Here is a 143,816-nt window from a genome sequence, read left to right on the forward strand (position 1 = left end):
GATTTAGTGCTATCAGGGACACATTGGCAGGGTGAGGACCCACAATGGCCTGGGCTCCTCAGCCTGGGGAGCTGACTGCACAGGGTGTTCTGGTCCTGCTGTTTGGTGTGTGGCGGGGCAGGGCGGGGCGCAGCTGAGGGGCAGCTATCCCTCTGGGCTCCTCCTCTCACTGGCCACTGGCTCCTGGAGTGCTTATATCTCCGGTCCTGCCCTATTGCCAGGAGCAGGAGGCATGATGGGGCATGGCTGGAGCAGTGTGCAGAGGTGGCACCAGGGACCTCAGGGTGGCATTCAAGGTTTGGGCCTCCTTCTGGGGGGGGGTCCTTGATGAGCTCCTACCAGGAGGAGCTGGTTTGAGTGTTAGGCAGAGGATTGGAGAGCTGGGAGGGAGTGTAATAAGTTCCTTATTGGGAGGAAGATGGGGGCTGCTTTGGATGGTTAGAAAAAATATCAAGTAAGACCATCTTGGAAATTAAAGATCTCCAGACAAAGAACAGAGACAGCTTCTGCTTCATCCTGTTCACGCTACCCTCCAGTCTGCTGGGCTGAGTTGTGTTTATTTGTTTAATGACCTCCTCAACTAGGGGTCATTTTGGTCTCCTGACCACTGCCCAGGGCCAGTGTGCCCAGGGCACACTAGGTGCTTAATAAATGCTGGTAGATGAGGACTTAGACTGGAGTTAGACTTACCCAGCACAAGGACATGGGTCCAAATTCTACCAAACTACCAAGGGAGGAACCTGAGCCACTGCCCAGGCAGGACAGTGGCTCTGTCCCGCTATGTTCCTGACACAGGCCACTCCATCCACCATACCCTTCCTTGTCCTATTTGTTGTGATCTCTAAGAAGCTGCCTTGGTTCCCAAATCCCGATAATGCTTCTGTGAGTAGAGTAACACGTTTCACTCATGAGAAAGCTAAGGCTCAGAGAGGGTAACGGATCCCCCCAAGTACACCCAGCAAGAGTCGACAGAGAACCCAGGCCTCCTGGCCCCCTCCCAGCTCTACTCCACACACACTGTGGCCTCCAGTGCTCTCAGCCCCCACCTCAGTCCTGGAGCTCAGCTGGGTGGAGCTGGCCACAGAGAGGCTGAGGCTTGAGGCTTGGCTTGGGCCAGCAGCTCATGGAAATTGGGCCGTTTTCCTGGGGCGGAAATGAGAAACAGATGTGGCTCTGGAGCTGGGGTGCAGACTCATGCTGCATCGGGGGGCTCAGGTTACATGAAGGGACATGTGACTGTGGTTACAGAAACGGCCTAAAACGCCCAAAGCCCATATCGGGGTTTAGCCTGGGCCTGGGAAGCCAAGCCCTGCCAACCCTCTCACTTCCTGGTACCCCTCCACCCCGGGGAGCCTGGAAGAAGCCGGTGACACAGGAAGTGGTGGGACAACAAGGCTTCACCCTGCTCAGAGTGGAATTGTTTCTGCTCCTCAGCTCGGAGTCGGGCCCCTGTCACCATATCTGTCCTTAGGAGGACACCCAGGAAGGGCAAGGCCACCCCTGCAGAGCCACCAGCAGCCTCCAGCCAGGCCCCCCAGCGCCACTGGCAGCCTCCCCAGCCCCTGAGGTATCCCAGTGTTGCTTTGAAGCTCTGGGTTAAGGGGAGGGCCCTGGGCGAGTCTCGCCTTCTCCAGTCAAATGCTGTCTTGGGCAAATTAGGTAGCCTCCCCCGGGTGGGAATAAACATGACTCCTTCCAAATCAGCACCCACTTGGGACTGGACCAAAGAGGGGACAGGGCAAGGCAGGATTCTGGAGACAGTGAGGTCCTGACACAGGCGAGGGGGAGCTGGGAATGATTTGGCAAGGGTGTCATCAGTATCCCTATCTGATCTGATCTGACTCGTTACAGAGTGTGGACCTGGCACTAGCATGTTCTAGGCTAGGGGATCCATCTGGGTCTCTTTCTCAGCCAATGGAGCCAGGCTGCTTTCCTTACTCCTCCCTCTTCTTCTCCTCCCTCCCCCATCTCCTTTCTTTCTTCTTTTTTTTTTTTGTTTTTTTGTTTTTGGTGGGGGGGTTACCAGGGATTGAACTCAGGGGCACTCGACCACTAAGCCACATCCCCAGCCCTATTTTACATTTTATTGAGAGACAGAGTCTCACTGAGTTGCTTAGCACCTTGCTTTTTGCTGAGGCTGGCTTTGAACTTGAGATCCTCCTGCCTCAGCCTCCCAAGCCACTGGGATTACAGGAGTGGGCCCACCACGCCCAGCCCCCTTCTCCTTTCAGAAACAGATGTGGCTCTGGAGCTGGGGTGCAGACTCATGCTGCATTGGGGGGGGGGGCCTCAGGTTACATGAAGGGACATGTGACAGTTGGTTCCTGCACACCCACTGTGGCCAGGGCAGTGAACTAAAGCCTCAGGATCCAGAGGTGACTAGGCATGAATTCGGTCTCCAGGATCTTGCTGCCGGCTAAAGAAGACTGCATGAAAACCAGTAAAGAGCCAGGACGAACTGACTGATTGGTTACAGAGTGTGTACCAAAGCGCTAGCATGTTCTAGGCTATGGGATCCATCAGTGAACAAAACAGGCAAAGTTTCCGAAGCTGGCATTTTTTGCAGGGGAGACCAGACTCTAAACAATAAAAATAGAGCCTGGGTGGAGCTCAGCAGTGGAGTGTGTGCTTAGCATGTGTGAGGCTCTGGGTTTGATCCTCAGAACTGTAGAAGAATCAAAATTAATTCCTGAGCGAAAGAGCTGGGTGCCGTGGTGCAGGCTTGCATTCCCAGCCATCCAGGAGGCTGAAGCAGGAGCCACAAGTTGGAGACCAGCCTCGGCAACTTAGCGAGACTCTGTCTCATAATAAAAAATAAAAAAGTCTTGTGGTGTCACTTAGTGGTAGAGAGCCCTTGGTCTCAAGGAGGGTCTCACAGGATGCTGTGGGGATTGGCTTTTACTCTAAGTGTGAGGTTTTGAGTAGAGAGAGTTTTGAGTAGAGAGACATGTACTGATTGACATTTTTGAGTGACCACTTGGGCTATTGTGTGTATAGTAGACTGGGAGGGGACAGTCAGGGGACAACTATGCCTGTGCAAGCAAGAGGCCATTGTCCTGCAGCCGGCAGAGGCATCACAGTGGAGGACGGGAGGGGTGCCCAGTGGAAAAACTCAAAAGAGGTTGCATGGTAGCATGGTAATGGGGAGAAGAGGGTGATTAATGCTGACTCAGGACTTTTCCGGAATCAGGGGCATTGACTCAAGCAGGATCATGAAAGATGAGAAGTTGAAAAGTCACTCCTGAGAGCCAGAGCCTCCAGCACTGTGTGCTGCTGGCTGGCTGAAGTGAAAGGGAGCCAGGCCCTGCAGGAGAAGCTCACTGCTGCTGGAGCTGGAGCACCCTTCTTGTGCCATGAGGCAGCTAGCTGGTCCAGAGAAGGAAGGAGCTCTCCCCTCTGCCAAAGAGAATCCAGTGAGTTTGTGAAGGAGTCTCGAACCCATGAGGCCCACTGTCAAGATCAGACTCTCGTCACCATGAAGGGGTTAGCAGCTGGCAGAACAAGAAGAACCAGGTGGGAAGGAGCAGATGAGAACCTGGCCCAGTGTAGTGGCCAAATAGGGAGAGCTGAGTAGTGCTAAGGTGAAATACCATGGGGTTGGTAAGAAGAGGAGCAGGCCCAGGAAGAGGGTGAGCCTGTTGGGATGAGCTGAATTGGAGTCGACTTTGGAGAAATCCTAGAGCAGCTGACCCAGCCCAGCAGAGGGGACTGGCTGGATATGCCTCTGAGCGCCCCCAGGGACAGAGGCAGATCCAGCCTTGGAAGTCTGCCAGCTCGGGGGCATCCCCAGGTTTGTGTCTGCAGGAAGGTCTGACCAGAGATAGAACTTCTTCCTCTACCATGCTTCCAAGGCCTGGAGAAATAGGGTCCGGAAAAATATCTGGAGAGAGAAGAGCCAGGGCCAGGAGGGGATCTTCTGGGATAATGCTGAGAAGTCTAGACAGGCCCCAAGGCCTGCTCCAGGCCTGGGAGATGGTGGAGTGGCCTTGTCTCCCCAGGGGACTTTGTTTCTTCCTGCAAATGTGAGCTGCCTTGGAAGTGAGCAGAGGTATTCAGGAGAGAGTGAAGTGGTGTCTTTGCACTTCCCCATAAGGTGAGGCTTCCTACCCAGGAAAGCAATGGAGGATGGACTCAAACCCTGACACCCTAGGGACGCCCTGTGAGAAGCTGCTAGAACAGCAGGAGGAGGGCAAAGGTGAGAAGCAAAGGTGGGTTCCATCCCTCTGTGAGCAAAATCTCACTGCCAGGGGGAAGTGGGAGTCCTGCCTGCAGGACTCTCAGGTGGTAGCTGTGAGACCGTTTAGCGAACCCCCTCTGCAGAGCAGGGGCTCAGGACTGTGCCTGGCAGCGCACAGCCACGCAGGAGGTGGCTTAGAAGTGGCGGAGGATGGGGTCTGGGAAGTGGGCTTCACAGAACGTGCCTCTTCCGGTGTCGTCGGGAGAACAAGAACAGTTAGTCCTAGGTCCCCGGGGTGGGGGTGGGGTTAGGTGTTGAGGCCACAGAGGCAGAATCTGCACCCAGTCATGCCTGGGGACCACAGACTTCAACAGTACCTCATCACCAGGGCCACCACCACCACAGCGAGCCTGCTGGGCTGGTGCAGCCCTGTCCTGTCCTGTGTGTGGAAGAACAAAGAAGACTGCACATCGACTGTGGGCCCTTCTTCACACCCAGTTCATAAATGTTTCCTTGCACCGGGCTAAGAACACGGGGAATGGGGAGAAAACCCAGGGAAACAGCATGTTACTGAAAAGTGACTGAGTTAAACATGCAAAAATAGTCACCCATAATGGGCTGGTTAAAGATTTGTTTGTTTCTCATTCATTCATTCATTCATTCAGTTGTTCATTGCCTGTGAACAGCAAGAATGATGTCATCAGATCAAGGTGAGTACAAGACAGCATTTTTAAAGATGATGGTTTTAACCGTCTGAGTCGTGTGTGGTGTTCAGCCCTGCAACGTGCATGTCTGTGTGACTTCATCTGGAAAGCTTTGTATTTGGGATCCCAGGTATCGGACATTTTTCTGGAGAGCCACTGTGGGCTTTGCTTTATGGTCAGCAGTTGACAATAGCAAAATCACCAAATTCTGCATTAATTATCTCTACTTTAGCAGAATAAAGTACTCTGAATCTCAACAGCTGCAAATAACCATAAACCCATGACTTCGCACTCCTCCGGTGGGTCAGAATTTTGCAAACAGCTTAACAGGGAGGTTCTGCTAGAATCCCCCACGGGGCTATGTCAAGGGGGGTCAGGGCTGCAGACATCTGGAGGTTCGACTGGTGCTCGGGGCTCAGATTCCAATACACCTGCCATGTTGGCCCTGGCTATGGGCAGGAGGTGTCTATTCCTCAGCACACAGAACTCTCCATAGGGCTGTGTGTGCATCAGGGCTCCATGTCCGTCTTCCTCCAGAATAAGCCATCTGGAAGGGTAAGGCAGAAGCTGAGGTGTCTTTCATTACAACCTAGCCCTGGCAGCCACATGTCCCCCTGCACGGACTGCTTTCAAAGAAGTTATGGTGTCGCAGGGTAGGTCCTGACCACAAAACCAGCAAGCCCTCTGAGGTCTAAGCAAAGGGACAGGGGACTTTCTGAGCGAGCCATCCAATCAGATGGTCAGGTAGCCTTTCTGAGAGTGGGCGGAAGAGCCCCTGCCCCCTCATCCTGCTCTGGGGGCCTTTCCCTGCATGAGGAGGCCTGGTACCTGTCCACTGGTAAGATGGGGAAGACTTTGGGGGTTCCTTTCTGGCCTCTGGGCATCAGGGGTGTGCGTAATGGGTGGGGGGCACTCTGAGAATGGAGGGGCTTCTGGGGAACTCTCAGAGGGGAGGCAAGGCAGGGCTCCTGAGGGACTCAGAAGTGCAACACGGAAGTGAGGGACAGAGCCCAGAGAGGGAGGAGGTGCACAGGACATCCAGGCTGGGCCCTCTTGGTCCTCTGTTCAGCAAGCCATTTTTCTGGGCTGTCATCTCTGGCCACAGATTCATTCATTCATCCCTACGTGACTGCCCATTGCAGGGACCACTGTGAGACCCTTGTCCTGGGTGAGCTCACAGTTTAGTGGGGAGGACCCCAGTGTGGAGGTGCCATCTGTGACATGTTCCAAGGGCAGAGAGAGAAGCGCGGGGCTCCATAAGCGTGGGCGCACACCCTGTTGGGGGGGACTGATGAGGGTCCCCAGGGGAGGTCGGAGCTGCCTCTCCAAAGGGTGGAGAAGCAAGTGAAGTCAGGGATGGCCGTTTTCTGGCACCGTGGTGGCGGATGGCCGGGCAGGCACACACTTGGGAGGGTGCTAGGGGTGTGGCTCTGCTGCCTGGCTGGGTGGGGTGGTTTGGATTTCCTCCAGAAGAAAACAGTGAGATTATGCTGGAATTGAAGTGAGGCGGAAGGAATCAGCTTTGAGAGATCACGGGAGAGTAGGGAGGATGGCCTGGAGAGGCCGGGGATGTGCACCAGAAAAGCTAGAGGTGGTAGCGAAGCAGACGGGGACAGTAAGGGAGACGTGAGGGGTCTGTGGAAGAATGAGCAATCCCAAGTCCTAAACCTCCCACCCCTCTACTTGGAAAGAGCTCCTGACCCAGCAGCCAGAGCCCAGACTGCCCCAGCCGCCTGACCCCAGCTTCTGCCCTTCTCCCCTATGGCTGCTCAGTCTAGTGCAAATTCAGCTTTCTCTGGAGCACCCAGAGGACTGGGAATTGGGCAGCCCAGGGCAGAGCCAGTAGGATGGGGGGCCAGGCAGGAGGAGAGGCAGGAGGCTCTGGACCCAGGGCAGCTCAAGGAGAGGGACTGGGCTGTGGTCAGAGAGCAAGGTCAGGTTCAGTCATGGAAGAGAGGCCTGTCCAGGGTTCCAGAACCCCTCAGGTGGCCTAAGTGTGGGCCTTGGAAGGCAAGGGGGGAGGAGCCTGCCTCTCCAGCACTCTGGCTGTGTGAGGGGCAGCCGGGCTGAAGCAGAATGACCTACACTGAAGTCCATGTCCTGTAGCCCCAAACAGGCTGTAGTCCCTGTGGTGGGAGTTACTCTCACCCCAAATCTCCCTTCCTGCAAGAAGAAAGCGGTACTTCTCCCTCCCCACAGCAGGTGGCGCCAGCCTGCTGGGATTGGATTTTGGTGCCTGAGTCAGTCTGGCCAGGACACTTCTTTGGTGTGGAAGTGAAGACCCCAGCCTCCCCGCTGGGCCCTGTGCCCTGGACCCTCACTCTGGCCTGCCTGCTGCACTCACTCTTGCTCACCACCTGCTCCTCTGGCCTCCCAGGGTGCCCACCCCTTTGCTGTTCACCCTTCCAATCCTGCCCTCAGCTGGGGTCCAGGGAGAGGGCCTGGTGAGCGGGGCCACCTGTAGGCAGCATCAGTGGTACAGGGAACTCCAGGACAGTAGGGAATGTGTGAAGTCCCTGGGGGGGTGTCCTCTAAGCAGCCCCCAGTTTCCAATTGCTTGCCCCCTCCCGTGCCCATAGGAGGCACCCAGGGGCCCCTTGCTGGGCCAGGGAGGTGACCTGGGATGTTTGCCAGCAGCAAGGGGGACTCAGCGGAGGAAGGACAACATAAATGACAACAGCTGTCAGCATGGTGCGAATGTCCTCCTGAACCTCTAGTCCAGAAGGAAAATCCAGGGAGCCCAGGGGAGTCTCCTGGTGCCCCCAGGCCTCCTGGCATTCCTTCCCTCCCCAATTCTTTCTTTCTTGTCCAGATTCCACCCACTCTCCTGGCAAGCCCGGTAGGTAGTGTACCCCATGGGGGGATGGGCTGCAGGGGGGCAGTGGAAGGTGAAAGTGGAGGATGCCCAGAGCAGGAAGACCCTTGGAAGGAGCAGGTGAGGGCTGTAGGGTTGTCATTTAGGGAAAGCTCCAAGGACCCATGGTCTCCAGTGTGGAGTCTTAGGGACAGGGGGGCCTGCAGGGGAGGAACACAGAGGCAAGGAAAGAGAGGGTCTGGCTGGGGTCGGGTCCCAACCTGTCCTTTCCTGGTCCTGGATTTCTTAAGGAGAGCAGCTACCGCTCTAGACTCTACACTGGTGTTGCTGGTTTGATAAGAATGAGGACACTCAGGAGACAAGGGGACAGAATTTTTAAAGAAGGGCCATCTGGAAGCACAGAGGCTTCTGCCCCCTATCCCCCTCCCCCAGCCCCCTGTCCCCCTCCCCCAGCTTAGATGCACCACCCTGAGCTGCCACTCACCTCCTCACCTCAGCTGCAGGGAGGAGGGTGCTGCAGGTCCCTGCACCCTGGTTCTATTTCCGCTTAAATAAATATCACTTCTCACCTTTGATCTAACGATGGGAAGCCCTGTCTGCAAAGAGCTGGTTCAACTTGAACTTTCAGGTGGTCAGTGGCCTGTAGGACTTGGGAGTCTGTGTCAAACATGAACTCTTATTGCAGACAGAGCACACCTGGGCAGGGACAGGTGGGATGGTGCCATGGGGACATGAGCAGGCATCGAGGGGGGAGGACAAGAACATCCAGGATGGGGAGCCTGGACTGGCAGCTGCCCTGTCACTGCTGGGGAAAGGGCGCCTGTGGCACCTGGCTGTGAGCCTCGGGCTGCCACAGGGAGGAAGGGCCAGAAGGCAGCAGGGACAGACGGCATGACTCTGGTTCTGGTGGACAGGCAGAGATGTCCTTGTCTGTTTCAAAACCAGGGGCACTGGCGGGGCTGGGCCAGGAAGAGGATTATGGTGAAGAGTTCTCCAACCTCCCAGCCAGCCACGAGAGGGAGGGAGGCCTGGTGGGCAAGGGTAACTTTGGGAATTCTGCTGTGAGTCTGGAATTTTCTGACTGATGTGGAAGTCTTTTGAGTTGCTGGTTCTGTAAGAAAATAACCTCTTGCCTGCTTTGCGGTTGAGGGTGACTGATAAACCTCACTGTGCGTGTGGTGGGGCAGGGTGGGGTGGGGGTGGGGTGTGGTGGCACCCAGCTACAAGGAGCCCCTTTCAGCAAATATGCAGAGAGGTCTGAGGTATCCGATCATTAGCATAGGGGGTGGATGGGATAAGGAGGGATCGAGGGGGACTTCTTAGAGGAAGAAGGAGATGAGGATGCAGAGGATTGTGAGAGACTGCTAGCAAAGGCAGCAGGAAATACAGGGAGGGTTTGGGGGAGGTGGCGGGGGGGACACTAAGGGCTGGCACAGAGACAACAGGTTTTGAAAGGAAGGCAGAAGAGTCATAGGGAAAGAAGCAGGGACTGGGAACTACTCTCACAGGCCAGCGTCCGCCCTCCTTGCCCTGTGGAGACAGCTGTAGGAGCACCCCGAGTTAGGGAGCCCCTCAAGCAGACCCTGTCCCATCAGCCTCCATCCTAGGTATGCATACAAACATGAGGCTGGGGCTGAAAGCCACGCCAGCGACCAAATCCCATCCCTTTGTCCTCCTCCTCCAGGGCCCACCTCCACCCAGTTCCTTGCTGGGTCATGGCTACTCCAGCTCCCTGCAGCAGCCAGGGGTGTTTGTCACTCTGAATTGACTGAGCGGTCACTAACCCCCACTGGCATGGCAGCTCAGCTAGACAGGAGGGCTTTTGTCTGGTCCTGACCCTGCTGGGAGGCCTGGCTGAGGCCTGGGTTTGCTCAGTGTTAATCATTGACCAGGTGCCCAAGGGACAGGCCATCTGATGGGGAGCACCTGGGGCTGGAGCCTTGGCCTCCTGCAGCATCAGGTGGGGCTTGCCCGGGGCAGAGGAAGAGGACAGGTCCAGGGGAATAGAGGGTTCTGGCCCCCGGTGAGGCCCAAGGAGGCTCAAATGCCTCTTCTACACTCCCCAAGCCTGGCATTAATGAGTTGTGGAAGATGCCCAGCCCAGAGTGACTGAAAATGGCATATACACTCAAATCGGCCCTCCAGAAGGACAGGGGGAGCAGGAGAAGCACTTTTTCCTAAAGAGGAGGGAGATGGGAGACGCAGTGTGCAGTCCCTGGCAGGAAGGTGCCAGGTTCTCTGAGTAGTGTGTAGCTGCACTCCCAGCCTGGTGGCCCCACCGAGCTCCACCTGGCCACAGGGCCTCCCCAGACCCTCTGATGGAAAACATGGGCTGAGTGGGGGTTTGATGCATTCTGGGCCAGAGAGAAGAGGGATGAGACCCCCAGGCCTGGCCTGACCTCCTCTGGCTTCCGGCCTGGGTGAGCATAGCACTGTCAGCCCCCAGGTCACTGTCAGGGAAGCTCAGCCAGGAGCAGGGAGGAAGACCATAAGTGATGGGCCTCTCAAGAGCAGAGCAGAGAAGGGAGAGTGAGCCTATTCACAGGAGCGCCAGCTCCCAACCCAAGTGGTCGCCACAGTCATCCCGCGTGACCTGTGAGCTGGGCGCTAAGAACATGGCACTTTACACGTGAGGAAACCGAGGCCCATGTCGTCACTTGTCCAAGTCCTAGAGTTAGGACACAGCAAAGGTCTGAGCCCAGACCCAGGAGCTGTAAAACTCTGTTGCCTGCTGGGCTTGGGTGGAGGGCGAGCAGGGAGGACGGGCCCTGGGCAGCCGGGGATTGCAGAGCAGAGACCTGGAGAGTCAGGCTCAGGGAAGGCCTTTGAGGCGAAGGTGGGGCAGGACTCTGACTTCTGCAGATACTGAAGCATGGTCCCCCATATTCCACAGGGAAGGAGACCCAGGGGGCTGGCCTCTGTGTCTCAGATAGGCCTGCCCTCCCCCCAGCCTCCACCTCCCCTTTCCCTTTGGCTTCATGTGTGAGGAGTCAATATTGGTGTTTTGTGAACCAGGAGCAAAACTTGGTTTCCTCCCATGAAGCGGGGGGTGGGTTATCTGGTCTGAAGGGTTAATTAGTGACCACTCAGGAGCCTGTGGAAAGAAAGCAGGTATTTAACTCTGGACCCAAAGACAAGAATCTGAGGCTGGGTCGGCAGGGGTGTGTTTAAAGAGCATCTCTGGAACAGAGGTTGCCCTGGGCACAGCCTGGCAGGGTGAGTGTGCCCTGCATATTGGCAGCCATGGGGCAGGCCTGGTTAGGAGTCAGGGGAAGAAGAAATAGGACGTCACACAGCACACAGAGATGAACCTAAATGATGTGGGTTTCTTCTCTCAAAGGCAAGGACCTTGGAGCCCAACATGTGACCCAGTCCTGCCTTTGGACTGCTGGGTGGCCTTGGACAGGTGGCTTACCACCTCTGGGTCTTGGGAGCCTCACCTCTCCTCCAAGGAGGTTTCTAGGACCCAAAGAGATCTTGAACTTATAGAGGGGACAAAATAAAATCACTGAAATTCAAACAGGCTGTAGCCTCCACTTCCTACGTAAAGAGCAAAATTCTTCTCTGAGGTTGACTGGCCTTTTGCTTAGGGAACCATAGTGATGAGCTATTAGGGTTTAGGAAACTGGGGGCCCCTGGTGGCCCTGCCCACGAGGTGGGAAAGCCTGCGATGGAGCAAGAGATCGCCTCCACACAATAAGGTAAAAGGAACTTTGATACCCTGAGGACAACCCCAGGGAAGTGGCCAAGGGTGCCAGGGATGGATGAGGAGAGAGAGAGACCCGGCATGAGGAGAGGACAGTGTGAGACGCAGGTGTGAGGCAGAGCAGAGTGGAAGAGGGACACGGTCCCTGAGAAGGTCCCTCTGGAGTGACCAGTACCTTCTGAGGAAGTACCGTGACCTTGAATTTGAAGTCATTTCCCCCTCATTACTCCTGAACTGGGTTCAACCTCTGCCACAGGAAAGGGCCTTGGGTGCCTGGTACAACGGGAAGGGTGAAACAGGAAGACTGGCGTCAGCTTAGAGAGGGGATGGCAGGCACAGGGCTGGGGGCCACAAGGAGCCAGGAAGTCAGAGAGCCACATGGAGTCAGGAGGACCAAAATGTCCACCTCAGAAGTCCTCCCAAATGTGGAGGCCTGTATGGAAGGTGATTGCACATAGCTGGAGAGTATGAGACCCGACGGCTGGACACACCTTAGCCTCAGAGAAGAAGTAGCTCTCAAAGGTAAGTCCCACTGCAAATGACCCCTCTGATGCGCTGGTCATGGTTTAAGAAAATGGAAGTTGAATACATGTAGTTGCTCATCTTGCTTCAAAGGTGAGCTCTCGGCTGGACTATGGATGACAACATGAAGGGTATGATGCAGTCTTCACCCCTCAAATAAGTCCTCTCGAAGGAAGACAGACCATGGCCGGGATGACCAATTACCTCTTGCATCCCTTTCTCCATGCTTTTCTCATTGTGATAGAACCCCCAGATTTTTTATTGCATTTCACAACCTCCTTTGCAACTAAGTTGAGCCACAGAACCACGGTTTAGCCATAGGCAGGCTGTCCCATCTGTTTGGGCTGCCATAACAAATTCCCGACACTGGGTAATTTATAAACAACAGGATTTTTTTTTGCTCACAAATTCTGCAGCTTAGGAGGTATAAGATCAGGGTGCCAGCTGGTTCAGTGTTGGGGGAGGGCTGCTCTCCACTTTTACAATGGAGCCTTCTTCTTGAGAGAGATGATCAATCTCTCTCTCAACCATATGAGATGCAATGAGATGACGGCCATCTGCAAACCAAGAAGAAGGGCCCTCACCAGACCCTTAATCTGCAAATGTCTTGATCGTGGACTTTCTAGCCCTGTAGATTTTTAAGAAATAAATTTCTGTTGCTTGAAAAAAAAAATATGGAGGCTTCTGGCCATGTCTTCAAAGGACAGAAGGGGGAAAAATAAAAGAGACTACATTATGATGTTATTAACTCTATTGTCTTAGCCCATTTTGTGATGCTATTATAAAATATCCAAGGCTGGACATTTTATAAAGAAAAGAGGTTTATTTAGCTCACGGTTCTGGAGGTTCAAAAGCATAATGCTGGTATCTTCTCTGCTCTGGTGAAAACCTCATGGTGGATGGCATCGCATGGTAGCAGTGTATGTGGAAGAGAGAGGAGAGGGGCCAAGCTCACTCTTTGAAACAACCCACTCTCGCCAGATACAACCCACTCTATGAGGCCAGCCTTATTCCATTCATGAGGGTGGAGCCCCCATGACTTAATTACTGCCTATTAGGCTCCACCTCCTAAGGGTTCCACCACACAGAGGATGGAGCTTCCAGCACACGAACCTTGGGGGACAAACCAAATCCAACCATAGTACCCGTTCCTGAGGACTCTGCCCTGGTGCCTCAGTCACCTACAGTCCCACCTCTTAACCCATCACATCAGCTATCCAGTGGCAGTGTAGGGAGGATGGCGGAACAGGAGTGATGTCTACAACTTCCACATGGCACACGCCCCTCTGGTTCCTCTTCCTGTTCACTGGGGATGAGAACTTGGGGGTGAACCACGTTGGGCCATGTGGACGAGGACACATCCGGGATGGTGGAGGCTCAAGACGAAAGCTGTCCAGAGCCCCGAGGACCACTCCCAGCAGAACCGTCATCACACCAGCTCAGGCCCCCTCCTGACAGAGAACTAAACCTCCATCTTGGCCACATGGTTCTGTTTGGTCTCCCAGTTACAACTGCCCAAATCTACTTCACAACTCATTTAGAATACAGTCAGCCCTCCAAGGCCACCCATTCTCCATCTACGGCATCAACTAACGGGAATTGAAAATGTTCAAAGATAAAAAGCATCTGTACCGAACACGCATGGATGTTTGTTCTCCTCACCATTCCCTGAGCAGTGTGGTGTGACTTGTATTCACACCGCGTTTGCAGTGTGTTAGGCATTAGGAGTAATCTGGAGAGGGTTTTAAGTGCACTGGGGGATGTGTGGCATCGACGTGGAAATGCCCTGCCACTTTACAGAAGGGACTTGAACACCCTCAGATTTCAGTATCCGGGGGATCCGGGAGTCAATTTCCCACGGATACAGAGAGACCACCAGAAGTAGGGTAACGGTCAAGAAAGAGCCTCACATCACATGGCTGCACCATCAGGTGGAGCAGACACGGATATCGCAGACTGGAAAGTTGGTGACCCTTCTCGTGCTCTGGCAAAGGATTTAGTGAAACCGTCCTCTGATACTTTGGCACGAAGACTACTTACTCTCTGGGCTTGTAACTCTAGAAGAATTTGGGAATTGGTGAGTATTACTACTTTTTGCAACTTTCAGCAAATTCCAAAAAAAAAAAAAAAGAAGAAGAAAGAGAGAGATGAACTCGGGTTAGACCTGTCCCATTGGCCCATCTGCAGGCCGAGAGGGAAGGGAATATGGTTTAACCAAGTGTACCCCTCTTGCTGGCTGCCTGTGATCTAAGTGGACTGAGAGTCCCGCAACTTGGAGGCTTGAAGAGCTAAAGCCAAGTGCTTCTGGATCCCAAATGGCAGGAGTGACCTAAATTGGCTCTGCAAAGACAGCCTCAGTGGGAGTTAAGACTATGGCCCTGAGCCTTTCTCAGGCTTTCCCAGCTAAGAATTCTGTCAAACAATGGGAGTCAGCCCAGTAGCCAAGATCAGATTAAGGGTGTTCCCTTTCCACCCAAGCCTATTGTCTCAGATGGCCTGAAGATAATAGCCAGTAAGCCGAGAGAGGGGCCTGGGCAGAGCAAGGAGGCCAGTAAAAATATAGCCACAGCTTTCGGTCAGAAGAACTCTGTGAAGACAAGAACTTTTACTTGCAATGGAACTGACTAGAAGCAAAGAATCTGGAAACCAGAGAGACAGGCGTATTGCTCTGTGGCTGATTCAGCTGTGGGTATGGAGAGCAATGACCTAGTAAGGGCCCAAAGGGCAAAACCAAAGGCCCAGGAAGGCAGTGGACAAGGGAGCTACTTCCGGAAGATAGAAGGACAAGGAGTCTTTATAACTTCTAACTAGCAATGGTTTGGTAATCTCTATGGACTGGAGCCATCTGTGGAGTTCCCATTGTTTTATTTTCCGAGTAAGCATTGTTTTTAAATTGTGGTGTGTGGTTCCTGTCCCATCATTCCATCACACACTGTTCCATCCCTGTGTGTTGGAGGAGGGTGGGGACAGATAGCTTGTCTTTATTGTGCTGGTCTCCAGGCCGCAGGAGACCTGTGTTGGGTGCAGGATGGAATGGCACTTGAGGTAGTGTTTGTGTTGTTGTGTTGTGATTACAGATATTGGGTGGCTAAAGGGGTGAACTGTGACAGACCCTTAACTTATCCCAAGTTTGATATTTCTCTTCCTTCCCATAAAAATATAGCTCTGACTTTTAGTGAAGCATGTGGCCAGCCAGCATAAAAGGATTTCCCAGTCTCCTGGGCAGTGATATGTAGCTCTAACTAAGTGCCTGGTTGATTCTAGTTGGTACAAGTTCTGGATCATACTTAAAAAGGTGGGAGACACTCTGCCTTCCCCTTTGCCTTGTTCTGATGGCTGGAAGGTGGATATGTTGGACGCCATGTTGGATGCCATGTTGGACCATGTCTACCAAAGCAAACTCGTGAGGGCAGTGGAGAGAAAAGATAGAAGGAGCTTGGATTCCAACATTTTTGCAGCACCAAGCAAGCGAGCCAATTGGGACTTTAATGTGAGAAAGAAATAAACTTGTGTAAATCACTGGTATTTTGAGATTTCTTGGTAGAGCAGCTGAGCCTTTAACCAAACAAATATAGATGCACCTTAAATTCCCGCAGCTCTGTACCATATAAGTGCTCTCGGGGACCCAAGTGTAAGGTGCTGTGAAAAGTGATTAATTCTGTCTGGGAGCAGTCCGGAAGTCTTCCAGTAGGGGGTGGTATTTGCAATGGGTCTTGAAGGATGGAAGGCTTTTCCAGATGTGCAGGTGAAGACAGCTGCACTCAAAGCAGTGGAGGCACCTAGGAGGGGTTCAGAGGCATAAAAAAGGAGAAGTTCTGGGAGAAGGACTGCAAGACGGGTTGTGAAGGATCTCGAATGCTGTGCTATGGAATTTAGACTTGAGCATTGGGAACCCTGGAGGGGTTTAACAGAGAAGTAATATGATTTGATTTTTTTTTTCTTTAGGTCTGGCAATAACATCTAAGATGACTTTGAAAAGAGAAAATCTAGGGGCAGAGGGAAGGAACTATGTAAATGTAATGTAAATCAATTCTGAGTTTCCCATAGAAACAGTGTTATAATAGAGGATTTTGTTCCTGGCCAGGGGCCTGATATGCAAATTTTTACAGAACTGACCATAGAACCAAACTCAAGTAGCTTTAAGGATGCACCCATAATCTGCACATCACAAAAATTTCTAAGTAGGGTATGAATAATCAAATAGGGCCACACAGTAACTAACTGCAAAAATATGTTTCTATGATAAAAATGCAATGTCTTTGTTCTCATATTTCTGACTTTAAAAGTTTTTCATTACAAAAACAATTTTTTCTATACATTTTTTAAATGATATGTTTTTATATATTTATACAGCTCTGAAACTATCATCATACTCAATAATATAAATTTACCCATCACCCTAAGTTTCCTCCTATGTAATACTTCTTTCTTCCCCTCCCCCATTTCTCCCATCCCCAGAAGACCACTGATCTGCTTTCTGTCCCTACAAGTTAGGTTGCATTTTTTAGAATTATATATAAATGGAATCATAGAATATTACTCTTCTTTTGGTCTGGCTTCTTTTTCTCAGCATAATTGCTTCGATACCATCCATGTTGAAGCATGTATCAATAGTGAATTCCTTTTTAATGCTGAGTAATATTCCATTGTACAGAAAAAAGCATTTTATCTATTCACATGTTGATGGACATTTCAGTTTTTCCTAAGTCTTAGGCTATGCTATGAGAATTTGTGAATTAGTCTTTGCATAGACATATGTTTTCATTTTTATGAATAAATACCTAGGATTGGAATGAGTGAGTCACATGGTATATGTACATTCAACTTTTTAATAAATTGCCAAAGTTGCTTACAGCCACGCTCAGTTGCTAAAGCTGGCTCTGAATTTGCAATCCTCCTTCCTCAGCCTCCCAGACTGCTGAGATTACAGGCGTATGCCTCTGTGCCTAGCTCTTCTTCAGTTTTAAGAGTGCTTTATATTTTCTACATGCAGTTCCTTTATCATATACATGATTTGAAAAATCATCTCTCCCAACATGGGGCTTTTCTTTTTATTCTTGGAATGGTGTCTGTTAAGAGCAAAAGATTAAAATTTTGCTAAAGTCCAATTTATCAATTTGGTCTTTTCCAAACTAAGCTTTTGGGGTGGTGTCTGAGAGGTTTTTCCTATCCCACGGTCACAGAGCTTTTCTTCTGGATATTTTGTGGTTATAGATTTTACAATTAGTTCCAGAGTCCATTTTGGGTTACACTTTCAATATGGGACACAGTAGAGTTTACTTTTTTGTTTAGGGATTGATAATTGTTCCAGGGCTTTTGTAGAAAAAGACTGTCCTTTTTATATTGTATTGTCTTTGTGTCTCTGCTGAAAATCTCTCGTCTACTTTGCAGTGGGCCTATTTCTGGACTCTCAATTCTCTTCCACTGATCTTTTTTGTCTTCTTTTTATTTCAATACCACACTGTTTTGATTACTGTAGCATTATAATAAATTTTGAAATGAGTGTTTGTCTTCTAGCTGTATTCTTCAAAAGTTGTTTTGGATATTCCAGATCCTTTGCAATTCCATATAAATGTTAAAACTTTTTTTTTTTTTTTTTTTTTGGTGGGGGTGGTTCTAGAGATGGAACCCAGGGCCTCACACATGTTAGGCAAACATATGACTGAGCCACATCCCCAGATCTTTTGATTTTTTATATCGAGACAGGGTCTCCCTAAATTGCTCAGGCTGGCCTGCAACTTGCAATCCTCTAGTCTCAGTCTCCCAAGCACCTGAGATTACAGGCATGACTTAATTTCAATTTTTTAGAAAAACCTGTTTACTTTATGTTCAGCCAGCGTAAAGAAGTAAAAATCATAGTAACCACTTGGAGATAATTCCTGACGATCCTTTGGGTGTCAACTTCTAGACTTTTTCATGCTTTAAAACGCCCATTTTATTGAGTGTTTATGTAACATCTAGTATCTGTGATAAGCTAAGCACTGTTTTTTTTTAACATCAGATTTATTGAAAGGTAATTTACATACCATAAAATTTGCCCTTTTCAAGTGTACAGTTGACTGCGTCTGGACAGATGTGTGCAGACATGTAACCACCATCACCATCAAGATGTAGAGCATGTTCATCGCACCAAGAAGTTTTTCATATCCCATTGCAGTCATTTCCCTCTTCCTACCCCCAAGAATCACTGCTCTGATTTCTGTCCCTATAATTTTGCATTTTTCCAGAATGACATACCAGTGGACTCGTGTTATGTAATCTTTCACGTTTGGCTTCTTTTGCTTGCCGTAGTGCTTTTGAGATCCACCAATGTTGTGTGTATGAGCGGTTTGTTCCTTCCTGTTGCTAAGTAGTTGGGATGTTAAATGTTCCCAAAGGTCCAAATGTGAAGGGCTTGATCCCCAAGGGGGTCCTGAGGGGAGGAGATGAAACGTGGAGGAGGTGTGTGCTTTGAAGGGGTTTGTGAAATGGTGATCTCTTCTTCCTCTTTTGCTTCCTGGCCCTGAGGTGGGAAATTTGCTTCACCATATCCTCCCTGCCATTGCCATCTGTCAGGCCCTTCAGAGACCCAAAGCAATGGGTCTGCCCATCTTGGACTGGAACCTCCAAAATTGTTATCTGAAATATTCTTTTACTCTTCATAAGAGAGTTATCTCAGGTATTTTGTTATAGTAACATGAAGGTAACACAGTAGTACTGCCTTGTATGAGCATTCCACAATTCATTTATCCACGCATTAGGGGATGGATATAGGGGTTGTTTTGGTCTGGGGCAATTGTGAATAAAGCTGCTATAAACATTTGCATATTATATTCATGTACTTTCATTTTTCTTATGTAAATACATATAAGAAGGATTGCTAGATCATTTCATTTCATATGTGAATTTTTAAGTTTATTAGAAATTGCTGCACTTTTTGCCCGGTGGCTGTACCATTTTGTATGCCCACCAGCAACATATGAAAGTTCCTGTTGCGCCACATCTACCTTAGGACATAGAATTATTGGTCTTATAAACTTTGGCCATTCTAGTTGGCATGTAATAGTGTATCCTTGTGGTTTTATTTGTGTTTCTCTAATAACTAATGAGGTTGAGGAGTGTGTGTGTGTGTGTGTGTGTGTGTGTGTGTGTGTTTGGTCTTATCTGCATGTCTTCTTTGGTGAAGCATCTGTTCAAATTTTGTGCCCATTTTTCATTTGGGTATTTTCTTTCTATTGAGTTTAAGAGTTCTTTAGCTAGCCAGTCATGGTGGTGCATGCCTGTCAACTCAGCAACTCAGGAGACGGAGGCAGGAGGAAAACAAGTTCAAGGCCAACTTTAGCCACTAAGTGAGGCTCTAAGCAACTTAGTGAGACTCTGACTCAAATTAAAAAAGGCTGGGAATGTGGCTCAGTGGTAAATCACTGCTGGGTTCAATCCGTGGTACCAAAAAAAAAAAAAAAAAGAAAGTTCTTTTATCTATATTCTGGACAGCATTGACCTAATACAAATATTAACTTTTGTCTTCTTAAAACCCTTTGGTGTAGATACTATTATTTTCCTTATTTTTATAGATGAAGAAATTGACATATAAGAAAGTTAAGTAACTAGCCCAAGTTTCCTGAGTTAGAAATTGGCCACCCCAGGATGAGTCCCAGATGGCCAGCTCCAGAGTTACCCAGATTCCTAGCGGCATGGTGGTGCCGCCTTGGCCCAAGTGTGTTTTCCTGCCTCCTCGTGCCATGGTTCATTAGGCAAAGGAGCATCTCCCGGGAATGGGAGCATGTCTGTGTCCTCTTTTGGAGTCATTCATAGGAAACTCTGAAGAGACATGGGGGCAGCCTTTGAGCTGCAGAAAAAGCAGAACAGGGCTCTCTGCTCACTTTAAGATGCTAAGTCCCCAAAGTGGGATTCATGTTCTCAAATAGGAGTGGATGATGTCATTATGGTTGGGACAGCCAGATGGATTGAATTTTATGGATGGTCATAGGTAGAACTCAATAAACAGAGACTTCTCTAAGCAGGGAATCCCTATAATTTAGATAGTCTCCCTATGATCAAGCAAGAACACAGGGATTAAGGGCAAGGCAGCAGAGTGGCTAAGGGGGAGGGGCAAGAGGGTGGATCTCATGTTACAACAAAACAGAGCAAAAACCGGACAAAGATGCACCAAGAAACGGTTGGAAGTGATGGCTACATTTCTTCCCTTGACGGTGGTGATGGTTTCACAAGCGTACCCATATTCCAAACTCATCCAGTTGTTTTAATATGTGCAACTTTTTGTACATCAATTATATCCCAAGAGAGCTGTTTTTAAAAAGAGAGTAGAGAAATTGAACAGGGTTGCCTGAGTGGAAATCCTGGCCCTGGTGTTTGCAGCTGGAGGACTTTGGACAACCTCTTGACGTGCACACAGCAGTAGCAGTAGCATCATCTCATCAGATTGTCATTGTTTGAAATGAGATGACACATGCCGCACACTTAGGACGGAGCCTGGCAAATAGTAAATGCTCAATAAATAGTTATTTTCTATTACTTGTTTCATTGTCGTCTTTAGGTCATAGGCTAGAGCAGTCTGGAAAAGTTTGCCATTTTCTTACAGAGCTGTGACTCTCAACAGAGGGTGACTCCAAAATGTCTGCTTGCTGCTGGTGTTATTGCCCCCTAATCTCACAAACTGGCTCCTGGGATTTCCTCTGTGATGCCATCCCAGGACCCAATTGTGGTGAAGCCCTTAGGCTAACACCAATCGGGGACAGACAGACTGATTTGAAGTGGTAGCTCAGGAAGCTTCTGCCTGCAAAAGTAATAGAAAATCCGATTGAAGCTGTTTTGAAGAACAAGGACACTTCCTAATCATCTCATGGCACAGAGAGGTCAGAAGTAGGAGGCTTTGGTTAGATGGATCCATGTTCTCGGGATGTTATCAAAGTTCTTGTTATTAAAATGTGCTCTATTCTCTCTGTGGTTGAATGAATTGCATTTTTCAAATCTTTTTTCAAAAAATACTTTGTGATACAGCGATGGGAAGACCTGGTTCAATGTATTCATGATGGCCACCATTGTAAGAGAGACCTCAAAGGACAGAGGCTTATCACTGACTGTGCCCATTAATTCATGACATTTGGAATTCCACTCCCAGTCATCAATTGTGCACATGTAGCTAATAAGTTTTCATCTTTCCCGATATCAAATTATTGTTCTTACAAAATAATTAAGAGGGTATTACTTTATAATTTTAACAAACTGACTTGAAATTCTCTTAAATCCTCTATTTGGAAAATTTTTCAAGTTTAGTTTTTTAGCCACGTAGTTTTTAGTAAGTGACATGTTTACAGAGTTTTCAGCAATAAGATCTCCATATGATGAAAACGTTTCCAAATAATCATTTTCAAACTGCTCTATCCCTAGCAGACATGCTATTTGAAAAGCTGTTTTCCTCTCGCTGATTGTTTAAATGTCTTCACCGACTGTTTTTGTCTGAAATATTTACTGGGGTCACATGCTACGAATGGCCATTTGTCATAGAAGAGGTTAGTGAATTCAGAACCCATTTACCTTCTGTCCAAGAAAAGTGAGCACAGAGAGCTGGGGATGTAGCTCGGTGGCAGAGAACGTGTCTTGCATTCTTGAGGCCCTGGGTCCCCTCCCCAGAACTGCAAAAAACACAACAACCACCACCAAAAACCCACAAATGTGATACCCAGAGGACCTAGGAAGAGTTTCCCACTGTTTACAAAGTCTGAGAACCCTCTGTTTGAGGCATCCTTTTTACAAAGCCGACCACAGCACACTGGCACGGCCTGCAGCCCTTGCCCAGAGATGAGCAAAGCCATGCTCTGACGGTGAGTCAGGACGGGAAGGCGCCCGACGCACCGCACACGGGGAAACTCCCCTCACCCCAGAACCCCTACAGAACCTTCCAGAACTCAGGGCAATCTGAAACTGGGACTGAGGGAGGAGGGCACAGCGAGAATCCATTATTAAGGATTTCTTAAGCCTTTCTTAAATTTCTAGATTAAAAAAAAAACAAACTGACTCCTAATATTTTCATGTCTTCCCAGAGGATCATAGTGCACCTTTTCCATTGCAGACCAAGATAGAGGGGGGACGCTTCAGTGGGGTGAGCTGGGAGGTGCCTGCCATTAGGCAATGACCCCTGATCTGCCGCCGTGTGGGACCCTGAGGGCAGGAGGCCCTCTTGGGGGATATGACAGCTTTTCCTTCTGGTCAGAAGGAGGGCCCAGGATTCCCAGCTCCTCCTCAACCTGTACCATCTCATGTAATGGGCAGGGGACACCCCGTCCCATGCCCCTCCTCTCTGGAGCCCTAACCAGGTCCTTTGTGCCCTGGCAGCTGAGAAGATGGCCCTGGAATTGGGGGGGCATTAGTCCTAAAAGGCCCCCCACACCCTCAGGTGCAGGATTGGGGTGCCAGCAACAGTTGTGATATTAGTGGGAGCAAAACCCTCATGTGGGGACTCTAGCTCCTGATCCTGGAGTCGCCGGGAGGCAGGGCCCAGCACGGGGCCTCTCCTCACACTTCCAAGCTATACAGAGCCTAGTGCTCGGAAGATCTTCCGTGAGGATTTGTTGGAGGTAGTTGAGGGGCGTTGAAATCTCATTTTCTGATTCTGGTAAGGATGGAAAGACAGGCTGTGTGCCGTGGGCTCTGATTTATAGGGGTTTAGGGTGGGAAGGGTACAAGGGCAGATTGGACAGTTCAGCCCTCAGGGGACATTGCGAGCCTGGAAGAGCTTCAGCCACCTGCCACTATTTGTCCCAGTGTCACAACCTAGACCAGGGTCTCTGATGTAGGGAATCATCAAGAGGGAGAGGCCAAGTGATGGTGTGTGTGTGTGTGGGGGGGGGTGTTGGGGTGTTGCGGAGTGACAGGAGTGTCGGGCAGCTGTTACCCTACAGAAGACCCCCCCCTCCCCTGTGTGCCCGCCACCTAACCCCGTTGGCCAGAACTCAACACCTCCACTCTGCTTGTGCGTGTGTGGACGTTCACACAGAACCTGAGTTTCCACTGGACAGAGCCATGTTCTCCATCTTCTGATACTTTTCACCCAAGGAAGCTTGACAGACAGTCATCCTCCCTGGCCTGGGTCTCAGGGAGGATACCCCTTTTGGGCATGTGTGCTACCACGTGCTCAGAAGCATCACCTGCTCTCTGTGTGATACGTGTGTGCACGCGTACCCAGACCCGCATGCAGGCAGACGCTGAGCATACACTTGCCTGCACTCAGTGTGACCTGCGGTGTGAACCTGCAGCATGCACCCTCTGGTCAGCTAGTGCCCCCAGAAACATACTGTCCCTTAGGCACAAGGGCCAGCCCACAGGTCCCACTGGGAAGGACATGAAACAGACGGGGTCCCCCAGGCTGTGTGCTTCTTCAAGGCTGGTGTCCACCTCAGTTGGAGCTGCACACAGCTGCTGCCAGGACACAGGCTCCCATTGTGTGGCCAAGCCCAGGGGGACAATGAGGGCTTGTTTCCTGCTGGAGCTGGACACCGTCCCTCTCTCCACCACACTGCCTGGCAGCCTGGGGCCCCAGAGCCCACTGGCCTCTTTCAGGTTAGGGAAACTCCCCCTGGGCCTTTCTCTGCCTGAGGAGCTCTAGGGGAGCCCCAGTCTAATAGGGGACAGTGACTCTTGCCTTCAGGACCCCAGGAACTGATGTGCTTTTCTGGTGTTTGGAGGAGGTGGGGAGAATCTGTGTTTGCATTGTCCTGCCTTTGGGAGATCAAGTCAGGCTCAGGCCTAGCGGGGAAGTCCTGCTTGCCCTGCCCGGGGTGGGCACAAGCCCCTTCTAGGCCTGGGAGGACAGTCTCAGTTTCTCATCAGATCAGACCAGGGCCACTCTGAGTCCAAATTTTGGGAGTGTAGCAACTATAGCTTACAGGTCACTTAACCTCCTCAGATGCCCCTTGGCCAAAGCCACTGTTGTTACCCTTTCTATTTTGACATCCTCACTTCTTTTCCTACCATTCAATATTACCTCTTTGGCCGTGTGCTCTTTCATTCAGGCTCCGGAATCACTATAGGGACTGGACAGGCAGGTACTGGACTTTTCTCATTTTGCTGCATGTGACATCTTTGCACAAGTCTTTTTTAAAATATTTATTTCTTAGTTTTTGGTGGTCACAACATCTTTATTTTATTTTTATGTGGTGCTGAGGATCGAAGCCAGCGCCCCGCGCATGCCAGGCGAGCGCGCGACCGCTTGAGCCACATCCCTAGTCCTTTACACAAGTCTTGAGTCTGATTTGTTGCTTTCTTCCAAATGGCTTCTTGCTTTTCCTTTCTCTGTGCTTTTTGCTCATGACATTAGGTAATGTGATCAATATTTATTGTGCCTTGGATTGCCAAGAGAGGAAATATTTTGATCATTATTTCATTGTTTATCTGAAATTCAAATTTAACTAGGCATCCTATATTTTTATGGGCTACATTTGGCAGCCCTAGTTGAGTATCGACTGTGAACCATGCTCTGGAGATACAGGGATGGCAGACTCAATGCTCCCCCTCAGGGAGCTCCCAGTCTAGCAGAAGAAATCCATACCCCAAGGAAGCGGGGCTCTTATAGGGAAATTTTAGTGTGCCAGGGTCCTCAGGGAAGGGGGACCCAGCCTGGCTTTGGGAGGTCAGAGGAGCCCTCCTGAAGGAAGTCAACTTTCTTGAATTAAGTTCAATCGGGCGTGATGGCACATGCCTGTAACCCTCGCTATTCAGGAGGCTGAGGCAGGAGGGTCAAAGTTTGAGACCAGCCCTGTCTCATAGTAAAAAAGTCTGGGACTCTAGCTCAGAGATAGAGTACTGGACAGGGAGTAGAATTAAGTCTTAAAAATAAAGTGGGAGATGGCTACAGTGAGCACCGGAATGGGGGAGCTACAAGGCACAATTTTGGGCTTGATGCGGGCATCCCTGTGCTTAAATGAGTGTCCACCGAGTGAGGGCAACTGGCCCAGAACTGGAGGTATTTAGGAGCTGCAGGAAAGGCCAGCAAGCTAGATTGGACAGAGACAAAGGACACAGCGGCTATGTGGTATAACCTCTGGTTCTATGAAAGGCTGAGACAAAAAAGGGCCCATGATTCTAGGTTGAGAGCTTAAGACTCAGGAGGACAAGAGCCAGGTATCTCCCTGTCGGAGCAAAACCTTCATGTGGGGACTCTAGCTCCTGAACTGGAGTCACCAGGGAGGCAGGGCCCAGCAAGGGGCCTCTCCCCACACCTCCCAGTTGTATAGAGCATAGTGCTTGGAAGATCTTCCGTAAGGATTTGTTGGAGGTAATTGAGGGGCGTTGAAATCTCATTTTCTGATTCTGGTAAGGATGGAAAGACAGGCTGTGTGCCGTGGGCTCTGATTTATAGAGGTTTAGGATGGGAAGGATACTACTTTGCATCATCCCCTCCGAAAGCTGGTCCCTAGCTGGGCCCTGGGTAGCCAAATTGTGGCTGGATGTAGGGGAGGGGGCTATGGCCAGGCACAGCCCTGTCTGTGTGTACGTGTGTGTGTGTGTGCGCCTTATGTGTGTGCCCCATTTGTTGTTGTCTTGCACAAGACTAAGACAGCAAAGAGTGTAATGGCTGGGGACATCAGCCTTCAAAAGACCTGAGTTTGAATCCCAACTCTCACTTACTAGCTAGAGAACCAACACTGAGTCATTTAACATCAAAATGTAGAAACTTTCACCCAACCTGCTTCAAGACAAAAAAGCTAACAGATCCATAAACTGAACGAATGTTAATTCTGCAGAGTTGTCATGTGGTTAAATGAGATGATGTATATACAATAACAGGCACATAGGCTCCAAGAAGATTTGTTTTTCTTTCCCTCCAAATACCACGCCTGCTATTCATTCAGCAGTCACTACATGAATAACAATAGAAGCAGCATTTTTATAATGTGAACCAACCACTTAAGATTTTCTGAGGGCTCATAATTGAGAGATGAAAGATAGAACTCTTTTTTTTTTACCCTTGTGTGCTTTGCCCATAATTACATTTTTCCCCCCTAAACTATGAACCATAAAGATTTGCTATCCATTGATGGTTAAGATTTAAAGAACACAGACTCTTGGGCAGTCAGGTATTTCCATCATTAATTTTCTACTCTTACTAATGACAGTAGAAGCTATTTTTGCCCCTTTATTCTCATTTAAGAATGTCTAATGCAACTATTCTCAGAGCTTCCAGGGAGCAAGGCACCTTCTCCACCTCTTCTCAGCCTTTCTTTTTTTTTTTTTTTTTTTTGGAGGGAGGGATACGGGGATTGAACTTAAGGGCACTTGACTACTGAGTCGCATCCTCAGCCTTATTTGTATTTTATTTGGAGACAGGGTCTCACTGAGTTGCTTAGTGCCTCATTTTTGCTGAGGCTGGCTTTGAACTCTCGATCCTCCTGTCTCAGCCTCCCAAGCTGCTGGGATTACAGGAGTGCACTACCACGCCAGGCTCTTCTCAGGTTTTCTATACCACTCCACCCCACCCCGACTGTTCTGCCATTCCCAGGAAGAGAGAGCCTTAAATCCTTGCATACCATATAATCTTGTTTCTGCTTTGCACACCAAAGAAAGCCTTTGGTATGGACAGAATATTGGTGCCCCTTCAGAATTCAAACATCAAAGCCCCAAGCCCCAGTGTGGCTGTATTTGGAGATGGGGACCTCTAAGGAATTCATATTAAATGAGGTCATAGAGGTGAAGCATGAATCCAAGGGGACTGGTGGTATCTTTGTAAGAAAAGGAAGGGACATGAGAGATCTCTCCTGCCACTCAGTGGAAAGGCTCCGTGAGCTCACTGTGGGAAGGCAGCTGTCTGCAAGCCAGGAGAGCCCTGACCAGACATTGAATCTGCCTCCACCTTCACCTTGGACTTCCCAGCCTCCACAGCCTGAGAAATAAAAGCCTGGTGTTTGAAGCACCTGGTCCGTGGTATTTTGTTAAGGCAGCCTGAGCCGACAAGTACGACCTCTGTCCTTCCCCTGGGCCTTGTCTGTCCCTCACGGCAGCTCTGTTGCAGACTCACCTGCCTGCTCCGTTTGCCTGCACAGGGCGGGACTCAGCTCACGGCTCCTTTCTAATCAGCAGGTCTCCCCAGCAGCCAGCCTGCCACCAGGTCCATCCCTTTCCTCCAAATCCACATCGAACCTTCACCAAATGGGCGGCTTTACTCCTTGTTTGGGGGGGCCGCAGACTCTATCAGCTGACATTTTTCTAGGGATTTTTCATCTTTAACACGATCTGCCCAGCTCTTTTCTTCCAAATTTGAGTTTTGGAGCATGCTTAAGTGATGTGGGGAGTCACCATCTGCAAGAGTGGGAGATAAGGGCCCTCCAGGTGCATGGCCCTTGCAGTGGGGTGGATGGGCCTATGTATAGGCGATGGCCCATTGAGACAAACTTCCTTGCCTGGTATCAATGGGTAGAGCTGGGGTATCAATGGGTAGAGGAGGGAGTCGGGATTTGTGGGCCTCCTGGGAATAATCTGCATTTCTCCTTCAGCTCCCAGCCCTGGTCCAATCTTCAAGGCCTTACCCAACTATCTACTCTAGAGCCACCACCCGCTGTCTGCTGTTTGATCTGCCCCATGTCCTGCTAGGTGCTGAGCTTCACAGCTCTCTCTTTTCAGCTATATTCCATGAAAGGCTCCAACTTGAACTCCACCCCCAAGATCTATTTCAGTGTCTGCATGTGGTGGGCTCCTGATCACATTTAGGTGAAGAAATGAACCATTTTTCCTAACTAGACCTCAGTTCTAGGAAGCAGAATGCCATGTTCCCGCCCCTGCACCCTGACACCCAGCATAGGGCAGGACACCGGAGCTTCCTCCCCCAGCCAGACTGTCCTACCCCTCCAGTTTCCTCCAGCTGCTCATTTGAAACACCCCAGCTGGGCCAGTGAGCACCCTTGACCCCTGCCCTGTTGCTGGAACCGACTTTCACCATGATTGCTAATCCTTTCTTTCCTTTTTTTCTCTGGATCAACATTGGCTCGCCTGGCTCCCTTCCCTCCCTTGATAAGGATGGGTAACGGCATCTTGGGGTGTGCTTTTCTTGCCTCGTCAGAACGGCAGCTCCTATCTGGCTGGTGATGGGCTGGGAGCCAGACCTCAACAATGGAGGCCTTGTGAGTGGATCCTGGTGGGGGTGCTGGGAGCCCACAGTTGAGCACACACACAACTCTTCCTGGTGCCACCTGCTTATCTCCTGCCACTGAGCCCTTGCCAGTGCTGGGGCTGAAACCCAGCCCCTGTAATTGCATGTCACAGATAGGGCATTCCTGGGCTTGAGCCATGGTTAAACATTGACCTGGGACACTGGGGCAGACCCCACCAACTGTGAGTGCTCCTGGTTGGGGGAGGCTCTGGCTGGGTGTCTGCCACTCTCTTCCCCATGGGCTTGAACTGACTGGGAAAGCCTCAGCACAAAGCAGGTGGGCTCCACTTCCCCACCTTTGCCTTGGTGTGGTTTGGGAACCCGTATCTCCCCATTAAAAAGAACTGCTTGCCTGGTGCTGTGGCGCATGCCTATAATCCCAGAGGCTTGGGAAGCTGAGGCAGGAGGATTGTGAGTTCAAAGCCAGCCTCAGAAACTTAGGGAGGCCCTAAGCGACTCAGTGAGACCCTGTCTCTAAATAAAATATAAAAAAGCCCCAGGATGTGGCTCAGTGGTTAAGTGCCCCTGAGTTCAATCCTTGGTACCAAGAAACTCCACGCCCTTGGCCACCTTCTGTCCTCCCCAGCTGCCTCTCTAGGATGACTCCACCCCTCTCATTCACTTCTGCTCTTCCCTTCTCCTACCTTCTCGCTCAGCCCCCCTCACACCTCAGGCCTGTCTTCTCTCTTGCCATCTTTCTCACTCTCTCTGGGTCTTTTCCCGTGGAGGGAGCTCAGATGTGCCCAGAAAGGGGGCTCTGCTGTCTCTTCTGCACACCCCGACTCTGACCTCTGGGAAATCAAAGGTGTGGCGGATAAGCAGACGACCCGAGACCCATGCCTCATTCTGATGGGGTCAAGGTCAGCATCAGCCTGAACGGGCAGAACCGCACCTCTCCTGGTGCTGGGGATGGCGGTGGTGGCCCTGTCCCTCTCCCTTCTCGCTAGAGTCAGGTGGTTCTTCCTCCTGCCCTTTTATGTACAGGAGGCATGCGCTGTCCCTGAGGCTTTGCAAGGAGTAAAGCTGTGTATGCCCAGGATCCTTGTGTCTCACACTCCTCTGGGGCCTCTATCACTGCCTGTGTCTGCCTACCCACTCTTCAGCCGCTCTTCCAAGCCCATTTTGAATGTAGGAGACCCAGCTGTGGGGGGCCCTTGGTGAACACTCTGCAGGCCCCTGGGGCAGCTCCTGTTTGCCTCCACTCTGCCTCCAGCTCAGAGATCTCCATCAGGCCTCCAGAGCCATGCCCAGGGGTGTCCCACAGCCTGCTTCCCTTGAGGAAAAAGGAGCCACATTATCTACATTCCTGGAGACACCTCCAGAGAGGATTTGGACACCAGGCCTCCTTAGCAAGGGGATGGTATCTTTACAGAATCTTCCAAGGAAAGAGGCTTAAAGGCTTGAAACCCTCCACTCCAGGGCCAGCCCTCCACCTTTCTAATGCACATACAGGGCCTGGATCTCATTTCCTGCCTCAAGGACTTGAAGCCGGGCTCAGCTCTCTGGCATGGACCACATTGTGCAGGTGTAATGCAGGCTGTGCTCAGGAGATAGCCAGGGCCACCTTGGGGTCACTCTGCATGTAGCTCTTAGTAGATGTCCCATTTCAGCACCCGTTCAGACCTTTTGTGTTGAGGGTTAAGGGTCACAGACAGCAGTATAGGCCCAGGGACACATGAATGAGCCCTGTCTTGCAACACCTATCATGAACCTGAAGAGCCTAAGGAGCTGGGAAAAAAAGATGTATTCAGCAGGCCCAGGAGCCTGGGAGCCAGAGAGGAGGAAACAGCTGAGGGCTGAGGCAGCTTCAGGCTTTTGGGTAGCAATGGCTTAACCAGAGGCACAGTCTCAGAGCCCTGCCACTCAACTTGCTCCTGGTTGGAACAAGGTGGTCTCAGAGCCAGACACTCCTTTCACTTCCAGTGGTGCACAGAACCACCAAGAACCCTCACACTCTTGCTTCTGAGGCTGGAGTCAGATTGCTCAGGTTCAAATCCTGGCTCTGCACTTATTAGCCGAGTGGGTGTTGGAAAGTCACTTCCTTAACAGTTCACAATCTCAGTGTTCCCATCTGTTACATGGGTATAATATAAGTTCATACTCACCGGGAGGATTGAAAAAGAGTGTAAGAGAAAACGCAGAAGTACCTGCTCATAGAAGGTGCTGCAGAAAGGCAGCAGCTCTGCTGGTTGTCCTTATGACTAGTAGCAGTAGCAAGAGTAGAGTTGTAATGTGACTATAACCCTCAGAGGGCTCCTAGACTAGCATCTTGCTCCCTAACCTGTAATACTTTCTCTTCTCATCATCTTGATCCTTCTGAGCCCTCCAGGGTCTCTAACATCCTGCCCAAGCACCTCCTGAGCTGTGTTTCTAATGTCCTATATCTGGGCTATTAGACTACACTGTCAGACCCCACATGAACCCTTGTGGTCCCCCAAATGGACTCAGGATGAATCTGTCTCCCCATATGCATGGTTGACTCCAGAGGAAGAGCTTCTCTCTCCTCTGCAGGCCAGAGGGCTTGGGCTGTGCTATGGACTACAGAGGAGACTTGGTGTATCAAATATCTATGGCTGTGTCACAAATTATCTAAAAAATTTAGCATTTTAAAACATCAATAAACATTTATCATATTACACTGTCTCTGGGGGTCAGGAATTTGGAATTAGCTTAGCTGAAGATTCTGCTCGGGCTCTGCTGTGAAAATATATGCAACATGTCAACTGGGACTCCAGTCATCAAAGGCTCTGGGGCTAGAAAATCAACTTCCAAGATGGCGGACTCACACACCAGCTGTCAGCCCTGGCTGTTGGCAGGAGGCCTCTGTTCCCAGGCACATAGATCTTTTCTTAGAACTGATTGAGCATCCTCATGAAGGGGAAGTTGGCTTCCCACAGAGCTAGTGATCAGAGAGACCAAGGCTGGAGCTGCAATGTCTTTTATTATGGCCTTGCCTTAGATGTCATATGTGGCTCTTTCCACAATATCCTACTGTTTAAACAGGGAGGGGAGTGTAGAGGAGCATGAATACAAGTAGACATGGATCATTGGGGGACATATTGGAGCATGGCTATCACGTCAGGAAAAAGATGTTGAAGACAAATAAAAAGAAAGATAGTTTCAATTCTGGGAGATGACAACCTGAGAGGGCTGATGGGCAGGAGGGCATGTAGACTGGCATCTTCACCTTGTGGAACACAGGTTCTTACAGCTTCCTACATGGCCCTGGGTGGCCCTGCCCATACCTGCCAGCCCCACCACTGACCAACATCAGTGTTGGAACTAATTATGTAGAATTACATTTGATAGGGGCATGAGGCATCATTACCAGCTGGACAGTGGACCAAAATGTAAAGAGAGCTCTATCACTGTGGGTTTCAGTTGAAGGGAGAGGTGCTACAACTGAAAGACCAGACAAGAACAATTTTAGAGGAGGAAAAGATTATCTAGGGTCTCAGGCTTTCAGAGGTCTCAATCCACAGACAGCAAGTTACATTCCTTAGAGCTCAAGATGAGGCAGAACATCATGGCGAAAGACTATGGTGGAGGGAGGTGGTCACATGATCAGGAAGGAGAGAGAGAGAGAGAGAGAGAGAGAGAGAGAGAGAGAGTCCACTTTCCAGATACAAAATATATACCCCAAAGCCACTTCCACAATGACCCACCTCCTTCAGCCATATCCTACCTGCCTTCAGTTACCACTCAGTTAATCCTGTCAGGGGATTAATTCACTGATTGGGTTAACCCAATCATTTCTCCTCTAAACCTTCTTAGATTGTCTCACACATGAGATTTTGTGGGACATATCACATAACATAACAGTGAACTTGAGGCATGACAACCTCCTTGTAGGGTTCTCAGAGCAATCTATCAGGTTGGATTGATTGCCCAATCACGGTGTTCTAGATATGGGAGGTGAGCAGGATATTGGAGCTCACTGTTGTCCCAGGGAGGAAGTTGGTGTGTGTGTGTGTGTGGGGGGGCGCATCCTGATTCCTGTGTTCCCATCACGTCACCTTCTCCTGCTCCTGGATCATTTGGATCATCGTATCTTAACATTTGGATATTTGATGCTATGATATCCCCACTGTGCAGCTGGGGAAAAGCCAGAACCTTCTGCTTTGCACCCAGACCCATGGGAGCTATGCAGTTGCCCTCCCCTCCCCCCTCACTCGGAGAGGCTTTCCTCATTGGAGATGTCTCTCCTGAATTCTCTCCTCTGCAGAGCACTCTTTCTCAATGGCATAGTTCCTCTGTCCCCTCTCCAGAGCCTAGGGTCCCCTTGCTAAGAACACCTTCCTGATTCTCTCAAGTCCGCAGGGTATGGACTCCAAATAGTGTCTGGGGCATGGTGGTTTGTGCAACTACAAGACCTCTTCCCTCGGGGCTTCCAGGAGGGGAGGAAAGAGATGCTGAAGCAGTCTTCAGGTGGTGAGTGCTGTGGGAAGTGACAAGTGAATTCTGATTTGGGGTTCACCCAGTGAATCTCAGAATTGGATTCATCAGCCTGAAGTCCATTTGTTCCAGGTACACCATTGGTCACGTTACACACAGTCCGTTTGTAGGTTTCCACAGGGTACCTCCGGTTGCTGCGTAAAAATCGAACAAGAGTGAGCACTGACGTGTGGAGGAAGTCAGGAGGAAGTCATTGGAATGGCACAGAGAAAAGGTGACAGAGGTCTGATGAGGTGTTGACAGGGAGAAAGGGGACTGGGTCAAGAGATCCAGGTGGTAGAATCTGTCCTTACTGATTGGTGGGGATGCTGGGCAGAAGGACAGAGGTAGGGGGATGACCCCCCCACACCCTGTTTCTGACATGAGCAACTGGGTAGATGGAGACACCAGTTACCACATGGGAAGAGTGGGATCAGCACATTTGGGGGGCTGGGTAGGGAGCCCAGGGTACACTTGTGGACATGTTCAGTTTGAGATGGTCCAGCATCCGCATCCATTCCCCTTCTTTTTAGAAATAGGTGCCTATTTTTCTTTAAGGGCTTTAACCATCCCCCGCTGCAAAAATTCCCGGTTGGGCTATCAGTTATAATGTCTCACACTCTGCACCATATAGCAGGGTACCACTCAGTCTGGAAAATTGAGAACCCAACCCCCTGGTCACGGAGATTGGCCCAGAGCCACTGGGGTAGGCTGAAGAAGAGAGGATTGCACTCCTCTTTCAGTTTTGAGCTCTGTGGAAAAGTGAGCGGGGTGCTGTCAGGGGCATTTTTTGCTACACACTACAGGGAATGAGGTGGCCAGAGAAGGAAACCAGTGCAGAGGACAGCTGATGGGAGACAGAGACGGAGGCCTGACAACATCCGGTGAACCTCTGGATCTGCCCATGCCTCAAGCTGGATTCACTCTTTGATCCATGGTAGGAATGAAGAAAATCTTTTTTACTTCCCTGTAGCTAAGTTTGATACTGTCACATGCAAGTGAAAGAGGCAATCTAATTCAAGTAGCAGCATTCAAGAGGCGATGTCAGGTGGGCAGTGGGACCAAGGACAGAGGAGGAATTAGAGGAAGGCAAGGTTTGAGGACAGACAGGACAAAGCCTGGAGGTGAACACGGAGTTAAGGAACATGTGACACAGACTCCCAGATGCCCCAGTATTTGCTATTGCTTTTAGGGATTTGGGGAGGTTTTTTTTTGTTTTTTTTTTCCTTGAGATTTTAGCTGAGCTCATGTCTCTTCCAAATAGATACAACTGACCAGGTTGCTACCTCTGGCCAATGATCTCTTTGCTCATTGGATGGTACACTCCACGGTGAGACCCACAGGAGCTCTAGCAGATGATGTCATGGACTCCCAGGAACCTCATTCAAAACTCAGGCACTCCTTCCACCAATTGCCAGGAGTTCTATTAGCTCTCGGTTCAGCTGTGTTTCCCAGAAACTACTTTGCCCAAAGTTACCCCTCCTTCCAGGGGGTATCAAATGGAGCCTGAATTCAGTGGCTGCCCCAGCTGCAGAACTCCCATGGGGTGGCTGAGGCTTTGGTTGCAACTGCAACACAGTTCAGTTTCTCCCTCTGTCCAGACCTGTTTCCCTCCCCTCCAGAGAGCTGATCCCAAGAGCACCCCCCAACCAAGCACCTACCTGCAAATCCCTGTCCCAGAGCCTGTTTCCCAAGAAACCCAACCTATGGTGGAAGCTCTTTGACTTAGACTCTGTTATGGAGGAAGCACGTGGAGAATAATGAAGTAATAGGGTACTTGAGCCCAGGTCCTCCAAAACCACTAAACCGCTGATACAATCATCAGTCCTAGACCATCATTAATTCATATGATAGAAAAACAAACTATTTTGTTTAACCCAGTATAGTTTGAGGTCTTTTGTGACAGCCATCTAAATGACATTCTAATTAACTTAGAATTTGATATCTATAAGAAGAGTGTTGTTATGGGAAAATTTTAAATATTTTTTAAATTTGGGAGGCTGTTATCAGACAGTAGGTAGATATATCTCAGGTTGGAAAGCTAGTGATGTATGTTTTGCATAACATTTTTGTAACACTATCTCCTGTGATATCTTGAAAGGCAGTCACATGCCTACTGAGCTTCTAGCTGTAAAGGAAGTGGTTAGAGAAGATCCAAATATGGATGAGTATTGGCCTCTTTCTACACTAGCAATGTCCTGTCAGACACTCAGAACAGAGGCAGCAGTGTGTAGGCAGAGATGAAAGTGACTGCACCTCTTCCAATACAGACTTTTTTCTGACTGTGGCCAATAACCTAAGTTGACTGGGAGTCCAGTTTTTGCAGCTTCAACACGTTGAGGAAACCAACTGCTAAACCAGTTGTATGAAGTCGAAGAGCCAGACCAGGGGATAAGACTGTGGCCTTGTTCAGTTTCCTTTCAACTCCAGTTAAGACTCCCTGGCAGGAATTCCTATGAAGGTTCCAATGCTGTTCTTCATAGAAATAGAAAAGGCAGTCATGAAATTCATTTGGAAAAAATAAGAGGCTCAGAATAGCCAGAGCAAACCTCAGCAAGAAAAGTGAAGCAGGAGGAATCACAATGCCAGACTATAGAGCTATATTAACCAAAAAAGGCATGGTATTGGCACCAAAACAGACATTACGATCAATGGTACAGAATAGAAGACACAGAGACAACCCACATAAATAAGGTATCTCATACTAGACAAAGTCACCAAAAACATTCATTGGAGGACAGATAGTCTCTTCAGAAAATGGTGTTGGGAAAACTGGAAATCCATATGTGACAAAATGAAATTAGACCCTTATCTCTCACCCTGCACAAAACTTAACTCAAAGTGGATCAAGAATCCAGGCATTAGACTGGAGACCCTGCACCTACTAGAAGAAGAAGAGGCCGGACTCTCCATCATGTCAGCTTGGGAACCTAATTCCTCAACAAGACTCCTAAAGTGCAAGAACTAAAATCAAGAATCAAGGTTGTGGGCTGGGGATGTGGCTCGAGTGGTAGTGCGCTTGCCTGGCATGCGTGCAGCCTGGGTTTGATTTCCAGCACCACATACAAACAAAGATGTTGTGTCCGCTGAAAACTAAAAAATAATAAATATTAAAATTCTCTCTCTCTCTCTTTAAAAAAATAAAATAAAATAATCAAGTTTGCTTCCACAGTTTAGCAATTGTGAATTGTGCTGCTATAAACATTGAAGTGGCTATGTTACTGTAGTATGTTGTTTTAAGTCTTTAGGGTTTAAATGGAGAAGTGGGATATCTGGGCCAAAAGGTGTTTCCATTCCAAGTTTTCTAAGGAATCTCCGTCTGCTTTACAGATTGGTTGCACCAATTCACAGTCGTGTGCCTTTTCCCCACATCCTCACCAATACTTATTGTTGCTTATATTCTTGATAACTGCCATTCCGACTGGAGTGAAATGAAATCTTAGAGTAGTTTTGATTTGCATTTCTCTAATTACTAGAGAGGTTGAACATTTTTTCATATGTTTGTTGAGCAATTGTATTTCTTCTTCTGAGAAATGTCTCTTCAGCTCCTTAGCCCATTTATTGATTGTGTTGCTTTTTTTTTTTTTTTTTTTTTTGGCGAGGGTTAAGGTTTTTTGAGTGTTTTATATATCCTGGAGATCAATGCTCTGTCTGACATGTGTGTGGCAAAAATTTGCTCCCAAATATAGACTCTTTCTTCACCTCATTGATTTTTTTTTCTGTGAAAGCAACACAAATGCCTTTAACAGATGAATGGATAAAGAAAATGTGGTGCATACACACGATGAAGTATTACTCAGCCATAAAGAAGAGTGAAATTATGGCATTTGCTGGTAAATAGAGGGAACTGGAGAATGTTATGCTAAGTGAAATAGGCTGATCCCAAAAAAACCAAAGCCAAATGTTCTCTCTGATATGCAGATACTGACCCAAAATACATGTGGGTGAAGGGGGGTTCACCAGATTGAACAGGGTGGAATGACTGGGAAGAAGGGGGTGGGAATGGGAAGGACAGTAAAGTGAATGAACATAACTTTCCTGTGCTCATATATGAATATATGACCAACATAACTCCATATCATATACAACCACAAGAATGGGAAGTTGTACTCCTTGTACGTATGCTGGGTCAAAATACATTCTACTGCCATGTATAACTAAAAAGAACAAAAACAAATTAAAAAAAAACAACTCCCTGTCAGGGGTTGGGGCTGGACCTCAGTGGTAGGGCACATGCACAAGGCCCCAGGTTTGATCTCCAGCACCAAAACCTCACCACAGGCTCCACCTCCCCTCCCTCCAAAAATGAGAACCAGCCCAGAAACCAATATCAGATAAAGGAGTTGCATTTTTCTTCAGGCCAACATCAGAGAACCTCAAACAGACTAGCATTAAGTCAAGCAAGGGTGGGATGGGAAGAGTATAGAGAGTACCCTGAGCCAGTAAATAATGTGCATGTGTGTGTCTTCAGGCATAAGAATTATGTTAGGAGCAGCTTTCAGGTTGGACTACTTGCTCATGGAATAGATTGGAAACAAATAGATAGAAGTATGAAAATAAAAATTATACTGAGATATAGTACACATTCAACAAAGTTTACCCTTGTATGTATGATTTCAGGATAGTCACAGAATTGTGCAACCATCCCCACTATCCAGTTCCAGGACATTTCTTCATCACTAAAACAAACCCTGTATGCATTAGCACTCATTCCATTTCCCTTGTCTCACCCCTCCATCCCTCGTAGCCACTAATCTACCTTCTGTTCCCATGATTTGCCTATTCTGGACATTTTGTAGAAGTGGAACCATACAATAAGCAGTCGTTGGGGTCTGCTTCTTTCACTTAGCACAATGTTTTCAAGGTTCCTTCATGTTGCAGCATGGGTCAGTATTTCATTCCATTTTATGGATGATCATCAGCTGAGGGATGTTTGGGTTGTTTCCACTTTTTTGACTATTATGAATAGTGTTGCACAACATTCCTGTGTATGTTTTTGTGTGGTTACGTGATTTCAACTCTTTTAGCTGGGTGTACCTACGGGTGGGATCACACGGTCATGGGAACTGACGAACTGTTTTTCTAAAGTGGCTGCACCATTTTACATTACCACCAGCAATATATGAGCATTCTGATTTCCCCCCATTCTCTCCAACACTTGTTATGATTGGTTTGTTTGTTTGTTTGTTTGTTTGTTTTGTTAGAACCACCCTAGCTGGTATGCAATGGTCACATTGCTACCCAGACTCTATTCTCTAATTTCCCTGACAACTAGATATGCCTTATGACCGAGTCTAGAAGTGGTCAGATATATGCAATTTTCACGCCAAGCCCTTCCAGGGAAGTAGGCATATCTTCTTCCTCCTTTTCCCACTTTCTTTCTGGCTGGACCATTAAAGTGCTGGCCCGTGGCCGAAGTGTCCACCTTGGAGGGAGACTGTGGTATAAGAGCAAGAGATGGAAGGGGCCACCATAGTACCCCTGCACTACCTTCTTTGACTTGGCTTGCCAGAGTTAACCTTCTACTTGTTTGGATCACTGTCTCTTGGGATCCTTTGATACAGTAGGCTAGCTTTCTTCTTGCAAGGAATATTAAGAAAAGATTGATGTGGATAGAGGGAAACTATGGATTCCATGGTGGGATGGTGAGGGAGGCTCAGAACATTTGCAAAAGAGCGAGTCATGGCTACCCACGGACGCTCCCACACAGCACTGGTTCCCTGACACACTCATCATTGATCCGTGTCTGGTTCAATTTCATTTAATTTGTTGTTTTTAGTGATATGATAAGTTCTTGCAAAAACACCACCCACACAAAAGCCTTGACCAAGATCCACGTCTCACCACAGGCTCCTCCTCCCCTCCCTTCCCCTGCCTCCTTCCACTCAAAGTGGACAACATTCAGAATCTTCTGTGCAACATCCCATGCTTTCCATTTCATAGAATTTTATTAATGTGTTTTTATTTGAGTTGCTATAACCTCATGAAAAGGGCACCATTCTTCATATCATCTCTCGGTACATTTTTTTCTTAATTGGATATGGCTAGGATTCATCCATAGAGTTTCATGTTGCTGTGGCGGATTTGTTCAACCTGCTCTGTGATGCTGTATTGTATGACTAGGCCACACTTCATCTGTCCTAGGACACATGGGTGCTCAGCCTTGGTTCTACCCCATGAGCAGCCCCCTGCTTCTCACAGTTGTGTTGTTATGGAAGGGTCAACACTCAGCATCCTGCCCCTGTGCCACTATGTCACCAGCCCTGTTTGTGCCTCAGACTTGAGGTATCTCGTGGGAGGGAAAACTAAAAGTGTACTGTTCTCCTCTTGAATCAGGGGAATACCAGTATGGTGTCAGGGGAAACCAGTATGGAGAATTGTCTTGGTTAAAGATGGGAGCAGAGGTCTATCCTGGAAACCTAATATTGTGTTCTATTCCACTGTATTCCATTGGCTAGCCCGGCTTTCCTCTCAACAGTCTTCTGGCCACAGTCTGAAACGAGAGGTACCATCTTCTTTGTTCCTAGATTCTATCTGAGGAAAGAGGTTTGGAGGAAGAGAAGAGTGAGTGAAGGCAGCCACTTGGGGGCCTGCCTGCCATTGTCCTTAAATACAGTCAGTATGAAAAGAGAGGAAGAACCCAGCCCAAGCCCAGTCTGTGTTTCTGTGGTCCAAGGCAATGTTTCCTTCTGAATTTTCCCAATCAAATTCAATTCAACTTTGTTTCTCTAATTATAAAAGCTAGGAATGGGGGCTGGGGGGGGTGGGGCTTGGGTTGTGGCTCAGTGGTAGAGAGCTTGCCAAACATGCATGAGGCACTGGGTTTGATACCCGACATCACATAAAATAAAATAAAATAAAATAAAATAAAATAAAGGTATTTGGTCCATCTACAAATAAAAATACATTTAAAAAAAGAAAAAAGCTAGGAAGGAGGGTGGGGAATCATCAGACACACATTCATTCCATTATTTTCGGTGCCTCATCTCCTATACTGACCTAGAACAAAACAAAGCCATTGCTTCTCCCCCATTCCAGAGGCCCAGGACCTGCCAAGTTGGTACTTTCATGGCCTCAGGCACAGGGGACATAGAGGGTCTGGGTGGGAGCCCAGGGGTGGAACATTTTAAGGTACAGGACAAAAGACAATTAGCAGTGGTTTCTCCCAAGCCCCCCACTGCTCAGCTCTTGGTAACTACAACTCATGGGAAGATGAGCGACTGCTGGCTTAGCCCTTACACTAATAAGAGGCCGCAGCGCCTATCCTCAGGGAAGTTTTACCTTTCCCCATGGCTCCAGCACCCAGGGGCCCCCGTCTAAGGAGAAAGCCAAGGCCTTCACCCTACAGGAGCTCCTGAATTGGGGCAGAGACTGATCTAACCCATATGTAGAACCCTTTGGAACCTAACCAGTGGGATATGGAATGGGAGAAGGAATTTAAATAAGTTCTAAGGTGAAGTAGAACAGGTCTGGTCCCAAGATATAACTTGTCACACTCTCAGCAAACAGTGGCAGAACTTTTCTGGGTTCCGGTGGAGGAATACATAACAGGAAACAAATCTGGTCCCCATGCAAAAGATGGTTTTCAACCTATAGCCCTGGGTACCAAGAGAAGGTCCCAAGATGGATCACCCAGGATATAGCTGGGACCAATAGAACAGAGACCAAAAATAAGGGACTCCAACAAGACAGATTAATCCTCTTGGGTAACGGTCCAGGCACAAACAGTTTGGGCCTTCCCTCCTGCACCAAGTGGAGGAAAGGGGGCCAAGAAAGGCTGATTCCCTTTTAAGGCACCAGGGAAGTTGCCCACATTGCTTTTGCTCACATCTCATTGGAAGAGCTTAGCTTCTAGGGAGTCTGGGAAATGTAGGGTTTTTTTTTTTTTCCCCTTAAATTCTCCCTAGGCAGCTTGTCCAGTCACACCTCTCAGTCATGAGACCATGAGTATGTGCCCCTGAACTGACCATGCTTATTTTCCCTGCAGGAGGATAAGGGCAGAGTGGGCAAGCCAAGCCCATCTGCAGAAGAAAAGGTGTGGCCGGCCCCTGAGAGAAGCCCAGAGAAGAGGCAGGAAAAGGTAGCTCAGCGTCCACCAGGCCTCCCTGGGGCCTGTTCCCCCTCGCCCTGATTGAGCCGTTATCAGCACTCCCTTTCCACCAAGCTGATTCCACTTGAGTTGGGCCATGGGCAACCCTCAGTATTGATGGAAAGTGGTTTTTCTCCCTGGGGGAATGAGCGAATGAGGAGCAGGGTGGACATAGCCAGATTCAAACCTGGAGGGAAAGCAGGCAGGACCTTGCTAGCTCTCTCTTCCTGCTGCACGTTCCCCCTGCAGATCGCCCCCCCACCCCTCAGTGCTGGGGATGGAACCCAGAGCCTCCTGCATCCTAACGGGCCTCACAGGCCTTCTTTGCATTTTCCCATCAACCCGTTTCTTGCCAGCCAGCGCCCTCAGCCCCTAGGCTTGCTCCAGCCAGGCCAGCTGTGGGGAGGGGGCTGAGGAGGTGCACCCTCACAAAGGACCTATTCTCCACTGCTGGGGGCTGTTATCAGCCAAACCTAAATCTGAATCACCTGCATCTGCCTCCAGTGGGTGGGGCCCCTAGATTTGCCTCTGGGCCTCCCTTTGCCAGGACCTGTGAGTGGGGGCGGACTCTCAATAGAGGCTCATTGTTTTCTGTCTCCTCAGCTGTGGAGGTTCTGTGCAAAGCCTTCCCTATCCCCTTTCCTCTTCTGTCACTCACCCTTCTCTCTCTGGCCCCACCACTCTGGACAGCATCCCATCCCCACCTCACCTTGTACAGCAGTATTAACCCTCAGGGAGTCTGGGGTGACGGCTAAGGAAGGCAGAGGATGCCCACGTGGCCACCTTCCTCCAACACAGCCAGAATGAAGACGGATCTGATTCCCTGGCTGCCTTCCCCACTCCCCTGAGGCCTCCAGGGTCCCCCAACCTGCTGCAGACTGCAACCATGCTGTCCTGGGCCTGCGGTGTCACCTGGTGGCCAGTCTTGGGACCAACTAGGAGAGAGGGGGTCACACAGGTACCAAAATCTCTTTTCTCTCCTTTTGTTTTTGTTTTTAAAATCATGATCAGTTTGGGTTAACTTGTGCTTCTGAAGGCCCTCTTTAAAACCCAGCAACGAGTCCTTGAAACTACTTCCTTCATCTCCCATGTTTCCACCCCACCCCTGTTACCTTGGGGAGCTCCTTCCCCCATAGTGTATCCTGTCTACCTAACCCATCTTGGCTGTCAGAGATAGAGCCAGACCTGCCCCTGTGTCAAGAAAAAGGCAGGTCAAGAGCCAGGAAAATAATTAGAATAACGAAGAATATTTGGGTGTGGTGGTGCATGCCTGTTATCCCAGCTACTTGGAAAGCTGAGGCAAGAGAGGATCACAAGTTCAAGGCCAGTCTGAGCAATTTAGTGAGACTCTGTCTCAAATAAATAAATAAAATGCTGGGGATGTGGCTTGGAGCTTGGTGGTAAATCTCCCCTGAGTTTAATTCCAGATACCCAATAATGAAGAACCAAGTCTTCCAACTTCTAATACCCTTGAAAACTGCTTCAAAGCTGCCTTTAGAAAGCCTCACCTGTCTTCCCATACTCCTTCCTGCTTTTCTCCAACACCAGCTTTCAATTAAAAACAGGCAGGCTTTTCTAGATCCACATCATTATTTTTTTTCAATTTCTACATGCACATCTTGCAACAGTAAGGGTTTTATTTTTCCACCGTAGGTGTGTGGCTGCCCAGCTTGGAGATGGGCTAAATGAGCATTTATGGCTCAACGTGGAAAACTGAGCTCCATTCAAACCACTGAACCCTTGGTTTTTCTATCAGCTCATTGTCTGGAATGCCAAACCACTTCCCCAAAACAGTTTTGAACTCTAAGCCATTGTTAAGGTGGGACAGCCTGATTGTAGACATTTGAAGGAAAGATAATGAGGTACTTTCGGTGCTTGTTGTTGTTTTAAACAGGTTAATATATATATATATATATATATATATATATATATATATATATATATATATATATATATATATATATATCAACAATCTGATTTCCCCCAAAAAAATGGGAATCGTGATCCCTGTTAGAATCCTTGAGGTTTCCAGAATGTGCTGGGTCAGGTTGGAGGTGGGATTATTGAGTGAAGAAGCAAGTGACGCTGTGGACACAAAGACCAGGGAGAGAAGCTGAGAGAGGGCCCAGCGGACTGGAGGGCTGGGAAGCAGTCTTAGGGCAGAGGAGCAGAGAGAAACAGCCAACATGGGTACTCGAGGCAGCCTAATAACCCACGTCCCACCAAAGCAGTATTCATTGACTTTCAATGCCACTTTAATGTGGTAGAAAGAGAGTTCTGCTTGGAGGAATGAGGGAGCAGAGAGAGAGTCCCTGTTAGCAACACTCCATCTCCTCTGAGCAGTGCAGTTCTGACCCCAGGCTTACATTCCCAATCAGACAAGCAAAAACTGCCAAGACCCTAGGCACCCGCTCCTTCAGAGACTGCTACACCAGCCTGTTCTTTTGAGGTCCCCCTATCACCCCACTGCAGGGTTATCCTCTGTCCCATCGGGAGTTCCAGGCATGGTTTTCTTCATCATCCCATATTTCCAGTGACATCGGAGTGCCTTAAAAAGATGGCACCCTAGACAGCTGCCTGGCCCCAGGTTATCTCACCTGCCACAGAAATGCCCTGATCCCCATTCTGCCTGGTGAAACAGGCTGAGGGATGTTAGGGTGCTGCCCAGGTAAGCCATCGCTGCTGAGTGAACCCTGACTTTGAGCTGAGATCTGAGTTCAGGTTCATCCATCTTATCCCAAGTCCTCTTCATCATTCCCCACTACCACCCTAAGAGGAAATGGACAGGAAAGGCCATTGAGAGTAGGAGGTTGGGACCTGGGAGGGGACATAGGAGGTAGAGGTTTGGACCAGAAGGTATATCAAGCTGAGTCAGACCCAGTAGGCAGCAGGGAGGGGGCCTTGGTGCCCAGCTGCACCCCAAAACAGCCCAGAAGGGATCAGGAGAGCAGGGGGAGGCTCCCAGAGTTGGGGTTAGGATAAATCTTGTTCTGGAGAGAGATGAGCCAGGCTGGGGTCCCTTCTCCATGCCAGGCACTTTAGCAGTGCCTGCTGATAGGACAGGGTAGGCCTGGTCCTTGAAAAAAAGCCCAAGGGAGTCTTTGTGGGAGAAATCTCCCCTTCTGTGCTGGATTGGAGGCTGTAGAAAGTCCAGGCAGCAATGCTGAGCTCCTGAGCTGGTCCTGGAGGGTCTCTCCTCTCTCCTTTCTCCCTCAGTCTAGCCCAGCGCAACTCCAGGGCCAAGGAGGGCCTGGTGGCCAGTTCCTGGCTTCACCAGCAGAGGTCTCCAGAGCAGAGCAGAGGAGAGCTTGACGTGGGCAAGGGTGTCACAGGATGTGCGGGCCCTTCCGCCCTGGTCACAGGTGTCCAGCTGTCCCCATGCATGGATGGCCTTTACTAGTGCATGGGTGTGTCTGTGTTTGTGTGCATTCTTGTGGGTGTGTGTGTGAAGTGAACCTATCTGCGTTTGTGGGTGTGTATCTACAAACACAAGCATGGCTGTTTATTTGTGTTGGGAGTGGCTGTGCATGTGTTGGCCCATTTCCTCTCTGTGCATGTTGGCACTGTTTGTGGCCATGTGTATGTTTATGTGCGCTTGACTGCATAGGTATCTCTGCTTGGTCTTGTAAGGAGAGGAGAAAATAAGTGACATAATTACATCTGCAAAGTTCCTTTGCCTAAGGGGCAGGGGTTTTTGAAATCCTCACATTCTTAGCCCCATAACCCCATACCCTCACCCAGACTGGCTACCTCCTGCCAGTCACTCAGCGCAACCCCTGAGTTTGTTTGTAGAAACTCCTTTTCCAGCAGGTGTTACTCACATCCAGTTCCCAGAAGTGGAGGTTTCCAAAGTGCGTCGCACCTCTCTCTCTCTCTCTCTCTCTTTCTTCCCTGATTCCCTGTAGACACTGTTTCCTTGTAAGGAGAGGGGAGTGGTGTCCCTGAGCATGGGAGAGAAGGTAGAGAGCTGCCCTGGAGGAACGATGCACCCAGGGCTGGTCCTCCCGTGAGTGAAGGGAGCCAGCAGCAGTGGGACAGGGTCTGCTGGAGGGCAGCTAGTGCTCTGGTCTCCTGAATGCAGCCTGCGCTGGTGCTCTGCCAGGGGTGTGGAGACAGGAGGCTCCCTCACCCAGTGGCAGCTTGCAGCAGGAGTAGGCAGGCCCTGGGGCCACGGCACCATGGGAAGCTGTTGGTTTCCTACGACTGCTGTCATTGAGTTGCTTACAACAAGGCAAATTTATTATCATACAGCGCTGGAAGCCAAAAATCCAAAATCAGCATCACTGGCCTAAACCAAGGAGTTGCAGGGCTGGTTCTTTCTGGAAGCTCTGGGGGAAGTTTCCTGCCTTTCCCAGCCTCTCCACCTTCAAAGTCAGCAGCACGCAGGGACTTCAGATGGCTCTCCTGTGCTTTGTCTCCTGCCTTTGACTTTCTGGCCTCCCTCTTGTGAGGATTCTTGTGATGACATGGCCACTCCTAGATAATCTTAGGTGATCTCTCCATCTCCAGATGCTTAACATAATCACACTTTCAAAGTCCCTTTGCCTAAGGTGTGTCACACTCTCAGGTTCTGGGGATGGGGATGTGGACATCTTTTGGGAGGGGCATTATTTTGATTACCAAAGAGGGCAACCACAGACAGGCTGACAAAAGAAGATGACATTCTTAATCCATTCATGATTTCACTGAGGCACCTGATAGGACCCTCACTCCCCCTGAGGAGCCCTCTGGTTCCACTAGTCTGGTCTGGGGGATTGAGCAGTCCTAGGAATCAGGAAGAAGGGTTCTCTGGCTGGGCAAAGGGCCTTCTCCTCTTTCCACCCTCCTAGCAGCTCCAGGCCAGGCATCCACTATTAGCCTGGTTCAAATTGACCCCTGGCCCCTCTGAACTCCCTCACCCCTTTAAACCTGTTTCATACCCAATATCTGGCCAGGCCTGGGCCTGAATGCATTCTCCCAGTGGGAGAGTGTGCTGGATTGGAGGCTGTAGAAAGTCCAGGCCAGCTCTCACCAGCTCTCCCTCAGTCTCCCTTTCTCCTCCTGTCCTGTCATGGCCCCCAATCCCAGCCCCATAGGGGCTTTTGACTGTGGAGCTCCAGCCGGCCAGCTTCAGGCCTCTCCTGAGCCCTCTCTGCAGGGGTGAATCAGAAAGCCCGACTACAGGGCCCAGACTGAAGAGGAGGGGGACATGCATGATGGCGCAGGCCAGCACTAGGGATCCGAGGGGACTTGTGGCCTCTTAGATACTTCCCAAGGCCAGACTTCCACCCCACTCAGCCCCACATCTGGAATCAGCCTGGAAATTCCAATTGCTCGACACTGCTAGGAAATGTGTCAAATCTTCCCACAGATTTCGTGGAAGCAGAAGGCACTGGGGAGGGGGGCTCACTCCACAGGACCCCAAGAGTCTTGGAGAAATCCAGATGTCACCACAAGTCCACAGACCTCAATCTGGTGGGTCCTCCTACCCTTCAGTTCTACTTCCAGTTCTGTGAAAATTAAAGATGCCTGGAGCAAGCGGCACGGTTTGTGTCTCGCTGGGACCCATAAGTCTGTCCGTGTGTGCGTGTGAAACTCTGACTTTTTGTCAATAGAGACTGAGTTATTTTTTCCTGGAGAGAAAAATGTTGACATGCCTTTAAAGGATCATCTGCCCAGAAAACCCCTGATGCACGAAGAAGACACATTCTTCCCTTGTCTCTAATGAATACACACACACACACACACACACACACACACACGTCCCAGAGGCCCAGGCTTACCAGCCTGGGCATATGGGCATCCTTAGGGTCTTTCCTCCATTTCTTGTCCAGCCCACCCAGTGTCCAAGGGGCATTGCAGAGAGCTGGGCTCCCAGAGTAGCCTCAGCCACCAGCTCTCTCTGCATCTTTAGGCAAGTATTTTTAGTTTCGTGTGGCTGCTGTAACAAAGCACGTCCACACCAGGGGCTGAGCTGACACACATTTATTCTCTTATGGTTCTGGAAGCCAGAGTCCCAATCAGTGCCACTGAGCTAAAGCCAGGGTGTCTGCAGGGCCGTTCCTTCTGGAGGCCCTAGAGGAGACCCTATGCCCTTGTTCTTTCAGCTTCTAGTGGCTGCCTGCCTCCTTGGCTGGTCGCCCCTGCCTCCATCTTCAAGAGCATCACTCCTTCTCCACTTCCTCCTCCGCATCTCTGCCTTCTCTAATTCTGACTCCCTTGAACTTCTCTTTAGGATACTTGGGGTTCTAGTGGGCCCACCTGGATAATCCCTATCTCAAGATCTATAATTTACAGCATATTACAGTGAAATCCAGATGTCACCACAAGTCCACAGACCTCAATCTGCCACATCAATGTTTATAGCAGCTCAATTCATAATAGCTAAACTATGGAACCAACCCAGGTGCCCTTCAACAGACAAAAGGATTGAGAAATTTTGATATTTATACACAATGGAATATTACTCAACCTTAAGGAAGAAAGAAATTATGCCATTTGCAGGTAAATGGATGAACCTGGAGAAGATTATGCTAAGTGAATTAAGCCAATCCCAAAGGAACAAAGGCTGAATGTTTTCTCTGATATGTGGATGCTAATTCACAACAAGGGGAGGGGGAGAATAGAGATACTTTGGATTAGACAGAGAGGAGTGAAGGGAGGGCAGGAGGTATGGGGGCAGGAGTGATGGTAGAATGAATTGGACGTATGACCCTATGTGCATTTGTGACTACATGACCTGTGTGACTCTACATCGCGTACAACCAAAGAATGAGAAGTTATACTCCATTTATGAATAATGTGTCAAGATGAATTCTACTGTCATGTACAACTAATTAGAACACATAATTTTTTAAAAAAAAAGATCTATAATTTCATCACAACTATAAAGTCCCTTTTGACCTATTAAGGTAATATATCCACAAGCTCTGGGGTTAGAGCATGAACATATGGGTGGGATTCGTTATTCAGCCTTCTGCAGCAAGATTTCCCCTGTAATTCTCAGTTTTTCATCTTAGCTTTAGAGGGTCAATCTTCAGCTCTGGAGCTAAGACACTGAGTCTTACTGGACCCTGGAAGAATGGGCTCGGCACCACCCCCTCCTCTCCTCCATCTCCTCTCTGTACTCTGCCCCCAACACCAGCAGTCTGATGCCCCACTTTGGGCCCTCTGCCCTCAGTCTGTACCTGAGGTGCACCCTTGATCTGTGACAAATTCACTCCAGCCCGGATAAGGCTTAGGATTTTCATTATAAATTTCTCCAAGGCAGGGCCCTCAGCTGCCCATCTGTGATGTGGGCAGAAGCACCCTGGACCCTGTCTGAGGAGGCTGGGGGAGACAGGGTGTCAAAGAAGGGCTCTGGGAGCTCATTCCTGGCAGCTGGCCTAGGGCTTCAGCCTCCCAGAGCTCGGACTCCCTGAGGCCCAGCCTGGCCTCCCCAGCAGAGTGCTGTGCACTGCTCCCCAGAGGGTCCAGGATCCCTTGGAAGCCCTCTGTCTTCCTCCCTCTCTAGACGCTAAGTTCCACGGGGGTGGGGGTCCTCTCGGAATCCCTAGTATTTTAGTCTCACGCCCATGGCTGTCAACAGGTGCTTAATCATAACTGCTGTCAGTGAAGGGCCACCTCCTGAACACCTCGTATGTTCCAGAAGCTGTGTTGGGTGACACAACCCACCAGCCTCTTTGGGCAGACAGATGTGTGTGGAGAGGACGCTGTGGCAGAGCAGAGCACCGGGGCAGGTGGGTCAGGTTCTGCTCTTTAAGAGCCAATGTGTCCCCAGAAATCACCCAGCCCAGACTCCTCTGTGCAGAAAGGACACTGAGGCTCCTCTCAGAGCTCTGGGGTAGGGAGTGGTCCCGGAAGCTCCTTCCTAGGGACCATCCTGCCTCCGTGATGGCCATGTCCTGACCTCCTCTGTCCCCAGGTGCACAGTGAACTGACAAGAGGGGAGAGAGCAAGTGGCAGCTGAACCCTGAGACAGACAGGGCCCACCAGAGACAAGCATCGGAAAGCAACGAAGCTAATGTCACAATTTGGTTTTGGATTAGCCTGATTCCCAAGGTGGTGCCCAGGGTTCACATCAACACTTCCATAGCCGAGGGGTTAGGAGAAAATCGGGATCCGAGTTCTGGCTCTGCCTCTCTGTAGCTCTGTGTGTGGCCCCTTTGAGCTCCTCAACGGCAAATGGGGGTGATACGTGGACCTACCTCCTGGGTCGATTTTGGAGACTACCTAAGATGAGGCAGGAGACGTCTACAATCTCCGGCGGCAGTGGGTCTCTAATGGATGGCAACTGTAGGGATTCTTCTCCACCAACCTAAGCCCCCGCCATGCCATCTCTTTCTTTCATTCTACGAACTCCATCTTCTGGAATCATGGAAGCCATGGGATTAAACCAAGTCACACTGATCCCAGCCCACGCCAACCCTCAGAGATTCTGACTGATTAGGTCTGGGATGGGTTCTAATATGCTTTATTTTTTATTAATCTTCATTTCTAAATAAACATCCTGGGTGATCCTGATGTTAGCCAGGACTGGAAGCCGCTGGAATAAGCCATGATGGGATTTTATTTTAATGAAAGCCACCTGTGCCTTCAAAAGTGGCTTAGAGGTACCTTCCCACGGCCCCTGGAACCACAGCAAGTAAGCCCCCTGGTCCCCAGGGGCAGGGTGGCGTTCCTCCAGTGGAAGGGGTGGGGGCAGCACCAGCTGTGTCCCCTCCTGCAGCTGTCTCGGTGCCCTGACCCAGTGGAGATCACTGTGAAATTCATTCTCCACATCTCCCCAAGCTGGACCAGGTGGCCACTGGCAGAAACAGCAGATCCCACCAGATAGGAGGCCTCTGTGAGCCAAGGAAATACAGCTGCCCACCTCTGCCCAGCACAAGGTCACCCCAAATCCTGCCTCCCTGGTCCAACAACTGTCTTTTGTCCCAATTCAGCTGATCTCCCCTGTGACTGGGAGACCTTGGCTGGGCCCCATCCTGCGTTTCTGTGTGTTCAGTCAGAGCTGCTGGTTTGGGGAGGTGATCATGGCTGGGCTCCCCCTAACACCTGGAACAGAGCTGCTCTGGAAAAATGTGAGCAGAGGAGGAAAGTGAAGCTGCAGATGGGGACAAGTATGGCCTCCCAGAGGTCACTCCTCCCCGTGCATGGCAGGGGACGGGGCTTTCTTTACCTCAGGTAAATGGGCCTGATTTGCTTCTGGGAGGTGAAGAGGCACAGAGAACAGGACTGTCCTTTGCCAAGGACACGGGACTGCGCTGTGGGAGAGATGGGCGCAGCCTCTGTACCTGGTTTTCATTAAAAAAAAAAAACAAAGTTTAACAACAGTTTACTGCAGGGAAGAAAAAGAGGAAAGAGAGAAAGAAAAAGAAACTATCTCAAACTGATGATCAAAATCACCTGGGCAGCCTGTAAAAATCCCCCAGATTCCAAAACTCATTCCAAGCCAATAAAATATGATCCTTGATAGCTCTGGGGTGTCTCTTCCTTATGGTTTAAAACATCCCAACCTGCTCACCCAACTTGGAAGGCCCCTAGGTCATGGGTGTCAGGGGTGAGAGGGAGCAATTCCTATGGAATCAACACAGTGGATTCTGGGCCTACTTTTCCCTTCGGGTTTGAGGAAGGAGAGCCAGAAGCAGACACAACAGGCTGGGGGGGGTGGGATCCTGAATACTACCGCTGGCCAGTTAGGACCCTCTGGTAGAAATGGCCCCCTCCCCTCCCCAAGCCTCTTCCTCTATCACTCTCTCTCCTTCCCAGTGATAATCCTAAATCCAGGCCTTGCCCTCCACACCCTAATATCCAGCTGCTGGAAGGGCCCCGCCCCATACCCTTCCATAGCATTTCTACTAACGCGCAGTTCCCACCCTCCCCCCCTCCCCCCCCCCCCCCCCCCCCCCGCAGAGATGCACCTCACCTGTTCCTCCCTCAGCGCTCCAGTCAGACGTGCCCTCCTCCAGGAAGTCTCCCCTGCCTGTCGTGCCTTGGACTTGTTAATAGTGCCCGTCTGTCAGCCCCTGAGATCGCGAGCCCCTTGGAAGCAGTTGTGGCCTACTGGGCTGCAGACCCCGGCATGGGCACAGGGGGCCCCAGCACTAGGATATGCCTTCCCTCTGACCCCAGCCAGTGGGTCAGAAGTGGGGTGCCGGCCTTGTGCCGTTCTCTTTGGCCTAGACCAGGCGGCCACCACCTCAGATTCATGAGAACGGACATCAAGGGAGCCACATAGCGTCTGTGTCCCAGGGAGGACTCACAAGTGGTAGCCTGTGGTCTGGTGGGGCCCTGGCTAGCTTGGGAATCTTGTTCCCTACACTGTCCCCTCATTCACTCGGTTCTGGTCACACTGGTACCTGCGTCTCTCACACATGACCATCTTGCTCCAGCTCCTGCCTCGGGGCCTTTGGAATTGGCTGTTGCCTCTGCTCGATGGGTTCCAGGCACCCACAGGGCGCTCCTTCCCTTCACTCAGGCCTGTGCTCAAAAATCAACCCATCCCAAAGTTACCATGACATTTTTCATCAATTTATCTGCCATTTTCTGCTCTGAATGCATCAAGTATGGGTTTGGGGTTTATTACCTGTATTCCCTACTAGAATGTTAATTTTCTTGGGGGCAGGAGCTTTGCCTCTCTTTTGGGGTCCTGCCACTTCCTCGGTGCCTAGAACAAATAGGTGCTCAATAAATACGTGTTTAAAATGAAACTGGCACAAGCCTGGCCTCCTCTGAGGGCCTCTGCCTTGGGTTGTGCTTGGCCACATTTCTGCAGAGGCAGTGGGAAGAAAAGGGACCAAACACAGAATGGGAAGAGGGAGATAGAGCGGGATTATTTGATCCAGTTGTCCCTCCACCAGAAAATTCTTCTTCCTGAGCTATATCTTGTAGATTTTGGCTTGAATAATAAAATAATAATAATAATAACACCAACAACTTGTTATTTTCATCTTTTGTGTATCAATTTTTCTAAAAAAAAAAAAAGTTAAAAATTCAGGCAAGAAAAACATAATAAAGGCAAAGAAAAAGAAGGAATCTAAAATTACCCCTAATCTCTCAACTCGTCCATATTTTGTTGCATGTCCTTCCAACATTTTTAATGAATTCACATTTTAAAAATCAGACTTTGTATATTTATCAGCCTTCTCTTTTTCTGCTTACTATGTGACAAATTTATTTCGGCCACATTAAATATTCTTCTACAAGATCATTTATAGGCTGCATAGTGTTTTATTTTCTGGACGTTTCATAATCTATGTAACCAATCCCTTCTTATTAGACATTCAGGTTGCTTACAGTTTTTCAGGCTGATAAGTAATACAGCGAGGAAGAACAACATTGTAGCTAAATCTTTACTGCACATTCCTTTAGGATAAGTGCCAGAAATAGATCCTGAATCAAAGAATACTAGGTTTTCCTTCCGCCCCTGAGAAGGTCCTGAGGAAGGCTAGACTGATTATTCAGGAGGTCTTGAAACTGAGCCCTGCACACCTAGCTCCAGGGCCTACCCATCCCCCAGTCTGCATGTCCCACACATCTCAAGCCATCCTGTCCTTCTTCCCCCAACCCCGCTTCAGGCTTCAAACTCACCCTGGAGAATGGATTACACCTGCCAGTTGGACAGGAGGCCATTATTCTTGGGCTAAGGAATCCTGGTTAGATAACATCTAAGCAGAGCGCACTTATTTATTTATTTAACGTCTTTCTGGGCAGGCAAGTCCTAGCCCTCGGGGATCACCTTCTCCAGATTGAGGTTAAGAGTTTATGGGAAGGAGGGACAAGTCACGAGAGGCAGAGAGAGCAGCCACTTCAAGGTATATTCCACGTAGGCCAGAGAGGACCGCACGTCCCCATCTGCAACAGATGTGATGTGCAACAGATGTCCATGAGTGACATGGGAAAGCAGGCTTCATCTCCTTTGGGGACCCTGCCATCAAGCTCTGTCAGCAGGACAGGGGTCCTCCCGGGGGCTTGCATCAGGATGCATTCTGTGGTCCCAGCCTTGGTGCTGGGAGATATGGACAGAGCTTGAACTCTGTGGGGTGTGTGTGTGTAATTACACACCCTGCCCTCCTCCCCTCCCCTCCCAGCTCCTCCAACATGGAGGTGGCAGTAACCAGGCTCAGCCTTTGCCTGCTCCCCTCTTAGCCTGGCCATGTCCCTGTAGTAGCCTTCAGAGGGCAGCTGTCCGGTGGCTCTCCTGGGCTTGCTTTCGCTTAGCCTTGTTCTCCAGGCCACCACCATCTGGACTCCCTGAGCCACTGGAGCACCCCCAAATCAGGACTAGGAGGAACCAGGCCACCGTGTCCAAGTGAGGGCTTGAGGTTTAGAGAGCGGAAGGTGATGAGCCTGGTTGCCCAGCGCATCAGACGCCAGATCTGCTTTTCAGTCCAGGCCAGGCCTGTTGAGAAAGAGACAAGAGCCACCAAAGAAAGGAGGACTGGGCACTGCTCAGGCCAACCCCGAGTTAGCCCCGAAGTTGGCCCACCCCAGCCCCTACCAGTACGCCCCTCGATCTTCCCCCACTTTCGCCATCTTGTGTCCATCTTTCATGGTCCCCCACCCCGGCTGCAGCATAAGTAGGCACCAGGCCAGGGGTGGTGGAGAGGTCTGTGCGAGACTCGGCCAGACTCACTTCCGGCAGTCAGCCTGCCCTCCCCTCAACAGACTGCCTAGAGACCGAAAGCCCCTGACCCCCCCACCCCCCCACACACAGCCCCTGGCCCTGACTCAGCCCATAAATTACCTAGAGATGGTCGCTGACTCAGCCAGGAAGCCCAGAGCCCCCATCTCCAACCCCAGGCCCCAACCCCACAGCTGGCTCTCATTCCAGGGTGCTTGGCCCTCCTCTCAGGAAATTCCTGGAAAATATCAGGCTTCTTGGAGGGGAGATCTGCTAACCACAGCCCCAGCAGGGAAAGAAGCTGCCGCAGCCTCGTCCATCATTCTGCCGTCCTGCCCCTCCTCCCCTGCCTGTGGGTTTTGCGGAGCTGAGTACGGAGGGGTCAGTCCCTGTAAAGGAATAGGCACGTGGCCCTGAAGGGAACGTAGAGTGCAGGTGGGCGGAGGGGGCAGTCAGAGCAGGCCGCTGGGAGGTGGAGGGCTAGTCCTGGGCCAGGGAGGATAGTGAGAACAGACAGACGAAGAGGTTAGATGGGTGCTCCAGGTCCAGAGGTCGGCAGGAGCAGGGAGTGGGTGTGTGTAGGGGGTGGCCTGGTATATGTAGGGGTTGGCGGGGGAGGGGGGATGTAGAGGAACCAGGCTAGAGGGGTTGCTGGGCAAGGGAGCCCAGGCTGAGGAGGCCAGGGCTGGGGCAGGTGGGTCTCCAAGGCAAAGGCACAGGGGATTCTAGGGAACTGGGAACATAGGACAGGGCTGGGATGGCCCAGGGATTGTTGAGGAGAGCAATCTGGGATAAGAGAGGCCTTGGTCAGCAAGCCCAGGGAGCACCGGTCCTACCAACATCTGTGGACAGCGTTGGGCTCCCAGTGCCTGCCAGGCCTAGGGCTTGGTGCAGGCCTCTGCATCATCGCCCTCCAGTCAGATGGCCGAGTCAGGGCTCCTGCCTTCAAGGAGCCCAGAGAGAGGGACGAGATCATGATCTCTGGAAACCCCCTGAGAAGGAGGAAGAGCCACTGCTCACAGTTCCTTCCTTACGGAGTGTCTGGTCTATGAGAGAGAATTCCCAGGTCCTTCCTGCCCACTCTGGGCTCCAATGTCCCTTCCATCCTTTCCTCAGAAACCCCATTCATTTATGAGGAAAACCAAAGTCCAGTCCTTAATCAGACGATAAAAGTTTCTTAAAGTATGAAAATTCCTGCCCAAATTTTCACCGGGTAAAAAATGGCTGAGTGGTTGTAGCCACCGCCGTGGAATCACAGGAGAGAGAAAGACATAAATGAGCTGGCCAGAGGGTGGGCTTGGATGGGGGCACCATCCTTCCCACTCCCCGGCCAGGGTGTCAAGGGGAGGGGTCTGCTGAGTTTCTAGCATTTGCTTCCTTTCCTGGTAAGAGCAGTTTTCCCGTGGCCTGGTGAGGTCAGGGAGAAGTGGGGACACAGCCAGCCCGACAAACAAGAGGAAAAGAGAGAAAGACGTGGGCGGAAGAGTGACACAATGGAAATTCCTTGAAAGCAAGGGATCTTCGTGTATCCTGGACTCTGAAGCCAGGAAGCTCTTCAATAAGAGGGTGTCCCGGGAAGGCCTTCCTCGACCCCTGGCTGGAATAAAGCCCTTGCAGCATTGGTGACTGAAGAAGCTCTTAGAAGGTTATATCGATGTCCCCAACTTGCATGTTGAATCACCCAACCCCAACCAACCCCTGCCCCATGTCCCCAAGACAGAGCTGCCTTGGTCACCGTGACACGCCGGCCTCTGGTAGAGGCACTTCCTCTTACATCTGTCCTCAGGATATGGAAGATGGAAGGACTGGGCCAGAGAAGGCCTGAGAGGCCCATCCTGGGATTGGCCTCTGGAGATGGCCCAGGGTGCTCTCCCTCCTTCCTGTTCCTGCTTGAGGTCCTCTTCTGTCCCTGAAGACTGAGGTGGGGAAGGGCTAATTGGCCCTCCCCTCTGAGAGAGGAACCCAGATTTACCCCTAGAGGCCCTGCCCCTAACTTCTACGGACCCAGATATTCTGGAAAGGGGAGTGGGGAACGTCCTGCTTCATTGTCACTGGCTCACAACATTTCCAGAAATTCTTCCTGCCCTTAAGAAAAGTGAGAGAAACCTGGGTGGCCTTGAAGGGGATCCACAGAGCTCTCATGACCAGAAATCCAGGGCATCCTGCCTGGGACAAAGGGTCAGCTCACTCTAGGACAAATATATGTCAGGAAAAACCGACCAATGGACCTAGGGCTCACCATATCTATGCCAGATCAGGCTGCACTTGGCCCAGGAAGAAAATGGCCCGGACCTCTTTAATAATAAGTTCTTATTTAACTTATTATATAAATAAGAACTTATTAATATAATAAGTTCTGGTTTCTCCCGGAACTTATTGAGTTCTGGCATCAGGGAAGACTAAAGCTTATAGTCAATCCGGAGTGTTTATTTGCTTCCTCTATTTTAATGTCTAATCATCTACTAGGTTTGGGGGGTAACACAGGAACAATTATTATCATTATTTTCCCATGATGCATTTCCCTAGTGTACCCTGCTCAGAACCAGCCTGAGCAGGTAGGTTTGCAGAGCTGAGCATATCAGCCACCGTCTCAAGGACTCCCAGTGCTCAACATAAATAACCAAGAAACCCCAGAAACACAACTCGGTTTGGTTGATCCAGTGTTTCTCAAACTTATTTAACCATAGGACCCCTTTTTGTGGGATATAAGATCATGAAGTAATGTCCCCTACATTTGGGGGAAGGCGGCTTTCGAGTTTTTGATGGGTGGTTTTCTATCTTTGCTCTAACCAAGGTGCCTCGGGGTGAACTAAGGAGAAGGGGGAAATTGAGTCAGCTGCCCTGTGTCTTCGTCCCACCCTGCCCACGCACCCCAGTCCAACCACCAGCCCTTTATTCTGCTTTGAGTTCCTGACAATACATTTTTACTTGACGAAAGGGCTTTGCTGCTAAAACTAAGCTTCAGAGTTGCCTGATAGTTGGTGCCCCCACCCTGCCGTTCGTAGGTTGGAACCTAACATCCAAGGTGATAGCAGTAAGAAGTGGGACGGGGTAATTAAGTTGTTGTGAATGCCAAGACCTCCAGAATGAGAGTAGTACCCTTATAAAAGAGCCCTCTGAAGGAGCCCTCTGGCTACATGAGGTGTGGCAAGAAGGTACCACTTTGAAGCAGAGAGCAGCCCTCGTAGACACCTAGTCTGTGGGCCCTTTGATATCAGACTTCCCAGTTTTCAGAACTGTAATACATTTCGTTGTTCATAAATTCTCCAGTCTTTTTTGTTATAGCAGCCTAATCTAAGACAAGAGCCATTGCTTTATGGCTCCTCACAAGGATATGAAAAGAAAAGAACAGGCAGAATTGTCGGAAAAGATAGAAACAAAAATAATGAAATTTAAAAACTCAATGGAATACTAGGTTTTGGGGGTAACACAAGTGGAATAGGAACAGGGTGTACATGAGAATCACCCAGTGCACAAATCTCAGAATGCTCTGACCAGGCTTTTCTCTGCCTGGTCAGATGAGGAAACTGAGACAGGAGGAGTTGGACTGCCTGCCAGGGACTCTAACTTGCTCTCTGATCCGGTATCTGGACATTCTTTTCCCAGATCTGATTCATGGTGGAGATGAAACTCTTCCACCGAGGAATCACCACTGAAAGGCACCTGAGATCCCAGGCTGCAGGAGAGCAGGGTGGCCCGGGCTGTAGGAGGTCAGGAGAAAGGGATCTCAGGGAGCATGGAGTTTTGAAAGGTCTCTCTTTGAGATCTGAAATTGCACCACAACATGGCCCAGATCCTGGCATGATTCTTCTACATGAAACTTCTGCCTTTCTTTGTTTTTAGGGAATTCTTAGCATTGTCTCCCTGGATAATGCCTCTCCTCCTTTCCAGTCTGTCTTCCTGGAATTCTGCTTGGCAGAGGTTGGAACTTCTCGTTCTGTTCTTCATACTTCTCAACCAAAAAGTTATTCTTATTTTCTATTTATTCGCCTCTTTCTTCTGTATTTTGGATAAGTTCTCAGATCTCCTTTTTCAGCTCTATTTAACCCCACTGAGTTTAAATTCCAATCACTATTTTTTTTTTTTACAAGTCCCCATCCCAGCTTTTTGAAACCCCAAATTCAAGAATTCTAGCCTTTTCCTTAAAGTGATAAATACTGAAAGATCAAGCTCAGGCTTTCTACTCAGGTTTCTACTCAGGGTTTCCAGATACGTCTAGCCCCCGACAGCCTCATGAGGTCCCTTCCAGTAATCCAGGAGCCATGCAAATACTTTTTTTTTTTCCTTTTTGATGCAGAGGCTGAAATCCAGGGATGCTTTGTGCTTTGTCACTAAGCTACATCTCCAGCCCTTTTTATTTGTTTATTTTGAGACAGCGTCTCGCTTGGTTGCTTAGGGCCTTGCTAAAATCACTGAGGCTGGCGATCCTCCTGCCTCAGCCTCCTAAGTCTCTGGAATTACAGGCTTGCACCACTGTATAAGGCTAAATACTCACATTCTCGATGTATGCCTCAGCAAACTTGCTAAAGGACACGGGGCGAGGGCAGAGCTAAGTTCAAGAAAACACAGGAGGATAATACTAGCTAATAGTTTTCTATATACCATCCTAGTATCCCACTGGACCATTATGATAAACGTTTTTATTCTACTACCTTTCGATGTTATTTGGGGGATCTCCCTAGCCCTCTCTAAACCTTGTTCCCTTACCAATCAGATGCATTTGGAATTTGAGTCTTCCCCTCTTCACTACCTAAAGCTTCCCTTCTCCACAATCTGCCTTTCCCTCTTTTCCTGGTTCAGTGAGTGTCTAGGCTGGTGAAGGCCTGGACCCAGATAACAGCCAGACAATGGCAGCCGAAGCCTAGAGTGAGTGAGGCCGTGGGAACCAGTCGAGATTCTGGGGAGAGGGGCCGGAAAAGGGGGGGAGGAAAACAGGCAGCTAGACAGGCAGCAGCGTCCGCCCCCAGCCCTGCCCTGGAAGCCCTGCTCCAAGGTCGGTGGAAATGGGCCTGTTTCTCTTGGACAGCCCCTGCTGGGCCACTCATTCATTCAATAGCTATTTACTGGACACCTACCAGGTACTGGGCCCTGTGCCAGGAACAACCTTGCCCCTCGGGACAGTCCCTTCCACTCGGCAAAAACATTCACAGCTGTTGCCTTTGGGCTCACCCCACAGTCCTGTGTGGCAGCAGATCTGAGGTCAACAGCCCCTCTTGACAAACCAGAAGCCATGATTTCCACGACGGCAAACACAGAGCAGGCCCCTTGGCAGAGATAACCTCCAGACGTCTTGCCGGAGGGCACTTAAGAGAGACGGATTTGCCCCTGGCCCCGTTTTGTGGTTCCAGGGTGCTGGGGAATAATCACCTTTACCCTGCACAGTTGCTTCGGCAGCTCCACGGTCTGTCAGCTCAGTACTACTCTTCCTAAAAATTCCTCTTCACTATCACCAATGAAGCCTATAAATCCATCATGGAAATTGCTCAACTTTCCAGTGAAGTCTAAGGGGACCCTTTCCCCATCTTTGCTGAAGGGGAGAAAATTCTGGAAGGTCTGACATGCAACGTTTCCTGGAAACTGCGAACCACAAGTTTTTAATCAGGCTTCGTGAGCTGGCAGCTGGGTTTCCACTGGACTCTGGTCACTTTCTGCTTGTCTGGGTTTTTAGGGTACATCAAGCAGACTTCAGAAATTCCTGACTTCCTTCTAGAAGAATAAATCTGAAAAGCTTCCCAGGGCTCTTTGCTCTCATTTTGTGGTGCGGCCTTACCAGGAGCTATTTCAACTTCCTGTGTTACTTCATGTCATCGCTGGGCCCTGCTCAAGGCCTCACAGAGCAAGGCCACCACATGCTTCCCTGGAATATGCATGTCACTGGTCACATTCACAACACATATACACCCTCTACACATTCATCCCATAATCCTTTTTCTGTATGTTTACTACATATAACATGCACACTGTGTATATGCTGAAAGCACACACTTGCATGTTTTACAAACATGCCTGCTGTGGGCCACACACACACACCCCCCCCCACACACACACACATGCACACACACTAAATTCATACATTCACATCATGTTTATGCTACATGAAAAAACGCTTTTTACATCAACATATACTGTGTACGTACACTACATTCGCAAACACATTGATAGACACACAACCAAATACATACACATTTCACAAACATACTCTTATTTTCTGATTAAAGTTCTTTTCATTTTGAGATTCTACTAAAACTCAGTTATAGAACTCATCCGTTTCCTTCGGTCTGTTCTTTTCTTTTTTGACAATACTTACAGGGTTTCCCACCCTTGGTTTTAGCAACAAACAAAACAACTAAACTTCCCTTCCTATTAGTTATAAATAAATGTGGCTGGGCACAAATTTCTGGAAATGCCAGAAAAATAAATGAACTAAGAACTCTGATTTGTGGTGTTCACCCTCCCTCTTCTTCCCTATGAAACTGGCTCTGCCTTTGTCTGCATGAGGCCAAGCGTCAGATGCTAGGGGACACCTGCCTTGCATTAGATATTTGGCTCCGGGGGAACACACATAAGATTTGTCACAGTAATCGGAGATCCACTTCTCATGGAAGATTGGTCCTCTGCCCACTGTTAGAGCACGGGATGTCACAATGGGTGTTGTGAAGATGGGAGATACAAGACACATGTGCCACCAATACACTTCAGGCCCTAACAGACAGCACTAAGTGATCACAGCCTCTGTCCCTCCAAGCCTGGACTTGCCTTTGAAATCCTCTACGCAGCCCTCCAGCAGGACCAGCTAATCAGGGCTGGCAAGGGAGGTGGGGAACTAGTGAGGAAACTGAGGCACAGAGAGAGGATGATTTTGTGTAGTCATCTGGCACCATTCAAGCTGTTGCGTCAAAATGAGGTGACCCTCACAGAGCTTCCTGCTCCACTCTGTGCTTCACAGACGTGGTCCACGTAAGCGTGAGAACCTCCCCAGGAGCTGAAGAAGAGGGGCCAGAGGAAGGCTACACTAGGCCTGAGTCCCTGAGACACGCTGAGCCCTCATCTCTCTGATCTAACCCGTGGTCATCTTCACTGAGACAAAGTAAGAATCTCTGCTGTCTCAGTTATAGCTCCCTTGGTCCCCAATCCCTAGGTCTCTGACCTTCCAGTTCAAGGCTAGGAATGAGGGGCCCAATGGAGTTTATAAATGCTACCCCCCTGCAGTACTCATCTGTCCCCTGCTGAGACCTCTTCTCCCCAAAGCCTTTCCAGCTCAACTAGGTCTCACCAGGTGCCTCTCACTATAATTGCTGCACCTTCCAAACAGATATCTGTCCTTATACTGGCACTTACTGGCTGCTTAACTGGCACCAGTTTGGGTCCCACAGTTACACCGGAAGTGCTCCTTGGGCCACCATGCTTTTGCTCATACTGTGCCTCTGCCAAGAATGCTCTTCCCGCCTTTTTTGCCTCCCACCCACCCTTTACCACCCATCGCAGGTGTCGCCCCACCTCCCCATTCCTTCCCACTGAGCACGGGGGCCTTTCTCTAAACCACCAAACTGCATCTCTGGCTTTATTTCACAGCCCTGCTCAGGTCCTACTTGCTGTTGTCATAAAAAGTTAACTGTGTCTTCTTTTTATCCCCTTTATGATGTGGGTTTGGGACTTTGAAGAACCAGTGACTTCTCCAAAAGGAGTCCCCCCCCCCCAGGAATCCCCCAACTTGGGTCTCACATGGGGACATCTGCCTGCCCCTGTGGAGAGCTCCCCAGCCAGGCCCCAGCACCAGCAGGTGCTGAGGAAATGTCCACGGATGGGCACCAAGGTGTGCGGAGGTGATGGAGTACCCTCAGGGGTTCCCAGCCAACCCACTCCCCTGGACAGGGGTCCAGCAGGAGCAGGGGCCTGGCCTCCAGGACAACAGCTGCTGCAGGCAGTACTAGTCGGGGAGTCTCCTCCTGGGAGGCCCTGTGCTGGGGCCAGCTGGATGCAGAGACCCCACCTGTGCCACTGCTCCCAGCCTGGGGTGGGCATCATGGATGCCAGGAACATTCTTTTCCAGGGGAGGGGGAATACAGCTGCTACAAGAGCTGCAGGGTGATAGGGAAGGGCTGGTAGGGGTGGTGCTAAGAAACTGGGAGCCTCAGCATTTGAGTCACATCACACCCAGACAGACAGACAGATGCGCCACGATGTGTGCTCATGCCTCAGTCATGCAGATACCCCCACCCAGTCACACACCACACAGTGGCACCCTGCCAGGCCTCCTCAACCAGGAGTGTGGGCAAAGCCACCGCTGGGAGAGGCTGAATTGTTTCAGATGACAAAGGAAGAAAATCCAGCAATCCAAGGCTAAACAGGAAAACTCTGCCCCTGCTGTGGGAAAATCCTCAGATCCTGGAGTTTCCATCTCCTCTTCAACCGGAAGACACGAAACGATGAAACTGTCTCTGTCTTCTCCGTCTTTTTTGACTTTAAGAATTGTCTCAGTCTCCTCTGGATCCAGAGCTCAGAGTCCAGAACTCAGCCCAGCCCAACTCTACAGCCCTGGGATGCTTTCATGTGGTGGGAAAATATTGGGCTTAGGACCCCAGAAATCTGGGTCCTCGGAGCCCTCCAATGCCCAGCAGGGCCATCTTGGGCTAGTCCCTCAATTTTTCTGCTTCCTGGACTCTGTGCAAAGAGCAATTCCAAAGTCCTTTTAGATCTGAAATTATATAAAAGGAGAGGGGCTGGGGAGGACAGGAGCTGAGAAAGAGGAATCTTCTGACTGTGAAATCTGGAAATTACTGAGAATATCATAGAAACCCCTTGAAGGTTTCCTAGAGAGGACAGGTGGAGGTGGATGGGGGAGACAGAGGAGGAGGCTAAAGAGGGGGAGAGGTCAGGGTGGCAACCTCCAGCCAGGGGAGGGAGGTACAGGCAGCCCAGCCTAAGAGAATGTGCCTTCCCCCCACAACTGCTTTAAGAGGCCACTTCCTGTCCCCACCAGCTTGGTTGAGCCATTGGTACTTCCCCCAGGTATATCTTTGTTGTAGAACCAAAACCTGGGCTTGTTATGATGACTCATCAAGTGAGATGAGCCTGGATGGGGCTCAGGTGTGTGTGCACCTGGCACTGTAGTGTCAGGAACCAGTGCTCTTGCTGTTGTTATCCTGACAACTCTCATTATGGGTCTCTTTTTTGTGTTTTCAGGGATCTCTCTGTCCCCATCTAAGGCTAAGACTCCTGATTTTAAAAGTCCATCATGATTAATTAAGCTACTTCTTGCCTTCGAAATTTTGGAAATGCATGATTTTTATGACTTTTTGTCAAAAATGATGTCTTCTGCATAAGTTAGCTTTTTCTACCTTACATCTCACCCCAAAACTTAATGACTAAAGACAAGCATTTAGTAGTTCCCGAGTCTGTAGGTGGGCTCAGCAATTGGAGCTGGGCTTAGCAAGATGGTTCTTCGGTGTCCTCACCTGGGCTCACTGTCAACTAGTGGGTCAGCTGGGGACAGCTGGGCTAGGGCAATCACATGTGTCTGGTGTTTGGAACTGGCCATTGTTTGGTTATCGCTTGGGTAACAGGAGTGGCTGGGATATGTCTCCAGCAAGCCAGCCTGGGCTTGTTCACATGATGACAACCACAAGAACAGCAGGGAAGGAAAGTCCCACTGTGCAAGCTATTTTCCTGCCTCTGCCTTCTTCTTCTTGATTGCTAATGGCCAGAGCAAGTCATAGGGATGAACTCAGGCTCAAGGGGTGGAAAAATAAGACTCCATTTCTTGATGGGAGAAGCTAAAAAGTCGCCCAGGAAGAGTGTTCTTGCAGGGATGGGAGGAAATAGAGTGCTTTGCTAGCAATCTACCACACTCCTTTTTTGTTCCTCTCCATTTGCTTGCTTATAGAATTTCACTGCTAGAGCATCGGATTAAGAATTGAGCCACAGCTCTTCCCTAGGGAACTCTGGAAAGAATTTCGTTGTTTATTTTTGCAGAAATGGGATGGAACCCAGAGCCTTGCACATGCTAGGCAAATGCTGTACTACTGAACTCTATATCCTCAGCAGGGGACTCTGGGTATCTCATTTGTCCCTATCATCTGATTTTTTTTTTTTTTTTTTTGGTTTGTTTTCCTAATGCTGTGCTGGGGTTCGAACCTGAGGCCGCAGGTATGCTAAGCCTCTCCCACGGGGTACACCTCTGGCTCTTGATTTTATGAATCAGAGTTGGAAGGAACCCTAATGACCAACTCATCCAATACCCTATAGAGGCGCTCTCTCTGAGGCAATGTCTTTTCCTTTCTCTTTTGTATGTTTTGTCTTTATTTGTTTGTCTGTTTGGGTTGGCATTAGGAGTTGAACCTAGGATCCTGGGCCTACAAAGCACAGGCTCCACCACTGAGTGTAAGACCTCATCCATTTGGTCTTCAAATCCTAGGAAATACTTGCTTCTAAGTTTTCTCTTTTCCAGGTTACATATCTCAAATTATTCAACTGTTTTAATTTTGAGTAATTTACAGATTTTTCTGTATTCTAATAGACCTCAAGATATATTACTTTTTATCATTTCTCCAAAAAGGGTACTGAGAGCTAAAATATTTGAATTCCTCCTCAATGTACCATTGAATTTCTTATCTCTGTCTTTGTCCTTTGACTCCTTTTCAAATAATATTATTCAGTATAAAACTTATATTTTTACATCAGCTTAAAATGAGATATACTGGGGGGCTGGAGATGTAGCTCCGTGGTAGAGCACTTGCCTAGCGTGGGCGAGGCCCTGGGTTCGATCCCCAGAAGCACATTAAAAAGAGAAAAAGAAAGATACACCAGATTTTCACCAAAGAAATCTCATGAGAGAAGCCCTAGAATTTTGTGATCTGTTTTTTACATTTTATTTTGAACATAATTCTGGGTTCATCAATATAGATACATTATTTTCCCTCTTTTGGGTAAGTGTCTCGAAGTTTTTCTATATGAGTAGATGTTATGTGAAGTTATTAAATTTGACCAAAAAAAATTACTTAAGTATACAATCATTAAACTACTACCTAGACTGAGAAATCAAGCATTTCCAGAAAGTTCCCTCATCTTCTTCCTCACCGGTACTCCCCATCCCCATAGGCAACTGCTCTGATCACTGTCACCTTAGGCTTGCTTTCCCTGTTTTGGAATTTTAGAAAAATGGAATCAAACGGTATGCATTGTTTTGAATACAATTTTCATATAATTTTTTTAAAGTTTATTCATGTAAGTTGTGTGGATCAGTAATTCACTCTTTTCAATTGCTGTGTGGATTTCCATCTTCTATACGATTTGTTTATCTACTTTCCTGTTGACATGTAGATTAAAGCCACAATGCAACCTCTTTGCACATTCACTAGATGAGCCAAGATGAAATGGGCTGACAATCCTAAGTGTTGGCAAAGGTACTGGAGCAACCAGGGCTCTCATAAGCTGGGTGTGGGAACATCTGCAACAATCACTGTTTTGTAGCATCAACTCAAATCGAATATACACAATCCTTTGAACCCTGCAATCCCTTCTATACCCATGAGAAAGGCATGCTTATGCCGGCCAAAAGACATGTACCAGAATGTTCTTGGCAGCTTTATTGATAATTCCATCACTGTGTAAATGGAACACAAGTTCTCTATTGTGTAAATGTTCCAATCTCCCATTGAGTGGTATCAGCTCTAAACAAGGCTGAGATAAGCATCCTTATACAGACTCCTTGTATGAACTCACTATTATTTCCTTAGGATCAATTCCCAGAAGTGGATTGCTGAGTCAGAAGCCATGTACTTCTTAGGGTTTGAGACTCACATTGCTAAGTTGCACCACCAAGGCTGACATCAGTCCCCTCCTGCTGTTCACCTGTGCCTGTGAAAGAGGTTTCCCCGACCCCAAATCATTCATGTTTAAGCCCCCTCCCTGGAGTCCACAGCTTTCCTGGGCAGAGAGTGGAAGGAAGTGCTGGTTCGATATGCCACAGAGCACAAAGGCCACAGCTCTCAGGCCCAGGCTCCCAAGGCTGCAGGACCACTGGCCTTCTTCTGCTGCCCAAGACTGAGCTTATCAGAGCAGCCGTAGGGCCAGAGCATTCACTGGTGCTGGCAGCCCTGGTCTCCGCAGCTGCCGCACAGTCTGGGCACAGGAAGCACGTAAGCGACCAGCTGCACTGGCCCAGGGGTGCTGATGCAGACCAGTCCAACATGGGAATGTGAGCAGGTCAGCAAAACACCCAGCACTTCCTCTTCCTTTGCCTCAGTGCTCTCAGATGGACACCCAGCCCCTCCCCTGAGCCTCTTCCGAATTCCCCTTCCCCAGTGCCCAGAGGACAAAGTCTCCATGTTCAGGCAGCCACTGGTATGTGCAGGGGTCTCAGGGCAGGAGGTGGGAATGTTCCAAGTGTCAAAGGCCTTCCCTCCTGTTTGAGATCAGGGTGATGTGAAGGGCTCCAAGTCCTCTATCCTGAGAGAGTTTCCCATTTCACCTTGGGGCCTGCTGTGCCCCCATTGAACCTCAGTCTCCTTGCCCCTTTGTGCACTGCCTTGGGTGGGAGGGAGTCAGCAGGAGGGAGGGAAGTTAAAGGCAGGAAAGAGGAAGGAAGGAGGCAGGAGGCTGCAGCGGGTGGGTCAGGCCAGCTGCTCCAGCCCTTCCAACACGGCCAGGCCCTTTCCCACACCAGAAGAAGGGCCCAGATTCAATCTCCCCCAAGTACTTTCCTGCCAAGGGTTTTGCTTCTGCCAACCCTGCAGGGCAGGACTAGGCAAGGACTGGGGGCAGCCAGCAGGACACAGGCTTTGGAGTCTGGCAGAGGCACTCAATTCACTGGGTGACCCAGGTTTAAAGAAGAGGTGACTGGCTGATGGCTGCCACATCCATGAGATAGGATTAAAATATGTGGCTTCCAGCGGCGAGGCTCAGGGTGGGGGTCGAGGGAGGGAAAGAGAAAGGCTGAGCAGTTCCTCCTGCCTCCTGCCCGACTGTTGGCCCAGCTCAGACTCCAGAGCTTCCCACCCCTTCCTCACACACTCTGAGCTCCTGAGGCCAAGGGCAGTGTGTGCCCTGACCAGCTTCTTCCCCACCCCCTGGCCACTGGCTGCTGCAGCTGCAGGGCCTTAGAGTTCTGTATGCAGGATTAGGAGCCCAGAAGCAGAGGCTGAGGTGGGTGTCTCTGGGCAAGTGGTTTATGGGGTAGTGCTCTCAGGGCCAGGGTTGTGTGGAAGCAGGACAGGGCCAGGAGATGCTTAAACAAGGCCGCGACCTTGAGCTTCAGTGTATCCCAGGGAGCTCAGAGACCACAGGTGGGTCCGTCCCACCTGAAGGCAAAGGCCCAGCTTATGAAATCCTGAGTGAGGCATTGGTTTGAGGATGGGCTGAGGCCAGTAGGTGGGCCCTTGAGAGGGACAATCTCTAGACTGTTGGCCAGGACTGTTCCCGGGTCAGCAGCGAGCTCTAGCAGCACTCTCACCCAGCAACTGGGATACAACTGCAGGCTGGCAGGGGGACACGGCAGGGCAGCTGCAGTGGCCACTACATCACCCCACTTAGAGTGGGGAGCTCCCAGTTGGCCAGACGGGTGCTGACCCTGACACTCACCTGGAGCCCTGCAGGGAAGGGCAAGAGCCGTGTCTCCAGATGGCACACCCAGGCCCCAGGAGCAGGAGAAGAAAGAGCTGCAGAGCCAGATCCAGAACCCAGGCAAACACCCTTGCTTCTAGAGCAGGGCCTTGAACTTAGGGTTATCCACTTGTGCCATTTCATGCTGGTTGTGGCATGAGCGGGCATTTCTAGAGAGAATCCACACATGCCCTGGACTCCCTCAGCAAAGTTGGAAGGGCGGGTATTGGACCCCACCTGGTGATTCCCACAGATAAACCACTGGCAGTGGGGGTGGAATAGGGATCTAGGCCACACCCTGTGTCCACCCTTCCTGGGCTTGGTGGGGGACATGGCTGGCTTGGAACCAGGGAGGAGAAGGTGCTCCCTCTCCTCATCTGGGGCTGAACAGAGCTGAAGCCTCCCCTTGGGGGCGTGGTTTAGGGCCAAGCCCCACAAGCTACCAGAAGGCAGTTCAAGCACCCATTCACCATTTAGACATATGACGCTTTTGTAAGTATTTAAAAAAGGGGCCCTCACCAGGGGAGAAAAATCGCAGAAAAACAACCCCTCTAAGCCCGTGAACATTAGAAAGGGCCCTTTCTTCAGGGTGGGCCTGCCCTGGCTTCCCTACCCCCAACCCATGCCAAGCCTTGCTTCTGCTGGCCTCTCCCCGCCTCAGCCAGCCAGCTTGCTCCCCACTCAGAACCCATCCTGCCTGCCATTCTCCCTAGCCCCTAGAAACTGAGAGCTGTTTCCAGGGTGATGCAGGGAGCAGGGCAAGGCTGGGGTGGGGGCCTTAAGGCTCTGAAACCCTGAACTAGGGCAGAGCAGGGGCAGCATCCCAATGAAGCTGCTGACAGATTCTAGGCCTCATGCCAGCTGCACACAAGACCGACAAGGGGAATCTGCACCGTGCCCAGCTCCAAAGGCAGCAGAGCCTGCGGGAATCAGAGTCTTGGGAGGTCAAAAACCTGAGTCTCCATTCAATGAAGGGAGCCACCAAGGCCTGCTAGGGGCTGGTGGCAGCTGGAGAGACCCCGGACACCATCCTGCCCTGAGGGAGCTGGTCATCTGGTTGCCTCCCCTGGCTGACCACCCAGCATGCCTTGGGCTTTCCTTAACCAAGGGCTCCTCCTGCACAGGAAAGGGCCTGAGAGCCACTCTGTTTGGGAAGTGCCTCCTGTTCTAGCTCCTCTTGCTGATTCATAGGACACACTGACATATCAAAGAGCTTTTCAAGCAAAAAAAAAAAAATCTGGAAATCGTTGGGGGTGGGGGTGGGGGTGAATGTGTATGCTCCCACACATGTGTGTGCAAGATTGTTCCCATTTAATAAATGGAACTCCCAGAGGTTAAGGAATTTGCCTGCTGTCATCACCATGGTCAGTGGCAAAGTGTGGATTCAGACTCAGGACTCTCTCCACACATCCCCCCTCCAACACACACTCAATATGTCCCGGATGCTTCCAGAACAGAATACTCTGGGACTCTTCCTGGGTTCGGCGGCCTGCTGCATACACCTCCCTGGCCTAGTTGGACTCGTGTTCTCTATGCTGTAGGGTCCCTACCTGACTGGGGACAGGACCCTCTAGACCCCCATGTTCTCTGACCTCTCAGTGCTTTCTGCTTTCCATCTCCCTGAGCGGGTGGAACGTGGGATACAGTTACAAATTCTATTCCTACCCTGCAGGTAAACAGTGGCAATGTGGCTTTCCCAGCATGAAGAAGTGGGTCATTCTTGCAGGCCCGGGGAAGAACTGCTGGAGGTGGGGTGACCATCCTGCTCTCTGACCCTCTGGGGCAACGGCTCCCCTGTCCAAGGCCCTGGCGCCCTCATGGAGTCTCAATTCCTCCCTCCATGCCTACCTTGGTTTGAAAATCTCTGATGGGGGCTGGGGGCTGTTGTGTTCTGCAGCTAAAAGGAGCCCCAGAGCTGGTGAAACCTGAGCCCTGGGGTACAAAGAACTTCTGAGTTCTCAGAACCTGCACGAAGACATGTGGGAAAATCTTGTGGAGCAAGTTCATTTCTCTTGGGCTAAATCTAATTAAGACAAAAACCTTAGCTTTCTCAGGCAGAGCCACATGCCATCAGGCACTTCCTTTGAAAAACTCCCTGACAACTCTCCTGCTTTTCTCAGCAAGACCTGCTCATATTATGTACCCTTGACTCTGGCCTCTCATTTCAGCAACAAAGTCAGTGTCTTCCCGTGAGATGTGTGCATGATAAGGCTTCTGTTTCCCAGAGAAGCTAAGGAACTCAAGGCTCCCCCATCCACCCCCATAGTAGGGTCTTTATATCCCCCTGACAACTCTCTTACTCCCTAACATCCCAGCCAAAAGGAAGCCAGACAAGCAGGCAGCACCAGAGAGCTTTTGGGGTGGGAGGTGAAGTGGACAGAATATATCATGGGAATGAGAATGGCCAGCCTCACAAGCAGAGCTGGGCACTGGTAAGAAGAGGGACAGCTCATAGTCTGGAGGAACAGGCTGGTAGTACCTGACAAGTCTGGTTGCGGGGCTTACATAGCCAGGCATTTCAGATGACAGGGCCCAGCAGACCAGCACCCTGAAACTGAGGCACCTTGACTTGGCAGGATGATCATGCCCATGTCAGGTGATTTTCTTTTAATCTTCCCAGTAAGACTATTGTATCTACTGTCATTCTCTCCATCTTTTAGATGAAGCAACCGAGGCACAGAGAGACTAAGCAGCTTACTTAGAGTCATACAATTGATGTGTGGTTGAGTCAGGCAATCTGGCTTCAGAGTGCATGCACTAAACCATCACACTGTGACCTGAGCACGTGGAGGTACAAAGAACCAGGAAGAAGAGTCCTGGACACAAGTTCAAGTGATCATGGCTTTGCAACTGCAAATCTTAGTATCTATCATTGATTTAGCTGATGAGTCTACCATGTAGACCGGACATGGTGGGAAAGGTTAGTTTCTGCAAGTTCCCATCTACAAGATGGGAACTGGGCAACTCATCTCCAAACTGGAGGATTCACTTGCAAGATGATTCACACAGTTAACAAGTAAGAACTGGCTGTTGGCTGGGAGCAGGACTGAGAGCCAGGGGCCTCCACCTCTATAGACGGGCCCTTCATGGGCTGTTCAGGCTTCCTCTCAGCCTGATGCCTGGGTTGCAAGGGTGAGAATCCCAATAGACAGGAAGTGGAGGCTGACAGTTTCTAAAAGCCTAGGTCCAGAAACAGACAACAGCATCACTTGTACCATATCTTATTTGTTGAGGCAAGCATACACCCACATTCGGCAGGAGGAGATGTGACCCTCACCTCTAGACAGAAAGAGTATCAGAATTGGTCACTTTGCACTCACCTCTTCTAAAGGCCTTCCCAGATCTGGGAAAGGCCCCCAAGATACCCTGTCCCAGGGATTTGAAATTTTGTATAAAATTTTTATTTTGGCATTGTTTTAGATTTTCAGGAAAAAACTATAGAGGTGGTAATGGAGAATTCCTGTTGTCTCTATACCCAATCTTCCCCCTTATTATCATCTCACATTGGTATGGTCCATTTACCACATTTAATAAATCTTTATTGATACATTATCATAGGACTTTATTGACACATTATTATTAATGTTATTATTAAAGTTCATACTTTATTCAGATTTCCTTAGTTTTTTACCTAATGCTTTATTTCTATGCTAGGATACCACTGTTATGTAGTCATCACTTCTTCTTGGCTGTGACAATTTCTCAGGCTTTCCATGTTGTGACGGTTTTGAGGAGTACTGGTCAGGTATTTTGTGAAATGTCCCTCGGTTGGGATTTGTCTGATGTTTTTCTCATTGTTACATTGGAGTTACAGGTGTGGGGGAGGAAGACCATAGAGGTACATGCCACCTCCTTTATGTCATACCAAAGATAAACACACCCACATGATTTACCACTGTCAATGTTAACTTTGACCTGGCTGAAGTAGGGTCTATCAGGTCTACATGCATAAAGGTTTTTTTTCTTCCTCTTTCTATACTTTTCTCTTTGGAAGTCACTCTGCTCAGCCATTTTTAATTTATTTTCCTGTTTTAATATTTATATAAATCATCTGAAAGTCTGCACTGGAGTCTTATCTTCTCCCCCATTTATTTATTTAGTCATCATTTATTTATGTATGGACTCACGGAAATTTGTATTTGGGGTCATAATCCAATACTACTGTATTTATTTTATTGTGCAAATTATTCTAGCTTTGACCACTGGAGCTCTTTTGCTTGACTTCTGTGTCCTTCTGACATATTCCCAACATTTTTTTTTTTTTTTTTAGTACTTCCTTAACTTTCTGGCACTAGAAGATACTCCAGGTTTCTCTTGTACATTTCCAGTCCCAGTCCCAGATTCAGTCATTTCTCCAAGAAGCCCTTATTCCTTTTGTTTGAGAATGATATTAGAAACCAAGATCCAGGCACTAGTATGCTCACTGTTACTGGGCTGTCATTTCTTCTAGACCCTTTCAACTGACAGAGCATGAAAATAGATGCAGGTATCTAATTTGCATATATATCTAATTAGATAAACAAGAATCCATAAGTATTTCTATATGCAATCATCTATATCTATATTAAGGTAAACCGATCTCACACTATTGCAACTCTAATCCATTCTCACAAGGATCATCCCAGCCTTTCCCCCTTGTCTGTAACCTCCCGTTCCCACAATGAGAAACCTACCATCCACCAGTCATTTGCTAAATTATTCAGTTTCAATAAAAATGCATGGTGGTTTGGGGCTTGTAAACCCATACTCCAAGGGGAGTACAGTACACAGGCAGGGTTTTTTGTTTGTGTGTTTGTGTTTGTTTTGACACTGACTTACAGACACCACTCATTTCCAAAGTCACTTAGATCAGAGAAATTTCCCTCCATTCACTTCAATGAGGTTGTCTCACATAAAACAGTTTTTATCATTCTGCATTCCATCACTCCTCAGTGACTTTTTAAATTTGCAAAAAGATTCACTCTTTGTGCCATAAAAGTTCTGTTGGTTCTGACAAATGTAGAGTGTCATGGATCTATCATTGCAATACCATATAGAATAATTTCACCCTCCTGAGAAAACCTCTTACCTTTACCTATTAAATTCTTCTGCCACTTTGAGGACCCTTTGATTCTACAGTATATTTAAAAGAATTTTCAAAGTCCTTTATATGAACATTATTTCATTTAATCTGCAAAGCAACCCTGTGTGTTGGGAAAAGCAGAGAGTATCAGTTGCACTATACAGAGGAAGAGACTGAGGCTCAGAAGTACTAACAGGCTTGTCTTTGGCCACATGGCTGGTGTGTGCAGACTCCAGGCCAAACTTGAAGCTTTATTCCTGCTCAGGCCAAGGGTAGAGAGAAAGAAAGGTTGGACTTGCAATTGAATAGAAAAGCAGTCTGTAAGTGAAAATAAGTCATGGACTGATGGAGAACCACCTGAGCCTGCTTCTGGTTCTACCACCTATTACTGGGAAGTCATGAATAAATCACTTCCCTTGTCTGGGCCTGTTTTCCACTATATAAGTGAAAGATGAAATGACCCCTGAAGAACCCGCCCAAGTCTATCAGGCTGTGTCTAGCCTTTGGTATGAAGCTGACTAGTCAGCAGGAAATGTGGAGAGCAAGTGGGGAGAAAGATAGAGAAGTAGAGCTCAAGCCAACCAAGGCCGGTGACAGGACACACAATAGTCAGGGTCAAGGCGCCCAGGGTAGCAACTCCTAAGGCCACACCATGCCCTACCTCCAGCAAGCTTTCTAAGTAGTGAAACCACAGATGCTTTTATATGCCATTCTATGTTGGCCAAAACCAATGGGTTGCAACCAGAATAGACCAACACATTTAACATAATAAACTTTTGTTTTGATTATAAGTGTGGGTAGTACTTAAAAAAAATGTATTAGTCCAAAACGATGGAAAGTTACTGGCTGACAGAGTACATGTGACATTCTTATCTCCTTTATCCTTCCTGTAACCCCTGTGAGGAGGAATTATTGATATCTATATTCTCCAAGTGAGGTAACCAAGGTTCAGTCAGGTTGAGTGACATACACATGTCCCTCAGTCAGTGAAGGACAAGGTTATGAAAATACTCTTGCCTCAGACCCAGCCAGAATTTCCTGCATTTGATCCCAAACAGGACCACGGCACTTGTCTGCACTACAGAGTCCCCAGCAGCACAGACCATAGGGAAAAGGCTCAGGTGGGAGGATGTCCGGGTCTGTACCCTGGCTAGGCCCACTTTAGATAGGCAGGGTGAGGAACCATGCAGAGGTAGTCCAGCCACAACTAGGACCTGCCAGTTCAGGGTAACAAGGGTGGGAGCTATAGGGAGAGGTTGGAAAAGGTCGCACAGGCCTCCTCTGTGCCCACAGGTGCCACACACACTACACTTAACCAACACATCCCCAACTGTACATCCTGGATGGGGCTCCCAGACTCCCTCAGTGGCCTAAATTCCAGCCCTGAGCAACTGTGGGTCCTACAGTGTTTCCATCTGTTCCGGCTCAGCTATTCCCCAGGTTCTCCTGCTTTGTCTGAGGCCAACATAAGCTCTCTGGAGGCCATGTTTTGCCTCTTTAATTCTTGTTCCCCTGATCTGAATATCTACAACTCTTGTTTTGAGATTTATGAGCTCACAAAATTCACTAATCCTATTTCCTCAGTCACATCTCTGTAAAGAAGTCCTTGGTTTTTCTATAGACAGAAGGGCCCTACCTCTCCCTGGGACAGGTCCCCACCCCCACCCAGGACTATGTGGTTCATCTGTGGTCTGTCTACTCAAAGGTCACCACGTCAGAACACCCCTGACAATGGTGTGGAAAAGCAAAATAGTGGACAGGAGTTCCCCACAGCCCAAGGCTTCCAGCCAACCTCCTCCTGGTCACCACCCCGCAGTGAGCTGGGAACTAGCACCAGACCACAGAGAGCTCATCACCTCCCTATGACCAGGTCCTGAGGGCCCTGGGAAGAGTCGCCAGGCACCTCCAGTGGGGACCTTTCTAGAAACCCGGTTATTGTCCCAGAGGGAAAGCACCCTGACATCACTTCCAATCTCCACTCAAGTGCCACCAACCCAGAGATGTCCCCTGTGTCCCCCTCACCTGCTTCCCAACACCCCTCCTGGTTTTGCACCTTTCCTTCCCACCGCCTGCTGGTCTGTTTGCGTACTTGTCACCCACAGCCTCCCCTGCCGGGATGCAGCACAGGTGTCTTTATTGTGTTCATGGCTCTTTTCTTGCTGCTCAGGGCAGTTTCTGGCACACAATATTTGTTTGGTCGGTGAATGAATGAGTGTCTTGACTCCTAAAATGGCCAAAAGGACCATTCCATGACCTGCCCAGCACCTCTTAGACATGTACTCCCAGTGAGTTCTAGAAGAGCAGTTGTCCAGACTTGATGGTGACGGGTCCAGACTCAGACAAGCACAGCCCAGACCCTCTGCCTGGACAACTTCATGGAGGCAGAGGTTCCCCTCAAGAATGGAGGAGTTCAGCACCACTCCCCTTTTTAGCCTGGCAGCAAGACACTGAGCCTCCTGGGTCCACTCAGCCCTCTGTGCCCACAGGCTGCTATAGGAACCCCGCCACTGCCCACCTGGCCCAGGACAAACATCTCAGACATTTTCCACCGTGTGGAGCTGCCCCCCAGTAAAGACGCTAGAGCTTCCTGCCAAACCATTCGGGACACATGGCTGAGCCCCAGGGCTTCCTTGGTTTCCTTCCATTTAGAAGGGGCCAAGACCCTGGGGTCCCCTTGGGGAGAGGGCCCGAGGTTGGTGGGCTAGGGCAGTGAGGCTCAATTTGATGGGATCCCCCAAATAGACCTGTGATTGGGGAGTCTGAACCCTGGCATGGGGGAGGTTCAGGGAACAGAGGCAGGGAGACAGCCTCCATGTGGACAGGCAGAGAGAGAGAGCCAAGAGGACAGAACACCCTGGGAGACACCTGGGAGAGAGTGACAGGGACAGAGATGGAGGCAGAAAGGAGCAGAGAGAGACAAACAGCGATCCTCGGTCGGCCTGGGGATGAACCGGCTGACACAGACAGAGGACGAGAGCAGGGCAGAAGACGCGGCCGCCGAGGGTGGCCGCGGGGCCGGCCGCCGAGCGGGCCGCTGAATCGCCCTCTGTTCTCCGCGCCGCACTGAGGGGCTTTCTTCGCGGCCGTGGGAAAGTGGTGGGCGAGCGCGCGGCCCTGGCCGCCATGTGGACGGTAATTAGCCGGATTAGGGCGGGAGCCGCGCGGGCCCGGCCCGGGAACAAAAGGCCCCTCTTTGCCCGCGCAAACGGCGGGTCGCGAGGTCACCGGGCAGGGTCCCCCAGGAGCGAGCGAGGGGACGCGCGCGGGGAGAATAGGGCCTCTGTGCACCTGGTGGAGGCCCAGCGGGGGCCGCGCGCCGGCCGGGGACCCCAGGGAGGCTGCATCCTGGCTTGAGGAGTAGGAAGAGGAGCGGGATGAAGAGGGAGTGGCATGACGACAGCGACCAAAGGCAGGGACCTGAACCTTCTTAGTAATAATAGAACCAGTGCCTGCTACACGGATAACATCCATGCGCTCTGCGACCTGGATAACCTTCATTGATCCGCTCCATACCCAGCATAGGAGAGGCTTCATCTTCTTTAATCCTCAAAAGGAGTTTAAGAATGAGATCCTACAATATCCAGATTTTCCAGATGAGAGAGGTGGGATACAGGGATTGTGACCTGCCTAAGGTCACAGGGAAGGAAGGGATGCCTCATACATTCAATGACAGTAGGCATTCAGCAATTATGTGATGAATGAATGAATGAATGAATGAATAGATTAATGAATGAGTGACAACGTTGGAAGTATTTGGAAAAGGCAGAAAGCCCCCGACCTCACCCTTATGTGCCACCCATAACCTGAGAAGTTTGGGAAGTGGGGTCTCCCCACCTGACATGGAGGTCTGTGGGAGACCCACACAGGAGTATGTGAGTACTGACACCCACTCACCTGGGGCAGTGTAGGGGCACTAGGACTGAGGTCTCAGGGTGTCCCAGCTGAACTCTACACCTGCAGCCCCAGGATCCCTCCAAAGCAAAGTGAAGGGCTGATGGTGCCCATGGGGACAGGAAGGGGAGGACCAGGGGCCTTCCCCTGCCACCTGGCTCCACCAGACATGCCAGAGAGTCAGAGATCCTCTGATTTCAGTGGACAGCACTCTCTGGGCTGTGGGCTATGTGCCCCAGCTGACCAAGCATCTCTCCTCCCAGGAGATTTTGAGGCCACACCTCCTGCCACAGTGGTCAGCAGGTAATAACCATGGTGGAGGTAGACAGATGGGCATGGTGCGAGACACTGGGGGTCATGGGAACTGTGGCCAAGGCCGCTATAAAAGTGGCAATCTCTGTTCACTTTGGCCCATTAATGCCATGTGGGCCAAACTGACCAGGCCTGAACTTTTTGAGAAAATGAAGAAAATCAGGCTTTTCAGGTGGAATTCCAAGTTTAAAAGGATGGTGTGTGTCACACTCACACAGGTAAGCTCCAGATTCAGCCTGCAGGTTGGCAGCTCAGAGTCTCCTTCCTAGTACTCTGAGAATGTGTGGTACCCTTCCCCAAACCTTTGCCCTCACCCCACCCAGCCTCTCCAAGGTGAGAGATGGAGTTGGAGTGGGTGACGGAAGCTACTCAGCCTCTGCCTGAACACTATGCCCTGTTGCAGGCCCTCTCCTTGCTGGGGACACTGCACCTGGCCTGGGGTCTGCAAGTTGGAGAGGGCAGGCCACTGGGATATGGGCAACCAAGTCCATGTTCAGTGGACAAAGACTGTCACACCCTGCTCAGTTTCGGGGAACCCAGTGAACCATTAAGTGAGGGTTTTCTTCTGGGGTGGCACCACTAACTTGTAGGAACTCCAAGCTCTGGGGGATGGGCAGCCCTTCCCCACCCACCTCCTTTCACCCTCACAAATTTCTTTTCATATTGGATTAGCATTATCCCATTTCTCTGCTAAGGACACTGAGGCACAGAGGATTGGTGAACAGAGAACCACCCACCTCCCATTTCGGACAGGATTTTTCAACCGTATGATGATGCAATCAATAGTGATCCACATTCGGAAGAAACCATGCTTCAAATTTTCAGCGTTGATCTTTCCCAGGGCTAGCAGGCAGCCACAGCAGTCAGCCAGGTGATCACGTGGGGGAAACAACAGACACTCCACAGTGTGCCGTGTGGCTTAGCTGTGATGTTCAGAGGTCACATATATTACATGCATTTTCACTTTACCGTGGGTTTATTGGGATGGATCGGTGTCACAGGGAAAGGTCCATATTTGTCTGAAGTGTGTGAAAGTGTGTGGAATGTGGAGGCCTAGCTGGAAGAGCTTCGGGTTCGAAATTTGGTTAAGAAGTGGTGTGCTCTCAAAAATGGACTTGGTGTTTGCATTCTTCATAAGTAATCTGCTAAACCTGATGCTGGGCACAATGGGCCACATTTGCCCTGCCACATCTGTAACCCCTGACACTGTGTTGTGAACTCTCAGCTGTCCACACCCCCAAGAGACAAGCCTGGGTTGGGAATCTGTCCCTAGAGTCAGCTCATGACAAAAGTGGACAAGAACCCAGGCCCCCTTACTTTCTCAAGGGGCAGGACAAGTGTGACTGTCTCTGTGTGGCTCTTGCCTCTCCTGAGGGTCCCCACTTCTAGCATACAGAAAACTAGGGGGATGTGTCTTCCTGCTTCTGTGGCACAGGTGCAGCAATGGCTCAAAGCTGTCCCTGAGGGCAACTTGTTTAGCTAGATAAGGTCTTCTCCTTTCTCTTCCTCCAACTATCTTCATGTTCTTTCCTTCTCCAGACCCATACCTCTCCAATAGCCGTTGCCTCCTCCAGTTCCTGAGAAGGATAGACCTAGGTGACAAAGAGCCCTCAACCCTGGCTGGGTATGATGAGAGCCTTAGGCCCCTGGATAATGGCTAAAAGTAATGACAAAGAACAAGGGGTCAGGACCCTCTCTCCTCTGGCCCATGAAAGAGCAGGAGTCAGGGATCCAGAGGCCAAAGGGTGGGCACCCAGAAAAAGAGAGGAGTTAGTTGCAGAGCGACTGCCCTCAAGCTGAGGTTATACCTCAGGGTAGAGGACAGCTTAGCCTGAGCTCCATGAAGGATACTGAGAGAGAAGCAGGAGGAGCCTGGTCACTGCACCCCAACAGCTCAGGGGTAAATCGGGGTGCTGGGGGCTTCCACCTCTTCTGCAAGGCCTCCTGTTCTTCCCTCCCCATAGCTGATGGTGGTCACAGAGATGGGCAGGCAGAATCCCTTAGGGCATGATAAATACTTGCTTCCTGCTTCCTTCCCTGCCCCCCACCCCCTTAGGGTGGGGACAGGTTAGGGGGCAGGATTACTCAAAAGAAAGCCAAGTGCTGGTGAGAAAGCCCTCCAAGAAATGTGGGAAATGTCTGGAGCTGTTTCAGTCCCTGATCAAATTTCTGCTCTCAGCATTCCCAGCCAGGCCCAGAATATGTCGGTTGCAGAGTCTTTCTTCCTCTTTCTCCATTTTGCACATAACTAGCTGGGTCTCAAGTTCCCACCTGGAAGCAGAAGGTGACAACTCACCCTTTTCTACCAGTGAGAAGGGAGGGATTTCATCCCAAGGCTTATGGACAGGTTAGGGGGCAGGACAATCCCATGGACCACTTACACTTCCTCCAGAAGAAACCCAAATCCCCAGGAGTGGCGTCCTTCCCCCACTCTCCGCCCATCCCCTGCCTACCCCATCTTCTGGATCACAGCATGTACGATAGGCCTCCTGGCTTAGACATTGTCAAACTGCATGGTGCAGGCCTGAGCCTTGGGAGAGGGTGTAGGGAGAAACCTGCTCTACCTGTCTGTGAGCTTGAAGTCACCATTCTGGACGTGCACATGAGAAGACAGGTTCGTGCATCCAAAATGCAGTGAGCAATAAGTTCCGGGTCTGAGCTGGGCTGCCAGGGGTACTCTGCTGATGAGATGAGGGAGTCCCCCATGGCTGGATTCCAGGAAGCCTTTTGGAGCATCCTTCAAGATGGAGATCTACAAGGTGGAGGGATCTACCTTGATAGACTTGTGACTCTTCAGAGGACAGCTGTCAAGGCCCATGGCAGCATGGAGAGAAAGGCTTATACTGCCTTGGTTCTGGTCTCCTTGACATGTTTATCTGGGACTTGGGATCTGTGTATGTCTAAGAAATTGATGGCATTGATACATGAGAAAAAACAAAACATTGGATGATGTGGGCATCCGGCCTGTGCCAACTATGTGGCAACTCTGCACAAGACAATGATGGGACCCTCAAGTGCAGTGAACAAAGACTTATTTTGAGTCAGCTTCTTGCTGGTCCTCTGATCACCCACATCAAAAACCTTTGGGGGCTTGTTAAAACTTCAGATTTCTGGCCAGGCTCAGTGGCATACGCCTTCCCAGTGGCTCAGGAGGCTGAGACAGGAGGATTGTGAGTTCCAAGCCAGCCTCAGCAACGGCAAGGGGTGCTAAGCAACTCAGTGAGACCCTGTCTCTAAATAAAATGCAAAATAGGGCTGGGGATGTGGCTCAGGGGTTGAGTGCCCTTGAGTTCAATCCCCAATACCAACACCCCCCCCCCCAAAACTTCAGACTTTTGGGCCCATTTCAGACTACTCAGTGGTCTCTATGGAGCTGTGACCCCAGAATATGCATTTTAACCACCATCCCAGGTGATTTTGGAAAACATTTTCAGCTCTTAATCCTGTGCTGGATCCTCTTGCTAACACTGTCCTCCCTCTTGGCCAAGTAAGATGTCCCTATGGTGGAAATTCTACTCTCCAAGCTTTGATCCCTTGAATTAGGACCTTACCCCTGCAAATGGCCTTGTCAGGAAAGATTTTAGAAGATAAAGACAAGCTGGTTTACAGCAGAATTGTGGTGAGGGCACCTGGTGGGGACACAGGCTGAACTGCCCTGACAGAGAACAAGGCTTAATCATATTGCCCAAGGGCCTTGGTCCAGCTCAGCCTGAAGCCATGGAGAGACTGAGAAATAAGCCATTTGTTCCTCCCTGGCGTGGGAAGAGCTGGGGCTGCAGAGGCAGCCTGACCTGAGTGTAAATCCCAGCTCGGGCCTTTACCAGCTGTGTGACCCTGAACACTGACTCCAACTTCTCTGAGGCTCAGCTTCCCGCTCTGAGATAATGACACATTCCCACACAGCTGTTGTGAGGAGGAGATGAATTAATGTATGTAAAGCTCCCAGGGCTTTGGCATATAGCAGATGCTCCATGCCGCCTGAATGGGTGAGTAAATAGTGGATGGGTGGAGAGGTGGATGGGTGGAAGGATGGACGCACAGACAGACGGCCTCAGTGAATACTTCATTCTTACTTGTGTCTGTTCCTGCCTCTGAATTGATTATCCTCACCCCAGTGTAATCCTCTGACGTCTCACAGATGTCTCCATCTATGGTCCAAGCCATCCTCCTAGGAAAAGCCTCCCAATCCCCCATTCATTCCCCAGAATGCCCTTCTCTCAGCCCCCGATGCAACTGCCAAGACATTTTTGTCTGCGCTGGATCTCAGATTCAGAGCAGGCATGTCTCAGGACACAGGTTCCCTCGCCAGGCTGGCAGCAGGCTGCAGAAGCCAGCTCAGTGCACCTTTCTGGCCAGCATCCAGGATCAGCCCCATGTGCAGGCTGGCGAGGGCTTCTGGAGGGAGTCAGCTGCAAGTGTGAGGCACAGATTCTGCTTCTTGGAACTTGGAGTCCAGGAGGGAAAACCGGAGGCAGTCAATGGGTGCTCACGGCTGAGCCTGAGCAGGCGCTCCTGGATGGCAGAACTAGGAAAGACTTCCTGAAACAGGTGGCATTTAGATCTGCAAGAATGGACGGATTTGGATATGCAGAGTTGGGTCTCACCCTCCCCTGCACTCTCCCCAGCTAATGCATTCTGAGCATAGGGGACAGCCTAAGCAAAGACAGGGCCGGCAAAGTAGGGGGAGCTTCTGTCTGGCAGGAACGTGAGTGAGGGGAAGTGGGTGAGAATCGAGATGGGTTGGGGGAGGCCACTGTGCAAGGCTGTGAATGCCAAACCCAGGCGTCTGCTTGGTCCCCTGGGCTATTCATCCAGGAAGGAGAAGGGGCTGTGGCCTGGGCGTGGTCTCCCTCCATTTTCCTTCAAGTCTCCAACCACAACCTCTTTCTCCACCCCTTTTTCTATGCTTTCAGCAGGCATTTATGAACTCTGGCTTGGCATCCAGGGAAAAGGTCATTCATGGGCCTTCAGTGACTCACAGAAACATGGTGGGCCACTTCTGGGGTCATCTGCATTTACAAAGCTGCAGACTCTGCCTGTCACCAGTCCCAAAGGAGCGAATGGAGGAAGCGCCGGCCTTGTGCTGGCACTGGGGGATCCGCTGAGTCCCCGCAGGCCTGTAGGGTGAAGGCCATCTCAGCCCCAGGCACATGTCGCTGCTGCTTTGGTTGTAGGTCACCACCCCTCCCCACTCCCTGAAGCCTGCAAGTGGCAGGTCTCACCCTCCCCTGCACTCTCCCCAGCTAATCCAAGCCACACAGAGAGCAGCCCGCCCGCCCGCGGGTCTTATTTCACTGGAATGTTGGCATCAAACTAGAGATCGGAAATGAACTCATTATCTGATTATTTTTATTTATGAAAATATAACTGTTCTGGGAGAGGCCTTTCTTGAATAGTATTCTGAGTGGATGAGTAATTCTCTCCCCTTCACACACACCCTGAAACACACACACTACTTAGAAGCTCAGACCCCTTTTCAGACAGACACACAGAGGCAGCCTCACGTTCCAACAGATACATGCCTCCAGGTGTACACATATCATGTGGAGTCATGTGATCTGGGTCTAATGAGCTCCTTTGAGGGCACAGACCTTGTGTCTTTTATTCACTGTGGAATCCCCAGTGGTACATAACAGGTAATTAGTAAGTATTTGCTGAACAAATGAAGGAATGCCTAAGTAATAGATGCTCACACACAGGAGACACTATTACTCAGACACACACATGCATGCATAGCACACCCAGACCCTCTCCCTTCCTGCAACAAAGAGAATCCCTGATTCCACTGCCTGAAGTCTTCATACCAAGAGTCACACGTGGCATCGGTTGAGAACATACCATCCAGAACCTTCCAGTGGAGATGTTCATTGTCAGTTCCCAGGACACCAAGGCAGAGCTTCTCCTAACCTGCTAAAGCCTCACCATCTCAGGCTTTGCCAGCCTCAGACTGAATGTGCTGGTCTGGCCAATAAAGCCTGAGGGGGTTAGTAAGGGCAGACGGTTTTCCAGGAATGTTCTCTGGGGGCTGCTCTGCTCACCCATGGCTGGGTTGCAGGCAGGTCCTGGCATGGGGTCTTGGGCAATACCAGCCCCCAGGCTCTGCCTCTCTCTCTCTCTCTCTCTCTCTCTCTCTCTCTCTCTCTCTCTCTCCTCTAGCTCATGGCCATGACTCAGCCTATCCAAGGCCTGTGAATGTCTCCCTGGGAGGGGACTGGGCCAGAGGCAGGGCTGGTGACCAAGAGGGGAGAAGAGCCCAGGTGGGAGTTGCCTAGAAGCTGATCTGAGGGCAGAGCACTCAGCAGGTCCCTGGATGTCCCTAAGTGCCTCTGCCACAGAGGGAGCAGCCTGTTGTGGTTGGAAGGACTCTGGGATGGCAGGAGGCTCACTTGAGTTGACATCACCACTGGCCACATACTGGCCACCTGACTTTGGACAGGTCATTAATCCTGGAGCTCCAGCCTGTTGGGCAATGGCATCCTTCCTGACTCTATGCCCTAGGCTCCGGCCTCTTCTGACCTCTTCTGACCTTCATTCCAGCCCCTGGAAAAAAAAAAAAAAAAAGGAAAAGAGCCCTCAGCTCCCTCAGTATCACCTCAGGCTTCATCGAGTGGCTCCTTAAAGACGCTGGCTCTTCAGGACACGTCACCCAGCTCCTCACCCAGCTCCTCAGCTCCTTGCCGTCAGCAGTATGCACAAGCTCCCTGACCCTCCCAAGAAGCTTCACCTGGTTAGGGGACGCTGAAAGGAGGGACTAGCTGTTCACTAACATGGTGTCCCAGAACCTAGCCAGGGAGAAGGAAGGACTGTGACCTCTTAAAATTCCAAGTGGCCCAGCAATTCCACTCCTACATACTCAAAGAGAAAATAACGCAGGGTCTGTGAATAGGTTTACACGAGAATACTTTAGTCATAGTACCTCAAACTGCCACAAGCCAAGTACCCAAGCGCTCAGGACAGTGGTTAAATAACCTTATATGCTCTTATACTGGAACACGACACAGTGACAAAAACACCACAAAAAGCATCAGCCACTCACAACAGCGTGGGTGACTCTCCCAGGCCCCATGGTGAGTAAAATGACCCAGATTTAAAAAAAGACCATATGATACCATTTGTATGAAGGCCATGGGTCTATGGTGATAAAAGTCAGACCAGCAGTGACCTTCAGGGGTGGTATTTACGGGAGAGGAGCACAGGCAGAGTTCGACATGTTCGAAGCTTTGATCTCTGGTTACCCAGGGTAGACACATCAGGGATGATCCGTCCAGCTGTGCACTTAAGCTCTGTGAACGCCATTGCTTGTAAATTATACTGGTGAGAGAGAAATCACAAAGGCTCTAACCCACGTAGACGGGAGGAGTTCTGAGGGCCACGTTAGAGGGGTTCAAGGGAAGAAGGCCGGGGAACAAGAACAAGCCGGTAGTAGGAAAGGAAAGGCGTTCTCCTGTGAGAGAATAAGTGACTTGACCAGAGAGGACACAGCAGGGACCTGACCCTCTAGCTGCCCCCCTGAACCAGATCAATTCCCGTCAGTGGGTCTTCTGCACCATGCTCACGCCTTGGGTTTGGGACCCAAGGTGGAGGCAGATTTCAGTGTCTTTTATCTATGCCCCACCTTCTTCCCTGCCCACAGCTGTGGGGCCAAGAAGGGCCTGGGCCTCAAGCCTCTCTTTTAGCTCCAGTTAATAGGCGAACTCCATCTGCCCAAGTGTGCTTAAATAGAAAAGAGCCTTGTTTCAAACTGAACTTCTGGATGGAATCTCTCATTCGAGAATATTCTGGAAAACGTCATGCTGGTAAGCCACTCTCTGGACCTCTTGAAGATGAACTGTGAGCCTGAGAATGGGCAAGAATGCACCTCTAGGTGTGTGTATCCTGCATGCTGTGTTCCCTTACAATGGGGTTCTCTGGGGTTGCCCCTGTTCTGTACCCTTGCCCCTCCTACATGGTTACCCCCATCTTCCTGCTGCCCCTAGACCCTCCTGTCTTGGCAATGGAGTCTGATTACCTTTCCACAGGGATGTGGAGGACTAAGTCCTCACCCTTCTTGGATACTTTTTTTTTTTTCCCCAGTACTGGGAAGTGAACCCAGGGCCTTATGCATGTAGGCAAGCACTCTACCACTGAGTTCCACAGCCAGTCCTTGAGTTGTTTTTTTGTGTTTTAATGGAATCAAGAGAAGGTGAAAGCTAACCTTAAGACATTGCTTTTAGGGCCATGTAAGGCAACTCCAAATCCTGTCAAGCTGTGGTCCCTGTAGGCTGGTCATGGGTAGCTGGTGGCACTTGGAGAGTGAAGAGTTGAAGGGCACGGCACACCCCCAATCTTGGGGTCCTTTGAGGGACAGAGCTTGCCAGCTTCCCAGTAGCTGTATTAGCGACATGTCCAGTAAAGAGTAGCTGCTAAACTGTAGGTTGCTCTGCACACATCTATCACATCTTCCTCTCTGAATGTTGGGGGATACTTGGGGGCAATGCCAATCACTGGGGGTCCTTTGCCCCAGGCCCAGCCTTGGCCTCCTTCCCTTCGCTGCACAGGCAGTGCTCCAGCCAGGCTGATCTCCTTAGGTGCCCTCAGCGAGCCATTCTCATACCTCCTCCCTCATCCCCACCCAGCACAGACACGTACTGCACATTTACTGTGGTGCCGGTGACTCCAACGTAGGTGCCCTTCTCGTGCTCATTCCACAGGTGAGAAAACCTCCCTTGGGAAAGCAGGTAGCTTCCGTGGGGTTGCACAGCTGATGATAGGTTGAGCCAGGACCTGAACACAGGCAGTGGTCTCCAGAGCTGACCCTGGCCCCTTGGACTGTCAGCTCCTGCTCTGACCCTTCCATAGCAGTCTATGGAGTGCAGTGGTCAAGGGCACAGCCAGGGAGCCAGGCTGCCTCTGCTCAGACCCCAGCTCCTCCCCTTCCTGTGTGGACTCCTGAACATGTTACCAACCTCTCTACCTTCGACTTCTCATCTGTGTCATCTGGGTGGGGGTGGCAACATTGAATTATGCATGGCAGCCACCTCACAAAGGCTGCTTTTGGGCTATGGCCCCCACATGCCCCGATCTGTGGAGACTAAGAGCAGACCAGGGGTACAGGGGAAGACAACACCATGAGGGCCTGCTCCACAGAGAGACCCCGAGACCCAGGGGGTTGATGGCACAGACCTCTTCTCCAACACTGTGGCCAGTACATGCCAGCCTTGTGCCAGAGACCCTGGAGCTCACAGCCCACTCTGAGATGCCACCCAAACACCAGAACCCCACATGTGCAAGTACTGCACTCATGAGCCTACCCTCTGATGCCTTTCCCTAGATCTCACCCACAAACATCTCTCCCAGGCAAGGCTGAGAGCTCCCTAAGAGCAAGGACTCTATTTTCCTCATCCTCCACCTCCCTGAAAGCCCCCTGATGCAGATTGGTAAGACATCAGGTCCTCAAAACACATTGGAAATGAAGGGCATTGGCTCTGGGGACTTCAATACTACAACTTGAATATTTCGTTTTAGCAGAAACAGAGTGTGGGGAGGGGTGGATGTGGCCTTGGATGGATGCAAATGTATGCAAACCACTCTGCAATGACATGCAGATGTGTATGCTGGATTTGTGGGAAGAAGTCTTAGGATTTCAGAATTTTGGTTCTCTGCTCTCGGAGGGGCTCGTGGCCTGCTGAGGATCATGCAATCTTGCGTGGCAGAGGCTGGGAGCTGGCTGCCACACGGCATCCTGGCGCCGGTGGAAACCATTGGGGGATCGATGTCATCTTCTCATCCTCTGTGAAGCTGCTTCTACCACCAAGGCAGACTAGCTGAGGGGAAGCTGTGGGGACAGAGGCCTGCCCTGAGGAAGAGCTGGGGTGTAACCAGAGCCGGGGCCTCCCAGGTTCTGGGGACACAACTCTGGGGAAATGGGGAGCACTGGACCAGGAAGGAAAGACCACCCTGGCATCAATTCTGGGTTTTCAAACTCTGTCCCAACTCTGCTGTGACTATCACTGCACCCCAGCCCTGTGCTTTAGCCTGTGTCCCCTAAGTGGGCAGTGGGTCATGGTAACCAGGAGACCTAGGGATTCCCCACAGCTGCAAATCACCAATTTAGGGAATCCTTTAACCATATATCACCCGGTCCTCAACAATCCCACCATAGGCAGTGCTGATATGACCCTCATTTTATGGATGATAAAACACGCCAAAGTCACCCAACCTGCAAATGGTAGAGCTGGGATTCAAATGCAAATTTGTCAGACTCCAAAATGTCCCTCTTAACTGCCCCTCCCTGCTTCCCTTCCCGGGCCACAATGGTTCTATACACCCAGCTCACATGGGAGACACTTGGAGAGGAGGCCAAGTCCAGAGTTGGGAGGGGAAAGTTCCAATGCAGTGATAGGAGCTTCCCCTCCACGCAAAGATGGAAGCGATCGAAGCTAAGCCCCTCCTCTGGCTTAGAATCTCCCCCACTCAACTCCGACAGTGCCTCTCAATCCAGCCTAGAACTCGTGCCTCGGGGACAAGCATTGCTCTCTATCCTCTCCTATTTTTATTTATTTCCACATTTTTATTTGCATTATAATTGTATATTTTGATGGAAATTGTTACATATTTGTGCATGCACGCAATATAACAACATAATTTGACAACAGTATCTCTCTCCAGCATATTCTCTCCAATTTTAAAATATAAATCCTATTGGGAGGCAGAAGAGACCCAGGCCAGGGAGGTTCTAGTGTCTGCGGAGAGTAGGGTCAAGTGTATACCATAGGTCCAGAAGGCAAATTCTGCCATCAAATGCAGTGATGCTAATGGTCCTGAAATAATGACGTCAGTGACAATGATCCTGGGCACCTTTCCCAGAGCACCTGGTATTCTTTCCAAACAATTGCATATTATATTTCATACCCAGCAGATACCCAAAAAATGGTAGTTATTCTAATTAGTAGGAGGAAGAGGGAAACCCTAAGACATGTAGTCGAACTAGAATCATCATCCCACTTTACAGCCAGGAAACTGAGGCCCAGAGAAATAGCTCAAAGCTGACGATGGGTCAGGGCAAAACCAGATCGGTTCTGGATGGAGACCCAGTCTCCTTCAGAGAAGTCATGATGGAGAACAGGAGATGGGACAGGAGCCGAGAGGAAAACCCCAGCGCCTGGGAATCTTCAGGGGGCTGTGCAAGGCAGCCCAAGAACAGGGTTCCCACAGCGGCAGGTGGGCATCAAGCAGGCCAGGCCGGACAGGGCTGGCACCAACTCTAGCAGGGTGGAGGTGCCAGCTCTCACCCGCCAGCCGGCCTGCCAGCTGGGGAAGCTTAATTAGAATTCCTCAGCCCTCCAACCCATTTCCTTCCTGGCGAACAGGACAGCTAATGGCCCCTGTCGCCTGCTGCCAGGGTGAGGTGAGCCGTGCTGGCAGCTTCAGGCCAGGTTGGGGGTGGGGTGACCCCTAACAAGCCCAGGAAGCGTGCGTTTCCCCTGCCTTGGAGTAGGGAGCAGTCCCCAGTGTGACCCGAAATTTCCCCAAGTCAGAGACCATCTGCCTGTCTGTCTATCCGTCCCCCAGGGCCCCAGGGGCTGGTGAGTGTGGATAGACAGACACAGGCTGTGGGAAGCGTCAGTGATTAATGGGTGATGAAAACCAGACTCCGGCAGGATGGGGGTGGGAACAGAGAGGCAGAGAGAGGCTGTCTGTTTTCTGCTTGGCTCAGCTTTGAGCCCAGAGCCCAGGGGAGGAGGGGGAGGCAGCTGAGGGCAACGCTGGCCCTGGCCTCAAAGTCACAGCCAAGACAGAGAGCCCCACTTCACGGATGCCCAGCAGCACTTCCTTCGCCTCTACCCTGGAGGGGAGCCCCAGAGAAGATGCAGCTTTGCTCCCAACATCCCCGGGACTTGCAGTTGTCCCTTAAACACCCTCCTTCCCAGAATCCTTCCCCCACCCTGCACAGGTAACAGAGAAAAAAATGCAGCCATGATCACCCCAGGCCTTCATCTCTGTCACATTGGGACAACAGGCCTGGACCTAGACCCAAAGGGCCTATCGACCTTCGTCCCTCCAGCACTTGAAAATTCCGTGGCCTACACACAACCCCAAACTCTGTCGCCAGGCTTTGCCTAGCCCCGCATAAACTTCACCTTGGGAATTCTGAAAAGTTTAAATGGAGCAGATTAAATGGAGCAGATTTTTTCTCCAGAGGGTCTTTGACAGGAAAAGGCTGCATGTGAGAACATTTAGATTAAACCTGCCAAACTGCAGACAGACGGTCAAGAGGGACCCAGGCAGGAGCCAAGCCCGCACAGTGCTGCCCAGAGGCCTCCAGACAGACACCTGGAGGGACCTGGATGACCTGGGAAGGGACACCAGCACTGGCCTGTCTGCCTGGGGTTCCGTCAGTCAGCCCAGGATGACCCTCTCTCATGATGCCAAGCTGCAAGAGTCTTCCAGAGGGTTCTCCCCATGCCCACCCCCGGGGCCCTGGGATCTAGTCAGAGGGGCGGTAAGAAGGAGCCAGGCTACAGATAAAGGAAGTGGCTTTGGGAAGAAGAGCACGAAAGCAAACTTTGCTGACTGAAGACTTTCACTGCCGCTGACCGGGCCTCCCTGTCATGAGAATGAAAATTATTTTCTGCTTGTCAAAAAATATTTCCAGGGTAGATCCTGTGTTGTAAGTCAGACAGATAAGGACAGCAATTTCGACTGCCTCCTTCTTTGCCTGCGTAGCGGGTGCACATTTGCGGCCTCGTACAGCTTAGATGCTATCTGCAGAGACTGAGCCTTGGGAAGATTGCCCCCACCCCCACAACATCTCCCCTCCAGGTAAGTGACAGAGCTGCAAGATCCTGGGTCTGGCAACACAAACTCTCTGCTCTCTGAAGCCCTACCCTCCCAGAGGCTGGAGAGAGAGAGAACTAGTCACCATCTGGGAAGAATTAGAGATTTTTATAAAAGGCCTGATGTGGGAATGAGAAAACCTTCATTTGGGGCTTTGTAATCAGTGAAGCAGAAACATAACCTTCCTCCTTGCAGACGTTTCTGGACTTCCCGGAGATACCTGACTATGTACCCAACAAATTGCTGAGGAATCAAGTGTACGGCTTGAAACCTCCCCATCCCCACTAGCCAGAGAATGCTGTGTGCTGCGGCTGGGCGGGGGGCCAGGGGGGTGAACTTTACTGCCTCTTGGATCCCAGTTCCGGTCTCTTGCCTTAACAGAGCCCAGACTTGTCACTGGAGAGGAAGGGGAGGCTGAGGTCACTGCGCTTCTCTTGTTTCTGCTCAGAGTGCTGTTCTTCCCCAGGGAGGTGGCAGGGCTCAGGCAGCTTTGCACCCTGCTGGCTGTGGGGTGGGAGCAGCTGAGGGGGATCTTAAAAAGGGAAGTGGGAGAGGCAGACCCCCCCCACGCTGGGGGGGAAGACAAGACACCCTTGGCCAAAGCCAAGCGTCTAGACTTCATTTGTGGCTGTTCGGGTAGAAGTGATACAAAGAGCCTTAAAACCAGCGGGGCCTGGCCCGAGTCCCAGCTGGATACCTGCAGACAGGGACACCTCACCTCCCGGATTCCAACCTGCACAGAGAGGGTCACTGGACTTTCCCAAAGTCCTTCTCGGGTGCAGTGATAAAGCGGGAATATATTCATTTTCTACTATTGCTGAACAAATTGCCACAAAGTTAGCTGCTTAAACCAACACCTGTTGATTATCTCACAGCTTCACTGGTCAGAAGTTCAGGTGGGCTCAGCTGGATTCCCACTGAGGAGGGTCTCACAAGGCCAAAAATCAAGAAGTGAATATCTAGAAGCTCTGGGAGAGAATCTGCTCCCAAGCACACTCAGGTTATAGCAGAATTCCTCTCTCTCAGATCCTCTTCATATGGTCCCTCCATCTTCAAGTACCATCTTCAAGGTACCTTGAGTCCCCCCCCCACACATGTTTGAAACCAACTACTTCTTGTCATGCATGTCATGCCATCAGCCAGAGAAAAACCTCTGTCTCTATGAGGCTTCTGAGACGAATTTCAGGCCACCTACCAGGCAATCTCTCTCTTGATAAGCTCACTCACCTAATTCATAGTCTGTTAATTATGTCTTTGAAATCCCTTTGGCCACATAATGGTACAGAGTCATGGGCTTGCCGCCTCATTCTATTCAAGGATCAGAATGGGGAATCTTAGGAGCCACAGTGAGACTTCTGCCTGCTACTTTAACAAAACCACTTGTCCTCTTTAAAGTGCTGGATTTGGGTGCTTTTTTGGAGTGGGGGGGGAGATACTGGGGATTGAACTCAGGGGCACTCGACCACTGAGCCACATCTCCAGCCCTATTCTGTATTTTATTTAGAGACAGGGTCTCATTGAGTTGCTTAGTGCCTTGCCATTGCTGAGGCTGGCTTTGAACTCGTGATCCTCCTGCCTCAGCCTCCCGAGCCGCCAGGATTACAGGCGAGCACTACCCTCCAGGTTGGATGTGGATTCTTATCATGGACTTTCCTCCTCTTGCCCCAGTTGCTCAGAGGAGAGGGTGGCACTGAGTTGGGTGGCTTTCACCCCTGACTCCTTTGTCTCCCCCTCTTCTCTCGTCTGCCCCTGGGCTTTTCGTCACCTGAGAAGGCAGCCCTGCCTCAGGACCCCTGGGACTTTGCTCCTGTCCATCACGTCTCCCTTCCAGAGCTTCAGCCACCTCATCCCACCCAGGTTCTTGCCTGGGCCCTGACCCTCCTCTGTACTTTTGTACTGTGCCCTCTACGTGCCCTGTGCCACCAGCAACACTCTCCTGCTCCCTTCCTGCCCACTGGAGTCACCTCTACCAGCTCCCACTGCCTTAACCTGCTCTCTGTCCCCTTACCCCAGTGAGCACCTGACAAGCCACACTTCCCAGGCCTATGGTGACAGAGCAGATGGAGTCTGCCTGGTCCCCTGCTGCGTTCCCAACACCCAGCCTCGTGCCAGGACTGTAGCAGGCACTCTAGCAAACGTTTGGTGTGGTTTCTCTAAGGTTCATGTATCTGTGTGGTCCATTTGCGTGTGTCACCGTGGCCCTTTCATCATGTGAAGCCCCAGGTCCCCCTCTGCCTCAGCCAGAGGGCAGTGACCAAAGGGAGACTGAGTAAGTGGGTGGGCAATGCTGCCACTGGCTCTGCTCTGTCCTACACCACATATCATACACACACACAGACACACACACACCAGACACTCTGTGTTCCCTAGGTTGTGGCCGGGGAGGGCAAGAGCCGCCACCCCACATGCTCTCCATACCTGGCCTCACTCAGCAGATCTCCAGGGGTTTACTTGTGCTGGCCTTGATCTTTATTCATTCCATCCCTGAATTGGGGCCTGTGTTCTCTTCCCCCAGGGATCCACCCACTTCCTCTTGGGAGCCCAGCCGAGGACAGTGTGGTTTGAAGAACGTCCTAATCCCAGCCCCAAAGCTCTGAAAGAAAAAATGACTAAAAACTCTGGAATGTGGAGCCTGCTGCTTCCTGCAAAGCACTTTGAATGAAACACGTAACCAACAGCTGCAGTTCAGAGAATGGAAACTCTGAAGGACGTCATGGCTCCGGGACCCAAAGAGCAGGGTTGTGAGCAGATCAAGGTCTTGATTCCTGCCCAGCCCAGACTCTCTGTGCCCACCCCTCCTGCTCTCCTTCCAGGAACCAGGCACATCGTGCTCAGGATATGCTTCTGTTGCTCCCTCATTTCAAACACGCCATGACCCCCAGCAGCCTTGGGTCTTTGAGTGTGGTGGGTTAGATCCCACACACATTCACCAGCGCCCAGTGCCCAGTGCCCACCACCCTGCCCCTCTGCCCTCTCAGGAGCAGAGGGTGAACATGGCGCCCATGCTGGGACTCAGCCCAAACCATGCCTGATGATGAAAGGCGGCTCATGCAAGCAGACAGATATGGTTACCCAGGCCGGGCACCAGGGCACACACCTGTAATTCCCAACAGTTCAGGGGGCTGAGGCAGGAAGATCCCAAGTCCAAGTCCAGCCTCAGCAACTTAGTGAGGCTCTGAGCAACTTAGTGAGATCTTGTCTAAAAAATAAAAAGAGTTGAGGGTGTGTGTGTGTCTCAGTGGTTAAGGGCCCTGGGTTCAATTCCCGTTACCAAAAAAAAAAAAAAAAAAAAGCTGCTGTTGCTCAGTTACTCTGGCTGCTCTAGGGGTGTGGGGAACAGAGGGCCTGAATTCCTAAAGATCACTCCTGAGTGAAGGGAGCACACACTAACATGTTTTCAACTTCTTTAGGGAAGTAATATACACAGTGACGCACACTGATCTTGATGATTTGGCTCCATAAACTTTTCTGTACCTATGTCTCACCTGCATGAAATACAGAGAATTTCAAATACTCCAGAAGGTTCCTTGGCGCCCCTTCCCAGGCCTTATCCATCCCCCTCGAGGCAACCACCCTTACGAATTTCTCTCACCATCAGTTAATTTTGTCTGTTTTTGAATTTCATTTACATGGAACCACAAATAGTCCATATCCTTGTGATCTACTAACTCTGCTCCCTATCACTTTTAGGAGTTCCGTCCCTGTCACAGCACACTAACAGCTCATCAGCACCTACTATGTGCCAGGTGCTGCAGAGAGAATGTGATGTTGGCTTTTTGCACTGAAGCCTTGATGTTGAACCCATTTCACAGATAAGGAAGTTGGCAGGATCAGCAGTTCATTGCCACACAATCAGGACACGGAGGAGTTCGATTTCAAACCCAGGATAGATCAACTTCAGAGTTGATCCTTCTCTTTTCTCTTTACAGATACAAGGACACTTATTCCCACTGTAACAAGAAGTAGGAAATCATTGCCCTGGAGAGCTACACCTGGGATTTTCTCTGAGGAATTAAAAATCACTTTATTCAACAAAAAGTCACTGTCAAACACACAGTAGGTTACTTCTAAAATAGAGTATATGTAAATTAAATGTCATTTTTGTTTGATTCACAGTTATCATTCAGGAAAACAGCCTCTGAGAAACTCCACAAAGAAGTGTTTATGTCCCAGATCCTGAGCTTAGTACTTTACAAACTCATTTACTCCTTCCTCATTTACCATCTGATGGAAAGCTGATTGTTAGCCCTATTTTTAGACAAATAAGATGTTGCTTGAAGAGGTTATCTATAGCTGAATACCAACACCCCTCTAACAAAGCTTAGAAGCTTAAAAACAATCACCATTTCTCTCCACTCATGATTTCTGTGTGTGAGCTGGGCTGTTCTGACTCAGGGTCAGACTTGGCTCAAGTTGGACTCTTCTCCCATCTCAGGCACCTGGGCTGGGAGGGCTCAAGCAAATGGGGGCTGGAGCCGTTGGGCTTCCTCAGGCCTCTGTCTTTATGTGGCCTCTTCACATGAGCTCCCCAACATGGCAGCTGGACTTCCTACACAGAAGAAAGAACTGGACTTCCTGCCCAGAAACTCAGGGATCCGAAGGCATGTGATCTTGAGAGAGAGAGAGAGAGCAAGATAGAATCTGCGCCACTTCTTCTAACCCAGCCTTGGAGTCATGTAGTGTCATTTTCTACCATGTCCTGTTTGTTAAAATTGAAACAAAGGCCTGTCCAGGTACAGGGGTTGAGGATTTCTTCCATTTCTTGATAGGGAGTGTGTTGACCAATTTAAGCTCTGTTTAAAACCACCCCTGTTTATCTTCTGGATAAAAATTATTTACACTCCTCTCACAAGCAAAATATACTATCTCCCTCCCAATGATCTCTGAAAGTCTTATCTATTATAGTATCAGGTTGAGGCCAGAGATCCAAATCCCATCATCCGAACCTTCCAGGTGTAGAGGAGATTCCTCAGCTGCAATGCCTCAGGCACAGCTCCTGGATTCTATTCCTCTTTAGAAGTTCAAAGACTTTTGAACTAAAAGGACAAGTTATCTGTTTCTTACATAACCTGTTGTAGTCAACCTTGTGTCACTGTGACCAAAAGACCTGACAAGAAAAACACAGGAGGAAAATTTTATTTTGGCTCATGGTTTCAGAGGTTCAGCTCATGGTTGACCCACTCCATAGCTCTGGGCAAGAGGTGAGACAGAACATGGAAGGGTGTGGCAGAGGAAAGCAGCTCAGGACATGGCAACCAAGAAGCAGAAAGAGCTCCACTCACTGGGGACAAAATATAAACATAAAAGACACGCCCCCAATGACCTACTTCCTTCCATCTCACCCTACCTGACTACTGTTACCACCCAGTTAACCCATATCATGGATTAATCCACTGACTAGGTGAAGGCTCTCATAATCTAATCATCTCACCTGTGAAAATTCTCAAACTGTCTCACACATGAGCTTTTGGGGGACACCCCATATCTAAACCACAAACCACCTAACACACAATGATGGAACAGGACTGGGATGACCATTATGAACACTCCCATTTAAAAAGGAGGCACACAACTGACATTAGACCATAGCAATTTTGAAATCCCTCCAAGTACACATTACCAGTTTCTGGATTGGGGTCCACTCTTACTCCCTGGGGATGATTCTCCGTGGCTCTTGGCTCTGTTTCTCTGGGTTTGACTTTCTGAAAATCATCCTTCCTTTTCTATAAAATACCACTGGTATTTGCAGCTGAGTAGTTTTTTCCACTTGCTTCTTTTCCACAGAATTGTGGGGGGTCTGATGGTCTTTTTTCACTTTGTGCTAGTTCATCCTTTTAGTTCAAGGTGTTTCTGACAATATAATTCTACTGGGTTTCCTGTGGATGTCCTATTGGGGCTCACTTCATTAGTCAAAAGTCACCCTCACAGATTTCATCAAAATAAACCCTTCTCTACCCTGAGCTTCTTGTGAGGCTAATATGGGATAATTCCCTAAAGATTCTGTTTAATGAAGAGAATCTGTGAAGCATATTTGTGAGATGTTTAGAGGGCCTTGGCCTATATGAAAGGTTTTATGAAGCATTAGGTCTTTCTGAGGTCTTAATGAAGGGTCTTATCTGGATTTTCTCTTTGCCCTGAAGCCTCTTCATACCTTGAGGACAATTTCCCGTTAGTGGAAGCTGCGCATGAGAAACAGATTTATTTGCAAACCCAGCAAGTCCTTGGCTTTTATATTCTCTGTAAATTTTCCTTAAAAGTCAAAAGTTTCCCCTTTATTTCATCTTTCCCTGCCCTTGTCTTGTGCAACTGAAATAATTCAATGGACACTTCCAAAAGTCTGCTTAGAAATTTCCTTAGCCCAAACAATTCTTTGGGCACATTTTCTATTGTCCATAGCTCGTCAAGCGACAATGTTGCTAAACTTTCTTGTACTATATGATAAAGGCCCCCTTTTCTCCTGCTTCCAATAACATTTTCTCACTTTCCATTAAGCCCTTCCCAGTAGCTTCCAATATCAGCACCTTCAAAGCCTTTATCATTTCTGCCCACACCACATCCTTAAAGCCATATGATTAGGAAGGTATTGTTATGGTAACAGTCTGCTTCCAGGAATCAAAAGTCTGTATCAGCTAATCATTGCATTATAGCAAAACAACCCAAAACAGTGGTCTTAAAACAATAACAGTCATTTATTTTGCTCCATGAATTTAGGGATTGATGAGATCCAAGCAAGACAGTTCTCACTCATGATCTCTGGTGAGTTTGCTGTCCACTGGGAACTGCAGCTGGGATCACCTCAAGTGTGTCTCCATTCACGTATCTAGGAGCAAGGGATCACTGGGGCAGGATGGCAGGGCTTCCTGGGCCATCTCTCACTTCATATATGCTCTCCCTATGACACAGCTCAGGGTAGCTGGATATTTTTTCATGGCAGCTGAAGGATCCCAGCATGAGTGGCCCAAAAGGAACTCTCAGAGCTGCATGGGGCCAGGTGTGGTGGCACACACCTGTAATCCCAGCAACTGTGGAGGCTAAGGTAAGAGGATCACAAGTTTGAGGCCAGTGTCAGCAACTTAGCAAGATCCTCAGTAACTTAGGGAGAACCTATCTCAAAATTTCTTTAATTAAAAAAAAAAAAAAAGTCAAAGTTTTTAGAGTGCCCCTGGATTCCATCCCCAGTACCAAAAAGAAAAGAAAATGGCGTGGACTTTTCCAAGGTAGCCTTGGAAATTACCCAGCATCATTTTTGCTATGTTTCCCCCCCCCCCCTTTTGGAAATTTTGGAATTCCTTAGTTCTCACTATGGCTCAAAGGGAGGGAACATACACCTTCTTCTTAATGGGAATAAAGTCAAAGGATTGTGTACATGTTTCAAAACACTTAAGAGGTTAAGTAATATACCCAAGGCCACACAGCTAGAAAGTGACAAGAGTTTCAGATGAACCCAGGCAATCTGGCCCTGGACTTAAATCCTTCATTGCTAGTCTAGAGTGCTTCTTCTTCTCTCCTCTTACTGCCTTTCTTCCTCTCCCTCCCACCTCCTTCTTGGATGCAACCCAGGGCCACCTCTCTGCTAGGATGCACGCTAGCACCATGCTACACGCCCAGCCCTGCACAGCCTCCTATAATTACCCAGGTGGTCTACATAATTCAGGAGTTTGGGCAGGGGGCGTCCCCTTGCTTGGAACAGTTCCCTACTTGCTTTGACCTACTCAGCTTTCTCAGAAAAGTAGTAGGATTCATACTGACGGCAAGCATGTTCCAGGGTTAAGGAAGTGAGTGCACCGGAGCTGGGCAGCCTCCTCTCAAGTCCTCTCTCCTTGGGATCAAGTTCTTCACTGTGGCCATCAGTGCCTCCAGGGGTGGTTTCCGTGTCACTTTCCCTGTGGCCTGCAGACACCTCCTTGTCAACTGGCTCCTGTGATCTTGCACCTTCTCACTAGTTTGGTTCCCACAGGGAATAGAGGAGTATTCTTAGATCTTTCAAGAATGTCTTCCCAGGCCTGGGTGATAACTCGGTGGTGGAGCAGGCAAAACAACAACAACAACAAAATCCTGCAGACTGAAGGAAGCTTCCTCTAACGCCTGAGGATTATTCATCAGAAGAAGATAAGGTTTGATGGACTTCACCACGCATGGAGCTTTCCCAAATTTCCTTTAAGTCTTGACTTTAAACAAATTTTCATCCACAAAGATTTAACAATGCTTTATATATTGAGTGACACCTTGATGCAGAGGAAAAGTCCGCATAGAAACAAGAGGGGCAGTCCAGGCCACCATGAATGCTTACGTAGCCCGCATACTGCACCAAAGGGGCAAAAGGAGGCCTGAAACCCAGCCCCACATTCCGCTGGCCAAACCTTTCACCCTGGCGAGGGGCTGTGTTGGCTGAGAGGAAAGAACAGCTTTTTCTAATTTGCCCAGAAAGGGGGTTCCTTTTTCTAACTCAATAAAGATACCATCTGTATTAGCCGCAGCACTGGGGAGGCTGGGAGATAATAAAATAGTCTACTAACCTCCTCCATAGGACAAGTCATAGAAATCAACCCTGACAAATAATAATAATAAATTTATTAAATTTCAAGAAAAGAGTGAGAAATTGAGCCTCTGGGAAGGCCAGAGCTATGGCAGTTCCAAAGGACCTAAGCATCTGGAGTCAATGAATCTCTCCACTAGGACATTCCCAATGGAGCAACCCCATCCTAAAAAGCCCCCAGTCTCTGCCTCGGTTCAAAATGCAAAGATCTTGAGAGGAAGATTCCGATTGGTCCAGCTTGGTTCCAATGCTCCCTCTTAGCCAATGAGCTATGACCAACGCGGGGTCATAGAATACAGAGTCTATTCTCTAGTCACTGTTTAGTACCCCCGCCATGGCGTCAGGGTGGCTTCCAGAGAAAAGGTCTTTATTGTGAGCTGTGAAACCCTCCAAGAGCTGCCTACAGAAGTTCTAGATAGTTGTCTAGGATTTGTCAGGAAGGCCAATAGATAGAGTATGACCTACCCAATAAGTCCTGGCAAGTCTGATCTAACCACTCAGGAGCAAGATCCCTGTGAGTGTTCAGCCATCTCATTTCACCCTCTGTGTAGCATTGACATTTGCCAGTCATCAAAGATCTCCTTTATCAATGACCTTAGCATCAATGAAAAGTTGAAGTCTTCATATTCTTCTCTTTATTGGAACTGTCACCAAAGTAGAGAGCAGTCATTCAACTCTATAAAATTGTTCAGAGGCCAACTGAGGATTAGAAATGAATTAAGAAAGAGCCAGAATTAGCTGGCTTGGCAAGCCACAGTCCGGCCTTGTAAAATATTTATTTAAATTATGATATATTTAAAATGTGCACAAAGTGATCTAACAGAAATCCACACATTAACCAATATTAACATTTTGCCATTTGGATTCAGATACCTTATCTCTTTTAAAGAAATAAAACACTACAGCTACAGCTAAATCCCTGCCCCATGTTCCTTCTCCCTCCCACTCATACAGATATGAGTGTTGTCCTAACCAGGGTGGTGTCATTTCCAAGACTGAGTTTGGTTCTGACTTTTTGTTTGGTCCTCGGGTGTAGAAGTGCAATTAATTATTCTCAATGGCACACTGTTATCACTGTTCTAAGAAAAGACCCTCTTTTGTCTCATTTATTTATTCCTTTAATTTTCATTTACTACCCTAAGTCTCCCCAATCCCTCAATTAAGCAACTGCATCAATATGTTTGACATCACATCTTTGTATGTGTCCCTATCAAAAAATATGCTGCTGTTCTGTGTGCATGCAACTTGAGTTTACATAAATGGTATTGTGCCATGGATTTCACTCTGTTCTTTACTTTCTTCAGCCAGCACTGTTTCTGAGGGCCACCCACATTGTGTTAGTCAGCTTCTTATCACTGTAACAAAACACCTGAGAAAAATAACTTAAAGGAGTAAAGATTTACTTTGGCTCACAGTTCCAGAGGTTTTAATCTATAGTTGGTTGGCAGAACATCATTGCAGAAGTGCATGGGGGAAGAAAGCTGATCAGCTTATGGCAGCCCAGAAGCAGGGGGAGGGTTAGGAGGAGGCAGGGAGGAAAAGTTCAGGGACATGACATACCTTTCAAGAATAAGTGCCCAGTGGCCTACTTCTTTGAACAAAGGCCCACCTCACAAAGTTTTCAACACCTCCCAATAACGCCATCAAATTATTAATCCATCCGTGGAGATTCTCCATTGATGAGGTCAGAGTCCTCATGATCCAATCCCATCCCAAAAGCTTCATCTCTGAACATGGCTGCATTGGGGATCAAGCCTTCAATACACGAGGCTTTGGGGGACGTTCCAGACCCAAACCATAGCACACATTGTAGGGTGTGCATCCAGTTGGTAGTGCAAATATCTCATTTTTCTTACCCCATTCTTCTTTCAGCCTGCAAGAAGGGGAAGAGAGATGGGCACACCAAGGAGACAGTTAAGACTGGGCTTGTCCTAGAGCCTCTCTCCCAGGAGGGAGGTGTGCCAATAGCCTTTCCCTGACTTCACATGTGTGCGCGCACACACACACACACACACACACACACACACACAACTTCAGCTCGGGCCTCACCAAGGTGGGGGTGAAGAGAGCAAGCTGGGAATTCTATCAGAGGAGGGCCTGTCCTAGAGCTCTGGCACCATTAAATCCAAGCCCTTGGCTCCTCCAGGAAGCCTCCCCTGGCCACCCATCCTAGGCATGTCTCTCTCCCTTCTGGGGACTACAAATCTCATTTCAGCAAGTGCTAGTCTAATTCTAGTCTTTCTGCTACTCTCCCAAATCATAGCGAAAATCCACTGGAGGGAAAGACCCTCTCTTGTTCTTCTGGTTACTCTTGCTCAAGCTCTGGCCCAGAGAAAATGAGAACGGAGAACAGGAAGTTGAATTTTGCTTCATGAGGACCCTACTCTCTCTGTTTTAGGGACATGCCATCTTCCAACAAACAGGCAATATGCCAGAATCTCAGAAACCCAGAAGGGAACATCTACTGCGACAGCTCTTGGGGAGCCCATTTTTGTGGAGAATGCAAACATCCAAATGAGACACTGAAACACAGAGTGGAAGGTACAAAGATCTGGGCAGGTTTCTGGGGTTCAGAGGAGGAACATCCAACTCAGTGCAGAAGGAGGTGAGGGTAGGGCTCAGCAGAGGTGCTGAGGTGCCATCTGGGAGTCTCTCTGGGTATGGGGTGAGGGGAGTGTGAACTAACACTGAGACAGTATAAGAAATATTGTGTGCATTCCAGTTCTTGTAGCTTCAAAACAAATTATCATAATACTGGACTAGAACAACCATTTATTATGAGGAATCCAAGCAGGGCACACAGGAAGGGCTCTTCTTTGCTCTCTGTGGTTGGGGCCTTGTCTGGAAGCACTGAAATCTTAGATGGGGAGTCATCCGAAGGCTCATTCACCCACAAATCCAATGGCAGAGTGATGGTAAACTGGAGCCTCTGTTCTCCACCTGGGCTTCTTCATAGCATGTGGCTTAGGTTCTTGGGGTGAACAACCCAAAAAAGAGAGAACTAGGTAGAAATGATAGCCTTTATATAAATTAGCATCAAAAACCCTCACTTTCGCCATAGTCTGTAAGTCAGAGTAGTTATAAGCCCCTGCCCAGATTCAATAAGATCTCTCCTTTCAGTGGGAGAAGTGTTACAGGACAAGACGAAGAGCACGTGGTGAAGATAAATATGTTGGTGTGAATACGTGACGAATACTTACCATCTCTGGAGAAAGCAATCTCACAGTCTGAAGGGACCTCATGGACTGTATGGATGATGGGGGACAAGGGAGGCAACAATGGATAGTCAGGAGCCCATTATTGCAGGAATACAATGCACACGAGGAAATCCAAATACAAAGATACGCTGAAGATCTTTAAAACCACACACACAGGAGAATGTTTATAGACAACAGAGGACTTTGGAAGCCCCAGGAATCCTGTCGCCTCCTTCCCACCACCCTGCATCCCCTCCGCTCTTGATTAGAAAATTCCCAAGGCACTATGGGTGGCTGAAGCAGAGGAAGCAGAGGGTCAGTCTGTGTCCTTGGAGTAAGAGCCAAGGAGCAGCCAGCCAGCCACCGGTCCCCTACCCCTGTATACACATTCGTATGTACATATATACACACACACACACACACACACATCTCTCTCCTCTCCCTCTCTCTCTCTCTCTCTCTCTCTCTCTCTCTCTCAAGTCTGAGACCTGAGCCCAATCTGTCAATCTGCTGCTTGGGTAGAGGCAGGGACTCTCCATAACCACCCTTCCAGGTCGATTTTGAATGGTCCTGGGCAGAGCAAGACCCATACTTCTCACACATACAGGTTCACCAGGTGTAGGCCAAAGGGACAGCATGACATCATGACATTAAGGAGACAGCACTCGTTTAGTAGTCAGGAGTCCTATATTCTCTTCCTGCCTCTGCCCAACCAGCTATGGGTCTCCAAGAGATTATGTCCCTTAATGGACTTTGCAGGACAAATATAAGAACTGGGTTAGACAGGATTTTTTTTCCCCCAGTTCTTGGAGCTCATGCATTAAAAAGTACCCAGTCATGGGGCTGGGGTTATGGTTCAGCAGTAGAGCGCTCACCTCGCAGGTGCAAGGCCTTGGGTTCGATCCTCAGCACCATATATAAATAAACGAAATAAAGTTATTGTATCCAACTACAATTACAGAAAATAAATATTTTTTTAAAAAAAGCACCCAGTCACAAACACTACAGTGAAATACTACCTCATGTCAACTAGAATGGCTAAAATTAAAAAGACCGATAACACCAAGTGCTGACAAGGATGTAGAGCAACTGGAACGCTCATATATTTCTGATGAAGATGCCAAATTGTACAGCATACAGGGGCTTTAGAAAGGAGACCAGCAGTATCTATTGAAACTAAACACCTTCTCTATGACCCAGCAATTCCACTCCTAGATATTAGCCCCAAAGGCACAAAAACATACCTTAACAAAAAAGACTTGCACTATAGGATCATAGCAGCCCTGAATTAGAAACAATTTAGGCATTCCTCAACAGGTGAACAGATAAACTACTTAATTAAAGAAATCAGCTGTGAATACATATACCATGGATGGATTTCAAAAACTTTATGTTGAATGATAAAAGTGAGAAACAACACAGTATATATATATATATTGTATGGCTCTGTTTATCATGAAGTCAAAAGCCAGGTGAAATTCAAGGGATAGGATAGAAATAAGAACTATTTCTTATCTTGAGAGGGTGGAGAAATAGAGGGGAAGAGACTGGAAAGACGACTCATGGAACTTTGTGGAGTGATGGAACTGTTCTATGTCTTCACGGGGATGTAGGTGACACAGGGGTATACAGTTGTCAAAATGCACACTTAAGATCCGTGCATTTCATTTCACTGTGACACTTCCATTTTTAAAAATCACATTCTCTGGACGGTCTGAAATACAGCTCTCCAGGGAACCCCAGCCCTACTGGGTCAGGGAGTCCGCGGCAGTGGGGCCCAGGAATCTGCATTCTGAGCGAGCTCCAGCTTTAGGGACAGCATTAGACTTGAAGCCCCTGTCCCCGGACACCCACCACCCCTCCCCCACTCCGGATCCCCGCCCCAGCCCTGCACACGATCCCACTTGGCCCTTGGAGCTGCCCCCTCTCCCCGAGCCCCCAGCCCTCTGCCCAGTCGCCCCTGGTAACCAAGAAAGGACTTGAAAATCCTCAAAGTGCAGCCGCCCGGGGAGGGGCGGTGCACAGTGTCAGCGAGACAAGGGCAAATACAAAATGCGGGGTAATTGCCGGTTTTCTAATTCGCGGCCCTTTGTGCGGCGGCGCGGAGCCGGCGGCCGCGCTCCCAAGCCCCGGCCTTTCAGGCGCGCAGGGGGCCGGGCGGCCGCGCTCCCCGCGCTCCGCGGCGCATAATTAATCGGGCTTCACAGGGCCGGGGACAAAGGCGCCCATTCACCCCGCCGCTCCTCCCCCCGGGATATTGTTATTTCTAAAAACTGCAGCCAGCTGGGCCGCAGGGCAGCGTCAGCTCTGTGGGAGAATGAGCGGCCGCGGCCGGCGCGGAGACTGGGAGCTCTGTCTCCAGCCCTGCGCGGGATTAGAGCGGGCGGGCGGCGGCCGGGGCGGGCGGCCCGGGGCCTTTCTGAAGTCTGTCGACTCCTCCGAGCGCGAGCGCCTCGCCTCGTGATTTCCATGGGGCCCCGAGGAGCGCGCCATGGAAATGGTAATGCGCCCATGGAGGCAGGTTCCGCGGGAAGGAGAGGGTGGCGTCCAGGGATCCAAGTGGAAGGCACTGGGGGATGGCCGCATGGCCTGGCCAGAGACCCGCACCTGGACCACGCCTTCCCAGACGCCAGGGAAAATGCATCAAGGAGTAAACGCCTGGGTCTGGGTCTGCAGAACCTGCAGTTAAAATCGGGGGTTCTGGATGCTGTGACTCTATGGTTACACAGCTTCTGCTGCAAAGACCGCCTGGAAGCTTGTTCCAAACAGCACCTGAACGGGCCTGGCCTCACCCACCCCCACCCCCACCTCCAGAGATCAGACTCCCAAAGTAGAGACAGGGGTCCAGGCATCTGTATGCCTTGGAAGCCCCCCAGGTTTGATTATCACTCAGCACAGTCTTGGAGATGGCTTACATGCACTGCTTCCCAGTTCCCCTATGAGGAGACAGGCCCAGGATGGTGAACTGACTTGCCAAGGTCACAGAACAGGGCTGGCAGTGGACCCTGGGCTGCTGATTGTGCACAAAAGTGCAACAGAAATGAGAGATGGTTCTAGGAAAGGATGCTTAGACCTCCCTTCCTCCCCACAAGCCTTCCCTGACTGCTCAGGCCTACTCTGAGCTCCCCTTCCCTGGCCTCTCTTTGCGATGAGACTGATCTGCCTGGTCAAATGCCTTCCGCATGTTCTGGCTGATGGGTACACACTGGGAGTTCTACCTGCTTCATCAGAGGCAGGCACCCTTGAGTCCAGGCCCAAAGACCCCACTGACTTTGTGCCTAGAGGAGCTGCAGCCAAGGCTGCCCCATGATAACAGCATGACTCCAGGGGCTGAGTCCTCTAGGCTACATCTCTTTAAGTGCAATGTCTTCCTCAGGCCCAGCAGAGGCCTAAGTCCCAGTTGAGCATGGCTGGGCTTCACCTTTGCCACTGAATTCAAGGTATTAGGCACCCATCCATTCCTCTCCCAAAGCTGGGAGCAGTTGTGAAGAGCTGCCATGGTTTTCCAAAACCTCAGCATCCTGAACACCTCCCAGAACAAGCAGGGGCTTTTCCAAAACTCTGCCTATTCCCAGCCCATCTCACTGAGACGTTCTGTCCCTCAACTGTACCCTGGAAAATGTTCCCTCAGCCTAAGACTGCCAGTCCCGAGCAGGACCACGGGTCTCAGCGCCAGACCATGCTGCAGAGCCTCACTCCTCCCAGCAAGGCAGGGACAGGAAGCCTCCTGTGTTTTCAGAAGAGCGCAGGCTGGCCTCCAGGCCCAGAGAAGGTGCCCAACAAGCTCTCTTCTGCTTCAACCAAGCCATGCTGGGCTCTGGAAAGCCGACATCATGGGACATTCACATCTGTGGGTGGGAAAAAGCACAGAAAGCTCCAGGAGAACAAAGTGGAGGAAAACAAAGTGAAACAAGGTTCAGCCAAGGCCTGCCTGGCCAGGCCTCTAAGTGGACAGTCCAGCTGTCCAGTAACAAGCAGACTCAGCACAGCCCCTAAGGCCAGTGGAGTTTCCCCCCCAGGAAACTCAATGTCCAGGGCCAGGGCCCTAGCATGGCATCAAGCAGAAAAATAATCTATATTTCTCCCCTTAAGTATACTTTATTTGAGATCTAGAATAATCCAATACTGTCTGGAAATGAGAGGAATAAGGTTTAGCTGAAAGGAAGTCAGACCATATTAAAAGAATGCCCTTGAAAATGTACAGGGAATTGTTTTAAGGATTAAAGGGCAAGATGTCTCTTTTTCTCAAATTGTTTTATAAGTGTAAATAATTGGGAAGAGAATATTCAGGAGTCTCTTGTAATATTCCCATGACTTTTCTAAAGTTTGACATTTAAAAATCAAATAGCAAGGGCTGGGATTGTGGCTCAGAGGTAGAGCGCTCCCCTAGCACAGGCGGTACCAGGGTTAGATCTTCAGCCCCACATAAAAATAAAGGTATTGTGTTGTGTCCATCTACACCTAAAAAATAAATATTAAAAAAAAATCAAATAGCAGGCAATGCACATATGTGCACACACGTGCACACACGCATGCGCACATACACACACACATTATAGCATCAGTATTTCAATTCCTATATGCAGGGGTGGGACCAAATCTCCTTTACCCTCACCCACACCCACACATCTTTTGCTGTCTTCTGGGATAGCACTTAGTGACCAAACTGGCTTAATTGTCCCTCAGGTCCCCGTGTTGTTAATCTCTGATTCCCATTGCAGCTAGGACTGTGCTGTTTTGTAAATGGGCAACAGTCCCCAAACCTGGAATCCCATCATTTGTCATGGAAAGTTTCCAGCTCTGAGGAGGGGGCAAGATGGAGTAGAGAAGGGGTGGTCACTGGGAAGAAGGAACCAAGGGAGATAGCAGAGTGCACGTGAATTTTATAGTCCAAGGCGCTCCTGTCAGAACTGGAGTGTTTTTTATTCAAGGCTAGTTAGGAATCAGGCCCACTTAATCACATTCTAGCATTTTTCCATAAAGCTTGGGAAGTGATTCAGGCTGCCCCTGGGTCTACCCAGAGCACTTATGGGCACACTTCAACATGTGGTTACCAGAGTTAACCGTATACCTGCTAATCATTCTCTGAATGTTTCCTGCATGTGAATCTTGCTTGTCTCCCCAGAGAGCTTATAGAGGGAAGAACCTGGCTTCCTCCCACCCTCCCCTGGCCATCATGAGAGTTTAGAGAGAGATAGACTCTGCCAGACTCTAAGCTCCATAAAGGCAGGAACTATTGTCTTTTACCTCTGGTGCTTAGCACAGTGCTTGATATGTAGTTGGTGCTCAATAAATACTCAGTGAATAACAGCTGGTGGGAACCCTGGTGAATCGGGTTGAGTTGAGCAGCCTTCTCCAGCAGGGCACGCTGAGCAGCCTCTTTGGGAATTGTACTTCTGACCTCAGATGCTCAGCTGAGGAGTTAGAACCATAACCAACTCCCCCACCTGCTCATCTCTAACTCCCATCCTCAGAGCGGGTCCTGTGCCCCAGAGAAAGGCAGAAGCACCATCTCTGTGGCCAGTGTAACAAAATCAGTGTTGGGACAAGGTCTCTTCTCATGGTCCTCTGGGTGGGTCTGCCTTGGGAAGAACAACTTTGCTCATGCACATTTCTAGCAGGGGCAGGACTTTCTGTAAGAGCACTCTGGGCCCAGGCACACGCCTATAATCCCAGCCACTTGGGAACCTGGCACACAGGAGGATCTCAAGTTCAAGGTCAGCCTCAGGAACTTTCAAGACTCTGTCTCAAAACTAAAAAAGGATGAGTATGTGGCTCAGTGGTAGAGCAGCCCTGGGCTAAAAACAAAAGCAAAACAAAACAAAAAACACCCTGTATTGAAGTTATGATACCCCACCCCACCCTTCCCTGTATCCCCCTTCACGGATATGGACCTGAGCAGCTCTCCACAGGTACCTGGGTTTGAAAGAGAAAGCACTAGACCTGCTGGAGGCAAGAAGGTTTGACTGAATGGTCTACAGGAACTTCACTTTCCTCCGCTGCTTGGGGCAAAGATACTGTTACAGCCAGAGGGCGGCTGCTCCCAGCGGCTAGCTGCAATAGGAGCCTGAGGCCTAGGGATCTCCCAGGCTCTCTAGCCCCTTTCAGGCCTCTGAGCCAAAGCTAGTCTATCTAGTCTTCCTGCTGCTACCATGGTAGCCTGAGTCCCAGTTCAGGCCAGGGAAGAACTGGAGGAGATGTTCCTGGCACAGGGAATGGGACATTCCAGGCCACCCAGATGCTTATGTCCCTCTAGAGTTCGTATGTTGAAATCCTCACTGCCAAGGTAATGGTGTGAGGAGGTGGGACCTGGGGCAGGTGCTGGGGTCTTTGAGGTAGAGTCCTCATGAATGGGGGGTCCTCATAAGTGAGGCCTGAGACAGACCCTTATCCCTCCCACCATGTGAAGTTAGAGGGAGAAGGCACTCTCTGTGAGGAAGTGGGCCCTCACCACACTCTGCCTCTGCTGGCACCGTGATCTTGGACTTCAGCCTCCAGAACTGTGAGCAATGAGCATCTGTGGTTTATAAGCCCCCCAATCTAGGTATTTTGTTATGGTGACTTGAATGGACTAAGCATCTTGGGAGAGATGAGAGTTTCTCTTTTAACCCCGCTCCTGGGAGCTGGACCATCTGAAGCTTCTCCCTCCCAGCACCTCACCCATCTCTCTGTCCCCTTTAGAGGAAACCACTGCCTGGGCCTCTGGGGCAGCTGGGCACGCTCCCAGCACATTGAGCATTGCTCCTAGCCTAAGAAAAAGCCAGGCTCCCTGGCTGGAAACTCTGTCTCCTCCTCCCCCTTCCCCCTTTCTTCTCTTTCTCTCTCCCCCTCAATCTCCCTCACTCCCCATCACCCCGACCCCAAAGCTTCCAAAGTGACAACATGTGGGCCCAAATCAAACCCTTGTCCTCAGGCCCCTGTTGGCATCCCTCCCGGGTCTCCTGCCTTCCTCTCCCAGCTCCCTCACCCAGCCGCCCTCCTCAGCCTCAGTCCCACCCCCGCCATTCCTCTTTGTGGACAACTTTCTAAATACAGCCAAACTTCCCCTTTTGGTCCACAGGGCCTATAAGACAGCTGCAGAAGGTCAGCAACTCTGCAAAAGTTTTCTTGCAGAGCTTGGCTGAGACCCACACCCTCTAGATGTCACTTCCTCACCCAGGCTCTGGAAGACCAGCCAGTGTCCTCCTCCAGTAAACAGAGGAGAGGCACGGCCTCCCCACAGATCAATCAAATCTAAAGAGAACCCGCTGAGGGGCCCAGGAGAGTGCAGTCACTGAAGGAGGCAGCCCAAAGGCTGGCCTGGCTTCTGTCTGACCCTGCTCCAGCACCCAGGAACCCTGGCATCCATTAACGCCCTCGAGACACAGCCATTCTCTTGTGTGGAATGAGGGGCTATCTTGGGGGGCTTGGGGGTAGGGGCAGAGTAGAGGGGGATTTGTTGCCTAAATGCCATTCACATGATGAGGGTTGGCTTCCTTGGCCCTGTCCAAGTCTAAAATTCCACAACTTGGTAATTTTTCTTTAGGATGCTCTTATCCCATGTCTGGAGAGAGAAGAGACTTGCCCAGGGCCACCCAGACTTGAGCCTGGGTCTCTTGAACTGTCAGTGCTCTTTAAAACAGTCACTCTCAATCCTGGCAACAGAGTGTAATTACCTGGGACGATTTTCAAGCATCCCAGTAGTTGGACCCACACCAAACCAATGAAATCAGAATCTGGGCCTGGAGAATCGGGTTGCCTGGAAAGTTACCCGGTGATTCTGACTGTGGTAAGAGGTGAGAGCCACGGTGGATAGACTTCAGGAGATGGAAGAAGATACTTGAAGTCAGAGGCGACATATTTCCACCCTCATTCTCTGCTGAACAGGAGCTCGAGGCTGGTGGGAAGAGACCTGGGATGAGCTTGGCATGTCTGTCAGGGATGCAGGGGACGTGACTGGACCATGTATTTGCTCTCTAGTTAAGAGGCTCGGAGGCCCTATGGAGTGGGTACCCCAGGGCCAGCCTCTGGGTGCTGGCTCATTGAGCTGCCTGCTTTCTACCTGGACCCCAAGGCCTCCCGTGGCCCTCCAGGACAGGCAGCCCAGGGCTGCATCTGGGAACTGGCAACTGATCTAAGCCGGAGGCAGGAGGCCCCCGGTCAGCTCCAGCACTGCGAGGGCTTTGTGCAGGCCAAGAAAAGGAAAATAGGGAAGGAAAACCAAAGCAGGGCGGGATGCAGTGAAGGGGAAAAGGACAAGAGAAAGGGGAAGGGCCTTGAGGTCAGAGAGTCATGTGAATGGCATTCAAGCAACAAAGCCCCCTCGCCTCTGCCCCCCTGGCTCCCCTCCATCAATCATCCCCTGATCCTGGAGAGAAGCACTCTGCTGCCAGGGCCAGGGCACAGGGGACATCGCTGCCCACAGAGGCCCAGGCCAGAAAGTCCAAATTCAGAAGTTTGCCAGCTTTGAGCCTTTGAGCCCCGTGTGTCCTCCCCACAGAGTTAGTGCTGAGCACCCGGCCAGGTCCCCTCAGACCCCCACCTCCTCTGCTCATCAGATCTTCCGTCTCCTTTCAGACATTGAAGCAAAATCACTTGGTCATTCCTAACCCAAAGGAAATGTTAGATCTAATTCCAAGACACGGAGCATCACATCAAGGGGATCCAGGTGATGCTGTTGACAGTCTTTGTGACCCTGAGTGAGCCACCTCCCTCCCCTCCCTGAGCTTCAGGGTCTGGCCTTATGTCCCCTCCTGTGAAGTCACACTTGAAGGAAAAGAGGCCACACTTGAGGTGTGTCCCTGGGCCAGGGGTCACGATCCCCACCCTGGATAGCATGTTGAGCAGTGAGGTGAGCGTCGGCAGCTCCAGCTCTGCACCTGTTCCTTCACCTGTTAGGTGAGAGCAGACCCATGAAGGAAATGGAGAAGAAGTCCAAACCAGCTAGACTACAGGAGGGCTGCCCTTTGCAAATCAAAAGAAGATACAACTGCTTTAGAAAATGCTCAAGGAGCCAGGCGTGAAAGCACATGCCTGTAATCCCAGTGGCTCGGGAGGCTGAGGCAGGAGGATTGTGAGTTCAAGGCCTCAGCAACTTAGTGAGGCCCTAAACAACTCACCGAGACCCTGTCTCTAAATAAAACATAAAAAGTGGTTAAGCGCCCCTGGGTTCAATCCCTGGCACAAAAAAGAAAGAGCAAAGGATGTGAACGGGCAGTTAAGAGAGCTGGGAGAATATTTGCCAAAGGGAAGACACACAGCTGCTGAGTTCAAAGCCAGCCTCAGCAATTTAGTGAGGCCCTAAGCAACTCAGCAAGATCCTGTCTCTAAATAAAATATAAAAAGGGGCTGGAGATGTGGTTGAGTACCCCTAAATTCAATCCCTGGTACAAAAAAAAAAAAAAAAACCCCAGCAGTAACAATGGTTTTAAAATGGTGCACAGTAGAATGTTCAGCTCACCTTCACGGCTTTTGGGCTGTGTGCCTTGAGAGGCCTGAACTCCCAGCCCTCTTCTACTTGCTCCTGCAGCAGGCCAAGGGCCTCAGGACAGAGGGGTCACGGTGGGCAGCCTAGCACACAACCCAGAAAAAAGAAAAAAAAAAGATGGGCGGGAGTAACAGAGGAGGGAGCCAAGAGGAAGAGGAAGGGACACTGCAAGTTTCAGTGTTTCACAATGTTACAAAAATACCCCCAAAGCCTGGGTACCACAGGAGAAGTTAAATTGAGCAATGGTTATGGTTCTCTTTTCAAATTCATGGAAAATTCTCTTTTCACATCCCTGGGTCAGTGAAGCCAGACCCTTCACGGTGGCCAAGAAAGGGACACTTGTCCAGAGCCACCAGGCCTTGTGCCATCTCTCCCCCTCACCGTGATCAAAGCGCCATCCCCTGTTTTCCAGGATGTACATTAGTTTATTTACTTACACCCACCCTGGCCCCACCAGGGCCTTGAAGCATTTGACAAGATACAGACAAACGTCATTATTATAATCCTACCACCACCTAGAGAGAGCCGGCATCGGAAAGAAGTTGTCTCTCTTAAGTGACAGGCCAGGAGATCCTCTAAGAGTCTTCAAATAGAGCTCCAGATTTGGCTCTGAGCCTCCTGGCAACCCAGGTAAAGTGGGCTGAGTCACATCCTTCCAGAAGGCGTCAGAAGCCCACTAGCTCCTCTGCAGAGGAGAATCAGGAGCCTAATGTGCATCCCACTCCTAGATCTTATAGGAGACCCTAGAGGAGGGGGTGACCACAGGACAGCAGCCTTCCCAAAATAAATGCAACTGGGGGACTCCTCTGGTGGATTTCCATAAAAATCCATCCCAAGGGAGCGTCCTAATAAAGATTCTGTGGTGACTAAATAACATGGTCCAAGAAAGACTCCGTTTCGTGAGAGTCCGACTCTGTTCAGGGATAAATCTCATCTGGAAGAATGGATGGAATGCATGGCCTTTAAATAACCCCCATGAACTTTATTTCTCTCAACTGAGTCTTTGATAAAACTCGGGCCGCAGAAGGCAGTTGTAACCGCTGACAAGGGTCTGGCAGGCAGCACCCTGGCACCGGGCGAGGGTGGAGCCCTGGGTCCCTGGCACCTGCAGAGGAACCGTTCATGGATTCAGACTTCTCCCAAGGCCCGCAGCAGGCCAGGCTTTTGGGGTTTTGCTCTGCCCTGAAGCAGACTGAGCTGGGAGGCTGGCAGAAGTAGGGGCACCTCTGGGAATGGGGGGGGGGCTGTGGGCCTGCACCCAGCTTTGAGACCCTGCCTGACTTTGGGTGTCAGGAAGGGTGATAACCGCTCTCATTTATGGCTGGGTCCAGGCACTCTCTCACAATCAAGCTATTCAGTGGATATTATGAGGTGCTCATTTTACAGAGGAGTAAACTCCGAGGACCTGGCCAGGTGTCACACAGCCAAGGAGGGCAGAAGCTACAAGGCCTGCTCAAATCTGCCCCATTCCAAAGTTCACACGCTTTTAACCGCTGCCCCGTGAGACACCCCCTACACACACATAGAAAGAGAGATAAACCTGTGGGAAAAGCGAAAAGGCAGTTGATTTGTGGCATGAGACAGCAGGAAACTCAGAACTCTCAAGAAAGTGTAATGAGGAGAGAGCCGGAAGCTGCTGCTGTGTTGAACTGGATGCTGCGGGGCTGAGGGAGGTCTGTGCAGGAGGCCCCCCCAAAGTGAGCCAGCTGAGTGGTAAGATCCGTCGCACCCAAGTTGCTATAAAAGTCAGGGGGCATCAACTGCTACAGGGAAAGACCCAGCTTAAACACAGACTGCAGGACAGTGGATAAAGGATACCCCAAAACCCAAGCTCAAAATGCTCCCCAAATGGGCTGGGGATGTGGCTCAAGCGGTAGCGCGCTCGCCTGGCATGCGGGCGGCCCAGGTTCGATCCTCAGCACCACATACAAACAAAGATGTTGTGTACGCCGAGAACTAAAAAATAAATATTAAAAAAAAAATTTAAAAAAAAATGCTCCCCAAAGCCATTAGGGGTCCTTCCTGCAAGTCAATGAGTGAGCCTTGCACAACCCAGCATTCCCTCTCTGGGCACAAGGCAAGGCTGGCCAGGCCCAGGGATATGAGCCAGACACTCCTGTATGTGCATCCTGTCCCTTCCCTGGGAAGCCAGTAGACAGACACTTCAGAGACAAAGCAGACCTGGAGGCCAGGTGCAGTAGTGCACACCTATAACCCCAGTGACTTGGGAAGTTGAAGCAGGAGGATGAAAAATTGGAGGCCAGACTCAGAAAGTTTGTGAAACCTGGTCTCAAAATAAAAATTAAAAAGGACTGAGAGTATAGTTCAGCAGTAGAGTTCCCCTAGGTACCATCCCCAATTCCCCTCTCTCTCTCTCTCTCTCTCTCTCTCACACACACACACACACACACACACACACACACACACGGAAAAAAGAAAGCAGAACCTGGGAAATTGAGCTCCTGAGCACTTCACAGCAGGGTCCAGTGCCCCTGTGACTATGTCTATTTTGGAAATGCCAATCTGATCAGGCCAACTCCAAGGTTAAGATGACCCAGTGACTTTCCACTGCTCAATGACAAGGTCTGGATTGAGGCCCTCTGTCTGCCCAACCTGGAGATCCAGCATCTTCCTGCACCCCACCCGCCCTGCCCTCCTCTCTCTCTGCCGAAGTCATGGTAGCTTTCTTCCAAGGCCTGAGCCCTGCCACTCCCTCCCTGGGGGGAGCATCCTTTGCACAAGCTCTTCCTTCTGCACAGGGCAAGCTGTCTTCCCCTCTTCACTCCTCAGCCTGCTGACCTCAGGTCTGTGGTTTCAGGGACTTTCCCCTGGCCTCCTTGACGTCCCCTACGGCACACCTCAATCTTGCTGTCTGTTTGTGGGTGATGAGTGCGCCTCTCCTTACAACCTTAAGCTCCTGGAAGACTGAGCTGTGCCCATTTTGCTCACATTGGAACCCGGTGTCTGACACTGTCTGACACAGAACATAGACATGGGCAGAGGGAATGAGCCAGTGAAAACTAGAATTGAAATCCTGACTGCACATAGCTCCTCACTTACCAGTCCTGGTGGGGAATTGGTTACAGACCATCCCTGACTTGTGAGGGTTTGACTTGGGAATTTTCAACATTACAATGATACAAAAGCAACATGCATCAGTAGAAATTATATTTCAAATTTTGAATTTTGATCTAATACTGGGCTATTAATATATGATGTGATTTTTTTTATTGATTCTGGGTAAAGGCAGTGAGCCACAGGTCCCGGTCAGCCTACATAGATAGATAGGGATTTGTCATAAAGCATTGACTCAAACAATTTTGAGGACTGACAAGTTCTAGATCTGCAGAGTTGATGTCCAAGCTTTAGTCCAAAGGCCAGCAGGCTGCTGCAAAACCAAGAAGAACTGATGTCCAGTTCAAAGGGTCTCTGTCAGGCAGGAGACTGCTCTCTTACTGAGGGTCTATCTTTTGTTCTATTTAGTCTTTTAACGGACTGCGTGAGGGGTCCCGCACATTATGCAGGGCAATCTGCTATACTAAGTCCACAGATTTAAATGTTCATTACATCCAAAATGCCCTCACAGAAACATCCAAAATGCTTGATCAAATAACTGGGCACCCAATAACCCAATCAAGTTGACACATAAAATTAACTACCATAGGAATCGTACCAGAAAATAGATGTGACCAAGGGTTATGGCCAATGTAAGACATTAGCATCAGAACACAGAGTGCTAATTTTCCCCAAAAACCTAGGGTTTCTATGTGTTTCTCTTACAACTCCAGAGACAATTTTCCTTCACAGGTTCTCCTCACAGAACAATCCTCTGAGATTAAATCTTTGGAGTTGTATTTTGAAAAAAAGAGGAAATGGAATCCTGGCTTCTGGTAGGAGAAGGGGAGATGGGAGAGGAAGTTCAGGAAGGAGACAGAAGGCACAGATTTCCAGAAACTTCCTCATGGTTTCCTCCCCCATGCTTCTCATCCAGGGTACTCCTACCACCACCACCACCACGCTCAGGACAAAACCCAGCTCTGGCGTGGATACAGTCCTCCCTCCTCCCCTGCCTTCCTCCCCCTCTCCACTCCAAAGCACCTTTCAGAAGGAGGACCTTTGGCCTCACTCAGTCACCAGCACTGCAGGCAATTCTGAGCCTTCTCTCCTTGACACCTGAGGTCCCAGGCTCCGTGCTGCTAGGCTGGCTGCTAAGGGAGGACAGGGTCTGACCACACACTCCACACTGCGTGGCCAGGGCCCTGGAGGGCAATGCTTAACCCAAAGATCGATGCATGCAGTCAGCCATCATGGGAGGAGCATACTAGGGGGCTTCTTTGGGGTCCTCAGGACAGCCATAGAGTCTCCACACCCACAACCTGACCCACGCCTCAGGCTGCTCGTCATATTCGTGTCTGATGTTCCCCTCTTCCTGAGTGGGGATGACTCTGGCCCACACCCTTTCTACTGCTCTCCTGGGTTTCCCTCCCAAACAGCTGCTCTAAACCTGGGACTCACAGATGTCCCCTCTCCCCCAGAGGTGTGCGAAGACAACTCAGTTCATGAATTTCAGTGCAAAAAAAAATTTATATTTAAGAATCTTTGACTGAAATTTAGCACTTCCTTTCAATGTGAATGTAAAAAAACTCTACAGAAGAGTTAACCGAACCCAAAGTTTGTCATCTGGAGACATCACATTTTTTAGGTCACTTTATAGTTCTTGAAGATCTTTTAAAATATCATTTATACCACCCATGAAGTGCTGCACGCCTGTAATCCCAGCGGCGCGGAGCGGGGGGGCCGGGCAAAAGGGGGCTGAGACAGGAGGATCATGAGTTCAAAGTCAGTCTCAGCAAAAGTGAGGCACTAAGCAACTCAGTGAGACTCTGTCTCTAAATAAAATACAAAATAGGGCTGGGTATGGTGCTTAGTCGTCGAGTACCCCTAAGTTCAATCCTCAGTACCCCCCAAAAATATGTATGTATGCACATGCATGTGTGTGTGTATAATTTATACCCATTTATTGCCATTGTAAAATGATTACCACTAAAGTGTCGATGAAGAAGCACCCCCATTACAATATCACGGAACTGGTCCATACTGTTTGGATATCTGTATTTTAGTGTCCTTGTGTCTTTGGCAATCCTGATTGTTTTCATGTGCTTGAAAACATCATTCTGAGAAGGAGTTCATAGGCTTCACCAAAAGCCCACGGGGTGCAGGATATATGGAAGGTCAAGTCCTGGGGTTTTCACACTCTTCAGTATGAGAAGCCATGCCCCGCCCCCCAAAAAGTGGCTTCTTCTTTGCTACACTTTTCTTTATACTTTTGGTGCTTTCTTGATTGAGAAAAAGCTTTAATCACCAAAAGCCGTTATGTAATGCTTGCCTTGGAACAAATGTGCACTGGACTCATCACAATAGCATCCCTTGACATTTGCAAAGCAGCAGCCACAGCAGTAGGAAGGCTCTCAGTGGCCAGGCTGGTTTCCAGAGCCTCACAGAGTTACCCTGACCCACTGCTTCGGCTCACTGAGTTAGACCATGTGGATCTCCCAGGCAGAGGCTGTGGTCTCAAAGGGAGCCCCACCATGCTCCTGGCACTACCTGGGCCCCAGGAATGCTCCACAGGTATGAGTTGAGTTGGGGCAACCTAGGTTGGCTGGGACATTGCAGGAGCACCCTGCTTCTCTACCAGTCCCTTAGCCCATTTGGCGCTGAGATACCAGCCTTAGCAAATAGAAATGTAGAATACCCAGACAGGGCTGGGGATGTGGCTCAAGCGGTAGCGTGCTTGCCTGGCACGCGTGCGACCCAGGTTCGATCCTCAGCACCACATACAAAAACAAAGATGTTGTGTCTGCCGATAACTAAAAAATAAATATTAAAAAGTTCTCTCTCTCTCTAAAAAAAAAAAAAAAGAATATCCAGACAAACAACTTTCTAGTATAATAACATCCCGTGCAATATTGGTGACATACTTACACTGAAAACCCATTTGTGGTTTGTCAGGCATTCTACCTTCTGGGGGCTGTTCCAGAAGCCCCAGCCCAGGTGCAGCTGAAGGGTGACCCAAGCCCAGATTCTCCACGAGCCCTGCCTCTGCCAGAGGTCTGGCCCAGGAGAGGGGGCTGTTCAGGGTGGAAGTGAGGCGGTGGAGGTTCCTGACAGCAGTCCACGGCCCTGATGGCCCATATCTCAAACCACTCCCCGCCCCAGGCCCCAAACCCCATCTGTCAAATGAGTCCAAGGTAGAACTCTAGACTGGCTCCTTGCTCAGACATAATGAGTACTGTTTACTTCAGGTAATTTCTTCCCTCATGAAAAGGATGTTTCCAGACCCAGCAGAGTCTCTGAGCCCAGCCCTCCTGAGCAGCAGGCCTGGGCTGCCTCTACTCAGGCCAGCCCTGGGCCTCGCACTCAGCTGAAACCCCACAAATCAGCCTGCAAGGACAGGTAGGGCCCATGGCCAGGTAACCCCCGCCACGCACACACAGACCAATCACAGACACTCAGAGGGAAGAGGGAGGTAGGTAAGCCCAGGGGGTTACACCTGGAACCCTCACACAAGGAACCCGCACACACAGGGTAAGCTGTGCCCACAGAGACACACCCAGCACTCACGCCGAGGCACGCACAGCCCCCACCCATATTCCACACACTCTCCACACACTCGCACACACCCAAACAGCCCACACTAAGCTCGTGCATCCTCATGCGTGCCACACTTGCTCACACATTGCCTGAAGGTGTCAGGGACATGGTCAGTCTCAGCTCTGTACCCAGCCACCCCACAGCTGTACTTTCCATCCTGAACCCCAAGTGTCCAAAGTGTTCCTGGGGCTCAAATTTCTCCCAACTGTGCTTCTGCAGGCTGAAAACAAAAAAGAGAGAGAGAGAGAGAGAGAAGAAATAAGGAAAAGAAAAACTCAAACACTGAAGTGCTCCTGAAGCAAAGACCCATGTTCTTCACATCCGGCTAAAATGATAGATTGCCTAAAAGTTACATTCTGGAAACCAAGTGTTAACCTGAACTGTGAGCAACAAAACCAAACTTACCAACAGTTCTTGAAACTGGCTGCTCCCCAAGAACCATGCTAAATGCTTCGCCTGCATCCCCTCCCACCCTCCCATCTGCAGCAGGTAGGAACAGTTAAACTGAGGAGCAGACTGTGGCAGTGGAACTAGGGATGTCTCAGTGCAGCCTGCAGCCTCTGGCCCAGTCCCAACTTCCAGGATAGACCCCTCCACCCACAAAGCAGCCCAGCCCCGTGCAGTCTGTGCACAAGTAGCTCTCTTGCCTGAGAGGCCGAGGGCCACCACCTCTGGGAAAGAGGCGCCGAGCAGCAGAGAGTTGTCAGGCTAGCTCTACCTCCTGTTTACTCTCCTTTTCTCAGTTGGGTTTGGACCCTGGGCAGAGACCACCCTGAGAAGCAGGTCTGTGAAGGTCCACAGAGGGAGTCGTTCGGGGTCGCCACTTTAACCAGAGACAGTGTCCTCCTGGGTGGAGAAGGCTGAGGACCTGCAGAGCTCACCACCCCGCTGTCCTTCACACCCACCCTGGGAAGCCAGGCCCCTCGCTGTGAAAGAGTTTATTACAAGAGGAGCAAGCCACCTCTACTCAGCCACCCAAGGGCCCTGGGTCACCAGAGCCCAGCCAGGGAGGCTGCAAAAAGGCCCCTTGAAAGCCTCCAGGGAGGCCTCCAAACAAAGGGGGACACCCTCTAGGGCCACCACCTCTGCCCTGCAGCCTGGCCAGCAGCCTGGGGCCCTCCAAGCCCCACCCACCCACCCCTGGAGTCCAGGGGACGCAGAGGCAGTTTTAATGGAGCTTATCGAAGCGTTCTTGTTCCTGCAGCTCTTTCCCGGAGGGCATTTACAGCCAAGGGGCTGGGAGTTGCTACTCCATCCTCCGCCCGCTGGGAGATCCTGCCCTGGTAGGGGGAAATGACTTGGGCATAACAGAGACAGTTTAGGACCTTTGACTAGAACATCCATCCCCATTTCACAGACGAGGCACCCTGTGCTCCCAGGCGATTCTCCACACTGAGCCCGCTTCCCGGGGCTCCAGACAGCCCTGGATCCTCCTCTACCTCCCCTTCCCCGGGCCCTGGTGGGCCCAGGGAAGGCGTGGGAGGCTCCTGGGACAGTAAAAGCCACATGAAGGGGAAGCTGGTGTCAGCTCAGAGGCAGCTGTCCTGTCTCCTTCTGTGGGATAAACAATTCTGCATGACTCACGTCCCTCCTTGGCCACTCTGTGAATCCACACCTGATCCACAGGTTCGTTTAAATCAGTTTCTCAGTCTGAGCACTATCGACACCTCAGGCTGAATGACCCTCTGTTGTAGGGTGCTGTTCTGTGCATCACAGGGTGGTTACGATGTCCCTTACACTAGGTGCCAGTAGCACCTACCCCAATAGTTTGTGACAACCAAAGCGATCTCCAAACTTTGTCAACGTGGGCGCAAAACCATGCTCAGCCGAGAACAGCTGACTTACAGGGCAAAACCAGTGGCCTGCGCCTTGGGTCTTGCTAGACAGGCAGGAAAGAAGGTGACATAGGTTTCCTTCCAGAGGCTTGGAGCTTCTATGGGGACAGATAGGATTAAAAATAATAAGAATAAAAGTACCCAGGACAGGGGCTGGTGTTGTGGCTCAGTGGTAGAGCGATCACCTAGCACGTGTGGAGCACTGGGTTCAATTCTCAGCACCACATATAAATAAATAAAAATGAAGTGCTACCAATAGTTTAAAAATATATTTTTAAAAAAGTACCCAGGACAAATCAGTGTGCGCCAGGGTGCAGTCTCCACTCAGCAAAGCCTGGAGCAAGGGAAAACCAGAGGCTGGGGCCCATGTGGGCCTCCTGGAGGAAGAATTTGAGGGCCATAGAGAGTCTGGGGAAGAAGCCCTTTGAGGGAACAGGATCAAGGACAGGAAGCAGAGCCCAGGGTGGGGGACAAGTGGCAGGCCGGCAGGGAGGGGCAGGAGGGGCTGCAGCCGGCTGGATTTTGATCTGCTGTGGTTTGCCTCCCTCCCAGAGCAGGACCTGGCCCCAGGAGCAGGGGAGAACCGGAGGGTGAAAGAGTTGAGGGGGAGGGCAGTGGTGGCCTGTCTCTGGTCCCCGGGGGGCGGGTAGGGGCTTGCTCCTCTCTAAATCCCCCAGGGCCCATCCTGGAATGCCACCACACAGCTGCTGCCCCCCTGGAGGAGGGTCTGCCGGGGCAGAGGGCTGGGAGGATGGGCACTGGGTACTGGAGGTGTGATGGAGGCCAGGGAGCACCTGCCAGCCCTGCCCCTGGTTTCCCAGGGCCGGCCCTTGCCTGAGGGTCCCACAGTCCACATGGACTTGGGTGGGGTAGTGGGAGGCCCCTGATGGGGGCGTGAGGTCCTGGGCCCACAGCAGAGCACCCGCCTTCCTGCCAGGCTGCAGACCTGGCTCTACAGGAGAGATTTCAAGGGGTCCACAAAAGTGCTGAGCTCCTCGGAAGAGGGAGACCCTTATGAGACCAAACCCTGGCCCCCCACCCCAAACCTGTGCTTCCTGACGCCTGGGTGCAGTCTCCACTCAGCTGAGCTCTCGGAAGTTGAGGCATCTCCTTCCTGGGCTCATAGTGGGGAACTGCGCTCTGAGGCTTGAGCTGCCCACAGGGAGCTTCTGAGCTGGCCTGCCAGCAGGGGGCGCTGTGGATTCAGGCACAGGACGCCCCAGCTGGAAGCGGAGAGGCTAGCCACGTGGTGAGGCGCCCCCCTGGGTTCCTGGGGTTTCATCCTCCACTCCAGCCAGTCTCGCCTGCCTTGTGCACAGGTGGGTCTCCACTTCCTTGCCCGTTCCCAGCCTCACCCCATTCTTTTCCACCTTGCTCTGGCCAAGTAAAAAGGAGAAACCATGATCATGCCCATTTGGCAGATGAGGAGACTGAGGTCATACAGATACACCCAGAAGAGTGGAAGAAGCAGCAACGTGAGAGTGGGTGAAGTCTTGGATTTGAAGCCAGAAGACCCAACTTTACTAGAGCGCGGGGTCAACCTCTCACTCTCTGGAGATGGGGACAACCTTCAAGGCCTTGCTGAGCAAACCACCCCAGAAGCAGGAGAGCCACAGCTCGCACTGCCCCCTGGGCTGAGGAGGACCCAGACTGTAGCCAGGGTGGACAGCACCAGGTCCTGGAGGAAGTGCTGGCAAAGGGGAAGAGGTGGCTCTGCCCACACCCTCGTCTGGGTGGAGAGCGGTGGTGGACACAGACGGCCAGAAAGGGGAAGGAAGCGGGTGTGAGCTGGGCCCAGGGCTGAGCCGGAGAGCCCAGGGAGAGAGGCCGCTCCAGCTGCACTGTCTCCCATGGTTGGTGCCCGCCGGAGGTGCCTGGGATGCTGCCTGCCAGGCCAGGGGCCCTGCACCTGCAGGCTCCTCTGCCCGTCCTGAGAGTGGGTCTGTCATCATTCCATCTGGAATGAGGAAAGGAAGTCGCAGAGGGAGAAAGTGACCTTGAGGACCTTATCTGAATCCCCCGTAGGAAACAAACCAGAAAAGCTGGAGCGTCCTGTCTGCCTGAACTCTCCCTCCTCCCTCTGGGCTGCCTGGGGTCTGGGTGGAGAGAGGAGGAAGCCCTGCCTCACTCAGGAGGCTCCACAGGGAGGCATCTGCTGAGGGTAGAGTGGACAGGGTGGAGGCCCAGGCAGGAGGTCGGCCCTCACTCTCCGTTCAGGGAGGCCTCCTGGTGAAGGGGACCCTCCAGGGAGGGGAGGGCTTTCCCAGCCTCCCTAGGGAGTGATTGGGGCCCAGCTGCTTCCAGCATGTTCATGGTCTGCCTGTGTCCAGCCGGCTCAGAGCGTGATGCTGGTGAGACAGGCAGAGAGCCACCCAAAGAGATCTCACCATGGCAGCAGCCTAGAGCCCCTCTGCCCTGCGCAGCCCGCACCCTGTGACTGCGTGAGGCTGACCCAGGGCCCGCAGGCTTCCACTAACCAGGTTAAGACAGGAGGACCTAAACTGTGGGGAGCGGGGGCTGAAGCCTTCGCACACCTGTAATCCCAGGGCCTCAGGAGGCTGAGACAGGAGGATGGCAAATTCAAAGCCAGCCTCAAATTCGAAGCCAGCGAGGTGCTAAGCAGCTCAGTGAGACCCTTGTCTCTAAATAAAATTCAAAATAGGGCTGGGGATGTGGCTCAGTGGCCAAGTGCCCCTGAGTTCAATCCATGGTACCAAAAAAAAAAAAATGTGTTAGAATCTACCAAAGAGATGATTGATCAGATATTGTGGGTAGAAGACAGTGGTCAAGGAGACTCGGTCGCTGGCTTGGGCATTGGGGATTATGCCCATGAACTCTGATCTAGAATCCAAATGGAGGAGTGGGCTGGTGAGAGGGAGATAAGTTCCGTCGGGGATAAGCGAGTCTGAGGGGTGTGTGGGCTGTGCAGGTGGTGGTGAGTTTGAGGCTTAGGGTTAAATGAGCACTATAGCAAAAGTCAGGCCATGTATCCTAACCAGCTCAGGAAAGCAATCGGGGTTGACTAGAATTGGAGCTTAGCCTGCAGCCAAGCAGAGAGGGACAACAGCAAGGACACCCATTAGACCTGCCTCATTTATGTTCTGGAACTTGGAAAAGGATCCAGGGGTCTGAGAAGATCACAGGCCAAATTCAGCAGTGGCACTAGGAGCATCAGCCAGGGGCACTTGGCCGCTAACTAGAAGTCAACGCAGGATGTAAAGGAGCCCAGCAGATTCGAGAGCAGGTGTATTTAACGGACCTTAAGTCATCAAGGCTGGGCCTCTTCTCTAAAGCTCTCCCTAACTCCATCTTTCCTTGCCCACGGGACCCTGGCCGGCTAGAGCACGCTCCCGAGCCCTTTCACATTCAGGATCCCAACGGTTCCTCAGTAGGTTCCCGTCGGACAGAAGAGGAAACCCAAGTCTGGGAGTGGGGAGGCTGTGGGGCTGAAGCGGGGCTGGCTCCGCAGGCCTGTCCCTGGGCCAGCATTCTGCAGCCTGCTGAGGGGCTGCTGGCAGCGGAGCTCCCTGGGGGAGCCGGGCCCCTGCCTGGGAGGCAGGGACCAGTGTGACCTCAGGGGCGGTGTGTTTGCTTTTGTGGTCGCCCTTTTTCTTTTTCCTTCTGAGGAACAATTCCTTTTGGTCAAATCACCTGAGTAAAAGTGTCTGCTCTTTAGAAACCTCCCCCTTCCCCCTGCAGGCCTGGACATTCTGGGAGCTGCCTCCAGGGGTCACAGAGGGTGCCTTCAGGCAGCTCTGTGGGGTGGCTCTCCTCCCCCCAGCCCCACCCACTTCCCCTCGGCCTCCCTCTCCTGCCAAGTTCCAGCCAGCCTCCAGCACCCACTGAGGTCCAGCCTCCCTTTGAGGCCTCTCTGCCTCCCTTTTGCTATTCAGCTCAAATGATGGGGAGCAGGAGGTGAGAGAGAAGAAGAGGCCAGGGCAGCCTCTGTCACCTTCCATGTGTCACTAACCACAGAGAGAAGGGTGAGGAGGGGAGGGAGGACCCCCTGCTCCCAGGAGGCAGAGAACAAGAGAGTGGATGGACAGACGGACGGGGAGGTGGGGGGGCAGCAGGGTGGCAGTCTGGGCCTGAGAGAAACTGGGACCCCAAAGACCCACCCCAGAGGCTCAGGAGAGGGGGCTGGACGTGGGGACAGCCCCTGGAGGGCGAGTGGCCTGGCCAGGTGGAGGCCCCAGCCACACGTGGAGACGGGGCCTGGGCAGGGCAGGACTCCGGAGGTAAACTGAGGCCCTTGGAAACTGCCCTGGAAGCTCTGGCAAGGTCCCTGCACGGTGCCCCCGTCCAGGACGTGCCAGGCTGCAGGCCACGGCGGGAGAAGGAGAGGAGGAGCCGTGACGTCACCCGGGAATGAAGCAAGCAGGCTGCAGATAACATCGCCCAGAGGCTGCTGCAGGCGAGGTGACTCACCCGGCCGCGGGGACCACAGGGCGATTGTTGTTGTGCCCAGCGGCGGGGCTGGGAGGAGGGGGGCCGGGCCACCGCAGCCGCAGCTGGGGCAGGTCCTCACCGGGACCTGGGCACACAGTGTCCTCCGCCTCCGGGGTGCGCTCAGGAAGCGCCCCTCCCCCCTTTGTGCTGTCTGTGTCCGCAGCCTTTGGTGTGTGCTGGTGGGTGTGCCCGGTGAGGTCCCCGCCGCGTCCTGCCGCAGCTCCAGGTAGAGAGATTGCTAACAGCGCAGCAGTCGCTCCCCTGCGGTCGGACAACTGTCTGTGCAGGCAACACCGGATGGCAAACTGCTAACCGCAGCCACATGGCGTCCTCGTGGAAGATCCAGCCTGTTCCCCTGCGACAGGCACCTGCAGACCTGCTCCCCCGAATCCTGCTAAGGGGCCAACGCTGTGGCATCCTTCCCCATCCCCAGGGGTGCCATGGATAGCTGTCCAAGATGAGAACTGCGCAACTGGAGAGGGCACGGTTTATTTTGTCAGGCCGAGGGGCTGTGCAGGGTGGCCCTGCCACTTCCCTTTTCTAAATTACTTCTCATTCCCCTTCCCCGCCTAGAATTATCTGTTTGACTTGCCCTTGATAAATTCGTCCTCACCAAAAAACTCCCCCACCACTGAGGCTTCTTCTTTGACCACCTCCCTCCCTCTATTCATTTATTTTCTTCATTCGTGGAACAAAACCGTCCTGAGTCTGTCCAGGTTACTGTGGGGGCTGGTGACGTCACTTAATGTAGAGAGATTGCCTTACACACGTAAGGCCCTGGGTTCCATCCCCTGCACGACAAAAATAAAAATAAAGTAGATTAAATAAAACAGTAAAATCAAATAACAGATCACTGTTTTAGGCCAGGCACCAGACAGGCAGGGCCTCCCCGAGCTCTGCAGTTCCCCTCCTTGTTGAAGGAAGAAACGGTAAAGAAATAACTCGATGCATAAAACAGTGAGTGATAGTAAAAGCCACCAAGGAGAACAGAGCCAAGCCAGCCGCGGGTGACGGGGCTCAGCTTCACCAAGGACTCTCTGGACAGGCTTCTCCTGAGGGGGCGGCCTCTGAGTGGAGGCCCGGAGGCAGGGAAGGAGGGAGCCTTCCCAGCAGAGCCCCTCCCATTGGGCACCCAATGCCAAAGAAAGTTCTGGAGCCCAGCTGGGCTCTGCCAGGAACCCAGGGCATGGCCTGGGGCCCTCGATTCCCAGCCTGGGTGTCCAGTTTCCTCCTCGATAAACTGGAGGCCTCACTGCCTGGCCCTGCGTGGGCAAGAGGAGCTTCCCAACAGGGGCCTGGGTGGAAAACCCAGCCCAGTCACCCACGGGCTGTGTGAGCCCAGGCAGGTTCCTTAGCCTCTCTGAGCCAGTTTTTTGCCCTATAAAATGCGAGGTTGTTGTGGAGGATTAAATGAAGGTGTGGCCATGAAATCACCTCGTATACTGGGTGTTGATCAGATATTCTCTTGGGGTGCACCCCAGGGGAAGAGGGGTGAGGGGTCGGGGAGGCAGGAGAGGGCCATGCTGACTGACTGGTTGCCCGGATGGACCTGCAGCAGAGCAGCCAGGGGCCGCCCCAGGCAGCCCCCGGGGTGGGGGAGGTCAGGCACCCCCGCTGACGTCATCGGTGGGGAGCTGCGGTGTGGGCCCTGGAACCGTCGCACCACAGCCCAGCTTTCAGGTCCCCGGGTGTGCCCAGCCCCCCTCTTCCTCTGTCCTTCCTCAGGTTGTTTCTGGTGAGCACGGTCCACCCTCAGGTCTAGCCCTCCTGCTCCCTCTCAGCTCCGGGGGCCCAGGGCAAGGAGGTGGGAGGTTCTGGGGTCCACTCTTGTCAGCAAGTCTTTCCTGAGACCTGAAGTCGGTCTGGGCTCTTGGAGCCTGCTGGGAGCCCCCCACCACAAGCAGGTGTGGGCCAGGTGGGGGAGCCCACACAGCCATGGTGACAGTCACCAGGAACCCGCCTGGCACCCCAGCCACCACCTCCCAGGAGTGTCGCCCTGCCTGTGGGGACTTCCTGGCCCTCTTCTATTTGAGGGAAACAAGGCTCCCGGCAGAGGGGCAGGTGGGGGCCTGGGGGGCCAGTGAAGCCCAGGCCCAGGTGGGTGGGCCCCGGCCCCAGGCCCCAGGCGCCTGTGCATCTGGATCCCCACGGTGGCCTTGGACTCTGGATGCTCCCGGTGACCTGGAAGCAGCTGGCTTCGTCCGGGAGACCAGAGCTGACTAGGAGGCCCTGCGAGGCCACCGTGGGGCCCTCCTGGATCCCAGGCAGCAAACAACAAGGCGGGGCAGCGGATATTTACTGACCATTTCCCACGCGACGGTGCTGCGCTAAGCACTCTGCGCCCGTGAACTGGGTTCACCCTCCCTGACGGCTTTGCGAGAGAGGAAACTGGGGCACCGAGAGGCTCTGTGACTACCTGAGGTCACGCCAGAACTGGCTCCCAAAGCGCCCCCCTCCAGGCAGGGGTGCCAGTGGGGGACCGTGGGGACCTCAGCAGGCAGGTGTGAGCACTGGCTCAGAAGCCGGGCTGTTCCTGGGTGGCCCTGGGGAGCTGAGCAGGGGTCTGGGCAAGGAAGCACCCCCCAAAATAAACCACACCCCCATTTGTACCCATGTACCCGACAGGCCACGGGGACAAGCATGCTGGGCCCACTAGGACTGAACAGGAACGGCCACAGGAAAGTGGTTTTGTCACAAGAACGCTTCCCCCAAAGGCCAGAAGTCACAAACAAAGCCTAGCGCCTGGGGCACAGAGCACAAAGGTGCAAGTTCAGAGCCAAGGAAGGGCGGCCACAGCCACTTCCCCTGCCTCCCTCTCCCAGCGGGGGCCTCCTGCCCAGAGGTGCACAGCTCCAGGGCCTGAGGTCCACAGGCAGCCAGCCTGGGGCCGGCTGCCTGTCCACACGGCTGCCTGTCCACGCGTCTGGATGCACACGTGTGTGCTGGTGTGTGCAAGAAGGGCAGGGTGCAGGGCCCTCCGCCTGTGCGTGTTTGCAGGGGGGACTGTCCCCACCTCCACCTGCTGCGGCAGCCACAGAGGACAGGACGCTCTGAATCTAATCTGCACCCCCGGGGCCTCAAAACCACAGCCCCACGTCAGCGGCACGTGCAGAGGGGCCGGGTGGGAGGTGGAGCCACATACACAGGGTGCACGAGTGTGTGCTACCAGGCCTGCACACGACAGGCACAGAGGCCCAGTCCCCAAGCCCTCTCCTGTCCTCCCCTCCCAGGGGCAGCTGGGGACTTGGAGGGGAGGAGGACCCTCTATTTCTCCCACAGTGTGATCCCCGCTCAGCTCCAGCCCCGAGGACAACTGAAACACAGCCTGACACAGTTCCAGGCACCAGAAACTCCAGGGGACACAGCAGAGGCCCTGCTCTGGTGGGGGCCCTGTTTTTGCTGAGGAGACACTGTAGACAGGACAAATGTCCATACGTAGGAGTGGCCGGGTGCTGGGGAGAGAAAGGGAAGAGCAGGCCTGGGAGATGAGGGGGCTGGACCCACAGCACCGTGTTAACCCGGGCGGCCCAGGTAGGAGAAAATAACATTTCAACAAACACCTGGAGAGGCAGGAGGCGAGCAGGGTCTGGGAAGAACATTCCAGAAAGAGGCGACAGCCCTGAGACAGCACTGTGCCCGGCCAGGACTGAGGAAGGGCAGGCTGGCTAAGGGCAGGGAGGGTCCTGAATGGGCCCCTCATCCCCAGGGCCCCCTGAGGGCCTGACCAAGCTCTTGGCGAACCAACTGTCCACTCTGCCAGGCTACTCAAGCTCGAAGCAAAGCCCTGATGCCCCAAAAATTAAAGAGAAGGACCCTCTGGTGCAGAGAGGAGGGGGCAAGGGGTTCGCAGGGGAAGCAGGGTCGCGAGGAAAAGTGGACAGAGAGGCCAAAAGGTTCCAGGAGCCCAGGGCCAGTCTGGGGACTGAGCATAGAGCAGTTCCCTAGAAGCTTAGGGTCAGGAGCAAAGCTGCCCTGAGGTCCACAGGCCTCTCGGGGGGGACAAGTTTCTGGGTCCCGGGGACCAACAAACCCAGGGAGCTCCCTGGGATAGTGCGGCCTAGAGATGCCCATCCTGAGGCCTGGAGGCTCAGCCAGGTGCCCCAGCGGGGACGAGAGCTGGCTGCTCCTCGGCCGATGGAGACCCCCCCCAACCAGACCCTCCTGAGGTCAACGCTCGCCCATCAGTGCACTTGTAAATCACCACATGCGCATCCGACCTGCCCTGCAGCTCAGGGGCAGCTGGCACCCCAGGAGACAGGGCCACCCCCCACCCACCTCCCTCCAGAGAGGAGCCCCACAGACAGGGCCGTGGGAAGTCGGAAAGTGAGTACTTCTGGCCTGGGAGGGTCAGGGAGCTGCTTGGAGCTTTGGCCTTGGCCTGGTCCCTCGAGGATGGGAACAAGGAGAGAGGGGTGAGGAGAGAGGACACCTCCACCACTACACTCACACCCACCCCATCCAGTCCCTTGAGCCCCCCCCCACACACGTGGGTCTAGTCATCAGAGCTCGCAGACACCCAGACACCCCCTCTACAAGGGTCACCCACGCGCACAGTGCAGAAGCACAGAGGTGCACCTAGGCACTGCAGAGGGCCCCGAGGGCTCAAGAAAAGACCAAGTTGTGTGTGTGCAAAGCCCCGGAAGAGCCCGGGTGGGAAGAGGGGTAGGACCCACAAGGAGGCCCAGACAGGGCAGGACAGGCAGACACACCCACGCCCCGTCCCTGCCAGCCTCAGTCAGACCTGCAACCTCCCACGTGGGCACCATGGGACTGCCACCAAGCCCCTGGCCTCTCCAGGGGTTGAGTCTGCTCCTGCCCCAGGAAGATCTCCTAACTCTGCTTCACATAGATTTCCTGTGAGGTGCCAGGTAAATCCCGCCCATCTGAACTCCCCAAGCCCATTCAGACTCTGGCCGTTTTCCTCCCTCCATGAAAGCCACCCATCAGGCCACCACCCCACTAGCCTCTGGCCTCCTCTCTTCCACCTGAATCAATCTCCGCTCCTGTCCTCCAAGCAGGCCACCAGTCTCATCTCAGTCAAAGACAAAGTCCTTGCAGTGGTAGCCAGTGCCACTCACCCACCCCAGCTCCCGTGCCTCCCCGCTCCCTCCCTGCCCCACCATCGGGACCCCCACTGGCCCCACCAGCCCTGAGACCTGCTCCCCTCTCAGAGCCTGCGCCAGGGCCATTCCCTCTGCTAGGAGTGTCCCTGAGCTCCTCCTTCAGGACTTACTCCAGCCACGTCCTCCCAGCCAGGCCTTCTGGCTATACCAGAAGGACCCTGAGGTCCCCACCCTGGCACCCCAGCCCAGCCCTGTGTTCTCTCCTTCTTAGAATCTTTCACACCCTACAACATCCTGCACATTTTACTTTTGTGCCTCACTTATTGTCAAATGGGCTCCCTGGGGGCAGGGACTTTCCTGTTTCATTCTGTGCTATCATCCCTAGTTTCCAGAACAATGCCTGGATCACAGGACTTAATCAGTAGAAAAAAAAGAATGAATGAGTGATGAATGAATGAATGAAATGAGATAGCAACCAGATAAACATTTGTAAAACAAGACTGGCAGATGGAAGGGCAGGGAAGGAAGGAAGCAGTCACCATATTCCAGGATTTGCCACCACGGCATTCTGTTTTCCTCAAATAACCCTGAAAAGTAAAGAGAATTGTTCCCATTTTACAGATGAGAAGCCTGGAGATCAAAAAGCGTATGACCTATGGTTGTTGCATTGCCCGTAAAGATGGCCATCAACCATTCCTCCCTCTCTGTGTGTAAATGCTGTACCTCCCTTCAAGAGATGGAGCCAGCCACGCATGGTGCCCATCTGTCATCCCAGCGGCTCTGAAGGCTGAAGTGGGAGGCTCCCAAGACCAAGGCCAGCCTTAGCAACTCAGTGAGGCCCTAAGCAACTTAGACACTGTCTCAAAATAAAAATAAATAGGCCTGGGAACGTGGCTCAGTGGTAAAGCACCCCTGGGTTCAATTCTCAGTACCAAAAAAAAGGTGGAGCCAACCTTCCCCCCACCCCATCCCCGCACTGCCTGACTCTGGGCTGCGCTTATGACTTGCTTTGACCAACATAACGTGGCCAAGCTGATGCTCCATCCGGTCTTCAGGGACCTGGCTGCTGAGCCAGCTACCCAGGTTACAGGGTCCAAAGCAAAACCAAAATGTGGGGCCTCTTATTCAAAAAAGCAAAATAAAATTTTGTTAGCGGTATTGAAGCATAAAGTGTTCTCCTTTCCTTGGTAATCTTTCTCTCAACTCATTACAGTGCTTATAATGAGTTCACCGAATTTGTTTTTTGATGTTATCCTAAGAAAAAAATGTTCATGTTAAATTTTCGGCTGTATTTTGTTTAATGTTTAAATGTTCCTCTTTATGTTGTCCAATGCCAATTTTGTTATTATATTATTGCTATTATTTTGGTACTGGGGATGGAACACAGAGATACTCTACTTCTGAGATACCTCCTCAGTCCTTCCTTTTTACTTTTTTATTTTGAGACAGGGTCTAAGTTGCCCAAGCTGCCCTCAACCTGTGATCCTCTTGCCTCAGACACGCAGGTTGCTGGAATTACCAGCGTGTGCGACCACACCCAGCCCAATATCACTTTTAAATGTAAAGGCAAAAGCATAAAACTCTGTGTAGATTCACCAAAATTACACAACTCACACTGTCCTAGCTCCAGTGTGCATAGATTATTTTATCTTTGTCCTATAGAGGAAATGCCACAGAACTGACCCAAGGTCTTCTTTCTCTTCCTGCTGTACACAAATCCTACCCACATCCTCCACCTCTGGCTTGCGAATGTGTAAAAAGGAACTGAGAGGAAGGGGCACGTCCACTCTCGGATGGGAGGCAGGGAATGGGTTGGACTGGACGTGTCTCCTCTCCTCATAGACCTGCTCCACTGTCCCATCAGACTTAATTGACAAAACACAACACTGTGTGGAAAATAGATGAGCGTCCCGCCACGCCCTGCCCCAAATTCAGAACTAAATAAGTTATTGTTGTCTTGAGCCACTAAGTCTCGTGGCAGCTTGTTACGCAGCAGCAGCTGGTGACTGATACAGCGGTGGAAGCACAGGCTGGTGAGATCCTGGGCTTGTGGCCTAATCCTGGTGGGTCTGATTCTGGAGTCTCCAGTTTTCTCAGGCACCCAGGTTTCCTTACAGATGTCCCATGGTGTCACTCTTCTTCCTCTCCTCGGTGAGTTGGTGTGTTTAGGGTTGAGCTGGAGGTAAAGGCCTCTGAGTCTCAACAAATCAAATGTATTATTAGAACTTGGAAGAAGCCTCATCTGGACTTGATGTGGGGAACCGGGGGTGGGTGGACGGGTCAGAGCTGAGAACAGGCCTGGCCTCTGTTTGGGGTGAGCCTGGCCCCAGCAGGGTTCGTAGACATCTGTTTTCCATCCTGATTCAGTAAATAAAGCTGCTTTCCTCTGCCCACCCCTGCGCTCCCACTCCCCTGACCTACAGGAAACGGGAGTCTGGCCAGCAGGGTGTGGGCCCCTCCTCTGGCCAGAGCTCCTCCTGTTAGGAAGAGGTGCAGGGGGCGGGGTCTCCACTTGCACTCTCTCTCCTTCCCCCACTGAACCAGCAGGGAAAGGGCCTCCCTTGGTCACGGAATCAGATTTTCCTCCTTTAAAAGATGGTTGCTCTTCCTGCTGGCAGCTATTAGCATATCAAATTTGATATGCTCTGCGTGTTGGGTGCTTGTTCTTTTGATCCTGTGGTTCACACATCCGTAAAGATGTCTTAGTGATAAGAAATAGAGAACCTCTATTCAGTTGCCTTAGACAATCAGAATAAGAATGGAACAAGAAGTACACAGGAAGGGCAGTTTCAGGAGAGGTGGATCCTGGAGCTCAACATCATCAAGGATCCAGGTTATTTCCTCTTTCTCTTCCCTATCCTGTTTCCAGCTTGCTTACCTTGACCTTGGCTAGCTCACCTTCTTGGTTTACAATCTGGCTGCCACCACCCCAGACATCACATCGTGTTGCATAACAATGTCCGCAAGCAGCAAAACAAATAGCAGGAAGCATCTCATCCTTAATGGCTCACGTTAAGATTAAGGAAAACTTTACCCAGAAGTATTCAGGAGACTGTCCCCCACTGGTGATTGGCTGGAATTGTGCCACATCCCATGCCTGAATCTGTCCTGAGCAAGGGGGATATTGCCACTATCACTGGCTCAGCTCTGACCTTGAGCCAGGAAGAACAAACACATGGGACATTCCTGGACTCAGTGGATGCCAAAGAGGGGTTAGTGGGAGGGAGAAGGGGCATTGGGTGGGGACTGACAGTATGGCCGCTCAGTGGTAGAGTGCTTGGACATGTGTGAGGCCCTGGGCCCAATCTTTATTATCCAGAAATTCTACTAGAAGAGTGAATTCCTTCAATATGTACAATATGATAGGTGTATAATAATTTTTCATGCTAACTTACTTGCAATAGGGAAATCAAGTAATTTGCACATCTACTAATATAACATTAAGTGAATGAAATGGGAATGGGCTATGAAAAATTCAGGGTTCTTGGATACATGTATCTGATTGGCTGAGCCCAGTCACGTGTCTGCACTGTAGCTGCAAAGGAAGCTGGGAAAGTGAAGTCTGGTTTCTATACTGGGAGGGGGACTCTGCTCCTAAGGAGACTCACAAGGTAGGGTCTCTGCAGAGTTTAAAGGTCCACTCTGAGCCCTGTGAGGTGGCACACACCAGTGATTCATGAGGCTGAAGCAAGAGGATTGTGAGTTCAAGACCAGGTAGCGAGATTTTTGTCTCAATTTAAAAATAAAATAAAATAAAAATAGCTAGAATAGAGCTTGGTGGCCGAGAACTTGCCTGCCGAGTGCAAGGTTCTGGGTTCAATCCCTAGTACTGGTGGCAGGGGTGGGGGGGAGTCCACTCTGCTAGATGTGCCTGGTATGAGTGAGCATTTGCTCCTGGGGGCGGAGCCTGTGGCTGCCTATCCCATCCCCACAGCACTGGGAGCAGCTCCATGTTCAATAGGGGCAGGAAAGTGTCCTCAGGTGAGCTGAGGCACGTGGAATCAGAGAACTGGGAACCAGATGCCCTTCCCCAGATCTCTGCAAAAGAAATCTGAGAAAAGCCAGGCACGGTGGTGCACACCTGTAATCCCTGCTATTCAGGAGGCTGAGGCAGGAGAATTTCGAGTTCAAAGCCAACCTCAACAACAGCTAGGTACTAAGCCACTCAGTGAAACCCTGTCTCTGAATAAAATACAAAATAGGGCTGGGGATGTGACTCACTGGCCCGTGCCCTTGAGTTCAATCCCGGTATCCCCAAAAACTAATTTTAAAAAATAATAGAATAAAAGGAGAGGCGAATATGGTTTTAGAATAATTCAGGTGAAGCTAAGGAAAACTCACTGTTGTGTCATTCTGATTTTTCGACTCTTGCTGGAAACCCTCGAAAACATGCCTGAATTTGAATGCAAACAGGGGATTGGATAACAGCCTTGTCTGGGCGCTGAGTTTCCGGCTGTTGTTAAAGCGCAGGGTTATGTAAGTGTTGCATCCTAAGAGAAGAGTCCTCGCTGCTCTTGGGAAATACCCCCTGTGCTTAGAGGTGAAGGGGCACAGAGTCTGCAACTCACTCTCCCGTTGGGAAATCTGCGCACACACAAATGTACAGAGGCGCGGCCTGAGCAGGAGAGGTGAAATGCCAGCCATCGGGAAATCCGAGTGAAAGTTCCACCAGGCACTTTGGACGCTTCTTGCAACTTTTTTTTGTAAATTGGAAATTAGATCGAATCAAACGGTAACCAAAAAAAGCAGTAAGTTAGCAGCGATTCTCAATAAGGGCTCGGATCCCCTTGGTCCCCGACCTAGCTTGGTACTGTTTGAATTTCTCCAAAACGAATGAACTTTGTCATCGAAAAAGACAACAATTAGAAAAATTCAAACCAGCTGATCTGGCCGAAGCTCATCTTCCACAAGCAGGAAACAGGCAGGGCTTGTGGCTTTTCAGTGGGCCATGGTGGGCATCCTGAGAGTTGGGATGCTGTCAGGACACATGCTCCCACAGCAGTTTCCTCCCATGCAAGAAGGCTGCCCGAGAGGCTGACTTGAGGCCCCAAGTAGCCAGAGGGCCAGGCAGGACTGGGCCAGATGCTGGGACCTGGGCTCTCTGGGGACAGTAAGTTCCATAAGGATGCATTCCTTCAATCCCCCCCCAGGTCCCTTCAAACCAGGGAAGGCGATCAGGAGTAGTTGCTGCCTGGTGGGGGTGCAGCCGAGCGGTGGTAGAAAACCCACACAAGAAAAAAAATGCTCCTTCCACATCTTCTCCTTCCTCACCCAGGGACACTGAGACCCACAGAGCTTCTGAGACGTAAGCTCGCACTACGGATTCCAGGCTCTGAAGTCAAGGGACAGGGCAAATGTCCCGATTTAACTAAATCACCTGAAGCCCAAGTCAGAAAGGAGCAAAGAAGGAGGTCTTAGGAACTAACGAGAAAAGTGTCAGGCTTAGAAGGTTCCCCTTCCCTTACCCCTTTCACTTTTAATGTGACTTCAGTCTTAATGAGCTCAAAAAGAGGAATAAATAGTGTTTCGAAAGTCTACTATGTCCCCCAACTTCAGGAGGCTTTGCTCACGTGGTTGTCTATGGTAACGGCACCTCCTGGAGTTGCGCAGTAGACGGCCTGCACAGCTGTTCCTGACAGCCCTGGGAGAGTTATTTGTTGTTGTTGAGGTGGAAGAAGATGTCTGGGGAGGAGATGGGAGTGACTAACACTGGCCTGGATTGACTGGTGACTGAGTCCACCCATTCCATCAACCATTATTTATTTATTTTTTTGCCACAGACTATATGCTAGGTACCCTGCTGGGAGGTGGGACTTTTCAGACTTGAAATACATTCTAGGGAGGAGCTGGGATGTTAACAGGAATGGAGAAAAAACCCACAAGCCGCCTCCCACTACTCCTTTTATCCTTCTGCTCAGCCTCCTCCATCTTCCAGGCTTCCTGGGAGACTCCTCCTGACGCCTCCCCACCCCGCTGCCCAGAGTCACAGAGATCACTGGGCCCTGTGCCTTTTCTGTGGGCTCCAGGCTGCAGACCCTTTCCCCATCCAGTATCCTTCCATTCATTCATTTGTTGGTTTGTTTTATATTTTTATTTCAAAGGCATTTATTTGTTTAACTAAATTTTTTTATTAAAAAAAAAAAAAAAGAAAGAGGTAAGTACTTAGGATTAAAAAGGTAAAATTAAGGGCAAGGGATGTAACTCCATACTTGCCTAGCTTGCAAGAGGCCCTGGGTTTGATCCCCAGTGCCAAACACCCAAAAGAAAGACAAAGAAAATTAAGCCAGGTGTGGAGGCAGATAATCCTGTGGAGGCCCGTAGTCCCAGCGTTTTAGGAGGCTGAGGAAGGAGGATCGTGACCCTGTCCCAAAAGAAAAAAAAAGGGCCAGGGATGTAGTTCAGTGGTACTACTGGGTTCAATCCTCAGAATGATTAAAATTTTTTAAAAATAGTCAAACGAAGGGCTGGCGGTGTAGCTCAGCAGTAGAGCATGTGCTCAGCACAAGCAAAGCCGCAGGTTCTATTCCAGCAATGAAAATTCTTCACGTAAATTAAAAGCCGGGCACAGTGGCATGTACCTGTAGTCCCAGCTTCTCCAGAGGCTGAGGCAGAAGAATCTATTGAGTCCAGGAGTTCAAGGCCAGCCCAGGCAAATAGCCAAATGCTATTGCAAAAACGAACAAATAAATAAATAATAAAAATACCCAAGTATGCATGGTATCATGCTTTTCAAGAAATTAGTCAATCTTTTTATTGATGGATTCGTTTTTGCCTGCTGGGGTGAAACCTTGGTCTTCACGAATGCTAGAGAAGGGCTCTACCACTGAGCTACATCCCCAGCCCCAAACTCAATCAGTAGATAAGCTCTCTTCAGGTAAACTCCTAATCACAAGGACTGGAAAGCCCTTTGAATTTTTTTTTTTTTTTTTTTTTTTTTTTAACCAAAAATTACCTTCCCTGTGGGATCAGAGCCCTCCCGGAGTGCTCTTGAGAGTATCTGACGACGTGTATCTTACTCTGAGAGCAAGCGTCCAGGGCCTTTGGTGGGTTTTGTTTAGAATTCTGGAAACCTGTGGAACAGGCCGAGAAGGTCTCTGCCCCCAGGAGGCTCTCCGTCCACAACAAGCCCACCTTTCAACAAAATTAGGAGACAGGGTAGGGGACCAGATCTGAGTCTTAGGCTAACCAAACCCCCAGAGGTCTCTCCCACCCGGTGATGGTCATGGAGAAGGGATCTTCCCGTGTACCACCTGCGCCCCAGCCTAGTGGCTCAGCACTGGACACTGGGATTTGGGAGCCAGTGGTGGTGGCCTGGGCAAGGAAGGATGGGGTTGCGGGTGGTGCTATTTTGTGGTCTTAGGACCCGCCTGGGTGGAGGTGGAAGAGGAGGGAGACAGAGACAGGGAGTTGGAAAAGGGACAAATTGTCCCCTGTAGCATCTTGAAACTGCAGAACAAAATGTGTTTTTCTCTTTCATACCTCCACCCCTTACAGGGAGATAGAGTTCCTTCTTTGAAAGGGGCCATCTGGAGGGCCGGGTGCAGGTGTGAAGGGCTGAAGGCGGGAGGTGGGTGATTTGGCACCTCCCTTCCTCCCTGTCGGTCCTCCCTCCTCTCACAAACCCAGGGGGAGAGGGCAGAGGGTCCAGGGCCATCCCACCACCCTCTTGCAGAGAATGGCATCAGAACCCCATGTGTGCCACGTATTGGTCTCTGTCCTCGTGTCCTTGGCACCAGGCTTGGCCTCCTAAATACCTGCAGAGGTTTTGCAGTGGGGGGGGGGGGTCGGGACCAGAAGATGGGAGTGGCTGCCACTTACTACCAAGGCCACTGCCTGGACCCTAACTGTGGCTGTGGGGCTCCCTCCTCCTTCTCTACCCTCAGGGAGAGACTCCTGAGCCTCAGCTCTGCTCCACCAAGAAAGCCCTGAGGGGGAACAGCCGAAGAGTGTGGCCAAGGGCCAAGTTGAACCAAGGACTCTCCTGTGCTGGGCTGGACCCAGCTGTGAGCCGGCCTCGCTGGATGACTGGATCCCCCTGGGCCATGTGGCTTGCCCCCTGTAAAGTGAGGTCCGAGTGCTGATTTCAAGGGCCCTTATGAGGGTTAAAGAAGACAATACCCATAAAGCACCCCGACACCTAACACAGCTGGCCCTCACGTTCATTGCTATTAACTCAGAGATGACAAGGGACAGGGTGGGTGGGATGGACAGGACACCAGGTGGGGAGTGACGGGGTATTCCAGGCAGGGGAGAGTGACACTCAGGCAAACCCAGTTTCTGCTTTTCTGATGCAACCAGGAAAGAAGTCCCCTTGGAAAGAGGGGGTGACAAAGGGGCAAATGGGAGGAGCTCTCCCTGAACCACCCCCCTTCTCTTCTACCACCTGCAGCCTGGCCTGGCCCAGCCCTCACGGGGCCCCCGCAGGGAAGGATGTGAAGCCTGGAGGGTTCCACACCTGGGCCTCCTGAACAGGGGCCATGCCTGAGACAGGAGGTGGGACAGCAGGTGAGAGGCAGGGGAACTGGGATTCCCCATCAAGTGGCAGGGGCCCGGGGCTCAGCCCACCCTAGTCAAAGAGAGGCAGAGGCTGCTCCATTGAAGGGTGTAGACCTGTGTGGCAGAGCCTGTGGCACTGGCTGAGACAGGTTCCCTCTGCAGGTGGGCCAGCTGGGCCCTCCCCGCAGCTGAGCACCTGAGCAGGTGTGTGGGGGGCGGTTTGGGGGGGTCTGCAGGCTGTCACTTCTAAAAATAGAGTCAGCCAGGTGTGGCTGCCCCGTGGTCCCCCAAACAGGCTGACACGCACGCCAGTTCTGGGCAGTCACAGATACACTCCCGACACAGACCCGGGCGCACACACCAGCGCGAGCTCCGGGGTCCACACACTCCCGTGCTCAGCCCACCCGGCTGGTGTGCAGCCCCTCAGCCGCACGCTCCCCCACACCCACAGCCCCCTGGGTGTCCCTGGCTGGGACATCAGCCTCCTTGGGGCCAGGCCCTGCTGGTTTTGTCATTGCTGTCTCTCCACAGCAGCGCCTAGCAAGTCCCTCTTCTTGGGGAACACATGCTCTATATAAATTCATGCCACACCCGTGCACCCCTTCTCACACTAAGCCCCCCACTCCACGCACCCCGCCCCTGCCTGGTGCTGAGAGTTCTACAAGGTGCTAGAGAGGGCAGCTCCAGGAGGTGTGTCCCCCTCAGACCTGGGGGGCCTCTCACCAGTGCAAGGGAGGCCTGTGAGGGAGCCCCCCAGGGGAGCATGAGCGCTCAGGGAACTGGAGCCTTGGAGCGAGGTGTGGGAGGTGAGTGGGGCCCTGGTTTCCCACAAGAGAAACCTGTAGAGAGGCCCTCTGGGGGGCACAGGACTGTGCTGGAATTCAGGGGAGGGGCGTCTGACTGGGTCTGTGTCCTGGGTAACCCCCGGTGGGAAGGAACCTGGTGTCCCACGTCACTGTCTCCCATGGCGATCGAGATCTCGGGACGCATGAGCTGAGGGTGTCGGGGACAACCAGTCACCGATGAGTGGTCAAGGAGACTCCTGGAGGTGAGGACAGAGGACCTGGGGAAGAGGGTTGAGAGGCAGCTAAAGCTGTTGGTGGGGCCGTTATTGAGTGCAGATGGCGAGGGAGCACCTTACCCCTGCTAGGGTCTCGTGGCATTCAGGGTGAAGTGGAAGTTGACGGCACAGCCCTGAGCACTGGGGACAAGGAGGGTGTGCTCTGACCAGGGGACCCTGAGGGGCCTGGGTGAGGCTCTGCTGAGAGCCTGTATAGACAGTTCAAGAACGAGGTACCTGAGGGAGGCAGGTAACCGAGAGGAGAGTCAGAGACAGAGAAAGTAGTCAAAGGATGGACAGATGGACAGATGACAGAAAGACGGAGGAGAATGGATGGACAAATGGACAGGCAGAAATGGGTGGGAACTGGGTGTTGGGGACTGGGTGTTTGGGATGGGGTTGGCAGGGAGCGGAAAGGTGGGAAAACATGCCAAGAGAGCTGCCGGATGTCTCCCTCTCTCCCCGAGACACTGTTGGGAGCCCCCGAGGCGACTCCCACGGGACCCTCCTGCCTTTGTCCCATTTGGTATCCTTCCAGGCCAGGGATGCCAACGCATGCTTGGCCTGGTGCCCGGAGACACGCCTTCTAGCCAGGTACGGTCCTGCTGTTGTCTCTGCTGTAAGCCCAGATGTGGAAACACCTGAAGGTGTGCTCAAATGAGCACGGGCATGGAATAGGGTGGGGACAGGGGCTGTGTCTACGTGCTGACACCTCCAAAATTAGGCCCAGCTTCTGGGGCGTGCCCCAGTCATGGTGGACATGCTCCCACATGGCGTCTCTCTCTCTCTCTCTCTCTCTCTCACACACACACACACACACACACAGGCTGAACCACAGCCCCACCCACACTTGCTGTCACAGGTGAGCAGCAGTCACTGACACCCAGACCCAGGCTCCCAGATGCCGCAGGGTTGCCATGCTGGAGAACCCCACTATGAGCCAATAATGTGGTCTACAGCAGCTGGGGCAACTGGGACCCTCAGTCCCCCGATGCTCATGCTGTCATGAGCCAGCACAGGCTCTCTGGATAGCTCCTGGCCCAGCCTCCTGGCACGGCGGGAATGCTGTCCACCTCCCTGGGGGGTTGAAATCTCACCTGCAGGGGTCCTGGCTCCCGGGGCCCTTCCTGATCTCACTTCATTCTGCCTGGGTTCTCCTCACACAGGCCCTCCCACTGGCCACCTCCCGCCCCCTGCCCCCTGCTTGCCATGGGAAAGGTGCACAACTGTGACCCACCAGCCAGGCCTAGCCCACAGCAAGGGCTTCAGAGGCCAGCAGGCCATGGAAGGGACCCTCAGCCAAGGCCCCTAATACCCCGTTTCCTCTACCTTCTGACTTCTCAGGAAGCTGCGGCACTTTTCTAGGGTGTTCTTTGGTGCTAAGGAGTGCCAGTGCAGGCCCGCTGCCAACTCAGCAGGTCAGAGGACTTTGGATGTGCTGACGTTGGTGGCCCTTCCATGTCCCTGTGTGCCAGAGATCTGCACCAGCCTAAGCCTGGGCTTGGTCCTGGCAATAACTGACTGACATGGAATTTCATTCCTTCTGCAAGGACCAACACACCCTGTCCATGCTTACTCAGTGTAAGGCCCATTTCTAAATAATTTGTCTATATTTGCCCCTTTAATCATTGTAATGTCCCAGTGAGATAGACACTCTTCTGTTGCCCATTTCCCAGTTGTGGAACTGAGGCCCAGAGACAGGTGAACTAACCTCCTGAAATCACAGCAGCTAGAAATCACAGCCAGGTTTCAAACTCAGGCTCTCTGGCTCCAGAGTCTACTTTATTTTTGTTTTTGTACCAGAGATTGAACCTAGGAGCACCTAACTACTGAGCCCAATCCCCAACCATTTTTTATATTTTATTTAGAGACAGGGTCTCACTGAGTTGCTTAGGGCCCCACTAAGTTGCCGAACTCACGATCTGACTCAACCTCCTGAGCCTCTGGGATTACGAGCATGTGCCACCACACCTTGTAAGAATCTGTACTTTGAACTATCATACTATACCATGTCTCTTTAACTTGTTTTTTTTTTTTTTTAAAGGAAAAGTGACATTAATTGGTCCAGGTAGCCTTTGGCATTGGGGACACAGACATGTGACACTCTAGGTCATTCTCAGCCCCATGTCATACACAACACAAAGCATGCTTCACCCTGGTGTTGCCAGGTACACCCGTGTGACCTCCTGATTACTCTGCAGCCAAGTGTCAGGTCCATGGGAACAGGTTGGGTCCAAGTCTATTCTGGGACATACTACCCCCACCCGGTCCCCTCCCCTGCCACCCAGCTCCACTGCAGCCCAGCATTCCTGGAAAGCCCAAAGGCGCTTGCTTTCAGGAAAGATTGCACATGGCATCTGCAGCCAGAATTGGGATAAGAGGGGTTCCACCTACAATCCCCAAAGACTGCCTCTTGAGACCCAGAAAGCTTGGAGTGGCCCTCGGGCATCGGGCTGTTCCCGCTCTGTGGCAAGGCCCCCTCCTCAGAGTGCTCCTTCCCATCCTGCCTCTACAGGGGCTGCTTCTGGGTTATCCCAGAGTTCAGGCCCCAAGCCCTTGTTCCCTCCAGTGTTACCCAATCCTGACCCATTACTGGAGACTATGTGGCCTGTGGGCCTGGCCTGGTGCTGCAGGGCCTGCCCCTCATGCTCACCACACAAGATGTGCAGGCCCAGCCTCTCAGGAGCTGTTAACGACAGGCCTCTGCACCTAATCCCCAGCTTCAGCCTGTTCTGCTGCTATCGGGGGCAATTCAGGGGGCAACAGAGTGTTCTCTCCTGCCCCCTGCCCCCATCCATGGACCCACTGAACATAGACCTGGTCACCTGTTGTTTTAGCCACAGGAAAGTCCCGGCAGGCAGCACTGTCCCCACCCCTGAGATTAAGCACAGGGCAGCCACTCAGCAGATGACTCCCTGGCCAAGGAGGAGCCCTGGCCCTTCCAGTCCCTCCTCCTCACCCAGTCTGACTCACAGGCTTGTCAGCTGCCTCGTGCCCTAGTGGATTCTGGTGGGAAGGAGCTGGGTGCCAGGACCTAAAGGGTTGGGACAGCCCCGGCCCCTCACTGACCTGATCTTTAGGAGGGCCTGTGAGCTTTCATGCACACACTAACACACGCCGGGCACACTCCGGCCGGGAACAGTCCGTGTATGGGACTGGGGCAGGCCAGAGAGGGCAATAGGGCTGAGCAAGAACAGGGTATGGGGAGGGCAGCCTCCTGGCCTCTGCTACAGGGAACCCTGCACCTCCGGGTACTGGACAGCAGAGGCCAGAGCTGCTTGATCCCTCCCCAGAACAGGCTCCAGTTCTTGCCCCAACCTTACAGTTATCTCCCTCTCCCTCAACCCACCCACAGGCTCCCTGACTCCCTCAAGGTCCCATTGCACCTGCCCAAGCCCTATGGAGAGAGTATCAAATCTCCACAGAGCCCTGGGCCCCTCCTCAGCCCCTGAAGTTGGGACCCGGCCCTGGCAGCCAGTCTCAGGGACTTTCCCCTCCCACTCTTCCCTGAGGCACCTGCTCTCTCCCCTTGGTTGGGCCTAGCACTGCCACAGTGGCCTCCACACACCCTGACCACACCTGCGCCTACCCAGGGAGGCCTACTCACCCAACTCCTTTGTGAAGTATGTTTTGTTTATTTTTGGTACAGGGGATTGAACCCAGGGCCTTAACTACTGGGCCACATACCCAGCCCTTTTTTTTATATTTTATTTAGAGACAGGGTCTTGCTGAGTTGCTGAGGCTGGCTTTGAACTGGTGACCCTCCTGCCCCAGCCTCCTGAATTGCTGAGATTACCGGCATGTGCCACCAAACTAGCCGTTTTATTTTCTTTTGTTTGTCCACTCCACGTCCATGCCTCCTGCTCTGCCTACAGCCCCCACCTCCAGCCCTCCTGACTCCCATCAGCAGTGGCTGCAATCCAACTTAAGTTTCACCCATCAGGCCTGCACCTGTGGCTTTACGCACATCTGCTGGGAGCCACAGCCAATTAATATGATGCATGGCATTTTTGATTGAAAGGTGATGCCAGCTAGCCATTGAGATGATATGATTATGTTAAAAATTACATTCATATGGATACCGGACTCCTGCTGCGGGACTCCTGGAGAGTTCCCATTGGTTGGGAAAGTACAGTAGGAGGGAATTCCGGGGAGGCGCTTGCGCTGGAGTTCCGGAAAGGAGCAGCAGAACGCGGCGTGGGTGGATCGGGAAGCTTCCCGGGCGGACGTGTTATTGGCGGTTCTTTCAAATAAAGTTTGTTCCTGTTTGAGTGGCTCGTGATCTTGTGCCCAGCCAGACAGCGGCAACTGGTGGCCCTGTACGGGGAGCGCCTGAAGCTTGGAGGTGAGTAAAATTGCTCGCCCCTGAGGGAAGGCGACAGAATGGGTGACCATTTCAAAAAACAATGTGTTCTTCTTTTGATTTATTTTGTTTTTGTTTCAAGCTGCCTATCCCTAGAATTTTCTCAGGCAAACTGGGAAAAATGGTTGGCTCAAGGCTTGAAGTTGTTTGGCCCGGAGAAAGAGAAAATTGATACAACTATTCTTTGCTCCGTTTTTGTTTCATTCTGTTTCGGGTTTGTTTTATGCTACCTAACTGGGTTGCGTTACCTTTATAGTAGATTAGAAACTAGTAAAAAACAAACCGAAAAACTGTTAAGTAAATTGTTAGAGGTCCAAACTGTGGTAGAAAACATGTCAGGTCAAGCAAAAGAGAAGGTCTCTCCAGCTAGTCAGACAGAGGAAAATTTGAAGAAAGAAAGCTTAGAGGAAAAACGACCATCAGTTGGGGAGTTACAACAGGAGGCTGCTACTAACTCCGTTCTATCACCAGAGGGCGTAAGAGCTGAGCGGCCCTCAATTCCTGTAGTTAATGCACAAAATCCTAAGGCAAGATCCCAAAGACTAGCATGCCCTGTACTTGAGCAGGCAGGAGGGCAACGAATTCATCGCGCTCTAGATTTCAAAACAGTAAAGCAATTAAAAGAGGCTGTAACAACCTATGGCCCGCAAGCACCCTTCACCATAAGCATGGTTGAATCTATTACCAACTTAGACATGACACCAGCAGATTGGGCTAACATGTGTCGATCTGTGCTAAATGGAGGACAATATTTGTTATGGAAGGTTGCCAATGAGGAATTCTGCATGGAGACAGCTAGGCGAAATACAGCAGCCGGTTACCCTCAAAGAAATCTGGAGATGTTGTTAGGAAAGGGACCTTATGAGGGTCAACGGCAACAAATTGAATATGATCCTGGTGTATACGCACAAATTGCTGCAGATGCAGTTAGGGCATGGAAAACTTTACAGGGGCATGGAGATTTACAAGGACAGTTATCTAAGGTAATACAAGGAACTAACGAACCTTACGCTGAATTTGTAGATAGGCTTATTCAGACAGCTTCTAGGATATTTGGAGATGTAGAACAAGCAATGCCATTTATAAAACAACTGGCTTATGACCAAGCAAATCGTTGCTGCAGAGAGGTCATTAGACCATGGAAACATGAAGATTTAAACACATATATTAAATTATGTAGAGACATTAATGAACAAGGACAAGTCTTAGCAGCAGTACAACAGGCTTTAGATGCCAGGCCAAAAACATGCTACAATTGTGATCAGACAGGACATTTTAAAAGGAATTGTCCCATAGGAGGAGGGTTTAACAAAGCTAGGTATCAAAGAAATAGAATACCAGGTATTTGCCCACGATGCCGTAGAGGGAGACATTGGGCTAATGAATGCCGTTCTCAAACTACCATAGAGGGCACTCCGTTATCAAAAAACGGACAAGGATCAAGTGTTTACCCACGATATCGTGGAGAAAGGCATCAGGCTCCATTGCCAAAAAACGGACTGGAGGGCCCAATGCTCCGGGGCCCAAAACCACAAATATACGGGGCAATGGAGGAACCCAACAGCACCATCAAGGTAGTGCCCAGGACACATTATCCATTAAATCCCTCATCAGACAAACTAGAGGGAGCGCAGGGCTGGACATCTGCGCCTCCGCAAGAGCAGTACTAACTCCAGAGATGGGAATTCAAATTATTCCCACAGGAGTAAAAGGACCTCTTCCCCAAGGAACGGTAGGCTTATTATTGGGACGCAGTTCTTCCACACTAAAAGGACTTATGATAAGTCCCGGGGTAATTGATCCCGATTATGAAGGTGAAATAAAAATTATA

This window comes from Callospermophilus lateralis, chromosome 14, assembly GCF_048772815.1.
Source record: "Callospermophilus lateralis isolate mCalLat2 chromosome 14, mCalLat2.hap1, whole genome shotgun sequence".
Lineage (NCBI taxonomy): Eukaryota > Metazoa > Chordata > Mammalia > Rodentia > Sciuridae > Callospermophilus > Callospermophilus lateralis.